The sequence below is a fragment of the Bubalus kerabau genome, chromosome 9 (assembly GCF_029407905.1).
Source record: "Bubalus kerabau isolate K-KA32 ecotype Philippines breed swamp buffalo chromosome 9, PCC_UOA_SB_1v2, whole genome shotgun sequence".
NCBI classification, from domain to species: domain Eukaryota; kingdom Metazoa; phylum Chordata; class Mammalia; order Artiodactyla; family Bovidae; genus Bubalus; species Bubalus kerabau.
The window spans coordinates 87,665,556-87,804,929 of record NC_073632.1 but is presented as its reverse complement, the minus strand read 5'-3'; the positions used below and the strand labels follow the sequence as shown (position 1 = coordinate 87,804,929).

The following is a 139,374-nucleotide window of genomic DNA, read 5'->3' as shown; positions in this document are numbered from 1 at the left end:
TGCCTGTTGTGGTTTATTTTTAATGGGCTTATTGCCTAGTCCCACTGGGAAAATTTTATGATGGAATTTATAGCCACTTAATTACTTTCTTCACGTGTTTTATATTTCTAAGCCTTCTGGGGAATAGTGTATAGAAAACATAGATTTGGCTGGGTTTCTGATTTTTTCCCTCTGTTACCCTGCAGAAGTCTTCCAGTCTACTCAGTGGCCAACCTCACCCCCTTTGTCTTTCAGTCATCTGTGCTGTGGCCTCATCCATCAGGAATTTGAAGAAAAGTAAAACTGGCAAGTTCTCCTTTACCATCAACATTCTCAGTTCATTTCAATCTTATTCCCATTGCAATTCTGAAGCACCTCAACTGCTTGGGAAAAAGGCAATTGAACTGGGACTCTTTTAAGACCTGAGCAGATAAGAAATTTTTTAAGGTGTGGATTTTCATTGTCTTTAAAAAAAAAAACAACACACACACACTTTAACCCTTTTGAGAAAATTCTTGCAAATTTTCAGATTGAATAATGCTGACATGAAACAAATGTACTACCAGTTATTTCTCCAGCAAAAAAAAAAAAAAAAAAAGGGTGGGGGGAGCTTATTCTGGATGTGCAGAGTTTTGCAATTCAGGATGTGCAAACCTGGCAAGCCATGTGCAAGTCCCAATGGACAAGGGAAGGAGAACTCTTTTATAGCGAGGAAAAGGAAGTTGGAAGGACTAGAGTAAATAAAGAGTTCATGGCTTTTCATTGGCTGAATCTTTGCCAGGAAAGAAAAGGAGTCCTTCCTCTTCCTGTTGGGGTCTGCTGAATTCTCAGGGCGTGAGAGTTTGCCCTTCTGGTCTCTCAACTCTGTTTAATTGAGGTTTCTGTTTAATAATTTTTTACAATAATAATAGAAATTTGCAACTGCTTTTCAAACTAAGAAAATTTGTGACAACATGAATAGACCTTGAGGGCATTATGCTAAGTAAAATGAGTCAGACTAAGAAAGACAAATATGTATCTCAATTATATATGGAATCTGTATATAGGTGAAAACAAAAAAACAAACAAAAATCCCCAAACCAAACAAAAACCCCAAACTCATAGACGCTATCTGCCCTCTATATGTTTGGGTTCCTCACCTTTGGATTCAACTAACTACAGCTTGAAAATATTCAGAAAAAATTTCCAGAGTACTCCAAAAAGCAAAATTTAAATTTGCTGTGTTGTCAACTACTTGCACAGCATTTACATTGTATTTACAAATATGTGCATGGCATTTACATTGCATTAGGTATTATAAGTCAGATAGAAATGATTTAAAATATATAGGAGGATGGACAGAGCAGCTTGGCACGCTACAGTCCATAGCATTGCAGAGTCAGACACAACAAAAGAGACTTAGCAGGCATGCACACATGTGCATAAGCTTAGCTGTAAATACTATACCATTTTATATGAGGAACTAGGGCATTCACAGAGTTTGCTATTTGTTGGGGGCAATCCTAGAATCAATTTCCCACAGATGCAGAGGGATGACTGTACAAAGAACAGACTATGCCTACAGGCAGGTTGTGGAGGATTGGGGAAATGAGTGAAGGTGGTAAAAAAGTACAAACTTCAGTTACAAAATAAATAAACTATGGGGATGCAATGTACATCATGGCGACTGTACTGTATGTTTGAAAGCTGCTAAGTGCCTAAGAATTGATGCTTTTGAACTGTGGTGTTGGAGAAGACTCTTGAGAGCCCCTTGGACTGCAAGGCGATCCAACCAGTCCATTCTAAAGGAGATCAGCCCTGGGTGTTCTTTGGAAGGAATGATGCTAAAGCTGAAACTGCAGTACTTTGGCCACCTCATGCGAAAAGTTGACTCACTGGAAAAGACTCTGATGCTGGGAGGGATTGGGGGCAGGAGGAGAAGGGGACGACAGAGGATGAGATGGCTGGATGGCATCACTGACTCAATGGACGTGAGTTTGAGTGAACTCCGGGAGTTGGTGAGTGAACTCTGGGAGTTGGTGATGGACAGGGAGGCCTGGCGTGCTGTGATTCATGGGGTTGCAGAGAGTCTGACACGACTGAGCGACTGAACTGAACTGAACTGAACCGAAGAGAGTAGATATTAAAAGTTCTCATCACAAGACAGAAAAAGAAAGAAAATTTTGTTTTTTGAAAGATTTAGGTAATCAACTTGTCTTGCAACACAGATGTCCCAAATATGTGTTAGATAACTCTTCAAGGAGCAACCTCCCTCCACTTTTATTTTACTATTTTATTTCTAAAATTAAGGGGCAACTTTGTTATTTATCTGAAATTTAAAAAGAAAACATTGATAAAGATTAAGGCTTATTTTCTGTAGGATAAAACCACTGACTGCATTGGAAAGTTAAAGATGAAATGGAAGTTAGCAGAGAAGTAATAAGAAAAATGTCAATAATAATAATATTCATATTTTTCACATCTTCAGACTTATTGAATCCTTATCATAGTCTTCACCAAACCACATGTAACCTCCTGGAGCAGCCTCAAAATAAAGAACAGGATTCTGCTCCCACTCTTTGCACCTCAGTAACAAGAAAGAGAGAAGAAAAGGAAAGGAAAAATAGATAGTTCATAAAAAAATGAATGGATCTTTTAAAGGTGGATGTATTTCAAGGTCTCATTTCCTAGAAGTTTTAAAACAAGGAAACTGTCTTCATTATTAATGGAAAGTTACAATCACTTAAGGGACATAAAATTTTGAATGTATCATTTGGGAGACCTCTAATGAGCAAGAATGTCTTACTCATTTTTCCGTGATCTCACTATTGATGGTTGTAGTTCAAGTGCACCATAAAGGTTCAAAGAATTCTTATCCACCAAGAGTTAAGGTCCTATTTTTCCTGTACACTGAAGAGAGTACGTCAGAGCCAGAAGGATATGGGGTAACGGATACAGAACATTATTTCAAGTTTCTATTTTTTATTAATCCCCTGATCCTAGCATTCTTAACCTTTCTCCTCTCCCTCAGTTATTACTAGCAATTCGGAAGTGCTGGCAGAACATCCCAAGGTCTTTTAGGAAGGATCTAATGGAAGGAGAATAGAGTTAATAAGGATCATACTTTGAACATCATCCTCTGGGGCAAAGGAAAGTTCAAGTACTGGCCCGTTCTGTGCAGTTCCTGGGAATCTGGATACAAGGAAACAATTGGATCCTTGATTTATTTTTTGGCCCTGCCCATGGCATGTGGGATTTTAGTTCCCTAACCAGAGATAGAACCTGCCTCTCCTGACTTAGAAGGTAGATTCTTAACCACTGAACCACCAGGGAAGTCCCCTGGTTCCTTGAATTTAATTACAGTCACAATAAAGAAATTCTCTTTAAACTGTAAGGCCAATAAGAGAAAACATAATCCTCAGTCAGAATGTAAAATTAAGCAAGACTTGACTCAACCACTTCTACAAGCCAGGTATCACCCAAGGGAAGATAATACAAAACTCCTTGTGAAGGAGGGGGATGGTCAACCAAACTCCAAGGCCAGGGTTCGTATTTTCCAACTCTTTGAGTATTCACTTCAGTTTAATAAATTTACCAAAGGCCACTAACATGTTAGTGATGAAAGCTAATACAATTAACAAAACACAGTTTCTTCCTGCTAAGAGCTTGGCGATTGGTTACCTGAGGAACTGAATCATGAAATCTTACCAATACGACTGTCAATGCAGTTGGGTTCACTTGGAGTCTTTTCTTCTGAAGATAAAGCAGATTCAGTTTCTTATCTGCCTAATTGTAGGTCTTATAATTAGGCAGATAAGAAACTGAATTTTTAATGATCCAACATCAATTGGATCACAGAAAAAGCAAGAGAATTCCAGAAAAACATCTACTTCGCTTCACTGACTACCTGAAAGCCTTTGACTGTGTGGATCACAACAAGCTGGGGAAAACTCTTAAAGAGATGGGAATACCAGATCACCTTATGTGCCTCCTTGACCTGTATGCAGGTCAAGAAGCAACAGTTAGAACCAGACATGGAATAACGGACTGGTTCAAAATTTGGAAAGGAGTACATCAAGGTTGTATATTGCCACCCTGCTTATTTTACTTTTATCTAGAGTATATCATTCGAAGTGCCAGGCTGGATGAAGCACAAGCTGGAATCAAGATTGCTGGGAGAAATATCAGTAACCTCAGATATGCAGATAACAGCACCATTATGGCAGAGGCGAAGAGGAACTAAAGAGCCTCTTGATGAAGGTGAAAGAGAAGAGTGAAAATGCTGGCTTAAAACTCAACATTCAAAAAACAAAGATCATGGCATCAGATTCCATCACTTCATGGCATATAGAAGGGGAAACAATGGAAACAGTGACAGACTTCGTTTTCTTGGGCTCCAAAATCACTGCAGATGGTGACTGCAGCCATGAAATTAAAAGACACTTACTCCTTGGAAGAAAAGCTATGACCAACCTAGACAGCATATTAAAAGCAGAGACATTACTTTGCTAACAAAGGTTTGCATAGTCAAAGCTATTGTTTTTCAGGTAGTCATGTATGGATGTGAGAGTTGGGCTCTAAAGAAAGCTGAGCACTGAATAATTGATGCTTTTGAACTGTGGAGAAGACTTGAGAATTCCTTGGACTGCAAGAAGATCAAACCTGTCAATCCTAAAGGAAATCAACCCTGACTATTCATTGGAGGGAATGATGCTGAAGCTGAAACTCCAAAACGTTAGCTACCTGATGTGAGTAACTGACTCATTGGAAAACACCCTGATGCTAGAAAAGATTGAAGGCAGGAGGAGAAGGGGATGATAGAGGATGAGATGATTAGATGGCATCACCAACTCAATGGACATGAGTCTGAGGAAGTTCCAGGAGATGGTGAAGGACAGGGAAGCCTGGCATGCTACAGTCCAAGGAGTTGCAAATAGTCAGAAACAACTGAACAACATTCCTGTATTTGGGTTAATTTTCAAGGGATGTGGTTACTGGATGTTTATGAATTCATGTGTTGCCATTTAGCTTAAGCAATTTTGTTTCCCCTGAGCCTCAGAGCCTCATCATTAAGATTTTATCCTTGTGCTTTTTCAAGTCATTTATGTATTTCCTTCTCTCTTTTTCTCTGGTCCTGACACATTTTTCTCCCCCTTTCTTTTTGGTAAGCATAAATAAGATTTATTTATTAATAAATAAACATAAGTAGAAGGACCTTACTTCAAAGCTAAAACAAGTTTTAAAATGTTTAAAACATTTAATAGATACTATATACAAATCCAGTAATATATTTGGCTAATAGAATTGGTAGAGAAACAGACTCACAGATATAGAGAACAAATTAGTGGTACCAGTGTGTGTGTATTTGGGATTTGGAGGGGGGGCAGCAATACAGGGGTATAGGATTAAGATAAACAAACTACTATATACCACCTTATTTGCCTCTTGAGAAATCTGTATGCAGGTCAGGAAGCAACAGTTAGAACTGGACATGGAACAACAGACTGGTTCCAAATACAAAAAGGAGTACGTCAAGGCTGTATATTGTCACCCTGCTTATTTAACTTCTATGCAGAGTACATCATGAGAAACGCTGGACTGGAAGAAACACAAACTGGAATAAAGATTGCTGGGAGAAATATCAATAACCTCAGATATGCAGATGACACCACCCTTATGGCAGAAAGTGAAGAGAAGAGCCTCTTGATGAAAGTGAAAGTGGAGAGTGAAAAAGTTGGCTTAAAGCTCAACATTCAGAAAACGAAGATCATGGCATCCGGTCCCATCACTTCATGGGAGATAGATGGGGAAACAGTGTCAGACTTGATTTTTTGGGGCTCCAAAATCACTGCAGATGGTAATTGCAGCCATGAAATCAAAAGACGCTTACTCCTTGGAAGGAAAGTTATGACTAACCTAGATAGCATATTCAAAAGCAGAGACATTACTTTGCCAACAAAGGTTTGTCTAGTCAAGGCTATGGTTTTTCCTGTGGTCATGTATGGATGTGAGAGTTGGACTGTGAAGAAGGCTGAGCGCCAAAGAATTGATGTTTTTGAACTTTGGTGTTGGAGAAGACTCTTGAGTGTCCCTTGGACTGCAAGGAGATCCAACCAGTCCATTCTGAAGGAGATCAGCCCTGGGATTTCTTTGGAAGGAATGATGCTAAAGCTGAAACTCCAGTACTTTGGCCACCTCATGTGAAGAGCTGACTCATTGGAAAAGACTCTGATGCTGGGAGGGATTGGGGGCAGGAGGAGAAGGGGACGACAGAGGATGAGATGGCTGGATGGCATCACTGACTTGATGGACGTGAGTCTGAGTGAACTCTGGGAGTTTGTGATGGATAGGGAGGCCTGGCGTGCTCGATTCACGGGGTCGCAAAGAGTCGGACTCGACTGAGCGACTGAACTGAACTGAACTGATATATAAAGTAGTTAAGCAATAAGGATATATTTATACAAGGAAATGTAGCCATTATTTTATAACTTTTAATAGAGTATAATCTATAAAGACATTGAACCACTATGTTGTACCACCTGAAACTAATGTAATATCATAAATCAACTCTATTAAAAAAAAAAAAGAATGGGTAAGGTTACAATACTTAAACTTCATCTATAAGAATTTGTATCTTAAAAAATGTCTGTTAAAAAATCTAAAGCATCGAATCTGGACTGGCGACTCTAGTATTGATGCACGATACTAGATGCTTGGGGCTGGTGCACTGGGACGACCCAGAGGGATGGTACGGGGAGGGAGGAGGGAGGAGGGTTCAGGATGGGGAACACGTGTATACCGCCACACATGTGGCGGATTCATGTTGATATATGGCAAAACCAATACAATATTGTAAAGTTAAAAAATAAAATAAAATAAATTAAATAAAAAAAAATCTAAAGCAGATATTAAAAAAATGTAAAGCATGTTTCTTTCAAAAAGGCAGATCCATCACTTTATGCTATCTTTTGAACATTTATTTTTATTTGTTGATTTTTAGATTTTGCACACTTACCTCTGCATACCAATGCAGGAGATGAGGGTTCAATCCCTGGGTTGGGAAGATCACCTGGAGTAGGAAATGGCAAGCCATTCCAGTATTCTTGCCTGGAGAATTCCAAGGACAGAGGAGCCTGGAGAATTAGTTCACGGACCACAAAAAGTTGGAATGACTGAGCAACTGAGAACATACATAAAGTAAAAACATATCCAATCTTTATGAAATAAAATACAGATTTTTAGTCTTAAATATTAAGGTCATCCCTAAGATTTTAATAACTCATGTCCTCAGCATGTGTCTCCCTATGCCCATCTACTGCTTACTTGCTGCTCTATGCTTTCCAGCCTTCATACTTGTGTTCCCAATTGTTCCCCAGATACAGTGAGATATTGTTGACATATGACATGGTGTAAGTTTAAGGTGTACAAAGAATTGACATGATATACATATATTGCAAAGCACTTACCACTCAAAAATTATTTAAATAGGAATTCTCCAATATCACTTTAACTTCGCAGGGCTTGAAGGGTGAAAATATCTTTGTAACTAACTGAATGCTGTTCAAAATGACAGGTTCTTTTCCTCCTACATTAATTTATTCCTTAGAGATAATTCCCTCAACAGATCTACAAGGTCACAAATCAACCTCTGTTAACCTGTGTTTCTTCTTGAGATTTGGGCTTCCCTGGTAGCTTAGATGGTAAAGAATCTACCTGTAATGCAGGAGACCCTGGTTCAATTCCTGGGTTGGGAAGATCCCCTGGAGAAGTGATGGGCTACCCAGTCCAGTATTCTTGGGCTTCCTTGGTGGCTCAGAGAGCAAAGAATCTGCCTACAAGACATAGATTGTAACATTTCATTGAATCATAAATTACACCTCATGATTTCAGAGCCTTGTCCTGTGTTTCTGGTCTACTCCAGAATGCTTAGCAGGTACCCATTCATTTTCCTTTGACTTCTGGAGAAGAACATTTGAAAAGCATCCATGTATTAATACTCTACTTTCAAACACATAATTGTCTGTCTTTTACTAATTACACCTCCCACTTTAAATATTCCTTCCTATTTTAACATCTTTTTCTTAAAATGCTACAGTTTTGGATGTCAATGCAATACATTGAATAGGGAGGAGGAGGATTCTAGGCGTGTCTCTTCCACTAGAGATCATTGCTGTGTTTTTCTGCTCATTGAGAAGCAGATTTAGAAGATTTTGACACTTTGTTTTTATTCAGATGTAGCTTAAAACTCAACAGAAATTAATATCTCTCCATATACAAGGACACTCGAAAGGGTACATGGGTGGCATGGGAGGGGAGCTACCAGAATTTCCTGGTGATAGGGCTTTTCTTTTTCAAACACACAGTCCCCAGTGAAGCTGTGATTGATGTCCCAGGGTGCTCCTCCTGCCGTCCCTTTGAGGACTGCAGTCTGGCCTGCCATGAGCCGGAGAGCTGAACACATCAAACCCTTCTTCCTCCTCTGGGTCCGAGAAGGGTGGATGCTGATGCTACCCAGGAATTTCTCAGCGTGATGGGATGACTGATGATCTTTATTATTTATATATTCTTCTGCATTTTTAAATTTTTTCAAAATAAAAATGTATTTAAATTAAGAAATGAAACATTTAAAAAATTCACCCAAGGGCTTATCATACCCTTTAAACAACAAAGTGTATCCCTGGAATGTATCCCAAAATGTATCCCACTTGATCAAGGTGTATGACCTTTTTAATTGAATTCAGCTCATTAACATTTCATTGAGAATTTTTGCATCTATGTTCATCAGTGATTCTGCCTATAATTTTTTTTTTCCTCATGGCTTCCTTGTCTGGTTTTGGTCATACACTATTTTCTATTATATTAAAATTAATTTAAGAATCAGAACTGTCAAGTGTAAACCATTTGCACCACCAATAGGTATTTTATTTCTTTTGTCATGATTTACCACACAATGGTATGGTTGGATCATAGAGAAAGCAAGGGAATTCTAGAAAAACATCTACTTCTGCTTCATTGACTGCTTGAAAGCTTGTGACTGTGTGGATCACAATAAACTGTGGAACATTCTTAAAGAGATGGGAATACCAGACCATCTTACCTGTCTCTTGAGAAACCTGTATGGAGGTCAAAAAGCAAGAGTTAGAACCTTACATGGAACAACTGATTGATTCAAAATTAGGAAAGGAGTATAATAAGGCTGTATATTGTTACCCTGTTTATTTAACTTAAATGTTTAGAATACATCATGTGAAATGTATGAATTACAAGCTGGAATCACAAGCTGGAATCAAGACTGCCAGGAGAAATAGCAGCAACCTCAGATATGCAGATGATACCACTCTAATGGCAGAAAGTGAAGAGGAACTGAAGAGCCTCTAGATGAAGGTGAAAAAAAAGAGTGAAGAAGCTGGCTTAAAATTCAACAATCAGAACACTAAGATCATGGCATCTGATCCCATCACTTTATGGCATATAGGAGGAGAAAAAGTGGAAGCAGTGACAGATTTTATTTTCTTGGTCTTCAAAATCACTGCAGATGATGTCTGCAGCCATAAAATTAAAGACACTTTGCTCCTTGGAAGAAAAGCTATGAACAACCTAGACAGCATATTAAAAAGCAGAGACATTACTTTGCCAACAATGGTCCATCTAGTCAAAACTATGGTTTTTCCAGCAGTCATATATGGATGTGAGAGTTGGACCATAAAGAAGAAAGAGCATCAAAGAATTAATGCTTTCAAATTGTGGGCTGAAGAAGATTCTTGAGAGTCCCTTGGACTGCAAGGAGATCAAACCCAGCAATCCTAAAGGAAATCAGCCCTGAATATGCATTGGAAAGACTGATCCTGAAGCTTAAGCTTTACTACTTTGGTCACCTGATGCAAAGGGCCAACTCATTAAAAAACACCCTGATGCTGGGAAAGAGTGAAGGCAAAAGGAGAAGAGGGCAGCAGAGAATGAGTGGTAAGATAGCATCACTGACTCAATGGGTATGAATCTGAGCAAACTCCTGGAGATAGTGCCGGACAAAGGAGTCTGGCGTGCTGCAGTCCACGGGGTCATAAAGAGTCGGACATGATTCAGTGACTGAACAACAACCAGACACTGCACAGTGTTTAGGAATCCTTTAGTTTTATGAAAATAGCAATAAAATGCTGGTCTCAGTTGATGGTTGCAAGATATTTTTTAGGTGTGAGAGTACACAATTGTTTCAGTGAAAAAGTAAAAACTCTCAGAAGCACCACTTAAATGTTTATTGATTTTTCAGCTGCATTTTATCATCACTCTCCTTTTTCTACATTTTAGAACAATCCCTGCAAGGCATTCTGAAAATCTCTTATGTGATAATAGATGTCATTTAATACAATTTTCTGTGGAGAAGGACATGGCAACCCACTCCAGTATTCTTGCTTAGAGAATCCCATGACAGAGGAGCCTGGTGGGCTGCTGTCCATGGGGTTGCACAGAGTCGGACACGACTGAAGCGACTTAGCAGCAGCAGCAATACAACTTTCTGTACCTGAGGCAGAGTGACTGTGCATCTCTAATAATGAGAAATATTAGTTTTGAATTCCTGAAAATGTATTGGGGTTCATAAAGTATGGAAAGCAGATGTATTGCTTAACTTAGACTTTGCACAGTGGAAAGCCGGCAGCATAATAGTTTTCGCATTCTATTTTGTCCAAGATACAGATATCATGCTTTACTATATACCGTATTTTCTTGATCTCAACAATACTAGCATGTCTGTCCTTCATTACCCCTACAAGGCAGTCCTGGGAAATAGTGATTAGATTATTTTATGTATATTTTTTAAAGTAAATTGATTAATGATTTATAATTTTATAATGTTTGCATTGGCAGTTTTAATTTTTTAAGATTTTCTTAAATACCCAAATGTACACATTTAAAAAAACTGTTACAAGAGCCATGTGGAGGCTATGTTGATAAGTGTGTTTTAAGATTTTTTGTTCTTTATATTTATTTATGTGGCCTCACGGCTTGTGGCGTGTTAGCTTCTGAAGAGATATCAAACCTGCACTGTCCCTCCCTTCCTTGTAAGTCTTAGCCAACAGCAGACAAACCAGGCTGCTGTGGACAAAGGTCTGCTTATTGGTTTTTTCAAGGTGTGGTTTTCCATAATGGAAGCACCTCTTTTGAAATTATAAAGGATTGTTCTTTCTTTTTTTTAATTCCAAAACAACAAATAAAAATGCAGCAGTAAAATTGTGTCAGGCATTTCCCTAGAACAAATATCATTATCAGTTTTAATTAACAAGATATCTCAAAAGGTATTTACACTTAACCAGTAGGAAAAATGGAAACTTTTAAAAGTCATTCTCGCATCAACACTTTATGCCAAGGATAGAAACTGACCCCAAGAATTCCAACAAAGGAACTACCAGAGACCCGATCACCTCTGGGAATGGGAAACATATCTCATATATCACATTGTGGCATATATCCTCTTTATTGGGTTTATATTTTTTTTTACAACATTTCCCTAGAATGATATTTTAGTAGCTGCTGGGTTCATTTGGAAGCTCGTAAAGCAACAATGTCGATTAAATGGATTAAGATCACTCTTCCTCTGGCTCTCAGGGATGAGTTTGGTATATGAATGGAATCCAGATACGGAAATGGTGGAATCCAGGAAAAATAAGAGTTGCTGAGAAAGAAAAGTATGAAGAAAAAAGCCAACTTTGAACATCTGGACTTGTGATTTTGCTACAAACATTTTTATTGGAAAATTTGAACAATTATCAAAAAACATATATAACACAGATTCACCTTTGGGTCCTGTACGCATTGACTGGTGTCAGCGTTAACTAAGATTTTCCTTTTAACTATAGCAACAGACACTACTACTTGGCAAGATTTTTAACCTATATTTGCACATGCCCATCTTCGGTGAAATTCTCAAAATAATATTTTAAATGAATAATATAAACAATATACTAGTTTTCTATTGTTCACATAGCAACTTACCACAAACTTAGTGTCTTACACAGCACAAAAGCCCACGTTTATTATGCAACAGGTCTGAAGATCAGAGTCTGATAGAAGTGTCACTGGGCTAAAATTAAGTTGTTGATAGGACTGAGTTCCCTTTGTGGAGGATCTAGGGGAGAATCTGTTTCCCTTGTCTTTTCCAGTTTCTAGAGGCCACCCACATTCCTTGGCTAATGGCTCCCTTTCTCATCTTCAAAGTCTGCAAGGCAAATCAAGTTCTTTCACATCACCCTTCCTCATCACAACTGGAAACGTTCTCCACTTTTAAAGAATGCATGTGAGTAGACTGAGTCCACAAAGAAAACCCAGGATCCTCCCCCTACCTCAAGGTCCTTAAACTTACATGTTCACCAGTTCTGGGGATTAGGGCTTGGGTATCTTTGGAAACAATTATTCTACCTAATTAAGATTATGGATAAGATAATTGTGTGGAAATCAGTAATATAAATATATTAAATATATTAAAAAGCCAAACTTGTGCTATAATAATGTGTATTTAATAATGAGATTTAGAGCAAGTCTAACAATGTTCATAAATTTAAAATACTGGTGAACATAAATGACTTTTCAGTATATCAGTAACAACTGCAATGACTGTGATTAGGTATAAAAATATCTAATTTTTATTGGTAACAGAGTCACTGAAAATGCTCATACTACTGTTTTTTGTTGTTAATATTTATAATTATAGGGAATGGTAAATTTCACCTAGAGGTTAAACAGTAAACAAGGTGTTTTTTTCCTCATCCAAGAGACCCTTTCCTCTCTCATTAATCTGACATTTTATCATACGTTGCCTTGAGACTAGCTATCTTTCTTGCGTATGTTTCTTACCATCCTGATGAACTTGGATCTCTGCTGTAACTGTTCAGTCACTGAGTCATGTTGGACTTACCCATGGACTGCAGCACGCCAGGCTTCCCTATCCTTTACTATCTCCTAGAGTTTGCTCAAATTTATGTTCATTGAGTCGGTGATGCTATCTAACCATCTCATCCTCTGTTGCTCCCTTCTCCTCCTGACCCCAATCTTTCCCAGCATCAGGTTTTTTTCCAATGAGTCTGCTCTTTGCATCAAGTGGCCAAAGTATTGGAGCTTCAGCATCATCCTTCCAATGAATATTCAGGGTTGATTTCCTTTAGGATTGACTGGTTTGATCTCACCTCTGTCCATGGAATTTTCCAGGCAAGAATACTGGAGTGGAAACCATTCCCTTTTCCAGGGGATTTTCTGACCCAGGGATCAAACTAGGGTCTCCTGCATTGCAGGCAGATTCTTTACCATGTGAGCCACCTGGGAAGCCTTGGATCTCTGGAAATAGAAGTAATACACTTTTTTTTCCCCCTCAGAGGAATTTTGAGAACTTTAAAAGTAGTCCTGCATGCAGCCACAAACACTCAGAGCAGCCAAAAATAAATATTTTTTAAAAAGAAAGTGAACAGTATCAAACACATGCCTAATAAGATTCATTCCTTCTTGTCAAAAGACTCATTTGGATTGACACACTATTTCCCAGTCTAGTCAAATTCTTTCACATGTAGATGAAAGAGGGGCTCGTTGGTGAGGTCCTTGGACACTTTTTTATGAAAGCATTTTTGTAAACTTTTCAACAATTTTCTTAAGAAAACTGTAGCGTCCTAATGACTTAAGCATTTGTCAAACAGTGATTGACTAATTAATCAATTAATAATTCACACTGAATTTACATACATATTTTGGTGAAAATGACAAAGAATGTGCTTGGTAAGTTGAGTTTTGTTTTTTTTTTAACTAGTCCTCAGAACTTGACATATTATATGAAAAGATTCTTGTCTGTGACCTAGAGTTTCTTCTTGTTTCCTCTTTAACCAGGTTTGCGATCCTGAGCAAGTAAACACATCCCTCCTGGGGTCTCAAATCCATTCTTAGTAAAATGGGAGGATTGGATTAGATCACCTCTGAGGGACCTACCATCTTTCAGTGCAGTTCAGTTCAGTCCTTCAGTCGTGTCCGACTCTTTGTGATCCCATGAATTGCAGCACGCCAGGCCTCCCTATCCATCACCAAATCCCGGAGTCCACCCAAACTCATGTCCATCGAGATGGTGATGTCATCCAGCCATTTCATCCTCTGTCGTTCCCTTCTCCACCTGCCCTCAATCCCCCCCAGCATCAGGGTCTTTTCCAATGACCCAACTCTTCACATGAGGTGGCCAAAGTATTGGAGTTTCAGCTTTAGCATCAGACCTTCCAATGAACACCCAGGACTGATCTCCTTTAGGATGGAGTGGTTGGATCTCCTTGCAGTCCAAAGACCTCTCAAGAGTCTTCTCCAACACCACAGTTCAAAGGCATCAATTCTTCAGCGCTCAGCTTTCTTCACAGTCCAACTCTCACATTCATAAATGTACACTGGAAAAACCATAGCCTTGACTAGACAGAGCTTTGTTGGTAAAGTAATATCTCTGCTTTTTAATATGCTATCTAGGTTGCTCATAACTTTCCTTCCAAGAAGTGAGCGTCTTTTAATTTCATGGCTGCAGTCATCATCTGCGGTGATTTTGGAGCCCAAAAAATAAAGTCAGGAACTGTTTCCACTGTTTTCCCATCTATTTGCCATGAAGTGATAGGACCAGATGCCATGATCTTTGCTTTCTGAATGTTGAGCTTTAAGCCAACTTTTTCACTCTCCATTTCGCTTTCAATAAGAGGCTTTCTTTTTAGTTCCTCTTCACTTTCTGCCATAAGGGTGGTGTCATCTGCATATCTGAGGTTATGGATATTTTTCCCTGCAATCTCGATTCCAGCTTGTGCTTCCTTCAGCCCAGCATTTCTCATGATGTATTCTGCATATAGTTAAATAAGCAGGGTAACAGTATACAGCCTTTATGTAATCCTTTTCCTATTTGGAACCAGTCTGTTGTTCCATGTCCAGTTCTAACTGTTGCTTCCTGACCTGCATACAGATTTCTCAAGAGGCAGATCAGGTGGTCTGGTATGCTTATCTCTTTCAGAATTTTCCACAGTTTATTGTGATCCACACAGTCAAAGGCTTTGGCATAGTCAATAAAGCAGAAACAGATGGTTTTCTGGAACTTGCTTGCTTTTTCCATGATCCAGCAGATGTTGGCAATTTGATGTCTGGTTCCTCTGCCTTTGCTAAAACCAGCTTGAATATCTGGAAGTTCATGGTTCACGTACTGCTGAAGCCTGGCTTGGAGAATTTTGAGCATTACTTTACTAGCGTGTGAGATGAGTGCAATTGTGCGGTAGTTTGAGCATTCTTTGGCATTGCCTTTCTTTGGGATTGGAATGAAAATATCTTTTCCAGTCCTGTGGCCACTGCTGAGTTGTCCAAATTTGCTGGCATACTGAGTGCAGCACTTCCACAGCATCATATTTCAGGATTTGGAATAGCTCAACTGGAATTCCATCACCTCCACTAGCTTTGTTCATAGTGATGCTTTCTAAGGCCCACTTGACTTCACATTCCAGGATGTCTGGCTCTAGGTCAATGATCACACCATCGTGATTATCTTGGTCGTGAAGATCTTTTTTGTACAGTTCTTCTGTGTATTCTTGCCACCTCTTCTTAATATCTTCTGCTTCTGTTAGGTCCATACCATTTCTGTTCTTTATTGAGCCCATTTTGCATGAAATGTTTGCTTGGTATCTCTAATTTTCTTGAAAAGATCTCTAGTCTTTCCTATTCTATTGTTTTCCTCTATTTCTTTGCATTGGCCACTGAGGAATGCTTTATCTCTCCTTGCTATTCTTTGGAACTCTGCATTCAAATGAGAATATCTTTCCTTTTCTCCTTGCTTTTTGCTTCTCTTCTTTTCACAGCTATTTGTAAGGCCTCCTCAGACAGCCATTTTGCTTTTTTGCATTTCTTTCCCATGGGGATGGTCTTGATCCCTGTCTCCTGTACAATGTCACGAACTTCCATCCATAGTTCATCAGGCACTCTATCAGATCTAGTCCCTTAAATCTATTTCTCACTTCCACTCTATAATCATAAGGGATTTGATTTAGGTCATATTGGAATGGTCAGATGGTTTTCCCTATTTTATTCAATTTAAGTCTGAATTTGGCAATAAGGAGTTCATGATCTGAGCCACAGTCAGCTCCCAGTCTTGTTTTTGCTGACTGTATAGAGCTTCTCCATCTTTGGCTGCAAAGAATATAATCAATCTGATTTCGGTGTTGACCATCTGGTGATGTCCATGTGTAGAGTCTTCTCCTGTGTTGTTGGAAGTGGGTGTTTGCTATGACCAGTGCGTTCTCTTGGCAAAACTCTATGAGCCTTTGCCCTGCTTCATTCTGTACTCCAAGGCCAAATTTGCCTGTTACTCCAGGAGTTTCTTGACTTCCTACTTTTGCATTCCAGTCCCCTATAATGAAAAGGACATCTTTTTTGGGTGTTAGTTCTAAAAGGTCTTGTAGGTCTTCATAGAACCGTTTAACTCCAGCTTCTTCAGCGTTACTGGTTGGGGCATAGACTTGGATTACTGTGATATTGAATGGTTTGCCTTGAAAACAAACAGAGATTATTCTGTCGTTTTTGAGATTGCATCCAAGTACTGCATTTCAGACTCTTTTGTTGACCATGATGGCCACTCCATTTCTTCTGAGGGTTTCCTGCCCGCAGTAGTAGATATAATGGTCATCTGAGTTAAATTCACCCATTCCAGTCCATTTCAGTTCTCTGATTCCTAGAATGTCGACATTTACTTTTTTTTTTTTTTTTTTCGACATTTACTCTTGCCATCTCTTGTTTGACCACTTCCAATTTGCCTTGATTCATGGACCTGACATTCCAGGTTCCTATGCAATATTGCTCTTTACAGCATCGGACCTTGCTTCTATCACCAGTCACATCCACAGCTGGGTATTGTTTTTTCTTTGGCTCCATCCCTTCATTCTTTCTGGAGTTATTTTTCCACTGATCTCCAGTAGCATTTTGGGTACCTACCGACCTGGGGAGTTCCTCTTTCAGTGTCCTATCATTTTGCCTTTTCATACTGTTCATGGGGTTCTCAAGGCAAGAATACTGAAGTGGTTTGCCATTCCCTTCTCCAGTGGAGCACATTCTGTCAGATCTCTTCACCATGACCCGCCTGTCTTGGGTGGCCCCACACGGCATTGCTTAGTTTCATTGAGTTAGACAAGGCTGTGGTCCATGTGATCAGATTGGCTAGTTTTCTGTGATTATGGTTACAGTGTGTCTGCCCTCTGATGCCCTCTTGCAAAACCTACCATCTTACTTGGGTTTCTCTTACCTTGGACGAGGAATATCTCCTCACTGCTGCCCCTCCTGACCTTGAACGTGGAGTAGCTCCTCTCAGCCCTCCTGTGCCTGCACAGCTGCCACTCCTTGGCATCGCACCATCTTTAATAGTTTTTAAATCAAAAGTTTACATCACCTTCATCAGTATTACTGATGTTTTGTACACTTCATTAGGACTGAATTCAAGTTCCTAGGATTATTACGCTTCCTCAAGTAGTGTAAGAATTGAAATGCCTAATACTGAGATGTTGGGCTGAAAAATATGGGCTTCACTGGTGTTCCAGTGGAAACACTGGAAAGGAAAGATATAAACATCTGAATGCAGAGTTCCAAAGAATAGCAAGAAGAGATAAGAAAGCCTTCTTCAGCGATCAATGCAAAGAAATAGAGGAAAACAACAGAATGGGAAAGACTAGAGATCTCTTCAAGAAAATTAGAGATACCAAAGGAACATTTCATGCAAAGATGGGCTCGATAAAGGCATATTGGTATGGACCTAACAGAAGCAGAAGATATTAAGAAGAGATGGCAAGAATACACAGAAGAACTGTACAAAAAAGATCTTCACAACCCAGATAATCACGATGGTGTGATCATTGACCTAGAGCCAGACATCCTGGAATGTGAAGTCAAGTGGGCCTTAGAAAGCATCACTATGAACAAAGCTAGTGGAGGTGATGGAATTCCAGTTGAGCTATTCCAAATCCTGAAATATGATGCTGTGAAAGTGCTGCACTCAGTATGCCAGCAAATTTGGACAACTCAGCAGTGGCCACAGGACTGGAAAAGGTCAGTTTTCATTCCAATCCCAAAGAAAGGCAATGCCAAAGAATGCTCAAACTACCGCACAATTGCACTCATCTCACACGCTAGTAAAGTAATGCTCAAAATTCTCCAAGCCAGGCTTCAGCAGTACATGAACCATGAACTTCCAGATGTTCAAGCTGGTTTTAGAAAAGGCAGAGGAACCAGACATCAAATTGCCAACATCCACTGGATCATTGAAAAAGCAAGCAAGTTCCAGAAAACCATCTGTTTCTGCTTTATTAACTATGCCAAAGCCTTTGACTGTGTGGATCACAATAAACTGTGGAAAATTCTGAAAGAGATAAGCATACCAGACCACCTGATCTGCCTCTTGAGAAATCTGTATGCAGGTCAGGAAGCAACAGTTAGAACTGGACATGGAACAACAGACTGGTTCCAAATAGGAAAAGGAGTACATCAAGGCTGTATATTGTCACCCTGTTTATTTAACTTATATGCAGAGTACATCATGAGAAATGCTGGACTGGAAGAAACACAAGCTGGAATCAAGATTGCCGGGAGAAATATCCATAACCTCAGATATGCAGATGACACCACCCTTATGGCAGAAAGTGAAGAGGAACTCAAAAGCCTCTTGATGAAAGTGAAAGTGGAGAGTGAAAAAGTTGGCTTAAAGCTCAACATTCAGAAAATGAAGATCATGGCATCTGGTCCCATCACTTCATGGGAAATAGATGGGGAAACAGTGGAAAGAGTGTCAGACTTTATTTTTCTGGGCTCCAAAATCACTGCAGATGGTGACTGCAGCCATGAAATTAAAAGACGCTTACTCCTTGAAAGGAAAGTTATGACCAACCTAGATAGCATATTCAAAAGCAGAGACATTACTTTGCCAACAAAGGTCCATCTAGTCAAGGCTATGGTTTTTCCTGTGGTCATGTATGGATGTGAGAGTTGGACTGTGAAGAAGGTTAAGCACCAAAGAAGTGATGCTTTTGAACTGTGGTGTTGGAGAAGACTCTTGAGAGTCCCTTGGACTGCAAGGAGATCCAACCAGTCCATTCTGAAGGAGATCAGCCCTGGGATTTCTTTGGAAGGAATGATGCTAAAGCTGAAACTCCAGTACTTTGGCCACCTCATGCAAAGTGTTGACTCATTGGAAAAGACTCTGATGCTGGCAGGGATTGGGGGCAAGAGGAGAAGGGGACAACAGAGGATGAGATGGATGGATGGCATCACTGACTTGATGGACGTGAGTCTGAGTGAACTCTGGGAGTTTGTGATGGACAGGGAGGCCTGGTGTGCTGCGATTCATGGGGTCGCAAAGAGTCGGACACAACTGAGAGACTGATCTGATCTGGTGTTCCAGTGATTAAAGAATCTGCCTGCCAATGCACGGGACACCAGTTGGATCTCTGCTTGGGAAGATCCCACATGCTGTGAGGCAACTAAGCCTGTACCCAGAACTACTGAGCCTGTGCTCTGGAGCCAGCAGCAACTACTCAACCTCTGCAGGTAGAGTGTGTACTCTGCAACAGGAGAAGCCACCAGCCCATGTGCTGCAACTAGAGGGTAGACCCCAGTCTCTGCAATTAGAGGAAGCCGGCATGCAGCAACAAACACTCAGAGCAGCCAAAAATATTTTTTAAAAAGAAAGTGAACAGTATCAAACACATGCCTAATAAGATTCATTCCTTCTTGTCAAAAGACTCATTTGGATTGACACACTATTTCCCAGTCTAGTCAAATTCTTTCACATGTAGATGAAAGAGGGGCTCGTTGGTGAGGTCCTTGGACACTTTTTTATGAAAGCATTTTTGTAAACTTTTCAACAATTTTCTTAAGAAAACTGTAGCGTCCTAATGACTTAAGCATTTGTCACACAGACAGCCACGGCAACAAAATGGCCAGTGATCCTCTGAGCAGTACTTTAGCAACATTTCATGTCAATTGCTGGGACTTATAAGAGCTACACCCTTACTTTTGCCTTTTAAAGTTTTGGGTAGAATAGTCCACTCCTTAAGCTGTTTCCCATTTTCCTCCTCCGCTTTATTCTTCTTCTCGCCCTGTCTGGCCCTTTCTGCTCTACTTGGCAAACCTTTCTCTCACTTTGATCTCTAAGTGTCTGAGAGACAGATGGTGTCTGGATTAGGGCAGGGTGTGTGAGGATTATAAGGAGAGCTAGAGTTTACAATGCTGGGATTTACAAGTAGGTACATATTCAGCTTCAGAAAGAATACAAAGATTTCTATTGGTAATTACTTTTCCATCTTTAAGAAATTGTTATCTATCTCACAGGGATCAAGTGACTACATTTACCCTGTTAAGCAGTTTCTCCTTAGGACTTATATGTGGCTATTAATATTTTGCTGTAATTGAAAAAAGTTATCATGTGCTTTCCTACAATTATTTCTCCCCTCAGATGCTTCCCTTTTATCTTAATTACTCACCTTATTTTCTCTATTGGAATAAGGTCATCATGCAACGAAATGTCAGCTCCAGCTCCCTTAGTCTGGAGAAAAAAAATTAAGTTCAATAGCAATTCATGAATGTTTTCTTTCTGGCACTTTAAACTATGCTTCCAATTATCTTTATCTGGGCACATCTGCATCACTAAGTAGATTTTGAGCTTCTATGGTTCTGGGATTCTGAGACTTCTGAAGAAATTTTGTGCCTTCTGATTACACAACTCAGTACTTTGCAACTTCTTAAGCAAAGCCGAAGAACCTCCAATACTTTGGCCACCTGATGTGAAGAACTGACTCATTGGAAAAGACCCTGATGATGGGAAAAACACTGAAGGCAGGAGGAGAAGCGGATGACAGAGGATGAGATGGTTGGATGCCATCACAAACTCAATGGACCTGAGTTTGAGCAGGCTCTGGGAGCTGCTGATAGACCGGGAAGCCTGGTGCGCTGCAGTCCATGGGGTTGCAAAGAGTCGGACATGACTGAGTGACTGAACTGAACTGAAAAAGAGCTTGTTGAACAGAAGTAGACTGGAAACCTGCAATATCTGTTCATCAGCTCAAACATCATTCATCAGAAATGTTTGGATTTTCTTTTTCAGTCCATTTTGAGGTGAAATAACTACTCTCTAGGGTAGGAACAAAAACTCATCTCCAGTCTTAGCAGATGAGGATAATTTTAATAGTAAAATTATAATGATTTTCTTTGCTTTCTAGATCCACATAATTCCAAAAATAATTTTTAAAAGGATTACTGTCATTCAATAAACAATCTCATTTGTTTTCTAACATTGTCTTAAACACTGTTTATAAAGATCCCTTGACTTTCTATTTTCAAGTCTGTCAACTAAATAATTTGGAAAAAAATGTATTCTGAATCACTTTAGTAGAAACTCTCAGATTAATTTTGTATACATATGTAATATATGTAATTATATATGTAATTTATATAACTACATATTACATAAATTGTTGTTGTTTCATCACTAAGTCTCGTATGACTCTTTGCAACCCCATGGACTGTAGCCTCCCCGGCTCCTTTGTCCATGGAATTTCCCAGGAGAGAATACTGGAGTGGGTTGTCATTTCCTTCTCTAGGGGATCTTCTCGACCCAGGAATCAAACCTGAGTCTCTAGCACTGGCAGGTGGATTCTTTACCACTAAGCAACCAAGGAGGCCAGTCTTCAGTGTCTCAAGAAAATATTAAAAAAAAAAAAATATATATATGTATGTATGTATATCCATTTGTAAATAATGTAACACACCATGTATGTCCCTTTAAATTCAGCATCAAAGAAGGCAGATGCATTGCTTGCAATCTTCACACTTGTAGAAATAAAATCTCCAGTTATGAGAAAAAGAGTCAGAAGTTCATTTTCATATCATCCTATGTAAGAGTCACTCCAAAAGAAGAAAAGCAAACAGAACCCAATGCAGAAAGAAAAAAGATATATTGATTTTATTTAGGGTCATAGACCAATTTTAAGGGTCATATTTTATTATTCCATCAATTAGCAAGATGGGAATTAAAATCTCCAATTATAATTTTGAATTTGTCTATTTCTCCTTGAAATTATGTTAGTTTTTGCTTCATTATTTTGAAGATCTGTTATGTCCTCTTGATTGAGCACTTCTTCATTGTCCCTGTTAATATTCTTCATCAGATTTTTGCTCACTGGCAATCTTTGCAATGGCAGCAGAAAATTCCCTGCCCAGAGGAACAGCAATATTCCAGTAATCTTCCCCCCCCGCTCCCATGGCTTGTAGGTAGCTGCCTTTTCATTGTGCCCTCACATAGCTCCTCTGTGTGTGAAAGTGAAAGTTGCTCAGTCATGTCCGACTGTTTGTGACCCTATGGACTATACAGTCCAAGGAATTTTACAGGCCATAATACTGGAGTGCGTAGCCTTTCCCTTCTCCAGGGGATCTTCCCAACCCAGGGATTGAACGTAGGTCTCCCACATTGCAGGCAGATTCTTTATCAGCTGAGCCACAGGGGTTGCATGGAGACAATTCTGGTGTCTCTTTTCTCTAAGAACACCAACCCTGTGGACCTAGGGCCCCACCCTCAGGGCTTCATTTAATCTTAATTACCTCCCCAAAGGTCATATCTTCAAATATAGTCACATTAGGAGGCAGGGCTTCATCCTGTGAAGTTTTAGTGTGGGTAGAGTAGGACTGTTCAGTCCATTGCCAACAAAGGTCCGTCTAGGCAAAGCTATGGTTTTTTTCCAGTAGTCATGAATAGATGTGAAAGCTGGACTGTAAAGACATCTGAGCACTGAAGAATTGATGCCTTTGAACTATGGTGTTGGAGAAGACTCTTGAGAGTCCCTTGGACTGCAAGGAGATCCAACTAGTCTATCCTAAAGGAAATCAGTCCTTCATTGGAAGGACTGATTTTGAAGCTGAAACTCCAATACTTTGGCCACCTAATCCGAAGAACTGACTCACTAGAAAAGATCCTGCTGCTGGGAAAGATTGAAGGCAAGAGGAGAAGGGGATGACAAAGGATGAGATGGTTGGATGGTATCACTGACTCGATGGACGTGAGTTTGAGTAAGCTCTGGGAGTTGGTGATGGACAGGGAAGCCTGGCGTGCTGCAGTCCATGGGGCAAAGAGCTGGACACGACTGAGTGACTGAACTGAACATCTTCCCACATGCGCAATCTCACATTTGTTATTTTTGGTGTTGATAGGCCATCTGCCATGGCAACACTAAATTACTCAAATTCCCTGAATTTCTAACATTTTTTTCTCCATGCAGACACTCATGTTTTAGTTTTGCTAAGTTCTTCCTGCTTCTCTATCTGGCAAACCTGCAGGCCAATCTCTTTTCCGAGGACTTTTCTTTCTTCAGGAAGTATGAGTGTAGTCTCATACATGACCTTCAATATAGCATTATAACATTAAAGTATAATTGATGGGAGATGCTCAATACATATTAATATTTTTGAACAATGAATGATACTAACATTTTTATAAGATCTCTCAATATTGCTGAGCTATTGAAACCTGGAGGGGGTAGGGGGAGGTCCTGGGATGGATTTCTTTATTCTACAGCAACTACTCTAGTAGGCAAGACTCAAGACTCCAGCCTCCATGACCTTCTGTGAGTTCCAAAGGGTGGATTCGAACAGTTGCTAATAAAATGAGGAGTACACAAGAAACCACCTGAGGCAAGATGGCACATCGAGATTAGGAGACTGATCATCCCAGCCCTGCACATAACCTACTCTTGTCAGCAATCCCATCTTTGAACCATTGTTATAAAATTCCTCATCAAATCCTCCCGGGTTGAGATACATAAATTATCAAGGCAAGAACTTGCTTTCCCCCTTCACCTGGCAATAAAGCAATAAAGCTATCCTTTTCTACTTCACCCAAAGTTCTGTCTCTGAGATTCAGTTCAGCTCCACTGCAGAGAGGCTGAGCTTTCAGCATCAATATGAAGATAGTTCTCTAGAAAGTTGTATTCATGGATTATTGTTATGCAATCGAGTCTTTCCTCCCAACTTTAAGGGATTACCTAAAGTAAGGGATAGGTGTTCCTGTCTCAGACTTTCAGGCAGAAATTTAATTTGAAGAACCAAATGATAATAAACATTAATTTTATTTTGAAGTCCATATATTTGAAATCTGTAAAAGTGATGGCTACATAGTGAGGAAAAATATTTTGTTTAAAATTAAGAAAAACTGGCATGTCTGGGAAACCCAGGATTCCCTAAGTGATGGGGGACTCTCTCCAGGATGACATATAAATTCATCAGACCAGTCATCAAATCTGCCTGTTTTCTCCCTGGACTCAAAGTCCATTTGCTTTCAGGCCACAGGCTCAACCACAGTTACTAATAATTGGAACATATTGTCCAATATGTCCAATAATAGAAAAGTCTAGTTACTATGCTTCCCACTAATAAAAGGAATTGTCCAGTGAACTTGATAACATCTCGCTTTTCTCATAATAATTTAACTGATCCTGTACCTACATGGGTGATAATATTATTGTCTGAATAGGCAGTCTGAGCTTAGAAAATTTCCATACTAGCTGTGTGTGTGTGTGTGTGTGTGAGCTTAGTTACGTCCGACTCTTTGCAGCCCCACAGACTGTAGATTGCCAGGCTCCCGTCTATGGAATTTTCCTGGCAAGAATTTTGGAGTGGGTTGCTATTTCCTACTCCAGGGTGTCTTCCTGGCTCAGGGGCTGAACCTGCGACTCTTATGTCTCCTGCATTGGCAGGTGGGTTCTTTACCACTAGTGCCACCTGGGAGGCAAATTTATTATCCTGTGGTTGTTTTACCTGTAAAACAGGGACTCACCTCTCAGGATCACTGGCAAGATTAAATAAATACATGTAAAATACTCAAATTAGTGCCTGGCAAATACTCAAATGTTATTATATTCACTATTATTAAAGTGTCACTCGGTTGAAATTAGTCCTCCATAAGAATACTCCATTAAATGAGCTGTTAGTCTCAGAATCCCACACAGACAGCAAAGATTACAACCAACCAGGTATGCTTACCCTCCTTATGAAGGATGCCTTAAAATTTTGTGATCTAAGAAAAAACTTCTCTACTGCTGGAGGTTTATGTACAATCCAAACTAGGTATCTGATCCAATTGCTTTGGAACATAAAATGAGTCAAGTTAAAAAAAATGGGAATGGGGTAGAGAGAAAGCTCTGCAGATAACTGTTCAACCCCGAGTCGTTCAACACCCAGTTACTGTTCTTTCAGAGTTGCACATGTTAACACTGCTATTAGGATTTACATTTCTTTAGCAAGGATAGTATATAACCTTTTCTGAGCCAACACACAGTAACATCAGATTTCTAAAGTCATATATAAATAAATTATATGAACACTAGACCTGCAACCAGGGTCTTTTGCTTGGTGTAATCTTGAAGCCTGCAAATTTCCTTGACCATAGGCTTGGGAACTGTTCTTGGCTTCTAGCTCCAGTTCAGCAGTGATTTGGTGAGATGTCTGTGACAATCAATGTAGACAGAACTTATCTTATTTTTCCTTCCTCCTCTGTCTGTATCGACAAAACAATGTTATCAAATAGTTTTACTTGGGATGGTCACAAGAACTTGGGAACATTGCACTTCAGCCTTAAATGTCAGCAGAATTCGGCCGCCTTCCCCACTGCTATTGACTACTCACTCCTTCCAAGCACTCAAGTTAAAATCTTGCGATCAACCTTCACTCCCTATGCCTATGTGTCAGATCCGCTTTACCAGAAATACTGTGGCTCACCTTTAAAAAAAATAGCCAGAAACCTGTTACATCCTATAACCTCCACTTCTATCCTTGATCTAAGCCATTGTGACATCTCACCTTAATTATTACAATACTCATTTATCTATGGCTGTGCTGGGTCTTAGTTGTGGTGAGTCGGGGCTACTCTTGGTTGTGCTGCATGGGCTTCTCACTGTGGTGGCTTTTGCTGTTGTGGAGCACGGGCTCTAGAGCATGTGCTCAGTAGCTAGTGTACTGCCTTAGCTGCCCGTGGCATGTGGAATCTTCCCAGACCAGGGATTGAACCCGTGTCTCCTGCATTAGTAGGCAGATTCTTAACTAGTGGATCTCCAGGAAGTCCCACAATACTTTTAACTCATCTTGCAGCTTCCACCCTTGTCCACATTATGGTCTTTGTCTCAACACAGTTGGCAATATGATCTTTTTTAGAAGTCTTAACAGGCTACTCTTCTGTCCAAATACTTTGGCTTCGTATCTTGAAGGCCAAGTGAAAGCCAAGTCTTTCACAAAAATCCTGTGTGATCCTGAGCTTCTCACTCCTCCACCAGCCTTCCTCACTTTTCTCCTCTTACCTCTTCTCTTGTGACCTCCCTGTGCCACGAATGCTCTTCCTTCCCTTTTTCACTCAACGGTCACCTCAGTGAGGCCTAGCCTATCTTATTGAATTGTGTGCACAGGCCCACACACACACCCAAGCATTTCCCATTCCATTCTCTGGTGTTCTCTAGAGGATTTATCACTGTCTAATATGGAAGCTCCTAAAATGTGATTCCACCACTTTCAAATTCCTATTGTGATGCTGATGGGGTCCAGTGACCACACTTTAGGGGAATCTTCCTCCTAGACTCAATCTTTCTGATGGGAGTAGGGGTAGACTACTCAAACTTGAGGGGCCACCAGATAACCTAAAGTGCTTCTTTCAAATGCGACTGGTTGAATAGAATATATGGTTTTTTTTTTTTTTTTTTATTAAGTGTATCTATTTCTTCCCTAATAGAATACAACTTTGAGGCAGGGATTTTTTTTTTTTTTTCTCTTGTTTTCTGCTGTTTCCTCATGCAAAGAATACCAGGCACATAGTAGCTGCTCAATAAATACATGCTGATTGACCAAATGAAAACTACTTAACCCTAGTGATATGTCAGAAAACTTCTCCTGTCAGATTTTATATGCAGAATCACAAAGTTAAAAAACCTTTATAGATCAATCTCTTCCAGCAAGAAAGGATTTTAAAGTAATGGGCTGCAGAGACAACTGGGATTTCCTGATATTCAGGAAATTATCAATTTACATTATCATTGCAACATTAATGTTAGTAACAATAAACATTTATGGAATGCTACTATTTGCTGACTATTTCATGTGTAGAATTTCACTTTTCATATTGAACCCTAAGGTGGCAGTGGTGTCACCTCCATTTTACAGACAGGAGTTGCTACGACAAAGCCCACTTCTCTGTGGTTTTCATACATCTTCTCCTCTCCTGTGCTCTCCCAACTGGGAGCAACAGGTAGTGTGTGAAATGGGAGGTGATAGTTTTCTTCCCAGTGGCCAGACATGTTAGGATCTGAACTAAAATTTGCTGAGCTGTATTTTACATTTACCTTTTATAACATAAAAGGTCATCCAAGTTATTTTTCTATTTCAATAAAGTTCCAAAGAGCTATATCAGAACCCTGGAATTGCAGATGCAAATGTTGAACTCTACAAATGTTATAAGAATTTAGCTGTGAAAGATATGAAAATAGTTTTCAGGAGGCTTGTTTTTGGGGGCTTGTTTTTATAATAATTTAAAACTGTTTATTCTGCATATTCATTCTATCAAACTCTATACAATAGCACTATACTTATGCAAAGAAAAACAGAAAGACATTATGTGTTAATGATTCATTTTCTTCCAAATAGACTGTTAGAACAGGGGTCAGCAAACTTTTCCATAAAGGAGCTAGTAGTATGTATTTTAGACTGGCAGGCCGTATGATTCTGCAGTCACGGAAAGAAACCAAGCACAAAACATAAATAGATATAATTCCGTTTCAATAAAACTTTATTTATACAAGTGGCCAGCCCACAGACCACAGTTTGCTGACCCCTATGTTAAAAGATTTCAAATATTAGTGTAATGAATGAAATACATCAGATAAATTCCAGGTAAATCTGCCAAATTTCTCTCATTTTAAAAATGGTCTGACTTTAAAAAAGTGACAATTTCAGCATGCAAAAATGATACCTGGCTCTGCAATAAGTCAAACTAGTTAAAAGAAACCTTGTATTTATTTTTTACATAGCACAAACGCAGGTGACACAGTAAGTTCATAATTCCCCACAAAAAACTTATAAACTCAACAACTGAGAATCATGTTCTTATAATCTGCATCATTCATAGCTATACTCTATGGAATCCATTCCATAGCAGCAGAGAACCTTAACTCAAAAGCACCAAGTTTCCAGGCATTACTACAAACATCTTGTTTTCATTCTCTAATACATGCAGTCAAACTGCCTAGGAAGCAAATACCAATTCACCTTAAATGTCAATGGGTAAGGGAAAACAGTTGAGCAACCAACATTATTCTTACGTCTAGAACTGATGCTACCTCTTTACTTCATTATTTTTTCCTTTCATGGACATTTTACTTTTTAGCGTAGCTCCATTTGAGTATAAATTGAAATTTGAATATAATCTCTTTCAGATTTATCTAACAGTTTAGAACATCCATATCTGTTTAATTAATCCTGAGGAAAACAGAAATATGATCTCTAATCTAGAATATTCTGGCAGTCTTTATTAAAAGTTAAGTTCAGAATTTTATAGCAAAGTGATTATGGTCGGTTTGTTCAAATTATAGATTATAAGATTCCTTCATTTATTTAGATTAAGATACAAAGCTAATTCCCAATACATTTTATATAAGTGTTTTCATGTTTTGAACAAGCAGGGTTCAGTGGGCATTTATAGGACCTTGCTCACATTAGAGAGCTATACACTCAGAGACTACTGGATCCACTAAATGGACAATGAAAACTGGTTGAGGCTGCTGATGAATACTTCAATAGGAATCTGATACACAGACACAGATTTCATTGTTAAAGTCAATGGAACTGAAGTCTTCCTTAAAACTGTGCTCCTGATAGGCTGAAGATAGAGTAGTGGACTGTTAGTTCTTTAAGCCAAAAATGCATGGATGTTGTACAAAGGCTTCATTCTCTGCCTGTAGTCAGTAACTTGAGGGCCTTCTGCAGATTCTGCACTGCAGTGCTGACGTCTTCATACTGCAAAGCGCTGCCAGCGTACTTGCAGTACTTCTGAGCCCTAGCAAAGTCCTCTGGTGTTAGTCGGATATCTCCTAAGAGAAAAACAGAGTAATGAAAACATTTATAAAGAATATAAAAAGTGTTATTTAGGTTAGGTAAATGCTTATACTCAAGATTACAGAAAATGTTTAAGTTTATATAAAAATATGAAGGTCTTTCCCCAACCCTTAGTTGTATCTGAATAAATTTTCTTTATGCTTTTAAAAACAAGGAAAGCAGCTTTGGTATTTACGTCAGAATTGCTGAGACTCTCTTTTTCTGGAACAATACACACAGTCTAAGACATTCAAACCTTATTTGAACTAGAAATATACATATAAATAAAAAATTAAGTAACAAACTTTATGCAAATATTACATACATTATCTAAATTTTTTAAAGCATGTAAAGGGTTAAGGATTAACTAAAACATACCATTAAACTACACAATCAAACTTAAACAATCCTTATTAGTTCTTTGTTTAAAATTGATTCTCATCAGGCTTTCTATCTAGATACACATATGTTTAACATGGATAGACCCAGCCAAATAATTTGGGTGAAAAAAAAAAAATCATACTGAAAATATTTAATCTAAGATTAGATTTGAATATATATTTCTAAAAGTGAAATTAAAAACTGACTTTGTGTCTTATCTTTGGAAATAAATATCATTCTCTTTAGAAATTTTTATGAGGACTCTTAAGAACTGATCAGAAGGTTGGGGGTACAGAATACAAAGAAAAGATAATATATTTTGATTCCCTTTCTAAATGAACATATATAAATATAATTGCTTTTCTTTAAGTTGCTTTTAATTTTGCCAGAAAATAAAGCATAAAATTAAAACTTTGACATTTGAAGTCCTACTTCAAAGTATGTAGCAATTCTAGGTACTCTGATACTAAATTCTTATCCAAATTAATATTTTCTAAAATTTTCAAAAAAGAATGCTGAAGTAATGTATCCTAAAGTTTCTAACCCAGTTTTCAGGCACTTGTAAGTGTTGAATAACTTCAATGGATGACTATAAAAAAGCCATATTTACTTTATTTTCCACTTAAAAAAATATTAAGTTCACACAGAATTAAACATTAAATTTAAGATTTTAAAATAATGTACTTATACATCTACATACAGTAACTAGACCAGTGTGTTACATATACAAAGCCTCCAAATACTTGTTGAGTATTAAAGATTACAATCATAGTCGGTCCTCACTGTTGTGAATCACAGATTGTTGTTGTTGCTCAGTTGCTAAGTCGTGTCTGACTCTTTGCAACTCCATGAACTGCAACATGCCAGGCTTCCTGTCCTTCAATACCTTCGGGAGTTTGCTCAAACTCATGTCCATTGAGTCAATGATGCCGTCCATCTCATCTCTGTCACCTGCTTCTCTTCCTGCCCTCAATCTTTCCCAGCATTAGGGTCTTTTTCAATGAGTCAGCTCTTTGCATCAGGTGGTCAAAATACTGGAGCTTAAGCTTCAGTCCTTCCAATGAATATTCAGGACTGATTTCCTATAGGATGGACTGGTTTGATCTCCTTGCAGTCCAGTGGACTCTCAGGAGTCTTCTCCAGCACAACAATTGAAAAGCGTTAATTCTTTGGAGATCAGCCTCTTTTATAATCTAACTCTCACATCTGTACCTCAAAATCACTGTGGATAGGGACTGTAGCCATAAAACTAAAAAATGCTTGCTCCTTGGAAGGAAAGCTATGATCAACCTAGACAGTGTATTAAAAAAGCAGACAAAAAAAAAGCAGAGCCATCAGTTTGTGAACAAAGGTTCACAGAGTCAAAACTATGGTTTTTCCAGTAGTTATGTATGGATGTGAGAGTTGGTCCATAAAGTTTGAGTGCTGAAGTATTGATGCTTTCAAACTGTGGTGCTGGAGAAGACTCTTGAGTGTCCCTTGGACTGCAAGGAGATCAAACCAATCAATTCTAAAGGAAATCAACTCTGAATATTCACTGGAAGGACTGACGCTATAGGTGATGCTCCAATCCTTTGGCCACTGGATGAGAAGAGCTGACTCACTGGAAAGGACCTTGATGCTAGGAAAGATTGAAGGCAAAGGAGAAGGGGTTGGCAGAGGAAGAGATGGTTAGATATCATCACTGACGAACAGACATGATTTTGAGCAAACTCTGGGAGACAGTGAAGGACCGGGAAACCTGGCGTGCTGCAGTCCACGGGGCTGAAAAGAGTCAAACATGACTTAATGAGTGAACAACAGTCCTCTGTCAAGATCAGATGGATTTCTCTTTAAACCAAATAATGATTTTGTTTTCTCTAGGTTCTTTCCCTAACTCCAAATGATAATCTTACACCATTGTTTCTTGATTTATAAGTTTTTCAGTTCAGTTCAGTCACTCAGTCATGTCTGACTCTTTGTAAGCACATGGACTGCAGCACACCAGGCTTCCCTGTCCATCACCAACTCCTGGAGTTGACTCAAACTCATGTCCAGAGTCGGTGATGCCATCCAACCATCTCATCCTCTGTCCTCCCTTTCTCCTCCAGCCTTCTATCTTTCCCAGCATCAGGGTCTTTTCCAATGAGTCAGTTCTTTGCATCAGGTGGCCAAAGTATTGGAACTTCAGCATCAGTCCTTCCAATGAATATTCAGGACTGACTTCCTTTAGGATTGACTGGTTTGATCTCCTTGCAGTCCAAGGGACTCTCAAGTCTTCTCCAAAACCACAGTTCAAAAGCACCAATTCTTTGGACCTTTGTTGGCAAAGTAATGTCTCTGCTTTTTAATAAGCTGTCTAGGTTGGTCACAGCTTTTCTTCCAAGGGGCAAGCGTCTTTTAATTTCATGGCTGCAGTCACCATCTGCAGTGATTTTTTGGAGCCTAAGAAAATAAAGTCTCTCACTGCTTCCATTGTTTCCCTATCTATTTGCAATGAAGTGATGGGACCAGATGCCATGATCTTAGTTTTTTGAATGTTGAGTACTGAGCCAGTTTTTTCACTCTCCTCTTTCACTTTCATCAAGAGGCTCTTTAGTTCCTCTTTGCATTCTGCCATAAGGTTGGTGTCATCTGCATATCTGAGGTTATTGATATTTCTGTAGGCAATCTTGATTCCAGCCTGAGCTTTATCCATCCCAGCACACCCTATGATATACTCTGCATATAAGTTATATAAACAGAGTGACAACATACAGCCTTGATGTATTCCTTTCCCAATTTGGAACCAGTTTGTTGTTCTGTGTCCAGTTTTTCCTATTGCTTCTTGATCTGCATACAGACTTCTCAGGAGGCAGGAAAGGTGGTCTGCTACTCCCATCTCTTGAAGAATTTTCCAGTTTGTTGGGATCCAAACAGTCAAAGGCTTTGGTAGTCAATGAAGCAGAAGTAGATGTTTTTCTGGAATTCTCTTGCTTCTTCTATGCTCTAGTGGATGTTGACAATTTGATTTCTGGTTCCTCTGCCTTTTCTAAATCCAGCTTGAACATCTGGAAGTTCTTGGTTCATGAACTGTGAAACCTAGCCTGGAGAATTTAGAGCATTACCTTGCTAGCGTGTGACATGAGTGCAATTGTGTGGCAGTTTGAGCATTCTTTGGCATTGCCTTTCTTTGGGATTGGAATAAAAACTGACCTTTTCCAGTCCTGTGGCCACTGCTGAGTTTTCCAAATTTGCTGGCATATTGAGTGCAGCACTTTCACAGCATCATCCTTTAGGATTTGAAATAGCTCAGCTGGAATTCCATCACCTCCACTAGCTTTGTTCGTTGTGATGCTTGCTCAGGCCCACTTGACTTCACATTCCAGGATGTCTAGCTCTAGGTGAGTGATCACACCACTGTGGTTATCTGGGTCATGAAGATCTTTTTTTGCATAATTCTTTCATGTATTCTTGCCACGTCTTACTATCTTCTGCTTCTGTTAGGGCTACATCGTTTCTGTCCTTTATTGTGCCCATCTTTGCATGAAATGTTCCCTTGGTATCTTTACTTTTCTTGAAGAGATCTCTAGTCTTTCCCACTCTTTTGTTTTCTTTTCATTGATCACTTAGGAAGGTTTTCTTATCTCTCCTTGCTATTCTTTGGAACTCTGGATTCAGATGTGTACCTTTCCTTTTCTCCTTTGCCTTTTGCGTCTCTTCTTTTCTCAGCTATTTGTAAGGCCTCCTCTCTGCTATAAAAGGTAAAGGATTTAGCCACTTACACTCTTTCCTTCTTTCTTACCCTGTCTCCTCCTAAATTTATTATTTTTTTTTTCAAATTGCTTAGTTGCTTACTTCTGTCTTCTCATTTCATCAACTCTAGAAAAAAATTCAACATTTTACTTTTGAACACTCCCCCTAAATAGAGCCTTCTTTTATTCCACCTTTCAACCTCTTAAAATACCTCTCTCTACCTTCAACTTGTCAGTGTTGATTCATATTCTGTCTTGAATAAAATACTGTTTGTGATAAGCCTATGCCATTTCAAGGAGAATGTTCTTTGTGTCCAAGTCAAACAAAATCCCTTTTCTTATATTTCATAATTCTATTATTGTTCAAAATCATGGCATATTTCAGTTTGCTTCTTACTTGAAATTTCTTGTACAATTTAAAATATTTTCTTGGATATTTTCGTTCTTCTTGGCAGACAAATTCTATGGCTTCTTATCCATTTCTTTCACATTCTATAGCTTTTTATTGTATATATTGCATGGAATCCACTTCAGTTTTCTTAAAAGGGGGGGGGGCTTTGATTTTCTAATTTTAGAGCAACTGCTTTTCAAGCCTATGGAAAAGTTGTCAACGGAATTTTTTCTGTTAGGTGACATAAGATTAATTCCACCATTTCTTATATCTCTCACTTCTTTTCTTGGTTATCACTCTTCTCTTGATGGAGTATATCCTCTGGTAACTTCTTTAGAAATGGTATGTGGTAGGTGAAACTTCAGAATCCTTACATATTTAACAATATTTATTCTGCATTCATACCTGATAGTTTGGTTGGGTAAGATGGCAGACTTAGCATATGTAATTTTTTCTTCTGAAACCATATTAAAATGATAAGGTAAAACAAAAGGAAATAAATCCTAAAATGGAAGGAAAAGCAGTGAAGTCAAAGAGTGTAAAAACTGGAACAGGTAACTGACAAGAGATTTAAAGAAATTTCTAGAAAACTAGAAATTAAATGGAGGTATGCTGTTAGATGGCCTTCCCTGATGGTTCAGACAGTAAAGAATCTGCCTGTAATGCAGAAGACTTGGGTTTGATCCTTACGTCAGGAAGATCTCCTGGAGAAGGGAATGACAACCCATTTCAGTATCCTCGCCTGGAGAATTCCATGGACAGAGGAGACTGGTGGGCTACAGTCCATGGAGTTGCAAGCAGTCATACACAACTGAGTGGCTAACATACATGCTATTAGATAAGAGTGGAAAAACATTCCAACTCAAAGTATGTTTATAGGAGGCCTTTATGTGGAGCTTACCTAGAGAAACTTCAGAGATGGTCTAGCTATATGAGGAGTGGGGTTAGGGGTCTTTACCCCATCAGTCTAACCTTCCTCACTCTATTACCCTCTGCATACATGCACATCCTTAGCCCTACTGCATTCCCATCTCTCACATGACACTCTAGGTTAAAAAGATAGAGAATGTCTCTCTAAAATCATGGAATTAACCTCCTAGATGGAGCTAGGACTGACAAGGTATGTGTGGTACACCCCTTGCCATTCCCCTCCAAGAAAAAAATCTTTTCATCCATGGCTGAGATGCAGGAGGAAGCTGAATAGCCTGTTTTCACAAGCGAGAACAGAAAAATCAAGTGGGAAAACAAACCTGCAGACATAACATCAGGGGAAATTCAATGATAGCTACTGAAAGTAACCAATCAAGGTCTTCATCTTACATATAAAAGGACTAATCTCATCAGACATATGAAGAAAATTCTGAAAAAGACTAAATTAAACAAACAGAACACCCAAGTTGTTCTGTTTCTTTCCAGAAAAGCTAGAAAGATTGGAATTAATAAACTCATCACTTAGCCTATGAACCAATCAGTCAAAATGACAATCCTCAGAGACTTCTATCTTCAACTATGGTTAGTTTCTCTCTTCTTAGATAATCTACTAACTCAGTGCAGGTAAAGAAGATTGTAATCAAATCACGAGGTGATCTTGAACTGAACTAACAGAAGCTTCCACGATAGCTTTGGTTACATGTTTATATCACTATATCCAGCAGTACCTAAAAAAAGGAATTGTTTAAAAAAAAAAAAGGGGGTGGGGAATGCCTCTGGATTTAAATATTTTTGATCTAAGAAATAATCTTGGTTTATTGGAGAATTTGGTGAATAAAGACATTTAAAGAAGTGTAGTTCAAATTACCTAGACATTCAAATGCAGCCATCCCAAGATAAAAGCACAAAACAATGACCCCAAATAGGAGATACACTATACTTCATAAAATAGCTGACTTACCCTGGGAAACTGTACTGAAGAGTGCAGGATCAATGGCCGGAATAGTCTGTGGAGTAGGCTGGATAGTGTTACTTGTTACACCTGCAAATCAGAAAACCACAAATGAGTACAGAAGTGTTACACCCTCAATCCTCTTAATTATATACTAGGAAAGCACTCAGAGGATCATGGAAGAATCTCATTACTTCACTTAATTACTTTCCTGAAATCTCAATGAACTGTAATTTGATATACATCTTATTTGATGTTGGAGGCTGGTATAGGAAATAGGTAGAAAAATATATTTTGAGCATTTACATAGATGTGTTATGAGGCAATATATATTCCTATTATATATTTTGCATTTTCTATCACATCTACTTCTTCAAGGTGCTTCTCAATAAAGCTTTCCATATATCTGTAGAAGTAACAGATTCTCTTCCTACCTTTTAATTTCTTAAATAATTGAATAATTTTGAGGACAAGATAGGATATAATTATGATTTAGTTTAACTTATGGAATGAGTCCCATTTCATCTCTGTCAATGAAATTTGAAAATTATATATTACAATTTTCCAGTTTATATGTTTTTAAGATAATATTTTACATACCGAAGAAGCAATTATTTATGACTTCCTATTAGAACTTGTCATGACTATCATATTCAGTGGATAACTAGCATTCTTGATTAATGCTAAGTAATATACTAAAGACTATTAATCATCTAAAAAATTAACATAAACTGTTGAAACTTCCAAAGAGTTTCAATTAACAAAAATTATTCAATTAACAAGATGATTCAATCAACAAGAAAGCAAATGAAGAAGAAAAGCTGACTACTCTCAATCAACAGACTCAAAAGGAAAGCAGGATTCTTCTGCCCCAAGCTAAGAGGTTCAATCTGAATAGGCAATGTGTAGTAGGGGGCTTCCCAGGTGGCTCAGTAGTAAAGAATCTGACTGCCAAGCAGCAGATGAGAGTTTGATCCCTGGGTTGGGAAGATTCCCGGGAGAAGGAAATGACAACCCATTCCAGTATTCTTGCCCGGAAAGTTCCATGGACAGAGGAGCCTGGCTTGCTATATGCTATAACCCATGGGGTTGCAAACAGTCAGACTATAACTTAGTGACTAAACAGCAGTAGCGTGAAGTAGGAAAGACACTAGGACAACAAGAAAGGAACGGGAGAGAGCGGAAATAAATTGGAAAGTTTTTAGGGGCAATGAGAGTTCTAGAGCTATGGTTTGACTTAAATTCTCAAATATATTCTGCAGGTACGAATTTTACTTGAAGGACTTCTTGACTTTGAAGGACCTTATTTCCCACGCAAAGAGTCGGACATGCCTGAGTGACTGATCTGATCTGATCTGATTATTTTCCACCCAAAGGAAAAACAGTTTAAATATATACTATTTTATATCATTCAATTTTGTTTTGGCAAACTAGTTTCACTTTCACAGCCTTGGTGCTATTTTTATTAAGTCATACAAATCTTGCTTTTTAACTAAAAATGGAACAAAAATTTCCAAAGGGGTATGGATGAAAAGTACAAATTTTAAATAGCCAAAAACCAAACAAATAAACAAACAAACCCCAAAAAAAGGGTGGAAAAAAGTGAAAAGCTTATCTCTCATTCTATTCCACTTGAGGGCTATCACTAGTTTCTAGGGCACCCTTCTAGTCACACAAAAATATGCGTGTTTTCAGATTAGTGTATGCATGTAATAATAAAGAAATGTACTTTGCTAAGAAATCTGTGTTCTTGCCTAAATCAAAATCTTCTGGTCAAACTTCTCACTCTGTGGAGAAGGCATACTTCAGCATATGTGTTATTAATATATTAAGATTTTGCTAATGGTAATATGTCTGCATACTGTACTGTTCTGTGCATTTTTCACGTAATATGCCTTAGCAATAATTTCAGATTAAAATATATAAATCTGCCTTGTTCTTTTTAATGGGTATATATAGTGGTGTTCCATTACATACATGAACACACATTTTATAATGCTATCCATCACTGAGGACATTTAGGTTGTTTCCAATCTTCTGCTATAGCTAATACTAGCAAACAATCTTATATAGTGTATACATATATGTATGAATTTATTTATAGGAAAAATTATATAACTGCAAAGTCAAGAGACATACAAATTTAAATTGACCAACAACTATGTTTTGCTTGATTTAAAAAAATGCTAACAAAATATGTGTATGTGTGTGTGCATAGCAGTTCAGTCCTGTCCAACTCTTTTCAGCCCCAGGGACTATAGCCCACCAGGCTCCTCTGTCCATGGAATTTTCCAGGCAAGAATACTGTGGGTTGCCATTTCCTCCTCCATGGGATCTTCCTGACCCAGGGATCAAACCCATGTCTCCTGGGTCTCCTGCACTGACAGGTGAGTCTTTACCACTGTGCCACCTGGGAAGGCTCTAACAAAATTTATTAAGTTATAAACATATGACATAATTCTCCCATAAGACTTGAACTTTCAAAGGCAAATAATTACACAAAATAATTTTTTTTTTTAACTTAGAATGCAAGATTTGACAGGGCTGTTTAGAAACTACCTAGTGAAGTCCAGGCAGTTGAAGCAGCTGAGCATAAAAACAAAGGTAGGTGACTACATATATTTTTCACACAGATCTTTAGGAAAAAAAGAGTAAGTTGACAACTCTTCAGATAATCTGGATATCAATGTCACTTCTTACTAAGTAATTTGTGTTTCTGAGTATATTAAAATCCTCCTAACAAACCTCTTTCTCTATGGAGAAGGCAAGGTTTCCTTGGTCAGCATCCTGCATTAATTTTTAAATGCTTTCTTGCACATCTCCAGATTATTAAGTAGGCAATATTACTTAACAAGAACAAAAGAGAATTTACAGAGATAATCTATTATGTATTATGTGTGTGTGTGTTAAGCTGCTTCAGTCATATCCTACTCTTTGTGACTCCATGGACTGTAGACTGCCGGGCTTGTCTGTCCATGGGATTCTCCAGGTAAGAATACTGGAGTTGGTTGCCATTTCCTCCTCCAGGGGATCTTCTGGACACTGGGATCGAACCTGCATCTCTTATGTCTCCTGCATTGGCATGTGGGTTTTATACCACAAGCGTCACCTGGGAAGACCATTATGCATTATAATAAAATTTTATTTGAGTGATACTAAAAAAAGAAAACCCCACAAATAGTCTGCATTTATTAAGAACTCTGATCAGAGTCATTCAACCAAAGCTTGAACTGACAGTATAGGCTGCTCAACAAGTCTTATGCAGCAGTGAGAAGACATAGCTTCTCATCTGTCTCCATGTACAGGGACCAAGGCCTATGTTCTTGGCAGTTACCATGACATGTTCCTGTGGGGGCCTAGCACAGAGGCTCAACTAAGTGTATAAATACCAGTTAAATCAGTAAGAATGGTTTTTAGTTTATGTTAATTTATCTTTTTAAAATGCCCTAAGCTACTTATTTTTCCTTCTTACCTCAATTTGTAAAGGTTTCATTTGTTATTTTGCAAACTGGTGGTAGCCCGTTATACTACAATATGTTGGAGTGATGTCACCATAAAAACAATCCTGGGGAGGGCAGAAGTGTGTTGGAAATTTCTATCACTTGACAAAAAGGAAATGTTAACAAGTAACTTCTGGCTAATTTTTTTTAGCAGATGGTTTTTACATAGCCTATTTGATGAGATTATATACACTTAAAAATTAAATACTTTATGACTTCTAATTAAGTACTAAATTGTTCTCCTGACTGCATGGTGTGGGAATTCTAGAAAAAGAGAAATGAGTGTTGGTAAGAAAACTCAAGAAGATGATGCAAGAAGTATAATTAAACAGAACCCTAAATGGCAGTAACATTTGAAGAGGCAGTGAAAGAGAAAGACATGATAACTACGAGGAACACTGTAAGCAAATGCAGGAACACTGGGTTGAGTAAACTTCAGAATAATCACGGAAAATAGCGCTGACAGAAACAGTCAGGCCAGAGTACAAAACACTTTGAAGGCTGGACAGCAGAGCTCAAATGCAGTCCTTCTGTCACTTAAAAGAACAACAATAAAAGAGCTAAGTTTTTGATCTAGATATGAGGTGAGCTGCCTTTATAATTAAAGGGTTTGCATTAATTCTAAACTAATTTTTCATCTATTTAGACTTACTACTGAGATGTTCTTCCTCAATATTTACAGACTGTAGAAAGCATATTTCAAGAGAAGGAAAAAACGGTAGGCTGTATGACCTGTATCTGATAGTACACAGCGGTAAAAGCACAAAGAGCCAAACACTTGGCTGTTTAATCACTAAACCCGCCCTCCTTGCACCCTCTTTGCTTTTCTGTGGAAGAACTAAACACTGTATATTAGTACATACTATTCTTTGCAGCTATCTTAAGGATTTCCCTTTGATAAAAGTACATCCTGGACCTTTATATGAGAGAAAGTAAATCATTCTTGAAGTGAGTAAGAGGGGAAACATCTGCTGTATTTATAAACTGAAAATGTTATTTCATTTTCTATTGGGTAACCATGAACTAATTTTTTAAAACTGTTTTAAATGTAATAGAAAAATTTGCCAGCGAACAGGTGATTTCCATATCTAAGCCAGTCTTAAGGAGAAAAATATTATGAGAAATGTAGGTTTTAATCTGATAGAACTTTAGTTTTTCAGAGGAAGGGAAATAGAAGGGAGGTGACAAAAACATGAAATCCGAAAGACTTGGGTTCAAATTCTAGGACTGTCACTTATTAGTTATGCTAGTATGTATATTTTTTCAGGATAATGGCTTTTCTTTAGTTTGAAAATTAGGGATAGCACTATCTAATATAGTTCTGTTAGCATAAGTTTATGAAATAGCCACAATAATTATTTAAGTCTGTAAGAACATATACCTGATGCCTTAAAGCAATTCTAAGATTTTCAATTTTATGCCTCATGCTAAAGAACATAAGTGGGGGAAAAAAAAATAAGGCTAATGCCACATTTAAATGGATTGAAATGAACTATTTATGCCAGAAAACTTCCTAAAATAAATAGAAGACTACTTCTTGATATCTATCTTTATGTCTGGATATTCTAAGCAGGAGTCTGTTAGTGTGAATATATGAAATTCATGTTCTATCACCTCCGTTGAACAAAAACAGACACATAGTTTGTGTCTGTTCTGTCCTATGAACCATTTTCATATGGTTCAACCTGTTACAACCCTCCTACTAGAAGTATACTTTCCATCTCATATGTTTGATTATAGACATCCTGTAAATATATAAAAATGGCAACCCACTCCAGTATTCTTGCCTAGGAAATCCCATGGACAAAGTCTGAGCCTGGTGGGTGACAGTCCATGGGATCACAAAGAGTGGGACAAGACTTAGCAATGGAGCACACACTGTAAATATATGCGTATATGCCTCTACCATAACGCTGCCCTAAGATACACTGAGCAACAATACCCTTAGTCAATCATTTTGTAAGGTCAACACCTAATCCACAACTGTGACACTTTTCCTGATTCACAAAATAATTTTAAGTATTCATTAACTTGCTATTAAATATCCTTTCTTTGGCACACAAATAGGAAGGAAGGTTATAAAAAAAGGAAGCTAATTTGCTGAACACTGATTTTGTGTTAGGCACAGTAATCAATTTTCATACTTTTTCCTCTTTAATAATTGAAACAACTATAAGAAGTATGATTAATTTCATTTTGAAAGAGGAAAAACCTAGAGAGAGAAAAGATGAGTAACAGCAGAGTTTGTGGTTTAACAAGGAGTAGAAACTAGTAACAAATACTATGTGATTCCCAAGTGCATTTTATTTTCACTTTGTCCTTCTGTGAGGATGATTGTGTTGGAGGCTCTAGGTCAGTGTTTAAACTTACTAGTATATTCGAGCAGTATTTATCGAAGGCAAATACATCTAAGTATGTAGCTGGTTTTGCTTAGTTCATTCTACAATGGAAATACTGAACATTCCTGAGAGATAATAAAATATTTAAAACAATGTTCCATGAAATTTTACTTACAAAACTAATGCAAATTGGTCTATTAATGCCATTACACAGACCATAACGCAATGAAAAGTCAGGCAGGGTAAAATTTAGAGAATGATGATACAAAAGAGATCAGCATTAAAACAACCATGTTCATCAATATGCTTAAGACAAAAATGTTTGTGGTATTTATAGATGATATGAAGTTGAAAGTTTTAAAATAGAAGGGAAGAGAAAAATAGGAGGGAAGAGACTAATCACACACCTACAGTGGTCAAAATAGAAAACTTAAATGTTGTTCAACTCATGCAAAATAACCTAAACAGTTTGGGTAAACAGAAGCTGAAAATCTGGAAGTCAATGAAGTAACGGTGAATAACAGAAATAGTAGAAAGCAAGGCTCAAAGGCAACTTTTATTCTATTAAACATTTTGAAATATATATTTTACTACCATAGATTACTCATAGGCTGAGATAAAAGTAAAAGTTTAAAAACAATTTTTGGAAAAAAATTTTATTAAAGCGTTATTTAAATTACGGTTTTAAATGCCCTTCTATTTGTAAGTAAAGGTGATTCTCTGTCAACAATACAAGGAAACAAACGAGTAGCTGTCTGCAACTTTAAACAATTTATCTACTGATACTGACTTATTCTTGGAGACTAGTTTTGTCAGATTCTTTTTTTCTATGAAAACAAGGTATATAGTACTAATTTTGGAGAAGGCAATGGCACCCCACTCCAGTACTCTTGCCTGGAAAATCCCATGGATGGAGGAGCCTGGTAGGCTTCAGACCATGGGGTTGCGAAGAGTCGGACACGACTGAGCGACTTCACTTTCACTTTTCCCTTTCATGCATTGGAGAAGGAAATGGCAACCCACTCCAGTGTTCTTGCCTGGAGAATCCCAGGGACGGGGGAGCCTGGTGGGCCGCCATCTACGGGGTCACACAGAGTAGGACACGACTGAAGCGACTTAGCAGCAGCAGTACTAATTTATTCAAAGAGTAGATATCACTTCTGTGGTTTATTTTTAGACATGTTTGTAATATTAAACAAACAAACCTGAAACCCCTCCTTTCACTTGTCTGTGCTACTGAGATTCTGTGCCTCAAAGCCAGCTCCTTCACCAATAACACCTATATTGAGGGTAGAGGCAGGGTCTTATGGAAATGAGTCAAGAGAAAAATGGATCTTGTGATCATAGTAGCAGTCTGACTGACACTCCTATAAATAAGACCCACTTACTTCAGTGCTTTTCTTGAACAACAGTGAAAAGGAAAGAAAGGGAGGGGAAGAAAAAGAAAAGGGAAACACACACGAACAGTACAGACACTATGTGGCCCGGTGGTGGTGGTGGTACAAGTTGTATCTGACTCTTCTGCAACCCCATGGACTTAGCTCACCAGCCTCCTCTGTCCATGGGATTTCCTATACTGGAGTGGGTTGCCATTTCTCCACGGGATATCCCAACCCAGGAATGGAACCTGGGTCTCCAGCTTGGCGGGCAGATTTTTAACCACTGAGCCACTGGGGACACTATATACATATAGACACTATAGACATAGACACTATACTTATTAATAAAATATATAGTAAATAGTAATCAATTACACGTAAGTATTCTGTCATTTTTTAAAAAAATTAAAATACAACTAGTATTAAAATTTCAATGAACACAATATTGTAAAGCAAATATCTTTCAATTTAAAAAATATATAAATTTAAAAAACGTCAGTGAAAAGGATTTTTTTTGTGGGTTCGAGTGGAATTTAAAGACCAATTCGTGCTTTAGGACCATCATTATGAGGCAAAAATAAGATAAGAGGAGCAGTTGTTATTTATGAAAGGAAGAGTTCAAACCAGTTAAGTTTCAACTTCCTACCTGTGCTGTGAGGCACTTCTGCTGGGGTATTAGCTGGAGCGTGGGCACCGGGGGGAATCTGGATTCCAGTATAGCCGCTCGATGGCATGTTGCTTGGGTCATATGTGGAAGATGACGGCTGAAGTGGCTGAGTGGGCAGAGAGGTGGCTCCAGCATCTTCATTTTCCTCAACATCTACTATATGATATACATGAAATGTTAAACGAGGTCCAGACAGTTCTTGATTTATGGTTTTGTCTTTTTTTTAAAATGGTAGTGTAAAAGTGATATGGTTTTGGTAGAAGCTATACTTTGAATTTTGATCTTTTCCCAGGCAGCGATAAGTGGTATAGTATTCTCTTTGATGCTGGGCAGTGGGAACCACAGCTTCCAGTCAGCCACAAGATCACAAAGGTAAACAACTGATACACTCACAACCATTCTCTTTTTCACTTTCAGTATACTAGTCAATAAATTACATGAGATACTCAACACTGTATTACAAAATAGACTTTGGGCTGGGCTAAGTGATGATGTTCAGTAAGGTAGGTTATAAAATGCATTTCAAATCATAGCTATTTCAAATTTATGATTGGTTTATCAGGATATTACCCCATTGTAAGTCGAGGAAATCTGTATTTTGAAATAAAAATGCCAAATATTCTTCTGATATACGAACATGACAGACCTTCAAGTGCAATTCTATTTAATACAGTTGATAAGCAGCTTCTCTTAAAATAATTGTTTTAATTTTTTCCTTTTCTTACAATACTTAGTTGTCCCTGGCAATATGAATAACATTTCTTTAAATTAATACTTTCCAACTCTGTAAAATCTACACATATATTATATTTTTCTTAAAAGTAAATTCTTTAAACTCATTCTTAAAATTTACAAAAAAAAAAAAAAAAAAGGACTTTTCAGCAAAACATACCACATTTATGCTTTCCCTAAGAGCTCTATTTTCTGACAGCTACCTTTTACTCAAGATTTATTGTTTACTAGCTATTAAATGATTACCTGTGTGTTTGTCATTCAACAAATTAATCAACAAAAACAAAGGAATGAAATTTCACATTGAGCTGTTTATGTAGAAAGGAGTAATAAGAGTTAGCCACTTTTGGGAATTTTACTAAGTGAACTTGTAGATGTTATATATAATAACATAATTTGTTCCCATATTAGAGAACTCTAACACAAACATCCTGGGAAGGAAAAAAAATAACAAACAACTTTTTAAAGATACTGGAGAGTGAACAAAGGACAGTTAGAGAGTTTGGATAGACATGCACACTCTGCTATATTTAAAATGGATAACTAACAAGGACCTACTGTGTAGCACAGGAACTCTGCTCAATGTTACGTGGTAGCCAAGATGGGAGGGGAGTATGGGGGAGAAGGGACACATGTACATGTATGGCTGAGACTCTTCCTTGTTCACATGAAATTATCTCAACATTGTTAATGAGCTCCACCCCAATACAAAATGTTACCAAAAAAAAAAAAAAAAGTTGGTAGAAATTAGAATGAAGATGAGCCTTGACAGAAGAAATCTCACCAGGGAAGGTTTGCTTTCATGTCGCTTTTCACCTGAGGGCACCCAAAAGTCTATGCAAAAAAAGGAGTTGCAGAGAAATGAGCCTTGAAATGCTTGTATGAACCTCAACTAAATACCTATATGGCCCTTGAATTATGCAGGCAGACTCAGGGAAGGGTCTAAGGAGCCCTGAAGAAAGCAACAGCCTTAAAGCTGAAACAAAAGAGGGGCAGTTTAGGCAAGTTAATTGTCTGCTAGAACAAGAATCAAGACTTTGCAAAGGAAGATAATTGAATGCAGAGCAGCTACAAAGGTTATCAATAACAAAAATTAGAGATATGGGGGGAGGAGAGAGGATAAAAATGTGACCAGAGGCAGGTGAAAAAGAGACACAGGAAAAGACCCTGATGTGACCCAGATATTGAAATTAGTGGAAAATAACTCTAAAGCAAATACTATAAATAAGTTCAAGGCCATGGAGAAAAATGTAGTCATAATGAATAAAAAAAAAAAAACACGAAGAAAAACTCAAAATTACCTGCATTAGTTTTTATTGCTGAAGCATAGGTTAATGTTGACCATTTAAAAAGAATACCATTTTGCAGATACTGAAAGCAAATGGATGTGAAAACTCAAGGGTTTGAATGTTAACAGATTCCCCTTCAGCTAAGCCTAAATTTTTCCTAGAATGCTTTTTTGTATCAATTGTATGACTTCCTTCTGTACTTTTAGACAATATGGTAATACAGTACTGTTCAAAAATAAGAATTTTTTTTTTTCTCTTCCTCTAAACTAACAAAGGTATAGCATTTATTTTTTGGCTGCACTGCACAGCATATACAATCTTAGTTCCCCAACCAGGGACGGAACACATGTCCCCTGCATTGGAAGCTCAGTGGAAGCTTCTACTGGACCATGAGGGAAGTTCCTAGTATCTATTATTTTTTACTAGCTTTACTAGACTTATAGAACAATAGAAAATTAGACTTTTATTAAACATAGTATCTTTTATACCTAGAATATCTTGTAAAATTTAATAATACAAGGAATACAATGCTACATTGAGAAAAAGAAAAATCAGTTTTAAAGAAAAGGTTTTGAATACATATTCAGATTTCATGACATCCTCTTTTAGACCCATAAGCCATTTCTAAGCAGACACTGTTAGATGTTATGACATTAACACCTAATTATGACACCAGGCCACATTTTAAATTATTTAATGTTGAAAAGTATATAGTGAAAATATTCTCTTTTATATTTTAAAGGATTATTAGTATTCTATAGCTAACAATTTTCTACTACCCAGAAGCTCTATAAAATGGAATGGAAATAATGAATAAAAACTACAAACTCAATTTAAGCTAATTTTTGGAAATTAAAACAAAAATTATATAGCATATATTTAATAATCTACAATATTATAGAGGACCTAAAATAACCATTTCAGAACAAAAGAGACCATGATAATGATCAAAATGTAACACTTCCTACTTTCAAGAGAAAATAAAATTTTTAAGATGAGAGAAGTCACTGATACTCAGAGTACATGAAAAACAAAATTGATCATTAGGTATTTCAATGTGTCTAGAATAACATCTCTGAAATACTACTGAAAAGTATAATGATATGTTTAAAACAATAAAGATATTTTCATTTTCTTTTTTTTAAGATATTTTCATTTTCAACGTATATTTAAGAATTGAGACATAAATCAAATGTCTGAAATTATGAATATTACATATCTTTTTACACGTACTACACATATGTGTATGTACCTTACTTAAAATAACAGAAGTGCCTCTGCTTCAGTTTCTAATCTAATACAATTAGTAAAGGTGAAGAAAGGCTGGTTCCATCTTTGCTTTTAATTCTTAAGTAATCCATTCTCCCTGGGTTATCCAATATTTAATTTAGCTTCACTTCTTCCTTTTAAACCGACAACTCCAAAATATCACTTTTAGCCTAGACCTTTCTTTTGAAATCTTGGGTAGAATATCTAATTGCTCTTGAACTTCTTCAAGGAGTAATCACATTAACATCTCACCAGAAACCAAACTGCTGGCCCTTGATCTTGGATTTTCCAGCCTCCATAACTGTGAGAAAATAAATACCCTTTGTTTAAGCTGTTCAGTCTATGGTACTTTGCTGCGGCAGCCCTAGCAGGCTAAGCCAACAGGAGACAGGAGGAGGAAATAAAGACGGTAAGGTAGGTTGGTGCCATATCATGGTGAGTCTTGCTTTTTAGGCTAAGGATCTCAGATCTTTTCTTTTGACAACTGGAAATGACTAGTTGTTCTGTACACAGCAGTACTGACATAAAACATTCTGACTATGGACAGCATTAAAGCAGGGAGAAAAGTTTGCAAAACATTCCAAAATATTAAATGAAAAAGTGAGAAATAAAGTTGTGGTGATAAACTTTAAAAAATCCAATTTCACTGTTGTGATGTAAATAAGCCCAAAACTTAATCATGCTTTAGAACAGTCAACTTTAAACACTTAATAACTTTAGTATTACAGTATACACGCTGCAGTGTTAGTAAAAAGAGCATAGGACTTAGAGTAAGAACTCCAGTTCTGGTTCCCTTCTCTGTGGGTCTATGAAATTTGGCCAGCTAAAACTTGAAACCTCAGTCTCCTCCTCTGCAAACAAGAATAACATTAAGTGTCAAAGATTTCTGAGGGTGTGCTATATATAAAAGGCTATCTAAAGATTAAACAAGTGTTCTTCAGAAATAGCAAAAAATTCACTTGAAATGCTGTATGAAAGCTTGCATCTCTAGAAGAGTTGCAAGAGTTTACATGTAGTAGCTACATGTATAGCTATAGTGCTGCTTTTTTTAACCGAATGGTATTATAAAATTCTCAATAGACCTCTTAAGTGAATGCATAAATAAGCCAACCAGCCAGATGCATCAATAGAACAGTGTATATATTACCAACTGTGTTAACAAAGTGAGGATATATATTCCTATTTACTAGTAATTTATAAAAAATAATTTCTATAAAGATATACAAAATACTAAAAAAATATTTACTTCTTTTGGTTTCAGTAGAATCTGGGATAATAAAGACTATGGTAGAAATGAGAAATTCACTCAATATTTTTTACATACTCTATTACAAACTTTGTAAAAGTATTATCTACCCCCCTTCCTCCTCCAAAACTCACCTTATTAAAAAATAAGTTTTCAGTTTTCTCTATGGATTGGAAACATTTTATAGATTACAAAAGGACTGCCTGTCCCATGTAGCAGTGAAATCTGATCAGATGCGGGAGAAAACCAAGCCATTCTGTTGTTGACACAAACAGATATTAGAGCAGTTTTGACTTAATTTTTCACTTGTCCCTAAGTTTATAATTTTACACCTGATTTTGGACCTGATGAAGGAAATAAAATGGTTTCCAAAAATTCTGAATAATAATATATTGAACAGTTGCGATTCCACTAAATCATTTCACTTATATAAATACATACCATTATCTTCTTCAATCCCAACAGGCCCTGCTTGAGGAGTCTCTCCATTCTTTAAACAATTATGAATATATGTTGCCTTCCACCTTGCATACTTTCTGTGTTTCACATTCTAAAAGAAATATTTTTATGTCAATGTTAGGCTGCAGTAAAGAAGTCAAATAAGACTATACAGTATGATGACCTATATCATACTTTCAGATAAAACCTATTTTTGCATGGTACAGCTCTGGAATATTCTGGCAATCTCCCCACCTCATCACTGGATTCTACCAACTGCCTGGGGCATGACAAACTTCGTGAAAAGGCATCTTCCTCAAGACACATAACTTGTTCTCTTTTAAGGTTTCATGTTTCAGAAAAGGACTACAATGGAACTATGGGAGTGTCCCGCTAACCAACTTGCAACTCTTAATGCGTAGGACAGAGATAGGTCAAATGGAATTTAAAATTAAATATAAAAGAAAACAATTTTCACTAAAGAGGGAAAAACTGATCTGTACAAATCTACAAAAACTAAGATGCTATAGTGGCCAAAGCAAACACATGAACAATTGACTGACAGCTAGGCAAACTTTACCTTTTAACTTGTGTTATTGAACCGCTCTAAATATCATTTACCTCAGTTCTAAAAAGGGGGAAATAATACATCACAGGGTCGCTGGAAAGAGAACTGGAAAATCAGTGAAAAACCTGCTAGTTACCTCTTCTTTCTTAAGACTTTTTCTATAGTCATGGATCAGTGGTATTGCTATCACCTGGGAGCCTGTTAGAAATGCACTCTCCAAGTCCAACTGAGACCCACTGAAGCAAAATCTGTACTCTATCAAGACACCCTTCCCCTCCTCTGGTGATTTGTATGTACAGGAAAGCTGGAGAGGGCACATGACTTTGTCATGTTGAAAACAACTGTAATTAGCCTGTTGTAAAGATCCATTAAGTCATCAATAACTACAAGTACTGCATACGGTCCAGATACTCAGTTGAGTACTCTGTAATGTGAGATTCTTTACATACTGCTATAGATAAGTGCGTCTCTGTAGTTAAAACTGTAAAGAATCTGCCTGCGATGCAGGAGACCCAGGTTCGATCCCTGGGTTGGAAAGATCCCCTGGAGAAGGGAATGGCAACCCACTCCAGTATTCTTGCCTGGACAATTCAGTGGACAGAAGAGCCTGGCGGGCTACAGTCCGTGGGGTCGCAAAGAGTCGAACATGACTGAGGGACTAACACCACACCACACCATCAACTGTGTCTGTGTACTCGGTTGCTCAGTCAGAAGAGACTCTTTGTGACCCTATGGACTGTAGTCCGCCGGGCCCCTCTGCCCATGGGATTTCCCGGCAGGAATACTGAAGTGGGTTGCTATTTCCTACTACAGGGGATCTTCCTGGCCAGGGATCAAATCTGACTGGCGTCTCCTGCATTGGCAGGCAAATTCTTTACCACTGTGCCACTTGGGAAGCCCTAGGTAAGTAGTATACAAAAACCTAAAAAAAAGTAACCCTCCAAATGACTGAACTTGCATATTTAATTTTTCTTCTCTTAATAATTATCTCATATATTCAATTCCTTAAAAAGTTCCATACTTTGATTCTCATTTTCTTCCAGGTACAATTATATTTTGCTCCACTTCACAAAGAAGCTTTTCAGACGCATCCATATTTAAAGTCTTCAGTGCTTTATCATTCAATTCACTCCATGGGATCTTTCCTGTTCTGTTCTCATTCTTGTCACTTACAATGTCCAAGAACCTGAATGTGCCCAAGTCTTTTAACGGCAGGGAGCCCACGCATGGCAGTCTCTACCTTACTTAATTTTAAGTAGTCAGTTCGACTGAAGAATTGCTCTTGCTAATGTCACCAAAAGCCTATTCCACACGCTAGTAAATCCAACCAACACTTTCGGGCATCATCTTACCAAACTTGTCAGCAGCATATTAAATATGAGACCATCCAAACTTTGTGAAACATTCTATTTCTGGCTTTTATGACACTATATTCTGTTTTCCCTAACATCTCCCTGGCTGCTAATCCTTTATCTGATCTCCAAATAACCCTAAGTACCCTGTCCAAGCAGAGACTGTAATTTGGTGGGCTAAATCAATGCTGACTCATACAATTTTAAATATGAATTATATTTTCCACATAATTCAATACTAGAAAAGGCACAGAAAATCCAAATTCTTAACTTCTTGTTTAAAAAATGGAAGATCTAATAACATTAGGGCCATATTTATTTGGTACTAATTATCCTAGTAGAGTTTATTTGGTACTAATTATCCTAGTAGAGTACCAAACAAGAAGTTAAGAATTTGGATTTTCTGTGCCTTTTCTAGTATTGAATTATGTGGAAAATATAATTCATATTTAAAACTGCATGAGTCAGTAGAGGCAAACCCTTTCAGATGATGCACCTATGTTCAGATTTGTCTGTTCTCTCTATACTACCACCCCACTCCCCCACCTCCTCTGTAGTTCACATACCCTTACAGTTGTCATTTATTATCTCACCGTGGGCTGTCTTCACCCATTGTACTTCCTGCCGGATTCCTGCAGGCCTCAGGACTCATGTCTTACAGCTTATTTTCTTACCTCTCCATACTCATTCTCATGGTTTTAAATACTACCTTCATCTTTATTCCTAAATTTATGTATCTAGCTAGAATTTGCTTCTGACAAATATCCAGTGACTACACCTGGATGTCTCATGTACAACTCAAAGTAACTTGTCCCCAACTGTTCTCTTGACTCGCTCCCCGCCCCGCCGCCCCCCAACTCCTTCCTCCACAGAATTTCATTCTCCCAGGTCAGAAGTCTTTGGGAATTAAGTTTTGCACCTTTCACTTACCCTGTGTCTCTCTACTGACTCCCTCATCTAATTTATCAGGACCCCAGTTGATTATGCTTCTGATAACTATCTAGAACTGGTCTTATCTCCCCATTTTCTCTGTAACAGCCCCTTAATCTGTCTCCTTTCTTGTATTCTTGCCTTATCCCCAGTACACCTCTATCATTCAGTCTTCAGAGTAGAATGATCTTTCAAGATATAAATCGATTCATGTCAGTTTTTTTAACGGCTTCCAGTGTACTTAAAATACAAAACAAACTTTAACTCTAGCTACAGATCCTACTTTACTTGGTTCCTGACTGTTCAATTTCCTCTAATGTTCTTATCTGTTCACTTGCCACCAACAAGCTACCCTGGCAGCTTTTTTTTCTGTTCCTAAACACATGGGTCCCACTGTATTCCCTCTGCCTTTTCCCCTTTTCTCACCTAGCTAACTCTTAAGCTCATTCTTCATATATCAGAATGAACATCATTTCCTCTGAAATATTCTCCTGATTTCCCCAAAATTTTCTCATATTTTAGAAAATATTATTTACCACAATTTAGTTACATTTTATATGTATGTTTATGAAGCCCCCTAGACCACAACAGGCATACTCTAAAATATAAGCTCTACAAAGGTAGGGTCTATGTCTGTCTGTTGTTAATGATACATTAAGCACTTAGTTTGGTGACTGGCATACAGTAGCTGCCCAACAAATATACGCATCTCAGATATATGATAGCTTAAATGATTAGGATGGCAGTTATTCTGTTTAATATACAGATTTATTATTTGTGGTGGCAAAGGAGAAGGCAATGGCACCCCACTTGCCTGGAAAATCCCATGGATGGAGGAGCCTGGTAGGCTGCAGTCCATGGGGTCGCTGAGGGTCTGACATGACTGAGCGATTTCACTTTCTCTTTTCACTTTCATGCATTGGAGAAGGAAATGGCAACCCACTCCACTGTTCTTGCCTGGAGAATCCCAGGGACAGGGGAGCCTGGTGGGCTGCCGTCTACGGGGTCGCACAGAGTCGGACATGACTGAAGAGACTTAGCAGCAGTAGCGGCAGTGACTACTAGGTTTAGGATGTTCAGTTAAATTTATCATATACTTAGGTAGAATGTTATGAAACATTCAGCGTTTGACTATTTTTGACATATAGAAATAGCATTATCATCTGGTTCAACTTTTTTCCCCCTCCACTCCCATTCTTTCAAAATAAGCAATGTGTGCTAAATAAAACATGGAGTTTCCTCATTAGTTTCACTGTTTCAAAATCCTGAACAATAGGGACTGAAGCTCTGCAAAGAGTGAATTCTTCCCATACTTAAAAGTCTCTAGGTTTGCATGTTTTCTTGAATTAAGTATCTGTAAAATAACATTATTTTAAAACTATTACTATTAACCTATACTTCAGCAAATAAGTCAATATATTATTTCTGTTTTTAGGGAACTAATCATCTTGTTATGGATATAGAATTAAAATATAAATGAGAATTACTATAAAAAATAGAGTAGTGAGGAAGTATCACAGATTTTCTTGGAGTAAGTAAAGCAAAGAGCTCCCTGAATGAAGGAAAAAAAAGGAATAAAGGATAAATGGTAAAGCAAAAAGTACTTCAGTTTGGTCCTGCAGGATGGATATGATGTGAAAAAACAGTAGAAAGCAATAAGACTATTCTATGGAGAAGTATGAGCAAAGTCAGAAAGGCAGAAACATACAAGGTGGACAGGGAACGAGGGAAAAGAAATAAATTTTTCCATGGGTATAAGATATATATTAAAGACTACTGGAATAAGTAAGCTAAATTCAAGATAGGATTAAAATCTTGGACAAAAATGTTTAGTCTATAGGTTATAAGTAGGGAAATCCACTAGACCATTCAGGTATGACCTAAATCAAATCCCTTACAATTATACAGTGGAAGTGACAAAGAGATTCAAGCAATTAGATCTGATAGACAGAGTGCCTGAAGAACTACGGATGGAGGTTCATGACACTGTAAACGAGGGAGTGACCAAGACCATCCCCAAGAAAAAGAAATGCAAAAAGGCAAAACGGTTGTCTGAGGATGTCTTATAAATAGCTGAGGAAAGAAGAGAAGCTAAAAGAAAAGGAGAAAAGAAAAGATATATCCATTCGAATGCAGAGTTCCAAAGAATAGCAAGGAGAAATAAGAAAGGTTTCCTCAGTGATCAATGCAAAGAAATACAGGAAAACAACAGAATGGGAAAGACTAGAGATCTCTTCAAGAAAATTAGAGATACCAAGGAAACATTTCAGGCAAAGATGGGCACAACAAATGACAGAAATGGTATGGACCTAACAGAAGCAGAAGGTATTAAGAAGATGTGGCAAGAATACACAGAACTGTACAAAAAAGATCTTCACAACCCAGATAATCATGATGGTGTGATCACTCACCTACAGCTAGCCATCCTGGAATGTGAAGTGAACTGTGCCTGAGGAAGCATCACTACGAACAAAGCTAGTGGAGGTGATGGAATTCCAGCTGAGCTATTTCAAATCCTAAAAGATGATGCTGTGAAAGTGCTGCACTCAATATGCCAGCAAATTTGGAAAACTCAGCAGTGGCCACAGGACTGGAAAAGATCAGCTTTCATTCCAATCCCAAAGAAAGACAATGCCAAAGAATGTTCAAACTACCACACAATTGCACTCATTTCACGCACTAGCAAAGTAATGCTCAAAATTTTCCAAGCTAGGCTTCAACAGTATGTGAACTGTGAACTTCCAGATGTTCAAGCTGGATTTAGAAAAGGCAGAGGAACCAGAGATCAAACTGCTAACATCCGTTGGATGACAGAAAAAGCAAGAGAATACCAGAAAAACATCTACTTCTGCTTTATTGACTATGCCAAAGCCTTTGTGTGGATCACAACAAACTGTGGAAAATTCAAGAGAAGGGAATATCAGACCACCTTACCTGCCTCCTGAGAAATCTGTATGCAGGTCAAGAAGCAACAGTTAGAACCAGACATGGAACAACAGACCGGTTCCAAATTGGGAAAGGAATACATCAAGGCTGTATATTGTCACCCTGCTTATTTAACTTATATGCAGAATACATCATGCAAAATGCTGGGCTGGATGAAGCACAAGCTGGAATCAAGACTGCAGGGAGAAGTACCAATGACCTCAGATATGTAGACAATGCCACCCTTATGGCAGAAATCAAAGAAGAACTAAAGAGCCTCTTGATGAAAGTGAAAGTGGAGAGTGAAAAAGCTGGCTTAAAACTCAACATTCAAAAAACTAAGATCATGGCATCTGGTCCCATCACTTCATGGCAATTAGATGGGGAAACAATGGAATCAGTGACAGACTTTATTTTTGGGGGCTCCAAAATCACTGCAGATGGTGATTGCAGCCATGAAATTAAAAGATGCTTGCTCCTGCAAAGAAAAGCTATGACCAACCTAGACAGCATATTAAAAAGCAGAGACATTACTTTGCCAACAAAGGTTCATCTAGTCAAGGCTATGGTTTTTCCAGTAGTCATGTATGGATGTGAGAGTTGGACTATAAAGAAAGCTGAGTGTCGAAGAACTGATGCTTTTGAAATGTGGTGTTGGAGAAAACTCTTAAAAGTCCCTTGGATTGGAAGAAGATCCAAGCAGTCAATCCTCAAGGAAATCAGTTCTAATTATTCACTGGAAGGACTGATGTTGAAACTGAAACTCTAGTACTTTGGCCATCTGATGTGAAGAGTTGACTCATATGAAAAGACCCTGATGCTGGGAAAGACTGAAGGCAGGAGGAGAAGGGGATGACAGAGGATGAGATGGTTGGATGGTATCACCGACTCAATGGACCTGAGTTTGAAAAAGCTCCGGGAGTTGGTGATGGACAGGGGAGCCTGGAGTGCTACAGTCCATGGGGTTGCAAAGTGTCTGACATGACTGAGCTACTGAACTAACTGTAGGTTATAAAGCACTTTCACATGTTGTCCCTTTAACTGGTCCTTACCATAACCATGAAATTTAAGCAGGTTACGTTTTATTCACACTAAGGCTCTGAGACATTAAAGCCTGAATCATTGTAAAATACAGATTAACCCAGCATTCGAAGCCTTCCACTTTATGGACATGGCTTAAGTCTCATTTCCTATCCTTACCCTCACTCCAATTGGGATTCTGTCTCATTTTCAGTCTTTTCTCATGCTATTCTTCCTCTCATGAGAGAGGTTTCCTCTTATGTCAAAAGTCTCCTCTTCTCTGAGGCTCATATTCCCATATGAGACACCTGATTCCCAGGAAGTCCACAGGTTATCTGGCATTTACTCAAGTCACTTACCATGCTAAGTGCTAGCGATAATGGGATGAACTGTTAGCCACATGCTTTGGAGTCCAATGTGAAAATCAGGCAATAACTCCCATCATTAAATGTGACGCCTGAATTATCTAAAGTCCATAATATTTTCTTCATGTTTTTCTCTTAGGAATCTATAATTCCCTCATCATAGAAATGAGGAAGTGGCATTACAAAAGTAAAATGACTTACCCAAGGCCACACTAGCAGTCAACTCAGCTATCCCATTTCAAGGTGCTCTGGTTAGCTACAATTAGCAAAATGCAATTTGCAATTTAGACAGGAATATATAAAATACAGAAAAATGGGCTTTTAAATAGTCAAAGGTTAGATACTTAATGTGTGTTTATACGGGACATATTTTGGTAAATACAGAGAATCACTTTGAAAGTAAATGAATAAATTGTTTAGGAGAGTTAAGTTACTTTCTTTTGGAATCTTTTTAAAATGAGACATATTTTCTTTGGCTTGAAATAATTTAAAATTGTCTAAAGACTTAGTTAAGCAAGTAGTATTGTAATGATTTTAAAAGGTTCCTTCATTCCTAATTTCATAGTATGAACAGTAGAGAGATATTTAAACCATCTTGGGTTCCTTCATTAGTATGTGAGATTTAAAAAATATTAGCCAGAAATGGGTTCGTTTTAATAAATACAGTAAAAAAAAATTCTTCCAAAGCAGATAAATCAATACAATAGTTTAATTTTTAATCCCCACTATTTCCAAGATGCCTCTAGAAACTGGTGCTTACAGTTTGAGCAGATTTTGGCAGTTGTAACGCAAAGCTAATTCACTTTTCAATTGTTTTAAAATAAAGGATGCTAAATATAAAACAATATTTGAAAAGGAGAATTTCAAGATGTTAATATTTTTGAAATCTTTTACCTCTTTTTGGCTGATTACAGACATCCTTTCAGAGAAATAGTAATAACCAAAAAAAAAAAAAAATTCTTTTTTTTTTTTAAACTTTTGTCCTTGGCCTTTAAGTTCCTGTTTTGTGATTAGGCTGATGAGTCGCTGACATCTCCAAATTTTGGCCACTGGAGTCAGCAGTGGTTAAACAAGAATTTTCATTTATTTTTAAATCACTTGTCCTTGCTATACTGAAGACTGATTGGTAGCAAACACCAATCATATGTTACAAGGGGGGTTCTCAAATCTGGTGCACACAAAAATCATATTAGGGTATAATAAAAAATAAACTCCTGGTCTAAACTATAGAAAATCTGATATAAATCATTCTCCACTAGGAAACCAAAAAGCCACTTTGAAAGAAAATGCTTTGTATTATCTGTCTACAATTGTTTCTCTTGAACCCATCCTATGCAAGTTTTATCTCCAGTATGCACTGGAATTGCTTTGTCAAGGTTGAGGATTACTCCTCTCTTGCTAAATTCAAAGCTTAAATGTCATCTTACTTGTTCCCACCAGCATGGAAAGTGGAGTACTTCGACCTCTTTGCAATTCCTTTACATTGGTTTCCTGGTTCGTAAGGTCTTTCGGTGTTCTTTGCCTTGCTAGGTGTTCCTTTTCAGTCCTTTACATGGATTTGATTCTTTCTCATCTCCAGGTGGGGAGTGCCACAGCATTCAGTTCTTGGACCAATTTTCAAAACTTTGACCTTGACTATCTCTTCCTGTCTAAAGGCTTTAAATACCATGCGACAACTCTCAAATTCATATCCTCTGCTCAGACCTCTCTTTTGAACGTCAGGATGTATAATTCAGCTCAGCACTTCACTTGTATATCTGATAGCTCAAAACACCAAAGGTTCAAAACTGATTTTAGATCTTCCTCTACCAAATTTGTTCCTCCACAAGTCAATAAATGCCTTGTTGTTTTTGTTGTTCAGGCCCAAAACTCTGAAGTTATTTTTAAGCCCCTGATTTCTCATATTCTACCAATGAATCTTTTAAATTCTGTCAGCTCTACATTCAAAATATATCTCGAGTCTAACCACTACTCATAATGCTTTCTATCGCAAATTCTGGTCTGAGCCACCGCTGCCCTCACTTTATTAATAATATACTGATAGGTCTCCCTACTTTCACCCTGTCCCTTATAATGTAATAATACTTTAAACACAGCAGTCAAATTCAATCAATTATGTTTGAACACCCTGCCCACCCCCTCACCTCCCTCCATTCCTCTCACTCTCGATTCAGCTACATTGTCTTTCTTGTTATGTCTTGAACTAAAATTTAATGGGTAACTCTGCTGTTCACAAATCTCGGCACTTTTTGTCTCTTCCTGGAACATCTGTATGATTCATTTCATTATCTTCTTCAGGGCTTCGTTTCCATGTTGTCTTCTTAGTGAGACCTTTCCCAAATACCTTATTTAAATTGAACTTCCTATCCCCACCATGAGAGACCTCCCATGATGTTTATCATCTGACACACTAAACGTTTATTTGCTTAATGTCTATCCTTACCAGAGAAATGTGATTCCTATGATGTCAGGGATTTAATCCACTGCTGTATTACTAGTGCCTAGAATGGTGTCTAGAATATAGTAGAGATTAGCAAATTTTGGTGAGTGAATGAATGGACAGCAGATTCTGGAATCCATGTTTTTTTAAAATCAAGTACCACAAATGATTCTGAAGCTGGTTGTCCTAGAATGGCATTTTGCTATGAATACATGTGAACGTTAAACTTGAATGCACAGGTTGACTTGCGCTTCCAAGGAAAAGTCAGGGGATAGGGTTAAGGGTATCCTTGAAACTCCCTAAGTTATATGCAAAAAAAGCAATACACATATGGATGGAAGATTGGTCACAGTTTTCATAACATTTCAAAGTAGTTAGCGACATGAAAGAAAGTAAAAATCTCTAACTTGGTGACAACATCACAGATAATACATTTGTACCCTTAGGCTCACAATTCTCCCAAGTATCAGTCAGTTCAGTCGCTCAGTCATGTCTGACTCTTTGCGACCCCACGGACTGCAGCATGCCAGGCCCCCCTGTCCATAACCAGCTCCCAGAGTTTACCCAAACTTATGTCCATTGAGTTGGTGATGCCAGCCAACCATCTCATCCTCTGTCATCCCCTTCTCCTCCCGCCTTCAATCTTTCCCAGCATCAGGGTTTTTTCAAATGAGTCAGCTCTTTGCATGAGGTGGCCAAAGTATTGGAGTTTCAGCTTCAACATCAATCCTTCCAATGAATACTCAGGACTGATCTCCTTTAGGATGGACTGGTTGGATCTCTGCAGTTGAAGGGACTCTCAAGAGTCTTCTTCAACACCATAGTTCAAAAGCCTCAATTCTTCAGCGTTCAGCTTACTTTATAGCCCAACTCTCACATTCATACACGACTACTGGAAAAACCATAGCCTTGACTAGACAGACCTTTGTTGCCAAAGTAATGTCTCTGCTCTTTAATATGCTGTCTAGGTTGGTCATAACTTTCCTTCCAAGGAGTAAGCGTCTGTTAATTTCATGGCTACAGTCACCATCTGCAATGATTTTGGAGCCCAAAAAAATAAAGTCAGCCACTGTTTTCCAGTTTCCTCCTCTATTTGCCATGAAGTAATGGGACTGGATGCCATGATCTCCCAAGTATATTATACACAAAAAATTAGGGCTATATATAACCCCCATTAACACTGGACATAGCACAATGAGAATCACTTTAAAAGTACATATTCAACAAATTTACTATCACACTGATTCAAATACTGAAGTTTATAATCACAAATTACACATATTTCATGTAGATTTATTCAAAATTTTATGCCTTTTTATTTTTCAAAGCAAATAGAATTTTACAAAAAAACAACAAAAACGAGAGTAAAACTGTAGCAAAAAATCTTAACTAAAATGCACATTTAAATTTACTCTATTTTTTACAATATTTGGAATGTACACTCCAATTAGCCAAAAGATATCCAAAGTCGGCTTTCCTGGTAGCTCTGCTAGTACAGAATCTGCCTGCAATGCAGGAGAATCTGGTTCGATTCCTGGGTCAAGAATATCCCCTGGAGAAGGGATATACCACCCACTCCAGTATTCCTGGGCTTCCCTGGTGGCTCAGCTGATAAAGAATCTGCCCGCAATGAGGGAGACCTGGGTTTGATCCCTGGGTTGGGAAGATAGCCTGGAAGAGGGCATGGCAACCCACTCCAGTATTCTTGCCTGGAGAATCCCCAGGGACAGAGGAATCTGCCCACAATGAGGGAGACCTGGGTTCGATCCCTTGGTTGGGAAGATCCCTTGGGGAAGGGAAAGGCTACCCACACCAGTATTCTTTCTGCCCTGGAGACTTCCAAGGACTGTATAGTCCATGGGGTCGCAAATAATCTGACATGACTTTCACTTTCACGTTTTACTTTCATCCAAAGAAGGTATGAGCATTGACCATATAAAACCTAGTCCACCAGGGCAAGAAAAGAAGCTAATATTATCTTTTTTTGGGGGAAAAAAACCCTCTCTCTCTATATATATACAAATATATATGTTTTCGGAAGTAATTTATTTTATATAATTTCATTGAGCTGGGAGAAAGGTTTTTAAGACTAGTACAGAATCTTTCACTCAGATCAGCCAATTGTTCACATTTTATCAATCTACTTACATATGCCTGACTTCTTAGTATGCAAAATGTAAACTGCATTTTTATCAGTACTAATTTAAGTCACTCTGCCCTCTTAACCTTTCATTAAGCATTTTCCAAGATGAAAGACAATCTCATAGACAATGGTTATTAAAATCAGGAAATTTAACACTTACACAAGAGTACTATTTGATACACAGTCCCAATAAATTTTATAAATGGCCCAATGATGTCCTTGGTAGTTCCTCCCTTGGGTCTATTTTTAATAACTTAAAAAGCAAACATTAATTAGTTGTCAGGTCTTTTCAGCCTTTAATCCAGACAGCCTTTGTTATTAGTGTTTCTGGACACTGACATTTCAGTTTGGATTTGTCTGATGTTTCCTTATGATTAGGTTCAGGTTGTGAGATGTTTGTCTTTCTTATTTCAACTCATTAGGAGGCACATAGTATTAGTTGGTCCCGTTACTGGTTGTATTAGGTTTGACGACTTGGTTAAGGTGGTAATCGACAGCTTTCTCCATACTAGCTTAATATTTTTCCTTTTAAACTTAATAAATAATTTGAGGGGGAGATATTTAGATACTATCATAAACATCTTGTTCTTCACCAAATTTTATACCTACTAGTTTTAAACCCCATGAATGATTTCTAACTTTATTGTTATTTCTCTACTTCTCTTCTTATAAGTCATAACTCTACTGTAAGAAGCTTTTTCTATCCTTCCATTATTTATTTATTTCATTGTATGCTTCAGTAGGGAGCCATGAACTCTTACTTTTCAATGGGTTACCTATTAATACCATATTTTGATAGTCAAATTGTCCCTGATACAGACAGTAGGACACTTTCAAGTTGGCTTCTGGATCCTTCCGATATGTGCTTGTGATTATGTGAACCACATCTTTATTTTCTGGCAGAATAAGAAGGCCCAGCTTCATCTAGGACTTTCCCTGACCCAGCCCAAGATTCAGTCCTGTGAGCCCTGAAGGGTATTTAGAACCCAAACTCAGGCACTGCAGGTGCTCACTGTTATTGATGCATCATTGCTTCTAGGTCCTTTCAGTACAGAGATATGGGTATTATGTTTTATGCGCACGTGTACACAAATCTATGTATATACACTGCATGTACATAAACACATAGTTATTGTCTATACACATATTTTTATATATATAACTATTTAAATACATATTCTAGTTTGTCTTATTTGTATAATATATTTAAAAGCATGAGTTAATATGGACATCATCAATTCGAATCCAACACTATAACACAATCTAGTCTTCTCCCATCCCCTAATGTACCTTCCTTTCCCAGAAGTAAGAAACCCGGCTTCCTCAATATATTTACTCAATTGCACAATTCTTGAATACAGAGTATGCAGTTTTAGAATTGCCAACCAAATACCATCAAGAAAAACCAAACCTACTAATAATAGTTCAATATTCAGCATTTTTTTGGTGTGGTAAAATTGATATACCTTGCTATGTACAAATCTTAAGTGTATATAGTTTCCTGAGTTTTGACAAAAAGATTCATAAGTGTATAATGTATTCTTATCAAAATACAACACACACCAAAATACTAATTTTCTTCACTAGAATAAAATTAAATATTGTAATACTTTATATGAAGTGAATCATACAGTTTGTATTCTTCCGTTTTTTTTGCTCAGCATAACGTCTACAAAATTGAAGCATGTTTTAGGGTACATCAGTAGCACCTTTTTATACCTTAATAACAGCACAATTTATTTATCAGTTCCTCTGTTGGTGGACATTTGGGTTGTTTCCAGCTTTAGGCTATTATGAATAAAGTTCCTATGAGCATTCTTGAACAAGTCTTTTCTGGATATGTTTTCATTTCTCTTGGATAAACACTGAGGAATGGCTGGATAAAAGGTAGGTGGATGTTTAACTTTATAAAAATCAGCCAAATCTTTTCCCAAAGTGGTTATTACATCTAACATTTTCACCAAGCAATGTATGAAAGCTCTTGTTTGCACATTCTAGTCAATATTTGAGATGTAGCCAGTCTTTATTCATTTTAGTTAATCTGTTTTTAAACTATTTATCCACCAATGACTGAAAGGAGCATGTTAAAATCTCCAACTATAATTAGGATTTTTTATATATTTTGTTTATTTCTATCACTTTTTTTTCCATAAAGTTTTAAAGTCTTACTAGATACATAGACATTTATAACTGGTATCTTCTTAATGAACTGTAACAACTGACGAACAAAATCTCCCATTTTACCTCTAGTAAAACACCCTAAAATTTACCTTATCTAATATAATATGACCACTTCCAATCTTTCTAATTTAGTATATTTACATTGATTATTTTTTCATCATTTCATTTTCAAAATAAGGATGTCTCTTATAAATAGTATAAAGTTAAGGCTTGCTGTTTTATAAATCTCTACTTTTAATTTGGAGTGTTATTTCATTTACATTTATAGTATGTACTCATACAGCTGTATGTAGGCTTAAAATTTGCCATTTGTTTTATATTAGTCCTATCTATTCCTGTTTCTATTCCCTTTCTCTGCTCTCTTTTGGGTCTACCAAATATATATGTGTATAGTTACAATAATTCTTACTTAAACAGGCATATATTTATTTAAAGAAATGAAGAAAAAATATATAGTTTTATGTATCAATATTATACACTATATCATTATACTTTATTCCTTCCTATAAATTCAAGTTGTCATCTAGAATCATTTTCTTTCATCCTGAAAAGCTTCCTTTCTGCTGTTCTTTAGTTCTTTATTGCAGAACTTCTAGTCATGAATTAATTAATTTAAAAATGCCTTTTATTTTACCTTCATTATTTGAAGGTATTCAGTTCAGTTCAGTCGCTCAGTCGTGTCCAACTCTGCCACCCTTGAACCGCAGCACGCCAGGCCTCCCTGTCCATCACCAACTCCAGGAGTTTACTCAAACTCATGTCCATTGAGTCGGTAATGCCATCCAGCCATCTCATCCTCTGTCATCCCCTTCTCCTCCTGCAACCAACCCCTCCCAGCATCAGGATCTTTTCCAATGAATCAACTCTTTGCATGAGGTGGCCAAAGTACTGGAGTTTCAGCTTCAGCATCAGTCCTTCCATTGAACACCCAGGACTGATCCCCTTTAGGATGGACTGGTTGGATCTCCTTGCAGTTGAAGGGACTCTCAAGAGTCTTCTCCAATATCACAGTTCAAAAGCATCAATTCTTTGGTGCTCAGCTTTCTTCACAGTCCAACTCTCACATCCATAAATGACCACTGGAAAAACCATAGCCTTGACTAGATGGACCTTTGTTGGCAAAGTAATGTCTCTGCTTTTGAATATGCTATCTACGTTGGTCATAACTTTCCTTCCAAGGAGTAAGCGTCTTTCAATTTCATGGCTGCAATCACCATCTGTGGTGATTTTGGAGCCCCCCCAAAAAAAGTCTGACACTGTTTCCACTCTTTCCCCATCTATTTCCCATGAAGTGATGGGACCAGATGCCATGATCTTCGTTTTCTGAATGTTGAGCTTTAAGCCAACTTTTTCACTCTCCTCTTTCACTTTCATCAAGAGGCTTTTAGTTCCTTTTCACTTTCTACCATAAGGGTGGTATCATCTACATATCTGAGGTTATTGATATTTCTCCTGGCAATATTGATTCCAGCTTGTGCTTCATCCAGCCCAGCGTTTCTCATGATGTACTCTGCATAGGAGTTAAATAAGCAGGGTGACAATATACAGCCTTGACGTACTCCTTTTCCTATTTGGAGTATTACCTTCATTATTTGCTTTGCTCTACAAAGAATTCTGAGTTGTCAGGGTTTTTTGCTCATTTGTTTTTTTTTTTTTTTTTCAGTACTTTCAGTTCAGTTCAGTCACTCAGTCATGTCTGACTCTTTGCAACCCCTCTCTGCAGCACGCCAGGCTTCCCTGTCCATCACCAACCCCCGGAGCTTACTCAAACTCATGTCCATTGAGTTGGTGATGCCATCCAACCATCTCATCCTCTGTTGTCCCCTTCTCCTCCTGCCTTCAATCTTTCCCAGCATCAAGGTCTTTTCCAATGAGTTAGTTGTTTGCATCAGGTGGCCAAAGTATATTTAGTACTTTAAATATGCCAATTTCATTATCTTCTTGGCAGAATGTTTAAAAGAAAAAGAGAAATCAACCATCTTTTAAAGCACTGCTACCTTGCGTGTAATGCGTTATTTCCCAAGACTGCTCCTTCAAGATTTCTTTCTTCCATCACTGATCTTTACAGGTTGGACCATGATGCTCTTGGGTATGGTTTCTTTGTGTTTATTTTAGTAGAGATTCACTGAGCTTCTTGGATCCATAAGTATTTTTTCACCCAGTTTAGAAAGTCTATGGCCATTATTTCTTCAACACTTTCTTTCTAGTCTGTTTTGGAACTCCAACCATATATGCTGGACATCCAAATATAAAGTAATAATACATAATGCTTATTTCTGAATAAATATACCTTAATATGTAAGATTGAGTAGATAAGGATATTCTTTCTAAACACAGGACACTAGAAGATCCTCCACCAACTAAGAAAAGCAAAAACTAATGTTTGTTGAGCATTTACTATATGCTAGGTACTTTGTTAAAGGCTTTACATGAATTTTCTCCTTTAAAATCCAGGACACCTTCATGAAGCAGGCTTTATACTTTTCCTCATTTTACAGATGTGGGAACAAGTTTACATAACTCTAATAAATTATCCAAAGTCACACAGTTACAAAGTGGCATATGGAATTTTGAGGTCAATGCCTGCAGTACTCTTAACCACATTATACTAACACTGCATGCAAAACTACTCCATTCACTTACAGATAACTGAAGAGCAGATACAAGCCACTGTTCTTGGCAATTATTATCCAGAGGTGAATAAAAGAGAAATTTCTAATCTAGCCAGAGAGACAATACTACCCTCATAGATCTATTTATTATTATAATTACTAAGAATGAGACTTTCAGTATATAGTGAGAGCATGAAAATTAAGGTATGATATATGTACAAAACACATGACTTGGGGACTTCTCTGGTGGTCCAGTGATTAAGAATCTGCCTGTCAATGCAGGGGACACAGGTTTGATCCTTGGCCTGGGAAGATCCATGTTAGTTCAGTGTCAGTTCAGTTGCTCAGTCATGTTGAACTCTTTGTGACTCCATGGACTGCAGCGCGCCAGGCCTCTCTGTCCATCACCAACTCCAGGAGTTTACTCAAACTCATGTCCACTGAGTCGGTTATGCAATCCAACCATCTCATCCTCTGTTGTCCCCTTCTCCTCTTGCCTTCAACCTTTCCCAGCATCAGGGTTTTTTCAAATGAATCAGTTCTTTGCATTAGGTAGCCAAAGTATTGGAGCTTCAGCTTCAGCATCAGTCCTTCTAATGAACACTCAGGACTGATCTCCTTTAGGATGGACTGGTTGGATCTCCTTGCAGTTGAAGGGACTCTCAAGAGTCTTCTCCAACACCACAGTTCAAAAGCATCAGTTCTTCAGCGCTCAGCTTTCTTTAGAGTCCAACTCTCAGATCCATACATGACTACCGGAAGAACCATAGCTTTGACTAGACGGACCTCTGTTGGCAAAGGAAGGTCTCTGCTTTTTAATATGCTGTCTAGGTTGGTCATAACTTTTCTTCCAAGGGGTAAGTGTCTTTTAATTTCATGGCTGCAGTCACCATCTGCAGTGATTTTGGAGCTCAAAAAAATGAAGTCTGTCATATGCCACAAAGATCTGTCATATGAAGATCTATATGCCACAGGTCAACTAAGCCCATGTACCACAACTACTGAGCCCAAGTGCCTAGAGCCCATGCTATGCAACAAGACAAGAAGGCTCTGCCATGAGAAGCCCAGCATGGCAATGAAGAGTAACCCTACCTCTCTCCCCAAGTAGAGAAAGCCTGCATGCAGCAATGAAGACCCAACACGGCCAATAAAAACAAAAAAAGATAAACTCATGATTTTGTAAGGAGATGCATTTCTCCTGATCTACCATGGTTTTCCAGGCTAGCAATAATTCCAAACTTTCCACTGCAAATGAATACCTTAAACAGACCATCTCCTTTGAAGCCAGCTATTCATGTACATGATCATCCTAGTTATGTTGCAGCTCTGTTTTTTAAGTAGGGAGAGTTCCAGATTGAAATATAAACAGGATTCTCTAGGAGCTCCAACAGAGGAATGTAGATTAGCGCCAATCAAAATATGGTCCGAGAACCAGAGCTGGCTCGCAAACTGTTTACCAGTTTTGTGACAAGATAGTACAGAAATTGAGACCATTTAGCACACAAAACAAATCTGGCTTGTATTTTATGCGTCTTCTTAAAGTGTTATTTTTCTAGGTAATCATAACTTGTATTTTACAAAACAATCAGTCTGCAACAGAATGGCTATTAAAAAGAAAAAAAAAAAGAGGCTGGACCTTTATCACAGAGAGTTTGTGAATACTGCATTGGGGCATAGCATCTGGGCATAAGGAACTTATATTTTCTGAGTCTGTTTTCTCACTGTAATTCAGGGTTGTGAAAGTGAAAAAAGTGTCTAAGTACAGTGCCAGACAAATGGCAGGAGTATATCCCTTTACTGTATTTTGCCCGTACTACACCATATAGCATCACAATCAGTTATTCTGCTTCTCTTTCCAAGTTGGAACACAAACCCCATGAGGGCAGGAAAACATACCATTTGATTCCCTCAAATTAGCAGAAATTCAACAGATAAAGGCAAAATGGTATCTGCTCCTCAAACATGGCTACAAGTGAAATAAACCTAAAATACAATAAAAGGAAGTCTATCAACGCTGGCCATAAGTAGTTAACACAAGATGTTCAAGTAGGAATATAACCTATTTATGGTTTGAACATTGCTTGCTTCAAAACAGAAAAGTAAAAAATTTAACATATACTCTGGTGACTCTATACCTAAAACTGGGTCACTGATTCCAAGACAGCTATAGGAATGGTAAAAGTTTACATGACTATAAATTTAATCAAATTCTGAGATGGAATTATATAAAGCACAGTTAAAAGAGTTAAATGAAAGTTGCTCAGTCATGTCTGACTCTTTGGGACACCATGGACTATACAGTCTGTGGAATTCTCCAGGCCAGAATACTGGAGTGGGTAGCCTTTCCCTTCTCCAGGGGATCTTCCCAACGCAGGGATTGAACCCAGGTCTCTCGCATTGCAGGTGGATTCTTTACCAGCTGAGCCACAGGGAAGCCCAACAATACTGGAGTGGGTTGCCTATCTCTTCTCCAGGGGATCTTCCTGACCATGTAATTGAACCAGGGTCTACCAAACAAATAGGAGAGCTTAGAAACAGAATAGCAACAGATAAAGTATTTTTTTTTTAAAGCTAAAGACTAAAGAAAACGTAGACTTTAAAAATTTGGGGCAACTATGAATACTGACATGAAATTAAAAGGAAAAAAAGTCAGAAAATAGACCAAGAAAGATTATATCTATTGCATTTTATAAGAATTATGAAAGAAGTTCTGTGCAAGCAAGTCTGAACCTTATCTTCTTTTATAGATAGAAAAATGAAAAATGAAACTATAGCAACTTTTGAAATAGCTATAGCTAAACAGCTACTGAATAGCTATTGTTTTCACTCTTGAGATTTTAACCAATGTACAAATTTATAGTTACTGCCAAATACGATGTAATAGTTGAATGAGACAAAGTTCCTCCTTTGAGGATGTGCAGTATAATTATTCTAAAATACAATATATAAACCTTAAGTTAATGCATTTATAGTTTCACAATCATATAGTTAATCCCAATCATGGAAAATCTGAGAGAATGGAAAAATGCACATAAGGGCTAGAATAATGTAGCTAAGACTTGTAGAGAAGGCAAGACCTAGACAAAGCGGCTAAAAAAAAAACCAGTTTACAATGGTGAAAGTGGAGATGGTGGTAAGCAGCTTGCTCTGACAAATGTAAAAAGGGACTGGTAAGAAGTACCAAGAAGGAGCCTGGACTTGCAATACCAGGAAAGGAAAAGTCTCTGTTAGGTTCTTCACTAAAACAATGATGGAGGAGAGCATGGAAAAAGAGCCTAAAATAGGAAAATTCATTAGGTTATCTGTAGTAACATAGCTTGTGAATGACTGACCTTTAAAAAAAGGCTGAAATGTTAAATAAATTTAATTAGAAGACTTCACATCTTTATGTATAAATGCCATACAGACGGCCCTAGATGTTCACCCTGTTACCTCCTACACTGAAAGCCCCCACAATGCCACATCATGTTTCTTCTCCTTTTTTATTACTAGAGATGAGTTTTTTGCTGTCATCATTCTGGTGGCTCTACTTTTCATTATCATTTATACAACTTCTATGGGTAATTTCTCATCTCTCCTTTTGGAGCTTTTAATCAAAAACTATATTTGCTTCTCTCCTTTCCTTTTTTGTTTCCTTTCTCATCTTTGTTTTTTATTTGCCCTCTCCCATCTCTTCTTGCATGCCTGGCACGTATAATCATAGATCTGGATAGCTGCAAAGGACCTCAGAGATCTGCTCAACCATGCTTCCCATTTTATTTATAGAGGAAAAACCAATTCCAGAGAGGTAAAATGACCTCTTGGTTTGGAGTTCAGTAAGGCCTGGCTCTGACAAGTACCTTTTTGTTCTTTTAAAAATTTTCAGAGCTGATAGCAAAAAAAAAATACTATTTTTTAAACTTTAGAAAATATAATTAAAATGATTAAAGACAGCATTAAAAATTTAATGCTAATTAAATCATTATCTTGATTATAAAGATGACAAAATTAAAAGATTATTTTAAAATATACAAATAAAAATATAAGATAATCATGACTTTCCCTTCCCTATTTTTTGTTATTGTAGGCTTTAATGTTTCTCAACTAGCATTCTTTGAGAAGCAAGAGGAACAAATCTTTTTGAAGAGTTTCAGTTTTATCAAAAAACTATGAGATACTATGCAGTTAATAACCACTACATTTCCTTTATAAATGAACAAATAAGATATAGCAAGTCCTGAAAGCTACCCACAGGAGTATATGTTAAAAAAAAAATCTGCCTACCTGAAATCCTTAAACTCATTCTTTTCCCACCTTTCTGTTTCCTGTCTTTATCTCTGCTAGTGTTTTTAAAGTACAGAATGAACTGAAGTGAAAGTTGAAAGGAGGGAATGAGTTACAACTGTTATAAGTAACAGTTATAACTGTTATAAGTTAAAACATCTCATGGGATTAATAGCTATTCTGAAATAAGAAATGTTCCAATAGTTTGCATCTTGATTTGGGCATCAAGTGCTTAAAACATAAATTAGTAAATACAAGCCTTAGATTTCCTCAGACAACAATGAGAACCTACAACTGAGAGTTAACGCCGGTGACCACCTTATTTATCTGTTTTGGTAGCAGCTGCTAAAGTGGAGCACTGTTTACAATTCTAACACTTTAAATCATTCTTTTGAAAAAGCTATTACCTCAGTGATAATGATGGAGATGCCATTTCTAGAAAAGGAAAATGATCGAACAAAACAACACTAAAAGTAAGAGAAAACAGAATTTGAAACTAGGGTGATCAAACTGGTTGGCTGGGGGATTATGTTACTGATGCATGGACAATCTTGCCAGTATTTTACTTTCCTTGTCAATCTTCAATCATGGCCAAAAACCCACTCACTAGTCATGTTAAGGATAAGATCGTGTAATAATGGATATGAAAAATGTCAGTACTGTATGCCAAAGAAATTATAATTTTTGATATATACAACTTTCACTGGATATACAAATTTTGCATGCTGTAACAAACATATGTAAGGCAGTGAAAAGTACCTACTTATATGTACACATTAATTGTGTGTACATTCCTTTTCTAATTAAAATGCAGGATTTACATGAAGACACAAAGAATAAATCTCAGCCCAATAAAATAACTTCAGGGACTTCCTTTCCATGCTGTCCCTACAAGCCTAATTTTCTCCATACTATTTCAGACCCCTCCTGATTTCTTGATCCTTTAACCACCAAAACAGATGTTGATTTCCTACTTTAGTGCATATGCAAGACAAAGGAAGTATGTAGTAAGTTAAGTGATGAGATAGGGAAAGAAAATAGCATAAAAACTTTGGGGAAATGTCCCTTTCATGCTGATACTACATTCATTCTTTAGTATCCTCAGTATCTAAACAAATCTTCCCCAACTCCTCTTGAAGTCCTATCAGGTAGTCCTGGCTTTAGCTGCTGCTGCTGCTAAGTTGCTTCAGTCATGTCTGACTCTGTGCAACCCCATAGACGGTAGCCCACCAGGCTCCCCCATTCCTGGGATTTTCCAGGTAAGAACACTGGAGTGGGTCGCCATTTCCTTCTCCAATGCATGAAAGTGGAAAGTGAAAGTGAAGTCGCTCAGTTGTGTCCGACTCTTTGCGACCCCCTGGACTGCAGCCTACCAGGCTCCTCCGCCCATGGGATTTTCCAGCCAGGAGTACTGGAGTGGGTTGCCACTACCTTCTCCGGCTTTAGCTACTACGTTCAAATAACTAAGGAGGCTGTTCCTTGTTAAGGGTTCTTCAGTTCAGTCGCTCAGTCGTGTCCGACTTTTGCAACCCCATGGACTGCAGTACACCACGCTTCCCTGTCCATCACCAACTCCTAGAGCTTGTTCAAATTCATGTCTATTGAGTTGGTGATGTGATCCAACCATCTCATCCTCTTTTGTCCCCTTCTCCTCTTGCTTTCAATCATTCCCAGCATCAGGGTCTTTTCAAGTCAGTCAGTTCTTCGCATCAGGTGGCCAAAGTATTGGAGTTTCAGCTTCAGTATCAGCCCTTCCAAAGAATATTCAGGACTGATTTCCTTTAGAATGGACAGGTTGGATCTCCTTGCTGTCCAAGGGACTCTCAAGAGTCTTCTCCAAAATCACAGTTCAAAAGCATCAGTTCTTCGGTGCTCAGCTTTCTTTAGAGTTCAACTCTCACACCCATACATGACTACTGGAAGAACCATAGCTTTGACTAGACAGACCTTTGTTGGCAAAGTGTCTCTGCTTTTTAATATGCTGTCTAGGTTGGTCATAACTTTTCTTCCAAGGGGTAAGTGTCTTTTAATTTCATGGCTGCAGTCACCATTTGCAGTGATTTTGGAGCCCCCTCCAAAAAAAATCTGTTACTGTTTCCATTGTTTCCCCATCTATTTGCCATGAAGTGATGGGACTGGATGCCATGATCTTAGTTTTTTGAATGTTGAGCTTTAAGCCAACTTTTCCACTCTCCTCTTTCACTTTCATCAAGAGGCTCTTTAGTTTTTCTTCACTTTCTGCCATTAGGGTTGTGTCATCTGTGTATCTGAGGTTATTGATATTTCTCCCAGCAATCTTGATTCCAGCTTTTGCTTCATCCAGCCCGGCTTTCTCATGATGTACTCTGTATATAAGTTAAATAAGCAGAGTAACAATATACAGCCTTGACATACTCTTTTCCTGATTTGGAACCAGTTCGTTGTTTCATGTTTGGTTCTAACTGTTGCTTCTTGACCTTCATACAGATTTCTCAAGAGGCAGGTAAGGTGGTCTGGTATTCCCTTCTCTTGAAAAATTTTCCACAGTTTGTTGTGATCCACACAGTCAAAGGCTTTGGCATAGTCAATAAAGCAGAAGTAGATGTTTTTCTGGAACTCCCTTGCTTTTTCGATGATCCAATGGATGATGGCAATTTGATCTCTCATCCTCTGCCTTTTCTAAATCCAGCCTGAACATCTGGAAGTTCATGGTTCATATATTTTTGAAACCTGGCATGGAGAATTTTGAGCATTACCTTGCTAGCATATGAAATGAGTGCAATTGTGCAGCAGTTTGAGCATTCTCTGGCACTGCCTTTCTTTGGGATTGGAATGAAAACTGACCTTTTCCAGTCCTGTGGCCGCTGCTGAGTTTTCCAAATTTGCTGGCATATTGAGTGCAGCACTTTCACAGCATCATCTCTTCGGATTTGAAAGAGCTCAACTGTAGTTCCATCACCTTCACTAGCTTTGTTTGTAGTGAGCTTTCTAAGGCCCACTTGACCTCACATTCCAGGATGTCTGGCTCTAGTACCTAAATGTAAACTTAGATTCTTTTTTCTTTTGAAATACAGATGAATTACATGCTAAATAGAGACATTTATATGTCTGTTAATTAAAGCAAAAACAAAGCAAAATCTCCATTACTCAGTTAAGATTTGTGAACATTTTGTTCTTTTTCCTGTATCTGTCACTTTTATTGTCTGGGTTCCCTACTGTTGGCAGTTATAACTTCATGGAACTGTGTGTGTGCTTCTGAGATATGTGGGTAAAAGCAGCTCCTCCAAGTAAGAAGTAGGAGACGCCTCTCAGAAGGAAGAGACACTCAGAAGGATATGGCAAACCAATCTGCTACTTTGCCTCATTATGACGTTCTCTTCTGACATCTGACATTTCCATCCTCTTCTCTCATTGTATTTCTTTATTCACTTCTTCCTCTAGCCTTTTACATGCAGGTGTTTATCAGGATGTTTATCTAACCATATTCTCTTTCAAAACTATCTTCTTAACCTGAGAGTTTGTCTACTCTCCTGACTCGAATTTTCACCTCTCTTTTGCATATTTCTTGTCTTTTGATTCCAAGAGTCTTGTGGCAATTTATTTTTGGTTGGTATACCTGCACTTCAAATTTTAAATCTAAGTTTAAACATATTATTATTCCTCAGGTCAAAGACAACCCACTTTGTATGAAGTTCCACAGTAATCATTAACTAGTTCTTTTGCTCAAAGTATAGCTCTTTATTTAAAAAAGTCCCCTTACTGAAGATGCCAGTCTTTTTATCATCTGTCTAATCTGGCTTATGACTTACTTTTCTAATCAGGTCTCTTTTTCTCCTTCACCCACCTGGTACTCTCCAAAAAAATCCCATGGACAGAGGAGCCTGGTGGCCTACAGTCCATGGGGTCACAAAGAGTCGGACATGACTGGGCAACTAAACAACAACAACAATGCATACTAGTAAAACAGGAAAAAAAATCTAGATAAACAGTAACAGGAGATGGGAGCAGAAATGGAGCCAAGCAGTGGATTTATAGAACCTATAAAATATAAGTAAATGAGAAGCATCTCTGATTTTCACACTCCAAGTTTCAGTTTTCTATTATATCCAGTACTTCTCTATTTCAAGAAAATCTGACAGAAGTGGCCCTCAATGAGCATTGCCCCACATCCTAGAGGGTGTTTGGAAATATCTGCTGGTGGTTTCCAGTCATCTGACTGATGGAGGAATGCTCCGTGGGCAAGGGTCAGGGATGCTTTGAAATAAAAGGGACAGTCACACTCAGTACAAGGTGTCCCTCATTTAGCAGTTTTGAACTGTACTGCACATTTCTGCCAACTCAAAAACTTAGCTTATGATCATCAACCCTAGAGCTTCACTTCATTTTACATATAAACAAAGAATGTTTTGCACAGTTTTGATATACTGTTTTATGAAAATGTAAACTATCTCATAGATTGGTTTGTTTGGAACTTTACTCTGAACAGCTAACCATTTTGAAAAAAAATCATTTTTCATAAAAAGCAATCTCTCCAGAGATTTCAAATCACTAATAACACATTCCTCTATCAGTCTCATTTATAACTCCCTTTTCTTCTTTCTCTTTCTAAATTAATCTCTTTCCTCTCAGAAAACAATTTTTCCATGTGAATGGTAAAGCCCACTACAGTGAAAACAACACTGAACTAATGGCAGTAAGTTCATCACTTAGCCTCAATTTGCTCATACATAAAATGAATATGTGCTCAACTTATTTCAAAGTGGTTCTGAGAAACAAACTGATAAAATGGATAGGAAGTAACTCGTAAAATATCAAGTTGTATATGCATTTTACAATAGAAACAAATCTCTAACAATAGTATTTCTGGCAAGAAACAAAATAGGGGGGAAAAAACAGTCCTAAAAAGTTTCTGTCTCCAGTAATGTTTACCAAATAAATACATTTAACAGCATCAAGGATCAGTAATATTTAAAAACTCAATAAAATAAAACGATGAACCTGGGGTTCAGAGACCAATATAGTAGCCATTCACTCACTAAAGTGTTAAATGCATGCTGGATTTAAAGCACCTACTACAAAAAAAGAACATTTATTGTTAAAAAATAATTTCACCTTTTGTTTTTAACTTTTTAAAATGTAGCTAGCAGACAATTGAAAATTACACGTTTTGCTTTTACTACACTTCTGATGGACAAGTGCTCTAAATAAACAATGCAATAACAAAACTAATAAAAAGCAACCAATACTGATCTCTAGCTAATAAGGCAATAAAGAATATACACTCACTTCATCAGTGAGTTCTCCAAACACTGTTATGACATCTATTAAAAGACTTGCTGTATAGAAGGACTTGATCATGTTTCTGGAAGAGAAAAGAGAGTTCATCTAATTTAAATGAAAAATGTAAGATGCATAATTAGACTTGTAGCTACAAGAAAAAAAATTCCAATGTTTTAAAAAGCACTCTGAAGTTCATGTTTTCAATAAAATCAGATTTTAGGAACACAATGGAGCTCCTTCTGTAATCTGTATTAGCAGGAAGTGACAACACATATTACAGGTGAATATGGTACAATAAGGTTTTCACAATATGCTTTTCATTTTAGAAAATGTAGTGGCAATACTATCTGAATCGATATTATGCTACGTGTATTTCTTGGTATTTAAGTTTTACTATAATGACAAATCATTTGAATCGGTGGGGTTGGAAATTTTTAAAATCAGTATCACAGAACCAGGATGTTTTGGCTAATAGTAACTCAGATTTTATTAACTGCTAAAGAATGGCTAGTGAGAGTGTATTTATCAAGAAAATGAATCTGCTCTGGGTACTTGTCTTTCAGCCATGTTATCTAAAAAGCCAGGATCATTCTTGTAACCCACACTTATTCTAAGATTCAAAAAAAAAACCCCAAAACAAACACCTAAATCATTAATCAGGAATCCTTGAACTTATTAAGAAAAAAACTGGATAAATTCTGGTTATACAGTACTAAAACTTGTCCTTTTTATTTGATCTTTCTTTACTTACTTGTGAAATCTCCCAGCACGATCTTCATTATCTGCATACAAAAACATTTTCAAAGCGTAATTCTCCAAATGTGCAGAACCAACTATTTCTTGAGTAATAGCTTCATTATCACCCAACTGTTTCTTAAGCTAAAATGAAATGAGATATAGAACTTATGATTTTGGACTCTGAGAAGCATATACCAAGTACAAGAAATCCTAATAATCAAATCCAATGTTTACAAAAATTTGAAGAAAGATACTCATGATAACCTGAAAGTATAATTTAGTTCTAAATATCAAAACGTGTGTGAGCATGCTAAGTTGTGTTCGCCTCTTTGCCATCTTATGGACTACAGCCCACCAGGCTCCTCTATCCGTGGGATTCTCCAGGCAAGAATACTAGAGTGGGTTGCTATTTCCTCCTCCAGGGGATCTTCCTGACCGAGGGATCAAACCTGCATCTTCTGTGTCTCCTGCATTGGCAGGTGAATTCTTTACCATTGAGCCACCTGGGAAGCCAAAATATCAAAATAATAAAGAGCCAAAAAAAAGATAACATGCCCAACTATCTATGTAAAGCATCAGATAAATATGTCAAATGTACAAGAAAAATGGAGTTAAGAAATTCTTTCCTAGCCATATAATTTAAATGTTTAATTTACTCCTATTTCAATATCTCCTATCAAATATAGAAAAATACAATGAGAAGGATCATTATATCGTAAAAAGTATCTCTCAGAGCACACTGTTAAATTTAGCCAAACATACACCTCAAATCAACACAATTTATACCCATGTAAACTTCCAGTCAGTACATCCCTTTCCTACACACAGAAAAAGTATTTTAAAAACAACAAATTAAATTCCTATATTTTACTGAGACTGTCATATTGGAATAAAATGACCTTCTAGAATATTAGATCTGAATATCACACTATTGTAAAGAACATTATAAAGAATTAAATTTAAAAAAGCCACAGAATTTTTCATAAAATCATCAAAGTAAATATTCTCATAATTATGGCCTGGAAGAGACTGAATATTGGAATTTAAGGACATCTGGGCATCCTTACCCCCAACAAAAACAGGAAAAAAAAGTCCCACATGTAACACTAGTTTACTGTATCCACATTGTGAAATAATTTAATTGGAGAGGCAATTTATTTCTAGAAAAATTTAGTGGGAGTATGCCATTTAATCTCATCCTCAACATAAAATATCTGGCAGCAATAACATAATATACCTGAAGTGTACCAACTATTGGAGAAGGCAATGGCACCCCACTCCAGTACTCTTGCCTGGAAAATCCCATGGATGGAGGAGCCTGGTAGGCTGCAGTCCATGGGGTCGCGAAGAGTCGGACACGACTGAGCGACTTCATTTTCACTTTTCACTTTCACGCATTGGAGAAGGAAATGGCAACCCACTCCAGTGTTCTTGCCTGGAGAATCCCAGGGACGGGGGAGCCTGGTGGGCTGCTGTCTATGGGGTTGCACAGAGTCGGACACGACTAAAGCGACTTAGCAGCAGCAGCAGCAGTACCAACTATTAACATTATAATACAAGCAGATACGTTCTCACCATGGAATAAACTTCCTTGTTATTTAATGTAGATAATAAGAAATTCCTGGTAAGTCCCTTTATAAATGTGATTTTACATTTTGTGTATTATAAAGAACCATTTAAGTTTTGTCTTATCCATAAGCTATTGTTATTTCACCTATTATTGTTAAGCTATAAAATTAATAGAGGTTTATTCTATATTAATGTTTGTAAGAGATGGTATTTTACTAAGTATTACTACCTGTCAGACACGTTATTTCATCCACCTCCTAACCTCACTCCCCAAGAGTACTCCAACTTTTCCTGCATTCACAGAAGCAGCGTTAGAAGCAGAAGGCCAGACAGGTTCCAAGGGCAGCTGAGTGGTCATCAGTGGTGCCACCAGGCCTACCTTGGGTGGACAACAGCAGAAGATGACAGGGTTCTGGCTCAGAAGGTCAGACACCCATACCAGGTTAGAAAGAACACTCTTATCCATGGCTGCTTCATACAACTAAGACTTTGATCTGAATAACTTTCAACATTTATAAAAGGTTCTGGACTGACTGGTATAAGTGTTTTGATTTTTAATGTTTAAGTTTTGTTTCTCTAAACAAAATAATGCAACTGGTCAAATAAATATTTAGGTTTCTAATTCTCTTATTAGTCATTCAGTTGTGTCTGACTCTTTGTGACCCCATGGATTGTAGCCCACCAGCTCCCCTGTCCAAGGGACTCTCCAGGCAAGAATACTGGAGTGGGTTGCCATGCCCTCCTCCAGGGGATCTTCCCAACCCAGGGAGGAGATGAAGCAAAGAGTAGACCTTGACACTGTTAAAAAAGAGACTGGGAGGCACAGGGTGGAGCCCCTATTACTAAGTGAGGTTATTATAGTTTAGCATTGCCTTCCTGATGTATTGATACCCAATCAAATCCATTCAGTTTTCCCTGGATTGGTGCTTCTGCACAATCTGTGATGTTACATCATAGTTCAACATGATTCATTAGTCACCTACCACATTTCTGCTAGCAGAGGAGAATGCCTGGACCATAAGAATATCCTGTCACAGGACTAAGAGTGGGAGGAAGAGACAATAGGAAACTTGCCTCGTTGTCTTTTTCACTAAATAGCCCATTTCTTTTTTTTGATGTGCCTTGTGGCATGTGGGATCTCAGTTCCCTCACCAGGGATCAAACCCACCCCTCATGCAGTAGAAGAGCAGAGTCTTAACCACCTGACTGCCAGGGAGGTCCCCCATTTTATAAGAGCTATTTTAAATAAGAGCTATTTAAGAATTTCTAATCAATCATCCTTGTGAGTGCATGAAGGAAGGTTAAAAATGATTCATTGCTTATGAAAGAATGATTCAAAGGTCTACAATAACCTGGAACAAGAAATAATGTATAGGCAAAGATATTGAAACCAACTTTTCCTTCAACTCCCTAAGCACTATAATGTAAATGTAAAAAAAACTGTCTAATTTTTCCTCAGCTATAATGACACTGCTGATTGCCACCAACAGTTAGAGCTACAATAACACACACACAAATGAAATAAAATGGCATTATAAACATTAATCAGAAAAATGTTCAGTGTTCAACTTACAGCTTCTAACTGATCCATTAGCCTTGATAGAAATTTACGACATTCAGGAGTTTTACTATCAATCTTCATTCCAGTTTGCATCGCATACAATCGACCTATAAAGAAAAATACAATGATATGAATAATTCCCAGGACTGAATGTTTAAAATATGTTTTGTCTCTAACAAATAATTTAAAATTTAAGTGAATTTAGAAATAAAACTTTGATTTACTATGGATCTTATTCACAAATGTAACAAACACAAAAACACTATCCAAAGAATACAAGCTTCATGATGATGATAACAAATTTCTATGAAGGAAGGCCTTCTCTTTTGACATTATATTTAAAATAAAAGGATCAGTCTGAGGCTGTCAAAAGAACCTGCAATTTAAATTTAGTAGGCAAATGAGGGCATTCAGAAAAACAACTTTGTGTATAGGAGCACTTGCCAAGGGCCAGATACGTGATAACTGATAAAATACACAATATGCGTTGAGAGAGGGAAAATGCCTCTTGAGCTGAGGTTAATGGGGAGAATTGTTTTGGTCATTTTTATGTATACACGTAAAAATAAACATACTGAAGGAGGAAAGAGACAGAATAGGCTCCATCTCGAAAGCAGGACTCCATCTTGGGCCAGACTGTGGACTTTGAGCTATATGCCCAGTATTTATGGAAACGACATACCAACTGGAAAACCAGACCCCTGGATGGAAGAGCCCCAGGGCTCGTACCTAGACTCTCCGTTGCCTAAAAGAATACCCTAATTATCTGTGTAACCGAATAGAATCATAAATTCTATTATGCTTATTGGGGTATGACCACAGGTCTATTGATAATTGTCTACTGTTAACCACCTAGGCTTAAGGCATACATACGAATCATGGGTTTAAGGCATACAAATCACGGGTTAACTTTGATCGCATCTTTCCTTTCCTTTCTTCAGACTAGTTTCAGAGAATTCGGGGAGGTGGGTTTGAGCACGTACACTTAGGGTATATAAGGTTTTCACAAAAACTGGTTGGGGTCCTTGGTTAAGAGGAGACTCTGCCTTGGGCCCACCAGTGTAATAAACTGCACTCCACTATCTGCATTGTCCTTCTGAGTTTGTTTCCTGGAACGTGTGGCTACAATAATACCATCTCTTGAAAAAAATAATAAAAATATTACAGATAAGTTTGAAGCTAAAAACTCTGAAACCACAACCCTAAACAGCTTTCTCAGTGATGAGAGCAGTGAAGTTCGGTGGCATTTATTACCACCGGTGTGTACACATATTGCCTGTAATTTTCCTCTTAGTTTCAACAATATGCTCTGAAGATTTGCGTAGCCCTACAGGGCTCCACAGTATGGACATGACATTTGAACTAAAGCACAACGGGGTAGTTCTCAGATTTCATCATTATAAGCCATGCTGCACTACCAGACCTTCCTGAGTGCACATTCATGAGTTCCCGGTGGGAGACACCAAGGAGAACTGCTGGCTTGCAGTATGTGTACCTTTCTCACTTGAACAGCTACTCTTCAACTGTCCTTCAAAACAAATTACCACTATGCAGTTACAGCTACAACAACCCATACAAGCAGCCATTTCTCTCAAACTCGCAAAAAACTGACATTAAATTAAAAACTGGTATTAAATGTCCTATCAATCTCAGGACTGTGCTATCTCACTTTTGATTTTGCATTTTCACTACTCAAAAGGTCTTAGAGATGTACTGAAGACCTCTATATCCTCTTTTATGAATGCAGAATAACTATCAAAACAAAAATTTCATCAAATTTTCTGTTTGGTCGCTTGCTTTTTAACAAACTGCCTTGTGGCAGTTCCTTATACAGTAGGAAAGAGGGCTATCCTGTCCCCCACAACCCCAAGCGGAATCTTGTGAACACTATCACCTTTCCTGCTCTAGTCTTTTCTCCTCAGCAGGGAATCATTCAACCTATTTCTTCCCAGATTCTGCAACTCCAACTTAAACTCCATGATAATGGCAATTGTAGTCTACTTGGTTTGCTGATGGATCCCTGGCATCTGCGACAGTCCTTGGCCTTCGATAAACATTTTCTGAATAGATAAAATACATGAATGAAAGAACAGCTCGTTCTGCCTGATGGCTTTAAATGCCACTTTTGTCATTCATTATCATATATTAAATTTTCATGGGACAAAAGGCCCCAACTCTGTATATTGTCTATCTTGCTTTGTTACTTGTTAGCCTACTATCTATCGTGGCTTTATTTACTACAGCTTTAGAACATGGCAAGCTATTAGTTACTTTCATGATTTCCAATTCACACCTTCTTTAAAGATGTGTTAATATACAAATAATACAATCGTGTATTCTGTGTGTGTTTAAATTTAATATCTGTGTCTGAAGAACTACTTTTAAAGGCTTAGGCTTTTAGGGTTATCTCACAGAGCTTCAAGTTTAATTTATTAATGTATTTATTTCTGTACCAAATTTAGGGTTTTGATTCATCCATTTAACAATGAGAAACAAAAATGGAGTTTCTTAAAGACCTGTCCTGATTTACACTGACTCACAATGTAAAAAGCATGATACTTTCATTTTTACTGTACAATATCCAGCACTGGATATTAATCTGACCAAAAAAATCTAATTTGGAAGCAAAAATAAAAACCCACTTATTATATTCATTGCTTTGATCACAATGTGACAAAATTTTCTTTTTCTCTTTCTTTTAACCAGTCATATTTAATAACATGCCCAGGTTGTTTGAGAACTAGGTTTGAATCACCTCTCCCCATGCCATGCCTTTTAAAAGCATGGCTGATCACCCTCCCCTTTTTAAACCAGTCATCTCTTGAGTTGTTCAAGCTTCATGTCTATATTAGTCAGCTCTTCTTTTGTTTTAACTGTGACAGAACTCCCCAACACATTCTCTTAGTGAGCTGTTTAGGTCTTTTCCTCTAGCATTTTTGCTGTATTTCTTTTATTAAAAGCACATCACATGAGCTCTTCAGAAAATAAACATTTTGGATGCAAGTATTATGCCATCTTTCAATTTTTGAATGTTGTTTTAAAATACAGAAACTTAAAATATTTATGTACCCAAAGTGATTTTTCTATCAATTCTAAGCTTGGAAAGCTCTTTATCTCCAAGAACCTGGATATTCAGTTACATGATTTTTCCAGTTTTTCCTCTGGTTTTTCAAATTTAACTCTTTAATAACTAGCATCTACCTCAGTCACTGGTATCTGTCCCAAATGCAAGTGGTAAAAAATCCTTTCCTTCTCTAATGATTTGTGGTTCGTCTTTAGTATGTTTTTACTTTTTATATGTCTTGGCTATTTGATTTTACTGAGATTACAGATCAAATGTCATCTCCTCATATGATAATACCTAGAACTGATAACATGCTTTTTCTTCCTTGAAATTTAATCTTAGTATGTCTTAATGTATTACCAAAAATTTCTGAAGACTTTTAAGTGTTCTTGCTCTTATTTTCAAGGGGAAGGCTTTTAGCTGAGTATAGGGATCAATTCTGTGCCAGGCTGCTTCTATTTCTCCTAACAGTTCTCACCCTAAGCTATACTGAGGCTGCAGACTTTGAGACCCATAAGAGTCCAGGGAATGGCTGGAGTGTGGGAAGAAAATATCAGCCTTTTATTGATATGTTTATCTCATCCTTTGTACTTGTCTTTTATATGCTTCCCTGGTAGCTCAGCAGGTAAAGAATCTGCCTGCAGTGTAGGAGTCCAGGGTTTGATCCCTGGATTGGGAAGATACCCTGGAGAAGGAAATGGCAAACCACTCCAGTATCTTTGCTTGGAAAATCCCATCAACTGAGGAGCCTGACAGGCTGCAGTTCATGCGGCCACAAAGAGTCAAGCACATGTAGTATTTTTATTATATATATATATATATATAAATAGTACATCAATACAGAAAAATTATTTATAAAGTTACATAATATTGGAGATTCATGTTTAATTATTTTAAACTTGAGGGTAGATAAGCAAAAGGTTGAGCATCACTGCTCATTGCATCCTTACTCCTCTCAACTGTAAACTATACTTTTTGCCCCAACCAAGTCCATGTTTCTCCACAGAGCCCTATTCCTTCTACCATACTCCCTGGAACTATTGTTGAAAAAACAGTTGAAACAATTCTGAAGAATCAGCAAACTGTCTTACCTCTCCTCAGATTCCTTCTTTCTCTTTGTCTTAATTAAAACCTAAATGTCACTTAAGAAATCATTTTCTTTGCAGTTCTCTCAAGTGATGAGTTTTAATTCTCTTACATTCCTTCTAGTATTTAAGAGAAGAGTTGGCAAGTACGACTGGTTTTCTTTTTGCATCCCACTATTACAGTGTTCTCTCAAGGCTTTCTAAATACACTGGTCTAGTGCTCATCCATTCTCTTCCACTGGACTGTTATGCTTGTAATTGCTCATGGATCTCAGGGTCTTTCCTTATCTTTCCACCATCTTAAAATTTTGCTGTTCACATGGGTAATTAATACTTGTGACAGAGACAGCTAGCAGCCTACTTGCATCCTTTCTCCCTGTCTTTACTAACAAGATTCCTATATTACTAAGGAGTTGTAATATAGCTAGCCAAAACAGTACATTTTCCACTATTCCTCAAAGTGAAGTATGGCCATGCTATTACCTAAGACAAATATCATATAACCAGAAGTGGTTGAGACTGACTTCTGGAAGGACTGTAAAACAGGAATGATGGCAAGGGAAAGGAAATGACTCATTCCCCTTTCTCCTCCCTGCTGCCTAGAACAGAAATGGGACGACTGAAACTCTAGTAGGTAGCTTGGACCACAAGGCGACTTTGGTAATCATGTGCTGGTTTATAGATTTGAATTCAGAAAAAGCCTGGGTCCCTGATGATTTCATGGAATTGGTACTGGGTACTGCCAATATCAGACTTTTTTTTATATGAGGAAATAAATCCTTACTTTACTTATGCATTGTAATTCTGAATTTTCTGCAATAAGAAAGCAAATCTATTTCTAATGCATACACAGTGCTGTGCTCTCAGTTCTTACCAATACTGATTTATATAACTGTACGGACTCTCCTTTATATGCCAGTAACCTCATAACTAAATTACCATTTCAAACTGCTGTACTGCTAATATCAGTATACCATGTACTCACTCTAAACATAACTGCTTTTCTTCCAACTTTAAGCTCTGTTTGTTACAATAGGCTTCCAGTTCATTGGTGTCTCCCTACTTCTTCATTACAATCAGTCTTTTCTCCTTTAACTTCCTTCTGTAACTAGCTTTGATTTTATGATACATTTTTCTAGGACTTTATTGCCCTATCTCTAAACCCTGAATCATTTTTTACATTCCTCTGGCAAACGTACACTCATACATAAGCCCAACAATCCTCTCTCCCTGCATCTACATACCAGCAACACAGACCACAGACAGATCAGCATCACTATAAATATTAGAATTATCAACCTCAAATTAGCTTAATACTTTTTCATATTGAATATTCCAGTATTATTTATTTGAGCAAGTAAAATATACTTTCCATCACTACAAACTGAGCAAGTTACAGTTTTTTAAACATACATATTTTTATGACATGCCAACATTTTATGTCCTGTGTGAAACATCTGGTTTGAAACTAATCTTAAAGCTCTCTGTTTTGTTTCCCATCTTCTTTCCTATTTTGGCATTCTCTGAAGACATTTTATATTAATTGTGTAAAGACTGATTTCCTTATCTTCTCAACCTCTCAAATGACCATTTCAAGCATATTTCAAGCAAACCCTCATCCAAACATACACACAGAAAATTAAACAGACATCAGTTAATTATTTACTGTCTATATATACTATTAGTCAACACAGTAACACAATGTGAGGAAATAGAGGAGTGAGCTTCATTTCCCTGGGAGGTCTTTCTCCTTATTTTATTACCAAGTGGACAGTATATGAACTCTACCATCTATGGAGTGTGGTGAGCTATTTAATAGAGCAACCATGGAAATAAATGGCTATCCAGCAACGGTAAAAGTCCATTAAGCAAACACACAGAAAACTAATCAGTATTTTCTTGTTATCAAGAGAAAGTTATTTATTCCTATGGAAAAAGTTCAATTTTGTTTCTGATTTGTTACTTTTAACTACTTCCACCATTGCTCATAATAAAAATCGAGATTATCGGTACCTCCTTTGAAGTGAGAACCGATTTATTCCCAATTCACTACCACCACAACCATCATCAATTTTCTTCACAACACAAATATAAGCTTCTTACCCTCTAAAAGCTAACCTTAATACAAGTGGCTGACAGTTGAAATACAGTGCAATGATAACACAGTTTAATGGTTTCACTTACACGCATTTTCTTCTTGGCTTATATGCATATTCAGTCTTTGCAACTACAAGAACATTACAAAGTAACACCTTTAATTGAAAGACTGGAAAGAATCATCTCAAAATTGAAAAGATTGAAGTACAAATTTGCCTAGCTTCTATATTTCTGAATATCTTACATGGTTTACAATTTGTAAGTTGTACAACAAGACACATTTTCTAATATTAATACAGTGAAAAGATGTTAAATCTACTTATGAAAATTTATACACCAAAAGATCTTTTAGTCATATGGATGGGAAAAAGGACTACTTTCATATAAAACTCTGTTCAGGACAAGTAATTCATTGTAGAAGCAGCAGTATGAAGAAAAATTGATGTCCAACATGGAAAATTACCTAGTAAAACAGAATAAATATATAGCTAGAATCACCTATAGGGAAATATATTTATTTCATCAAGGAAATGTGTTTATTTTTATGAATAAATATTTTTAAAAGATGAGTAATGAGGCATATTTGCAAAAGGATTAAATACTTTCCAACCTAACTTTAATGTGAAGCATTTAGGAGACAAATATTTACTAATCCTCAAGGCATGTATACTTCAAAGTTTCATTAAATCTAAACATTAACATTCTATCACATCCTCGTTTATACATGAGAAATCTAAAAATATGAAATGCATGATATAAAGACACAAAAGGCACATAAAAGCAATTGTTAAGAATGATGTACTAGTGGGTTAAATAAATATAGCACTCAAGTAGGAATCATTATGACATACACTGATGTATAAAGCCAAATTTTATTCCAGTAAATAGAACCAAATATATTACTCTACTCCTAAGTATATTATAAATACCTGCTCTATGGTTAGTATTGTCTTTGTGAAGGGACAAAATTAAAATAAAAACAAAGTATGAATGAATATACCCTAATAAAGGGTACATACTTCACTCATTCCTTCATTAAGTATTTTTAGAGCTTCTGTCATAATATAATAGCTTTAAGAAAAGTTAGCTCCTTCTGAATTCCTACTAAAAGACTCTGCTGGTACTTAGTAAATAATAGTGATGATTTGATTACTAAAATAAGAACACAGATTCTAACTCTGGCCACAAGGAGTAATATTTGCCATCCTACTGTGAACAATCAAAGAAAACTAGACAAAATATATAAAAGAGGTTTCTGGACAATGGAAACAGACATGGTAAGATAAAGACATCTGAAGAAAGGAAACGTATCAGATGACACCAATATCAGCCTAGCATTCTGCCTGGAGGTACATCCCAGTCTAAGGAGTAGGAAGGGAATCCTAAACAGAACACAGTCCTCTGAATTGAGAAAATGGACTGGAGTTCAGGGAGACTGAGGCAGCTGTAAATGGAGGGGCAGAGCGTGAAGAGTATGGAGCTACACAGAAAAGAATAGGAGTTTATCTTGAGGCTCAGATGAACACTGCCATGCGCATGTGAAGGAGAAAACTCCACAAGGCCGAAGAATGGACAGAAGCTGTGAGCTGGACTATTCCCAATGCACACATAGGGCTGGGATGCATTCAGGTTCCAACCAAAAGGAGCAGAAAGCCCCAGAGGTTTACCCAGGATATTCTGTAGACAGCCCCCAAATAAAATAGGGTTAACCTGTCCCTAAAGCAAGGAGTACTTTAGAACTGCCCACCAAAGCTAAAAACAAAACAAGGCACCAAAGAATTAAACTGAACAGCAATTAATTGCTGGCTGCATTTAATCCCTTCAAAGAACAGACATTCAAGAACTTAAAATTCACTTTGTCCCTCAGTCAATCAAAAATCACTAATGATGGCAACAGAGGAAGAATGTGAACATAAAAAACTAAAACAATGACAAAATAATGGAAATAGCAGATGATGACATTAAAATACTGGGAAATCATTTTGAAGTATTTTATGGAAACCATGAATAAAATGAGGAGATAGAACATACACAAAGGAACACAAAAGGGCCATCCAGAAATGAAATATAAGAATATCTGAAATGAAAAGTTTACTGGACAGGATTAATAGTAGTTTAGATATCATAAAAGAAAAAAACTAATGAACTTCAGAACACAGCAGTAGAAACTACCTAAAATAAAGCAGGGAGTAAAAAGACTGAAAAGGAAAACAAACACAAAACCAGAGTTTCAGTGAGGTACGGGGAACCATCAAATGCTCTAACATATATGTAACTGGAGTCCACCCCCTTAAAGGTGTGGGGAGGAGTGGCAAAAATGATTGATAAATTCTTTGCCCAGCAAAAATATCTTTCAATAAGGATGAAAATAAAAGCTTGTTTCACAGCATAGAAGCTGATAGAATTGGTGACAATCCTATTAAGGAAATGATAAACTTTTCAACAGGCAAGAAAATGACACCATATTTAAAACCAACTACAAAGGCATGAAGAATGCTGAAAATGGTAATTATGTGGGAATATACTAAAAATTTTATTTCCTCATTTTATACATTTCTTTTTAAGAAGGACAATTAAAAAATAACTACATTCTAGGGTTTACAGGTTTATAACTGAAATATATGATAACTACAGCCAAAGGACAGGAGAAGGGAAAAGTAAGTTCTAAACTAATATGTGAAATGCGATTTTATATAGTAGTTGACTGTGACAGGGGTTCCCTGATGGCTCAGTTGGTAAAGAATTCGCCTCCAACGTGTTCGATCCCTGGGTCAGGAAGATCCCCTGAAGGAGAGCATGGGAACCCACTCTAGTATCTTGCTGACAGAATCCCATGGACAGAGGCGCCTGGAGGGCTACAGTCCATGGGGTCACAGAGTCGGGCACGACGGAAGCAACTGAGACACACACACAGCCTGTGACAAGTTACTGTAATGCTAGTGTGTGTGTGTTAGCTTAAAGAGTTTAAAACCAAAATGATTTACTAAAAACAGGAGTAATTATTAAAATGACTATTCTACAATATAAAATTCATGTCTGCGAATATGTTTGCAAAATAAAAAAAGAAATGGAATGTTAATGGATAAGTCAGCAGTCCAACTTTCCGAGGTTTTTATTATTAACCTGTCATGCGACAGTAAAGTATCCGGAGTCAGCTTACAATAAAGAAATGATACATACTTAGACAAAAGGACTATGAGCTCAAATTAGTTGCTACAGATTCAGAAACCAGCACAAAAAAACTGCTTATCTTTAACTGGCTTAGTCAAATTTATTAGTCATTAAAATCAATTTCTGTGTGATTAACAGCAAATAACAGGCAACTGATTATTAATCCTAATATCCAAGTAGCTTATCACCATCAATAAAAATTCATTATTATTTAGCCTTTAAACATTTACACTGGTGTCCTATGACATCTTGTATATGAAATATACCATATGTATTTTCAACTTCCTGAACAACCACATCTAATTTTCCTATGGTCATATAAAGAAATGACTCTCAAAGAACATTTATACATGTTAACTGAATGTCTATTAATTGTACAATACCACCCCCTAGAGGAAACTTTTAAAAACCAAATCTGAAACTTTGTATGTTGATATTTAATATCAACTTTATGTGTTGATAGTTAATATTGATACTAAATATCAACACACAGTTTAAAGGGAAGGAATCTTTCTAGTTTTCGCTTTATCCACAATATCAAATGTCACAGAATCAAAATATTTATCATATGGTGCCTATGTTTAGTAGGAACTCAAATATTTTCTGGCTTCATTAAGGCAAAAAAAAAAAAAAAGAGAGAGAGAGATACAAAGCTCAGAAAGTTATGTCGGTAACATCAAGCCCATCCTCATTTTCCCTCTCCACTTATCAGCAATCTTCGATTACTGCACTGGTTCCCTTTGTTTTCCCACTGATTTAACAAGTCCCTTTACCTTCACTCTGTAACTGCTATTCTAATGACTACCTACTCTCAACAATTTTTCATATACCCACTTCTCATCTAGCATCTGTCATTCAGGTCCTGGTTCCATCACTTACTAACAGAAGGACCAGGATGACTGTAAGGTTCAAATCAGATACCCAGAAGAAAAGGACTGTTATGAATGCCAAAAGCTCCATGAATGTTAGTTATCTGGCCTCTTTATTCCATGACAACTATAAGGTGTAGCTATGGGGACCATGGCTACCTCAAAAGTCAGATCAATTCATCATTTTTGGAGTATCTATTCCTTATTGTGTAAGTGTCTTTAGTGGCCGAGCACTACCTGGTACAGTGAATGAATCAAGAGGCCCTAGCAGGGTACAGTCTCCTTAAGTTTACACTCTAGAAGGGACAGCAGGCATATAAAAAGCAATTAAGATAAAGCCATACAAGGCACAATGAGGACCGAGTGATGATGCATCTTAAAACCAGGGAGTTTAAGACAAAGCCTCCCAGAGAAAGTGAAATTTAAGCTAGAATCTTAAGGATAAAAATGGAGTGGGTTTGGTAAGGAGGGGAAGAGGTGTCAAGGGCTGGAGAACAACGTTGGAAGGTCTGGAGACAACAGAAAGTCAGTCAGGTTCTAGAAATGGAGTGAAATTCAGCTTGATTAAAATTACAGAAGATGATGCCATGTTCAAATCATAAGTTATCACTAAAGGCACTTATTTTTTCTGACAGTCAGATGGAGCTACTATTGGTGTTTAAAAAATATTTTTGCTTTTAGTAAAGCTTTTGTTGTTCAGTAATGATGGTATGAAACATGCCCACTTACAGGAAAATTTTTAAAAAGACAAAAGAAAACCATCCAGAAACCTAAAGCTGCAATTTTTTCCTCCAAGTTTATTATGTATGTGTGTGTGTCTGTGTATGTGTATATATATATATATATATATATATAGATGCATTTTTAAAAGTTCAGTTCAGTTGCTCAGTCGTGTCCAACTCTTTGCAACCCCATGGACTGCAGCACACGAGGCTTCCCTGTCCATCACCAATTCTGGGAGCTTGCTCAAATGCATGTCCATCGAGTCAGTGATGCCATCCAACTATCTCATCCTCTGTCGTCCCCTTCTCCTCCTGCCTTCAGTCTTTCCCAGCCATCTGAGTCTTTTTCAATGAGTTAGTTCTTAGCATCAGGTGGCCAAAGTACTAGAGCTTCAGCTTCAGCATCAGTCCTTCCAATGAATATTTAGGACTGATTCCCTTTAGGATCAACTAGTTTGATCTCCTTGCTATCCAAGGGACTCCCAATAATCTTCTCCAACACCACAGTTCAAAAGCATCAATTCTTTGGCACTCAGCTTTCTTTACGGTCCAACTCTCACATCCATACATGACTACTGGAAAAACCATAGCCTTGACTAGATGGACCTTTGTTGGCAAAGTAAGGTCTTTGCTTCTTAATATGCTGTCTAGGTTTTCATAGCTTTTCTTCCAAGTAGCAAGAATCTTTTAATTTCATGGCTGCAGTCACCATTTGCAGTGAAAAGTTCAAATAATAGTATATATATAATTTTATATCCTGCATTTTTATATCAATCTTTCCCCATGTTACAAAAGACGCTTTCTAATTTCTAAATGATTACATCACTTTCTATGCAATGGATATACCATAACTTAACCATTTCCACCATGATATATGTTTAGGCTGTTTTTGAGCTTGCCACAAACGTATATATAATTGTTCAGATAATCCTAAAGTTCTTCATATATTAGTGATTATTTCCTAGGCAGAAGCTTTTCAAAACTGGAATTACTGTACATCATATACTTTTATAATTCTATATACTCCGATGAAATGCTTTCTAAAAATTCACACAGCCATGTCAAGGAGAATTTCATCACATACTCATTTTGTATGAGTTATAACTTTAGTCAAAAAATGATATGCCGTCTTAATTTACACTTGCTACTAATTCAGCTGAACGTTAAAAATTAGTATGCTCTCTTTTAGTAGTACATACACATTTCTGTCCATTTATGCGGATCATAATTTTCATTTTTTAAAATGGATTTGTATGAGTGTTTTCCCTATCAAGGACACTGGCCCTCTGTCTTTCATCTATTGGAAACATTCTTTTCCTAATGCAATGCTTTTATAAATTAATTGTACTGCTTGTGTAGCACAGGTTTCTAAATGTTTAGTTAACTTTATCCTTCTTTTATTCTGTGAATAAAATTTTATCTTCACTGAGCATTTAAAGTAGAACTTTCAAGTAGCAACAGGTACTACCTGCTTGAAGTAGGGGCTTCCCTGGTGGCTCAGATGATAAAGAATCTGCCTGCAATGCATGAGACCTGGGTTTGATCCCTAGGTTGGGAAGATCCCCTGGAGAAGAGAACAGCTACCCATTCCAGTATTCTTGCCTGGAGAATCCCCATGGACAGAGGAGCCTGGCAGGCTATAGTCCATGGGATCACAAAGAGTTGCACACGACTGAGCAACTTTCACTTAGCTTGAAGTAGAAGGTAGGAAGCTATCTCAATAGCTTAGATGTAAGATGAGGGTATGATGTCAAAGAAACTAAGAAGGTAAGTAAAAATTTAAACATTTGATGACTGGGCTGACTGTGACAGGTATGAAGAAAGGAAGGGACGGTTAAGTTTGTAATTTCTTAACTAATAAATCTGAAAATCTGACAGATATGAAAGATATTCTAGAAAACTTTGATGCATCAACATTAGCTCAAGATAAATTTTTTAAATGTGAGAAATTGACAAGTATATAAAAGAACATCCCCAAAGCATAAACTTCTGGCTGTAACAGGATTAACATTAAGGATTCTTCTTAGACAACTTCTATCTTCACTGTGGTGTTGGATACATGAACCTCCACTTGAGAGAACTATTTAGAGCTAAATACAGATATATACACAAATGAATTCATGGAAAACTACGTAAGTCTAAAACAGATGGGTAGATTGTGTCAATATCAATATTCTGGCTGTGATACTGTACTATGACTTTGTAAGATATTACCACTGGGCACAACGAGTAAAAGGCACACAGATCTCTTTGTAATATTTCTTCTAACTGTTTGTGGATCTATAATTATTTCAAAATAATTTAATGAAAAAAAAATCTAACAATTATTTCCAGGAGTGAGATGTTCAAAGTAAGAGTAAATTCAATAATTTGTTATTACTAATTAAAAAGGTCGAAGAAGTAAACTCTAAGCATATAGTCAAAAAGTAATTTGATATATGATATTTCAACACTTATTCCTGACTTAAAAAGAAAATATAAGATCAAACAACTTAGAAATATAGGAATACTAAGGTAACAAAAAATGATAACACACTAGAGTATTCCCATTAAGGCCAGATCTAAATCATTTCTGGAAATCACAAAATACTGGAAATGAGGAAGCACAGAGGGCACATCCTATGACATCTCTATGACAGTCTAGTAGCCACAAGCTATGAAATACTGTGCTTCGAGATTCTTTTCATTATGTTTCCTTACTGCAGTAAGAGCATGTGAAAAAACTATGAATTACCCTATATTTATTCAATCAACACATATTACATGTAAACTACATAATTTCCAATTATCCACCATGGCTTCGGTACTGTATTAGGAGTTAAGAGATTCAATGATCATCAATTTAAGACATATTTCTTGCTCTCAGAGTGAATATTCTAGTAAGGCTTGAATATTCGTAACATTTAGAACAATGGCATTCATTAAATATTTATGAATGCCAATTATGTGTCAGATGGTGAGAGAAAACAAGGTATCAATCCCTGTCTTTCAAGAGAATCCAGGAGACTGAAAGGTAAAGAGGATCAAGAGGAGGGATATACTTGATACCATTTCTAGACATCATATGAGCTCAGAAAAACCAATCTGCAAAAAATACTGAGTTGGGAATTCCCTGGTAGTCCAGTGGTTAAGACTCCAAGCTCTCACTGCCGACAGCCTGGGTTAAATTCCTGGTTGGAGAACTAAGATCCCATAAGCCAAGAGGCATGACCAAAAAAAGACACAAAAAACCCACAAACTTAAGAGATCAACAAAATATTAGAAACAAAAACACCAACCAAATATCTGAAAATCAAAACACAATGCATACTGAAAAGTGATCCAGAGGATGGAAAACACCGATTATTCATTTAAGTGTCTATCAATGTGTCTGAATAATGCCTCCGATGCATAGCTTACTCCAGCTACACACAGTTCAAAAGGAAAAAATGTAAAAAGTACTGAGTCAATAGGAGTTAAGTTTGATTAAGAGGAAGTCATAGGGGATTCCAGGCAGAGCACAACATAGAGAGAGGAAATATAAGATAATATGGAACTTTTATAAATCAGTGAGTACTTTAGCAAAATAACCTTTAGTTTTTCTTCTCACAAAAAATTCTTCCTTGTTCTAGGAATTTAGAAAATTTTTGTTTGCTCTAAGTTTACAGAAATTTATCCCTTCACACATTTTTAGGTTGACATTTACTACTTTTTATCTGAAGTTTAAACAGGTAAAAAATGCAATTTCTGTACTACAGATGTCAAGTACTGACATCTAAAAATTTTATCGCTCTTTCAACTGTAAACACCATAGCAATTTGGTATCTATTACAATCTTTCAGATAAAAAAATTATTTTTTTAAAGAGTCAGAATACACTGTCTTATTTTCTTTTAACCCATATTTCTATGTACTTTACAGGATTTTATTATAAAAATGTATCTGCAAGCTCAAACGTGTTACTTGATTATCCTATCACACTGCTCTGCAACAAAAGTATATAAAAATTTAAATTTAAATTTTTATTAAATTTCCTGAGAGAAGGTGCTATGTGTTAAAATGTTTCTTCTGGAATTGAGTTTTTGCAATTGTTATATATAACAACATAACATTTAAAACAATATGAATTTTATTTATCTTAATAATCACTAAGTATAAAAAGTAAAATTTTCTTGGAAATGCATGAGTTAAACTGCCTATCTATGAATTAACATGATTTATCCTCATAACGAACCAGAGTATTGGTTCTATTCCTGCTTTCACTTTTATGAATTTAACAAGGGAGAAAATTCATTCACATAAAGCAGCAGATGAGAATGGAAGCTTTGTCACAGCAAAACCACCGAATTCTTTAAATTCCTTCTGGGTTATAGGCTAAAAACCGCATCATTACTTATGATCAAATAACATTGTTAATAATCTTTCTTAGCTGACACTTTAATTAGGTTTGCCTCAAAATTTGTTTTAAGACTAGAAAACAATGTGTCACCCCTTCATCAGAGTATTCATTTTCTCAATTCCTCTGAAGTATACAGAAAAGACCTTATAAAGACTCATCATTTGCTTTCAAAGGCTTCTTTTTATTGTAAGAGTGAGATAGGATTTGGAAAAGTCATAATATTTTAATCTTATCACTTGTTTTAAATGTATTTCTGAAAAAAGCAAAACACTTCAGAGCTGAAAATTTACCTCATTTGAGGAGAATGTCCACCATTCTACATAAATGGCAAAACTAACTGCTGAAGTCAAACCAATCAGCCATTGGAGGCTTACTTTTTTCAGAAAAATATGACTTCTCTAATTCAAATAAACATTAACACATGTTTCCACACACTCTTTCTCATTTCTGGATTCTAAGACTAAAATTTTGATAACCTACAGACCTTGATATGAGCTTGTCACCTGAATGAAATAAGGTACTCCCACTTCAGCATTTCCCTTTTGCTTTTACCTCAGTCCATCCTAAAGGAGATCAGTCCTGGGTGTTCATTGGAAGGACTGATGTTGAAGCTGAAACTCCAATACTCTGGCCACCTGACGCAAAGAGCTGACTCACTGGAAAAGACCCTGATGCTGGGAAAGATTGAGGGCAGGAGAAGAAGGGGATGACAGAGGATGAGATGGTTGGATGGCATCACCGACTCGATGGACATGGGTTTGGGTGGACTCCGGGAGTTGGTGATGGACAGAGAGGCCTGGCGTGCTGCGGTTCATGGGGTCGCAAAGAGTCAGACATGACCGAGCGACTGAACTGAACTGAACTTACCTCAGGAATGACACTTTAATAAGGAACAGAGAACGAAATGCTAAGATCATATAATGAAAACTCTTACCATTTTGAAACTTCAACACAGGCCAGTTTTGAACATGGCCTTACCATGTTCCCCAAGAACAAGGACAACATGCTCCATACCACCTTGCACTTGGCCTTGGTTGCAAACTGCGCCTCTGCACTCCTCTGGATAAAATCCAAAATGATTGAACAATGGCTGCTAATAGCTAAGGAAAATTCCTCCTTCTTCTGAGATTCATTCTTGACTAATTATTCCTGAAAGGAGATGACTCCAGGTGACTCCCCTTATAAGCATTTTTAAATAAAGGCTTATTCTGTGCTCTTGACTGATTTTCTTCCAAATAAGACACATAAAGACAGGAAGCTCTATCTAATAGCTTAATAAATGGAGGTTTCACTAACACCAGTAATTTGTTAGAACTGTCCTTTTTTTCTGGATACCCTGGAGGATTTTCCACTTTCTCCTCCAGAACAATTCATCATAAAAATAGTAATGATGCAGGAGAGTCTGCTTTTATTCTTTAAAGTAGGAAAAAGGCAATTGAGAACAAGATATAGTAAAAAATAAATAAAGTGCAGCATACTACTTTCCCACCTTGACCAAAGGAACTTTGTCAGGAAAGAAACACAGAAGTTGTGAAATGTGAAAATGATTCCTGTAGAATTATTTGCATATTGAAGTTTGAAGAGTACTGGTTTAGTAGTTCTAGTGCCTAAGTTACAAGAAAAAAACTGTCATAAGCCATTTTTTGTTACATAGCAGAATCAGACCTAAAATATAACCTATACAGTAATTATCAGACAGCAAATATAAATGCAAATATTTTTAAAGAAATGAGTGCTTTTGAAACAGGTAAAAGATTATCAGAAATGGCGAGGCTGATTTAAAAACAAAGTAGGAGAACATCTAGAAATAAAAAATGAAAATGTTAATAGAAACACAACAGATGGGTTATACAATATATGAAGGGGAACACTAACCTAGAGAAATTACACAGAATGTAGCATAGGAAGAAAATGGACACAAACTATCAAAGCATTAAGAGACAAAGAAGCTAAAGGAGGAAAATGCAACATGTCTAATTAAAATTGAAGGAAAGAACAGAGATAGCAGAGAAACAATAATTGAAAGTAGAGAATTTTCTATATTTGATGAAAGACACCCATCTACAAACTCAGGAAGCCAAAATCTCAAATAAGGTACACAAAAAGAAATCAAGACCTAGAAAATAGGAACATAAATCATAAGGAAGAGATTACTCAATTGGTCATATTTTAAAATTAAGAACTTTTGCACATCAAAGGATTTCATAAATAGAATGAAAAATCAAAAAACAAACTTCTCAAATAAACTTTGAAAAGACATTTGCAATATCAAAAGATCAGTAGCTAGATTAAAACAATAAAATAGAAAACGGTCAAAAGCAGTAAGTAGGTATTTCAATAGGAAATCAAAAATGGTTAATTAACATATGAAAAGATGCTCAACCTTATTAAGACTCAGTGAATTGCAAATTTCACTCCAGTGAGACATCATTTCACACTCACCAGATCAGCAAAAATTTGAAAGTCTAATCACAGCAAGCATGGTAGATATATTAGCATTCATTTTACTATTCCTTGAACTGTATGTACACATTATATATGTTCTTTAACACGCACATAAGAAAGAAAGAGAAGTGGCTCAGTCGTGTTCGACTCTTTGCGACCCCCTGGACTGTAGTCTACCAGGCTCCTCTGTCCACGGAATTTTCCAGGCAAGAGTACTGGAGTGGGTTGCCATTTCCTTCTCCAGTGCTTCATAACAAAAATATTTTTTAAGTGACACCTGGTTTTAGCAATAAAAATCATTGTTCTTGACCCTGCTGAGAGCAGTTTCAGTGAAATAATGGGACTGAAAACCAGACTGCAATGGGCTGAAAAAGATCTATGAGGTTAGGATCTAAAGACAACTACAGACAACTATTTCAAGCCTAGCTTTGAGGCTGAGCCGACAGGACTGCAACTCTAGGGCAATGTCACAGTGAGAGCTCCTTTTATTTTTTAAATAAAGGAAACCGGGGCAAGTTTAGGAAGAAACAGCAAAAGAGGGAGGATAGTGACACAGGAAATAAAGGGTCCCAAGACAGTGACAAACGTGTAGAATACTGCGCCCATGCAGGGACTGCTTCTAGACGGAATCAAGGGTTTCCACTTCACTGTTATAAGAAATAATTTCTCTGACTTTAACCACATTGCTTTTCTGCTCGCTCTATTCACTCTAGTTAAAATAGTCACTTTGATGCTCCTTTAAGCAAGCCCCTACCTCAGGACTTTTGCACTTGTTATCCCCTCTATGGAGAGCACTCTCACCCAGGTGATGCAAAGCTTGCTTTTCATTCCTGTTAAGTTTGTTCACATGTGAACTCAGCGAAGCTTTCCCCGACCACTCTGAAAATGAAATCCCTCCCTCACTTCCTACCACCCTACTCCTGGTACTCCCTGTTCTTTCCCAGCTTTAATTTTCTTCACAATCTTGTAATATTCTATATAAATTTATTCATTTTACTGTTTAATCCACCCTCCCCCCCCAATATGTAAGCTTCATGAATGCTGTAGGCACTGTGCCTGGTAATACTCATACAGGTAAAATCTCAATAAATACAAGCTGAATGAATGACTAACGGTCCCTGCTTGAGGAACCTGAAAAACAAGTATAACGCAAAAATGTTGTTATGATCCGAACAAACTGAGGAGGTAAAGCCTTGAGAGTAATCATCTTACTGCCCACAGAAGAGGTGACATTTGAGTTAGAATCTGAATTAAGGAGTTCGTCAAGTGGAAAAAAGGGTAGATTTCCAAGAAAGGGAAGAATGTGGAGGTTTGAAAGGGCCTTGTACATTTGAGGAATGAAAATGGGGTACTCCTGGTTTATGGCCAGGATGGCAGTGGACCATATTTCGGCTAACCTTATACTGTCTATAATAGAGGACATATTATACTGAGCTTCTCAAAGTTAAAAATCCTTTTCAGCATACTATAGTTGCTTGGTCACTTGTTTTATTTGCAGCAAAGTTAGAATGTGGAATATAAAATAACCTATAATGGAACTACTGTCTTTAGCACAAAGGAAAAAGTGTGATCAAGTTTGATCTGTGTTTTTCATCAATTGTATCACAACCAAAGTGAGAGTATGTCACCAAATGTCTCAACCTCATTTATTATTCAAAATCAAGGCTACAAGTTCTCATTGGTAGAAGACAGCAGTTTAAATGCAAAAGGACAAATGGGTAAATACAAGTGTTCGTTCTGTAGTAGCCACTCTTTATTTATGAATGGGCCTGCAAGTTGTCATAATTAACCCACACTCATTACAATGTTTTCAATTAGTCAGTCTTCCTTTTGCCCACATCACTACTGTCTTTGGAACACTTACCTTCCTTTTAGCCCCCACTCAGTTACTTAACTACCCAGGTTAATTTCACGATTTCCTAGTGGAGACAGAAAGCTCCTGTGTGTACACACAGGGAGAAAACTTTAGAACACTGTGTTTCAGAGTCCATGAGCCCATGTATTCCGTTTAAAAATATTTAGTTGGTGGACGCTAAAGTACTTTCCAAGTTTTGCCCTTCTGAGGCCTGGAGTGGGCAGAGAACTTGGGGATCCCTAAGGAGGGCGGGACCCCGGGGACAGGTCAGAGGTCAAAGCTCAGGTCTAAAGCTAGAGAGGCGGGGACGGCCTTAAGAACCAGGGGGCGGGGGGGAGCGGAGGCCGAGGAGGACCGCGGAGACTCGGAAGGACTCACAGTAATATGCCACCACAGGGTCTCGCTTGTCATGCTCCTGAGCCGTCCTCAGATGATGCTGTATGCTCTTAAACTGTGGGGGCAGCGGGGGGAGTGTAGCAAGAGCAGCCATCTCCTCTTCAGGAATCACCACTTCCTACTCGCCGGCCGCCGACACTTCCGCTTCCGCCTGGGAGGGTGCCCGCACAAACGCGCACGGCAAATCCCACCCATTTCCCCGTTGCTCAGCGACAGCGAGGCAACTACGGGTTGGCAGTAGGGACAACCTCAGTTCGCCTGGCACGTAGCGGTTAGAGCCGAGAGGAGCTGAGCGCCTCGGCTATCCCGCTGCCTATGGAACCAGCGCCCTCTGCTGGCTGCTGGCAGGAGGGACCAGAGATTTTGTTTTACTTCTCTTTGTTTCGCCATCGACCCCCGCTTTTGTGGCTTAAGGACTGATAGAAAGGGAAAAACAGGAATAAAATGATGTTTATTAATTGGGAGAAAAGGCAAAGAGATGAATTGCCTTTGGCATCCTTCAGCAATTATTGTTTCCAGTTCCTCAAATTATATTAATAGCGTCCAGAGAAGCCTCTCTGACTTTAGAAACTTTGAATTTAATTCTTGCATAAGAGGAGAGATGTGTTTAAAATTTTAAATTACACTTCTATATGGACACATTGGATAAAATAACAAGATGCTTTTTCAACATGAATAGTGACCCATTAAACTTAAAGATATTTGGCCTTTGTTCTAAGCTGGGTGTATACACTAGTGAATTAAACATTTGTAGATAGCTTGTTTCTGGAGAGTAATGAACAATTTGCAAAGTTCTTTGATAGTTACTATCTTGTCAATGCACAAATCAGGCATTCATGTAATAGTTCTTGCTCAATGCTGCCGACTTATACCATATTTCAGTTCAATTCAGTTCAGTTGCTCAGTCGTGTCCGACTCTTTGCGGCCCCATGGACCACAGCACGCCAGGCCTCCCTGTCCATCACCAACTACCAGAGTTTACCCAAACCCATGTCCATCCAGTCAGTGATGCCTTCCAGCCATCTCATCCCCTGTCTTTCCCTTCTCCTCCTGCCCTCAATCTTTCCCAGGATCAGGGTCCTTCCAAATGAGTCAGCTCTTCGCATCAGGTGGCCAAAGTACTGGAGTTTCAGCTTCAACTTCAGTCCTTCCAATGAACACCCAGGACTGATCTCCTCTAGGATGAACTGGTTGGATTTCCTTGCAGTCCAAGGGACTCTCAAGAGTCTTCTCCAAAACCACAGTTCAAAAGCATCAATTCTTCGGTGCTCAGCTTTCTTTATAGTCCAACTCTCACATCCATACATGACCACTGGAAAAACCATAGCCTTGACTAGACAGACCTTTGTTGGCAAAGTAATGTCTCTGCTTTTGAATATGCTGTCTAGGTTGGTCATAGCTTTCCTTCCAGGGAGTAAGCATCTTTTAACTCCATGGCTGCAATAGCCATCTGCAGTGATTTTGGAGCCCCCCAAAATAAAGTCAGCCACTGTTTCCACTGTTTCTCCATCTATTTGCCATGGAGCGATGGGACCAGATGCCATGATCTTAGTTTTCTGAATATTAAGCTTTAAGCCAACTTTTTCACTCTCCTCTTTCACTTTCACTTTCTACCATAAGAGTGGTGTCATCTGCATATCTGAGGTTATTGATATTTCTCCCAGCGATCTTGATTCCAGCTTCTGCTTCCTCCAGCCCAGCATTTCTCATGATGTACTCTGCATAGAAGTTAAATAAGCGGGGTGACAATATACAGCCTTGATGTACTCCTTTTCCTATTTGGAACCAGTCTGTTCCATGTCCAGTTCTAACTGTTGCTTCCTGACCTGCATACAGGTTTCTCAAGAGGCAGGTCAGGTGGTCTGGTATTCCCATCTCTTTCAGAATTTTCCACAGTTGATTGTGATCCACACAGTCAAAGGCTTTGGCATAGTCAATAAAGCAGAAATAGATGTTTTTCTGGAAATCTCTTGCTTTTTCCATGAACCAGTGGATGTTGGCAATTTGATCTCTGGTTCCTCTGCCCCTTCTAAAACCAGCTTGACATTTGGAAGTTCATGGTTCACGTATTGCTGAAGCCTGGCTTGGAGAATTTTAAGCATTACTTTACTAGCGTGTGAGATGAGTTCAATTGTGCGGTAGTTTGAGCATTCTTTGGCATTGCCTTTGTTTGGGATTGGAATGAAAACTGACCTTTTCCAGTCCTGTGGCCACTGCTGAGTTTTCCAAATTTGCTGGCATATTGAGGGCAGCACTTTCACAGCATCATCTTTCAGGATTTGGAATAGCTCAACTGGAATTCTATCACCTCCACTAGCTTTGTTCGTAGTGATGCTTCCTAAGGCCCACTTGACCTCACATTCCAGGATGTCTGGCTCTAGGTGAGTGACTACACCATCGTGATTATCTGGGTCGTGAAGATCTTTTTTGTACAGTTCTTCTGTGTATTCTTGCCACCTCTTCTTAATATCTTCTGTTTCTGTTAGGTCCCTACTATTTCTGTCCTTTATTGAGCCCATCTGCATGAAATGTTCCCTTGGTATCTCTAATTTTCTTGAAGAGATCTCTAGTCTTTCCCATTCTATTGTTTTCCTCTATTTCTTTGCATTGATCGCTGAGGAAGGCTTTCTTATCTCTCCTTGCTATTCTTTGGAACTCTGCATTCAAATGGGAATATCTTTCCTTTTCTCCTTTGCTTTTCACTTCTCTTCTTTTCACAGCTATTTGTAAGGCCTTCTCAGACAGCCATTTTGCTTTTTTGCATTTCTTTTTCTTGGGGATGGTCTTGATTCTTGTCTCCTGTACAATGTCATGAACCTCCATCCATAGTTCATCAGGCACTCTGTCTATCAGATCTAGTCCCTTAAATCTATTTCTCACTTCCACTCTATAATCATAAGGGATTTGATTTAGGTCATACCTGAATGGTCTGGTGGTTTTCTCCACTGTCTTCAATTTCAGTCTGAATTTGGCAATAAGGAATTCATGATCCAAGCCACAGTCAGCTCCTGGTCTTGTTTTTGCTGACTGTATAGAGGTTCTCCATCTTTGGCTGCAAAGAATATAATCAGTCTGATTTCAGTGTCGAGCATCTGGTGATGTTGATTGTATATACCATTGTAGGTAGTCATCAACTTTTCCTTCTGCCATCAGTGACATTAATCCTTTTTCTTTTTTCTCCATGCATACTGTCAGGATGTGACACTTTATTTACTTCCTCCAGTAACCTTCATCTTCATTTTATCTCAGTTCCCAGTTTTGAGAGTTCATCTTAAAGCTGGTTTTCATTGAAATCACATCACTTGAAGAAACAAGATCTCAAACTCTGAAATTTCCCTCTGCCCTCTATTTTCTAATCAAGACTCCCCCCTACCCTCACCCAAACCTCAGCAGAACCTGCTCAATGTCCAGTGCACATCTATCTTTTTTCCACTGCTATTTGCAGAGTACATCACCTTACTCAGGGGGCTGCCTGTTTTTCAAAGAACTGAGTTCTGTGTTCTCTCCAATTTGAGCAACATATTTATTACCTCTTAAGAATGTATGTACTATGTACTGAATATTTGTGTTTCCCCCAAATTCATGGGCTTCCCTGATAGCTCAATTGGTAAAGAATCTGCCTGCAATGCAGGAGATCCTGGCTCAATTCCTGGGTCAGGAAGATCCCCTGGAGAAGGGCTAGGCTACCCACTCCAGTGTTCTTGGGCTTCCCTGGTGGTTCAGCTGGTGAAGAATCCGCCTGCAGTGCCAGAGACCTGGGTTCTATCCCTGGGTTGGGAAGATCCCCCGGAGAAGAGAAAGGCTACCCACTCCAGTATTCTGGCCTAGAGAATTCCATGGACTGTATAGTACATGGGGTCGCAAATAGTCAGGCACAACTCAGTGATTTTCACTTTCACTTTTCAAATTCATATGTTTAAAGGTAATGCTTGAGGTGATATCAGGAAATGGGCCCTTGGCATATGATTAGCTCATGTGGGCAGAGCCCTCGTGAATGAGATTAATACCCTTATAATAGAGACCCTAGAGAACTAGCTTGCTCTTCCACTATTTGCAGATACAACAAGAAATCAGCAGTCCACAACCTGAAAGAAGGCTCCGTCCAGAACTTGATCTTGCTGGCACTTGAATCTTGACCATCCAACTTTCAGAACTGTAGGAAATAGATTTCGTTGCTTATAAATTGCGCAGTCTGTTGTATTTTGTTAAAGCAGCCAATCATGCAATGATAGTATGGTTTCTTTCTCCTCTATTTACACTATCCAGTCAGAAGTTGCTAGATTCATAGAGAAATTAATGAAGCAAAGCAGAATGGTCTCTCTGTCCTTATAAATTCAGAGGTACTCTTTTTCTATTACTTCTTGAATCTCATCTGTGATTCTCCTTAAAGTTCACTGTAGAAGTTCTTAAAAAGCTCATATCTAGTTGTCCTTCTTACCCCCAGACCCCCGGACTTTCAGATATAATTGTTCTGGGTTGGAGCCTAAATATCAGTGTTTTGGGATTTTGCTCCACCTGCCAACACATGCTGTCTTCTTTCTAAGCACTGTACTCCCTTCACCAGAAGATAATTGATATTTTGGAGAACTTAGGTCCAGTACTCTTGCCTCGAAAATCCCACAGACAGAGGAGCCTGGTGGGCTGCAGTCCATGGGGTTGCTGAGTCGGACACGACTGAGCGACTTCACTTTCACACATTGGAGAAGGAAATGGCAACCCACTCCAGTGTTCTTGCCTGGAGAATCCCAGGGACGGGGGAGCCTGGTGGGCTGCCGTCTGTGGGGTCACACAGAGTCGGACATGACTGAAGCAACTTAGCAGCAGCAGTCAAAGCTGTGGTTTTTCCAGTAGTCATGTATGGATGTGAGAGTTGGACTATAAAGAAAGCTGAACGCTGAAGAATTGATGCTTTGGAACTGTGGTGTTGGAGAAGACTCTTGAGAGTCCCTTCAACTGCAAGGAGATCCAACCAGTCCATCCTAAAGGAGATCAGTCCTGAATATTCATTGGAAGGTATGATGTCGAAGCTGAAGCTCCAATACTTTGGCCACCTGGTGCGAAGAATGGACTCATTGGGAAAGTCTCTGATGCTGGGAGAGATTGAGGGCTGCAGGAGAAGGGGATGACAGAGGATGAGATGGTTGGATGGCATCACTGACTCGATGGACATGAGTTTGAGCAAGCTCTGGGAGTTGGTGATGGACAGGAAAGCCTGGCGTGCTGCAGTCCATGGGGTCACAAAGAGTCGGACACAACTGAGTGACTGAACTGAACTGAACTGAACAGACATTGTTAACATAACAGCACATGAAAATTATTCTGTGAAATAAATACTAAAAACATGAGGTTGAATTTTGTGGTTGATGATTTTCTATTAAGAATTTACTGATATTTTACTATGAAGAAAGACCTAAACTCTTCTCCATCCAACTCTAATCAATTGCTGAAGGATCTGATATCCCCTTCCAGGTTGGGGTAGAATTTTGGCAAGTTAGAGAAGTGCAGAGATATCAGGTAGGAGCAACCACAGGAAGAAGAAAAGGGAGAGAGACCGGACCTGTGGGTGTTTTGATGGAAAAAGTTAAATGCTTTACACCATTCCCTGGACTCCAGTGTACTACTCCAGTGTGGTCATCTCACAGCAAAACTTTCTGTTCTGATTGTGGTCACACATACGTTTATGGGAAATGACAGGGCTCAGCCAATGTAATAAGGATGGTATATACTTATAGCTGTTTCTTTTGGGTACACTATGGTAGAAATTTGGCTTCCAATATATGAGACTCACATTCTTATTGTTTATCATCTCCTAAAATAGATTTTTTCCCCCTCTTACAGTTACTAGCAGAAGATTAAAAGAAAAGACCAATGAGTTGGCCAGTTCCATCTACACATTCATGGCTGAGACAGGGATAAAGGTTTTAAAAAAAAAAAGGCTATTTATGTTTTCAGCATGGATATCTGGTTGTTCTAGCACCGTTAAGTTATATTGGAGAATTAAAAAATACATAACTATATATGTGTTGAACTATTTTTGATCTATTATTCCTGTAATCACTATGCCTATCTGCATGCCAGCCCTCCACTGTTTTGATTATTGTACCTTTGTAGGAAGTCGTGTTGTTGCCCTTTAGTTACTAAATCGTGTCTGACTCTTTGTGACTCCGGGGACTGTAACCCACCAGTCTTCCCTGTCCATGGAATACGCCAGGCAAGAATACTGGAGTGAGTTGCCATTTCCTCCTACAGGGGATCTTCCTGACCCAGGAACTGAACCCACATCTCCTGGATTGGCAGGTGGGTTCTTCATCAGTGAGCCTCCAGTGAAGCCCGCATACCCGTGAGTTTGTTTCTGTTTTTCATGTGCATTCATTTGTATTGTATAGCAAGTCTTAAGAGTTCGTAATATAAGTTGTCTACTTTTATTTTACTTTTTCAAAATTATGTTGGCTATTCTAGGTCTTTTGTATTCCGTGTAAAATGTTAAAAGCAGCTTCTTAATTTCTACAGAAGCTTGCTGGGATTTTAACTGAAATTGTGTTGGATCAACACATCAGTTTTGAGTGACTGAGTTTTAAAAGATTAAGGCTTCCAAAGCAAAAACTCAGTTATTTAAAACAGTTTTAATTTCTTTCAACATTTTTTAGTTTTCATTGTACAGCTTTAGCACGTCTGTTGTAAAATTTCTCTCTTATCTGTTTCATGTTTATGAATATTAAATGACATTTTAAAATTACAATTTCGTTTTTATTACTCTACAGAAATTTTAACCTTGATAACTTAATTACAAATTCTAGTAACTTTCAGTATGTCCTTTAGAATTTTCTATTTCATGATTATGTCTGTGACCATATTTCTTCTTTTCTAATCTGTATATCTTCTATTTTTTGTCTTACTGCAGTAATGAATAAGTATATATATCTTCTATTTTTTGTCTTACTGCAGTAATGAATAAGTATATATTTAAGTATGTATTTTTTGTTTTGTTTAGTCTTATTGGCCTCCAGTTCAGTGCTAAACGAAAGTGGTAAAAGTACACAGCCTTATCTTTTTACCTGACTAAAGGGGAAATTATTTATTCTTCCACTATTATTAAGTGGGATATTTCCTGTAGGTATTTTTAGATGCTTTTTATCAAGCTTAGCTAATTCTCTTACAGTGAGAGATATGGGTTTTTGTTTATTTCATTATGTTAATAAATGGTTATATAATCCAGTGCTTTTATCTGCATCTAAGATGACTAGGTGAGTTTTTTCCTTCATTCCATTAATCTAGTTGAATTGCATTAAGTGGTTTTCAAATGTTAAAGCAACCTTTCATTCCTGGGATAAATCCCATTTGAACATGATGTCTAATCTTTTATGTATATTTCTGGATTACATATGCTAGACTGTTTTTGCTAAGCATTTTTGATATCAAGGTTATACTGGCTTCATTTAATGACATGGCAAATAGTCCTTCCTAAAAGAGATTGTATTTTTTTTTTCCTTAAACATTTGATGGAATTCACCACTGAAGATATCTGGGCCTGATATTTTCTTTCTGAGATAGCTTTATCTGGGCCTGATATTTTATTTCTGAGAAAGCTTTTGATTTTTAAATTTAATTTCTTTAATATGTATAGAGATATTCATGTTTTCTGATTATTGTTGAGTCAGCTTTTAGTAATATGTGTCTTTCAAGGAATTTTTCCGTTTCACATAAGCATCAAACTCATTGGTGTAACATTGTTCGTGGCGTTTCCTTATAATCATTTAAATGTTCTGATTTGATGTCCCTTTCTCTTTTTTTTTTCATTTATGGTATAAGTAATTTTCATTTTCTCTTTTATTCTGAAAGAATATCTTTCTCTAATTTATCTCAGTTTGGCTAACTAGAAATTGATCAATTTTCTAGTCTCTTCAAAGACCATCTTTTCATTTCATTGATTTTTCTGTTATCTTTCAGTCTTCTATTTCAATGTTTTGTGCTCTTATTTTTATTTACCTACTATTTAATTAGTATTTAAACTGTTTTTTAAAATAATTTCTTGAGATGGAAGCTAAAATCATTTTAGAACTTTCTTTTTTCCTAACATAATATTTAGAGCTTCTTATATGCTGCCAATAACTGTTTTAATTACTTTCTACAAATTTTCATAAATTATGTTTAAAATTTTCCATGTAATTTTTTCTTTGATCAATGGGTTCATAAAAATGTATTGTTCATTTCTAAAATATTTGAGCATATTTCAGGTATCTTATTTATATTTATTTCTAGTTCAATTCCATTGTGATTTCAATCCTTGAGACTCTATCATGACTCAGAAAATGTACTCTCTTGAAGACTGGTACCCATGCACTTGAAAAAATATATATACTCTGTGCTTTGTTTGGCAGAGTGCTCTCTAAATATCAATTAGTTCCAGTTATTCATTGGTGTGTTCTATTTCCTTCCTGATATTCTACTTTGTCAGTTGATTACTGGTGTTGAAATATTTAATTATAATTGGATTTGTTTCTCTTTTCAGCTCTAGCAGGCTTTGCTTCTTATATTTTGGCACTTTCTAATTGGTGGCATACACATTTATAACTGTTATGCTTCCTAATGAAATTATACTTTAATCATTATGAAATGTCTATTTTATCCTTGTCACTATTCCTTACCCTGAAATCTGCTTGCGTTTTCTCATTGATTAATACAGCTAATTCAGCTTTCTGATCCTTACTGTTTGCATGATATATCTTTTTATACTTTTTATTATCTATTTAATATTCATTAAAATATTTTTAAAATATTAAATCTTTAAATATTTAAAGTGAGCTTCTTGTTAATAATTTGATCTGTTCATATTTTTTTAAATGTAGTCAGCAATCCCTGTTTTGCTTTGGAATGCTTAGACTTTTATATTTATTGTAACTTGATATTTTTACGTCTAATTCTACTACCTTGTTATTGTTTTCAATTCGTCCCTTCTGTTTTTGTTCCTTTTTGTCTTTTTGGCCATCTTTTGGATTCATTGAATGTTTTGATTTCCTTTTTTGGCTTAGTAGCCAAAATTTTGTTGTTTTTATTTTCCTAGTTGTCTTGTATTTTATAGTATACATCTTTAAATTATCACAGTGTATTTCAGGTGACAATGTATAACTCCATATATATCATAAAACCTTACAAGGATATACTTTCACACATGATTTGATATGCTACAGTTTTCTAATTGTTATTTTCAAGACGAATTTTGGATCTATCTAAACTCCGGGGGTTGGTGATGGACAGGGAGGCCTGGCGTGCTGCGATTCATGGGGTCGCAAAGAGTCGGACACGACTAAGCGACTGAACTGAACTGAACTGAACTGATTGTATATTGTTCATTTTATAATTTGTTACTTTCTGTCTTTATCCTTATTAAATTGTTATTGTTTTCATTAGTTTTATTTTTAAGTTCTTATATTTGCTGCTTGAATTACATTTATTGTTTCTTTTTTAAATGTGAAGTCTATTTTCTGCTGTCAATTTGCCATGCACTACAATTTTGGCAACATCTTATAGGATTTAATATGTAGTATCCTGACCATTTTTCATTTATAAACAGACTGATAAACTTCAATTTAAATTATCTTATTTGACCCAAGAACTTTTTATGCAATAACTTTAAATATATCTTTAAATATATTTTCAAGTGGCTAGTTAGTTATTTGTTTAGCTTTGACATTCTTATTCATTTTTGATACATTTGCAGTTTAGTTAGAAAAATCAGTTTTTATATTTTATATAATTAAATATCTGATATTTATATGTTATAAATGCTATATTTTTGGTAACATTTATTATCCAGGAATATATAGCTGTGTGCTAACAATCCTAATATACTTACTAAGAAAATGAAATCATAGAATAATATAGATCATTAAGGAATTAAAAAGACTGTCCAAACAAACTCACACAGAATCTGCATCTTTACACATATGTACTATTTACTTAAATGAAGCAGAGGTGACCAGAGTTCCTCTGCTGCTGCTGCTGCTAAGTCGCTTCAGTTGTGTCCGACTCTGTGCGACCCCATAGACGGCAGCCCACCAGGCTCCTCCGTCCCTGGGATTCTCCAGGCAAGAACACTGGAGTGGGTTGCCATTTCCTTCTTCAATGCATGAAAGTAAAAAGTGAAAGTGAAGTCGCTCAGTCTTGCCTGACTTTGTGCAACCCCATGGACTGCAGCCTACCAGGCCCCTCCGTCCTTGGGGTTTTCCAGGCAAGAGTACTGGAGTGGGGTGCCGTTGCCTTCTCTAGTGGCTTAGAAATGCTATCTTTCCTCCTTGTCAGTTGGGGAGAGAAAGTCCAGGGCTGAGGAGGCTAGATTGACAGGACAGAGTGCCTCAGGGGGAGAAGCTGCAAAGCATGGGAGCCCAGAGATCTGTAAAGGGTCTTTGACTGAGTCCTGATCAATGTAACATCTTTGCAGGAAAAGAACTACCTGAAAGGATTAAAAGGAACAATATCCAAGAGTCACACAGAAGTGAGAATAGTTACTTTTCCCAACAGCTAGGGTAGAAATTCCCTTTTAAAGAGGCATTACTTTGAAAATGTCCTAGGATGAGTCAGAATAAGAATAAATCAAAGTGTTCATCTTTGAATGGGCAATGATATTTAAGGGAATTCTATTTTTTTTTTTAATGATCTTCCCTTAGAAAATTTGTAAGAAGCCATCAAGAAGAATGTCTTTTTACCCCTCTCCCTTCTTTCCTTGGGCACAGGAAAGACCTGCTTCATGTAGCTACAGTAATTTCTGTGGCAACTGTGAGTGCAATGGGCCAGATGTTTGTGTTCCCCCCAAAATTCGTATTTTGGAAATCCTAACCTCCAGTGTGATGATTTTAGCAGGTGGGACCTTTGTCAAGTAAGTAGGTCTTGGGAATGGAACCCTCATGAATGGGGTTAGTGTGCTTGTAAAAGGAACCCTAGAGAGCCCTCTGTCTTTCTGCAATGTGAGGCTATGATGACAAGACTATAATGCAGAGGAAGACTCTCATCAGAACCTGAACATGCCTGCACCCTGATCTGAGACTTCCATCTTCCAGAACTATGAGAAATAAATTTCCTTTGTTTATAACCTATCCAGCTGAGATATTCTGTAATAGTAGTCCAACTGGACTAAGACAGTGAGTCAACCAGCCTGAGAAGGGAATTTAAGAATTTGAGAACAGTGGAAAAATAACATTTTCAAAGCATCAAAGGGGTATCTCATAGGGTACTCAGAAAGGTTTTGGCTTAGTAATGGGGCAAAATTGAGTCTTTGGTGAGGGTTAACCTGCCCCCATCTCACAGAGCTTAAAAAGGAAGCACCAAGGATCAACTGTTTTTCAAGTCATTTCACTGTGCGCTAGAATAGAACTTAAGAATTATTTATGTAAGAACTTCTCTGTAGCTCAAATGGTAAAGAATCTGCCTGTAATGCAAGAGATCAGGGTTCAATCCCTAGGTCAGGAAGATCCTTTGGAGAAGGGAATGGCAAGCCATTCCAGTATTCTTGCCTGGAGAATCCCATGGACAGAGGAGCCTGTTAGGCTACAGTCTGTGGGGTTTCAAAGAATTGGACATGATTGAGCGACTAAAACACCAATTATTTATGTGTGTGTGTGTGTGTGTGTGTGCGTTAGTCAGTCAGTCGTATCTGGCTCTTTGTGAGCCCATGGACTGTAGCCCACCAGGCTCCTCTACCCACGGGGTTTTCTAGGCAAGAATACTGGAGTAGATTGTCATTTCCTTCTCCAGGGGAACTTCGGATCTTTCGTCTCCCGCATTAGCAGATGGATTCTTGGTCTTATAAAGGTGCTAAGTCTTGTTTATCTTTGTATTTGAACTTTTAATGTGGTACGTGTTTAATAATAGATACTAAGCAGCTATTCGTTGAATTTCTCTTGAGCTATCATGTGGAGAAAGCCTCAATGATTTAAAAATCCTCAAATGTAAAAATTCATGATATCAACTACGGGTTGAATAATGCTTAAGAAAAAAATTGAAAACCTCAGTTTTTTACTGAATATACTTATTTCCTTAATAAACTGCTAGTATAAGGCAGTCATACATAAAGTTTTTAAATGATATTATATGGACATGATTATTGGTAAAACAGGCAGTTAAAACGAAATGCACTGAATTAATATGAACATACCTTAGAAATCATTTCATAGTGATTTAGGAAGTCTAACAATATAAATATAATTTTCTATCTCATTAATCTTGTATATAAAAACTATAGTTATAGAATATCTATGAGCACAGAGGGATTTTTTTTCCTCCAACAAGAAGCAAAGATACCATGCATATTATTTCGCATAGCATTTTTTATTTATTTAGTGGCCATATTACCATATACTTTAATATTAAAAATTTCAAGAAAACAGTATGAGCATAATATTAAAAATGTAAATGCTCCATTTCTTCAAGTTAGTGATCGAATTATAAAATGACTCTTTTAATAATTAACTGACAACTGTTGTACTTCAGTAAGTTATATTTTACATGAGTGCAACAATAATTACATCCTCAAAATGTATGCTGCTTACTTAAGTGGAGAGGGAAATGACTTTCTAGTTAAGAAAGCTGAATCCTGGTCTGGTTATGTGACTTTGGATACATACATTAACTTCTGTGAGCCTAATTTTTCCACTGGTGTAAAGGAGCTGATAAAAGTTTCTCTGGCCAAAATACTGTGATTGATTAAGTTGTTGTGTATGAAAGGGCTCTGTAAAAGTACTGTTTAAAAAATGAGTTATCATTAGTTCCATGTATATTTCTTAATGTGTGAAAAAAATTAAAATGGAATGAAAGGTTTGTTCAAGAATCCCTGCCTTAGAACTTAATCTTATATTTTATACTAGACATAAATTTCAGACACAGTGAGGTAAGTTTAAAAAACAGATATTTATGTTTGGAGTTGAGGTACTCACTGATAAAAGTAAGTAAAAATGGTTGATAAATAATAGTGGCATGACAGCAGTTAATCATCCTTTTGGTCACTGACTAATTAGAAAGCATAATCTTCTAAACATGATCTCAAAAATCTCAGCCACACATAATACTATTGTAATGACAGTGAATGTATACATTGCAATGAGGAAAATGGTCTTCTCAAAGTGTTCTGGAACCATGCATTTTATGATAGTAAATTTTTTCCTGAGAGACACAGCATCACACAGATAGAGAGGTTTTACTTGGAAACCAAAAAGGTGAATCTGAAGCCAAAATGCTACCACTTCTAGGCTAATTCTTAACAAAACAGAGAGGATGTAGATCACAGTGTAGATGGGTTTTTGAAGAATGCATTCTTGATTGATGCTTTTACATGCAGCATATAGATGGAAAATAGCTCCAGGAACCAGGACAATCACTAGTTGTAATGCCCAGAAAACCTAAAGTGTGTCAGAAATATCTTAGTAAAATCCATCAGCATGTCATGAAAATATACACTATCAAAATGTACTGACCCTCAATAGAGGCTAACTTAAAAATTCTAAGTTTTGTTAAGTCTTATGAGGAATAAAAATAATATAATGAAAGTAGCAATGCTGGACATATCTCATTTAATTTTCAAGATGTTTAAAGTTTAAAACTTTAGATGTCTTAATAATTGTGAAAAAGTAGTTGTATTTTACTGTCATCACTTATCAATTACTAACAATGATGATATACTTTATTTTAGTAGCTACCGTATCTGCATTTTCTAATTACAAGCCTGGAGTATAATTCTAACATCAGTAGATAATAGAATGCTGGACTTGGAAGAAACTCTCGATCTACTTAAATTAATTTACCTGAAATATATGATTAATTTTTAAAAACATTATTCCAGAAATAATACTCATTAGCATAGTCTACATATTATTTTACATTTAAAAAGGAAACAGTTTTATCTGGTGTAGAGTAAGGTTTATATTTGTACACACAGGAAAACTTATTTGTGAAGTGATTGGTCTGAACTGATTATAACAGAAGAGGTTTATTTCTCTCTTGTCCGGATCACAACTGAAGTGCAGAGCCTCGTTCCCGTAGACTGCAAAGCCTAAGACCCCAAGGAAGAACATTCGAACCGATCCAAAGAAAAGGGTGTGAAATTGGCCAATCACGGTAGGAGGCTTCATCTGTTACAGTTTTAGGAGAAAAAAGAATCTTTTGAAAACAAAACTTAAAGGAGGACATTTTAAAGGATGTTTTCATCATCACATTTTTAAAAAATTTAAAATTTATGAAATTTTGAAGACAGAACCTTAAAGATCATCGAGTCCAGTTTAAATCATATGTTATGAGATTTCTTAATGCTTTTCACTCTGAAAATATGAAGTGCAACAGTCAAATGGGACCTTGTTGCTAATGAAATAAATAATTTTGGAAATTTGTAGAAAGCTTTGAATTCAATCAATATCCCTTTTGAATTACAATCAAGATAATCTTAGTATATCTAGTATCTATTAAAATAATTGGGTAACAAATCCAACATTAGACTCATTAGTATATGCACTTTCTTAACCAAATAGCGTTTATTTGGTTGTCATTACATCTTCTTTCCTACTTCTTCAACTATCAGATTGACAGAGCAAGTTGCTTTAAAGCACCAACAGCTAGAAGTACTTCCTGAATTATTCTAGTTACAGTTATTTAGATTCAGAATATTTTTGAAGTAAATGGTTGATATTTGGATGACTCTCCATGCACGTAGAGAACCCTATTCATCAGCACTCATGCGAATCAGGTTAAAATACACAGAGAGGACTCGTACAATCGTCGCTGTTTGTATAATACTCACACATCCTTCATAGAAGTTTTTGATGTAATTTAGAGACATGTCTCAGGAGATGTTATCCTGGCATCTCTGAGGGTTATTCCTTGACCCACATTGCCAGTTTGCTTCTGCCAGAATCAAACTCTTATTTTCTGTCATGACTTTTACAACAGAAAGCACTTATCACTGCACATTTCTCTCCCCTCCTCCTTTTCTTTTTTTTTTTCATAGATCTCTGGGGCCCCAGTTAACTTTCCTCTCTCCCTCCCAAAACAAAACAAAACAAAAACAAAGAGCCTGGGGCATGTAGTCAACCTAATAATCCCCTGACCTACACTGACAGCACAGCCAGCCAGTCACCCAGGCGTGCCGGCAAAGCAGGAGGCCAGCCCAGTAAGGGCTCTGCACTCACTGCCTCTCAGTTACCTAAGAATTGCCTGTGTGTGAATCAGTGGATTCCAGCCTAGAGCTTTCTCTGAAATATTGAGTGATCTTTTTTTGGGGGGTGGGGGGCTTCCTGTTAGGTGAGTCTGAAAAGATAAGTACATGGGAAACTTCCCATGTATTCATCCTTTCTTGTTTAGTTCCACGTTTTCTTGTTTACTTCTACAGAATAAAACTGATTTCTGGGAGGGATAGTTAGGGAGTTAGGAAAGGTCATATACACACTGCTATATTCAAAATGATGGATGACCAACAAGGACCCACTGTATAGTACATGGAACTCTATTCAATGTTATGTGGCAGCCTGGTTGGGACAGGGGTTGGGGGAAGAATGGAGATATATATATATATATATATATATATATATATATATATATGGATATATGGCTGAGTTCCTTCACTGTTCACCTGAAACTGCCACAACATTGTTAATCAGCTATCAGTTCAGTTCAGTTTAGTTGCTCAGTCATGTCCGACTCTTTGTGATCCTATGAACCGCAGCACGCCAGGCCTCCCTGTCCATCACCAACTACCAGAGTTTACCCAAACTCATGCCCATTGAGTCTGTGATGTCATCCAACCATCTCATCCTCTGTCGTCCCCTTCTCCTCCTGCCCTCAATCTTTCCCAGCATCAGGGTCTTTTCAAATGAGTCAGTTCTTCGCATCAGGTAGCCAAAATATTGGAGTTTCAGTTTAAACATCAGTCCTTCCAGTGAACACCCAAGACTGATCTCCTTTCGGATGGACTGGTTGGATCTCCTTGCAGTCCAAGGGACTCTCAAGAGTCTTCTCCAACTCCACAGTCCAAAAGCATCAATTCTTGTGTGCTCAGCTTTCTTTAGAGTCCAACTCTCACATCCATACATGACTCCTGGAAAAACCATAGCATTGACTAGACAGACCTTTGTTGACAAAATAATGTGTCTGCTTTTTAATATGCTGTCTAGACTGGTCATAACTTTCCTTCCAAGGAGTAAGCATCTTTTAATAATCAGCTATCCTCAATACATTTTCCAGTGGTCATGTATGGATATGAGAGTTGGACTATGAAAAAGCTGAGTGCCGAAGAATTGATGCTTTTGAACTGTGATGTTGGAGAAGACTCTTGAGAGTCCCTTGGACTGCAAGGAGATCCAACTAGTCCATCCTAAAGGAGACCAGTCCTTGGTGTTCATTGGAAGGACTGATGCTGAAGCTGAAACTCCAATACTTTGGCCACCTTATGTGAAGAGTTGACTCATTGGAAAATACCCTGATGCTGGGAGGGATTGGGGGCAGGAGGAGAAGGGGACGACAGAGGATGAGATGGCTGGATGGCATCACTGACTCGATGGACATGAGTTTGAGTAAACTCTGGGAGTTGGTGATGGACATGGAGGCCTGGCGTGCTGCAATTCATAGGGTTGCAAAGAGTTGGACATGACTGAGTGACTGAACTGAACTGAACTGAACTGATACCTCAATACAAAAGAAAAAGTTTGAAAAAAAACTGACTTCTGGGAAATTTAAGAAATTGTAAAGCAGGTTATGATAGCTATTGTTTGTTACTGTTTAGTTGCTAAGTCATGTCTGACTCTTTTGTGACTCCATGGATTATGGCCCACCAGGCTCTTCTGTCCATGGGATTTTCCAGGCAAAAATACTGGAGTGGGTTGCAATTCCCTTCTCCAGGGGATGTTCCCGACTTGGGGATCAAACCTGAGTCTCCTGCATTGCAGGCAGATCCTTTACCACCTGACTCACCTGGGAAGCCCAAATATATACAAATGCCATGTTATGTCTATCTTCAGTGTCTCTCTCTCTCTCTTCATGTCCATTTAATCTATGTGGGAGGAATGTCTTTTCCATCAGAGTCTATTACTCAGACGCCGAGACATGGACTTTTGCTCACCAAGGATTAGTGGGATTGAACCCCAGTGGGCTTTGAGTAAATTTAATTATTAAAACTCTCTCTGCTCTCCCAGCCTCAAAGATTTTAAAAATGATTAGGACACCTCAATGGATTTCCTGAGTAAATAGGCTAAAATTTGAGGCAACCATATCAACTTGCTTGCTCAAACTTGCTTAAAGCTTTCCACTTTGGATAGAAGGCAAGCCCAGATTCAGCACTGCTACTACCATTTCTACTGTCGCTATTACACACACACACACTCACACAGAAATTTCTGGCATTAATTAATCACTGCTATGTTCCAGTACTAATCTAAGCCCCAGAAGTCATGTACAATCTTTTGACAGATATTCTCGGTGTCCTAAAAATTTCTGAGACTAAAAACATTTAAGACCTTTGTGGTCTAACCCAGAAAGGGGATAAACCTCTAATTTGTGCAGAACTCAAGACAACACTGGCTAAAATAAAAGTGCTGAAAAGCACTATTCATGGTAGCTTACACATGGAAATTGATCCGTTGATGTTATTATTATTATTAAATAATCTGTTCTAAATTAGTACTTAAAAATCAAATTATATGTATTGCTCTAGAGGTATGCTTTTCTGTTTGTGCTTATTTACCCATTTTTTTTTTTCATTCATTCAGTAAATATTGAACACCCACAGCATCAACTGCTGTGTAAGGTAAGGTACGGGGAATGTGTGAGAACGATGTGACCCCTGCCTTCATGGGGCTTACATAAGAACATGTGTGCTTGTGTTGTATGTATATATGTATATTTGTACATATGTATGTAGACATGTATACTGCAGCATGTGTGCATCGTGTCCGACTCTGTGTGAGCCTGTGTGTTGCAGCCTGCCTAGAAAAAATACTGGAGTGGATTGCCATGCCCTCCTCCAGGGGATCTTCCCTATCCTGGGACTGAGCCCACGTTTCTTACATCTAAGCTGCTTTGGCAGTCGGGTTCTTTACCACTAGCGCCACCTACGAGGCCTTATACTGCATACTGCAGAGAACTTGCTTAAAATTAGGCATGACTTACATTGTTAACTCCTTCAGAGTAGAGTCACAATCTATCTTGGCTTATTTTATATCTGGTAAACAAAGAGAAATGATCTCTATATAAGTTTTGAACTGTTACAGTAATTTACCCTCCTCCACAGGAGCTATGGAATGACTGTTGAATGGGATGAAATAGAGGTCAATTTAGGTGCTCGCAACAGTGTGCTTCACAGAAGGACAGCTGAGAGAAGGCAATCTGGATAGATGCCTCAATTCATAAATCACAATCCTTAACCAATTCACATCTCACTGAAATCTCTGACCTGCCAAAATTGGGTTTGTCTTTCTGTATGAATAATTCATATTTTCTGGAATGATGTTGGGGATAGCTTAAAAGAAAGGGTCTATAACCAATGGTGTGATTTTAGGCAAGTTATTTAGCTTTCTGGGGTGTGTTCCCATTTCGACAAAATTAAAAGAGTGAATTCTATGATTTGGAAATAATTTCTATGTATGGCTTTTTGATTCTAAGTTTTATAACCATGCTTGGGTTTATTGAACTAGCTCTGAGATTTACTGTCAATAATTTGTGTGATACCAGTAATTGCTTGACCTAATGGTTAAATCAAAGGTATTGCTCTCCTTGTTTATCAACAAGTTTATATTTTAAATATTCCTAAACTGCATGGTTTCTAGTTATACAATACATATCCCGTATTTCTTCTTCAGCTGCTCCATCCATATAATCAAGCTCTGTAGGAGAACACAGCCTGTAAATCTGGAAGATCTGAGTTCCTATCTTTTTCTTCCATTACTGGTTATTTAAACATTCCGTGTTAACGCTGAGTTTCACCTAACAAGTCTAAACCTTGGTTTCCTCATTTCCTTGAAATTTGTTGAATGCTTTGGGTCTATGGATTTGTTTTCAACACATTTGGAAAAAATTAAGCTATTATTTCTTCAAGTATTTTTGCCTTCTCCTTCACCTCTTGTCCTGGGACTAAGAATAAATACATACTAATTTATGTGTGATATGTTTGATATTTAGGTCATACCTGAATGGTCTAGTGGTTTTCCCTACTTTCTTCAATTTAAGTCTAAATTTGGCAATAAGGAGTTCATGGTCTGAGCCACAGTCAGCTCCTGATCTTGTTTTTGCTGCAAAGAATATAATCAATCTGATTTCAGGGTTGACCATCTGGTGATGTCCATGTATAGAGTCTTCTCTTGCATTGTTGGAAGATGGTGTTTGTTATGACCAGTGCATTTTCTTGGCAAAACTCTATTAGTCTTTGCCCTGCTTCATTCCGTATTCCAAGGCCAAATTCCAAGGTCAAACTCAGCAGTGGCCACAGGACTGGAAAAGGTCAGTTTTCATTCCAATCCCAAAGAAAGGCAATGCCAAAGAATGCTCAAACTACCGCACAATTGCACTCATCTCACACGCTAGTAAAGTAATGCTCAAAATTCTCCAAGCCAGGCTTCAGCAATATGTGAACCATGAACTTCCTGATGTTCAAGCTGATTTTAGAAAAGGCAGAGGAACCAGAGATCAAATTGCCAACATCCGCTGGATCATGGAAAAAGCAAGAGAGTTCCAGAAAAACATCTATTTCTGTTTTATTGACTATGCCAAAGCCTTTGACTGTGTGGATCACAATAAACTGTGGAAAATTCTGAAAGAGATGGGAATACCAGACCACCTGATCTGCCTCTTGAGAAACCTGTATGCGGGTCAGGAAGCAGAAAAGAACACCTAATCCTCTATATTCCATTTCTATCTGAGCATAAAACCCCTTCACACTTTCTTGGCTGACAATGTTCCAAAGAGTTAAGATCATATGACCCTTGAATAAGTATAATGTCAATTTTGCAATCTGTGTAGCACAGTGGTTCTAACTTTATATTTAAAATTAAGAAGCCAACTGAGTACCATGTATTTGCAGGGAATTAAGCATTTGACAGGCTTTCCAGGTGGCTCAGTGGGTAAAGAATCTGCCTGCAATGCAGGAGGTGAAGGCGGAGGCGAGTTTGATCCCTGGGTCGGGAATATTCCCCTGCAGGAGGGCATGCAACCCACTCCAGTATTCTTGCCTGGAGAATCCCAGGAACAGAGGAGCCTGGTGGGCTACTCTGTAGCCCATACTGTAGCAAAGAGTTGGAGATGACTGAAGTGACTGAGCATACATGCAAGCATCTGACCATCAATGCTTTTTGTGAAATTATTTGCTACAAAGTCAAACTCAGGAGCCCAATCTTAATATTCCTTTGTTAATGCTTAAAAATGGCAACCCGCTCCAGTGTTCTTGCCTGGAGAATCGCAGGGACCGAGGAGCCTAGTGGGCTGCCATCTATGGGGTCGCACAGAGTTGAACACGACTGAAGCGACTTAGCAGCAGCAGCAGCATCCCTACTGCACCCCAATGTTCACCAATATGGGTTCTACAAGTGATCAATTCTTTGTAATTTTCCAATGTTGGACATAATGAGAAATTGTAAATGATTTTGTTGCATGCTTTAGTGTGAAGAAAATTAACAATTGTTTTATGTTTGGTGAAGCAGTATATTCCAAATGCTTCTTAATTCCAGTATATATTGAAACATATTTTGTATTATTGAAATACATGGCTTTCCTTTAATTTATGAAGTGCTTGTAGAATCAAACTTTTATGCATGTAATCAGTCTTATGTGCATAAACTCCAGATTACTGAATTAAAACCCTGTGCTAAATTGCTGGGCTATCATTAGAACTTCCTTTCTTTGTTCCCTTTGTGACATGTTACCAGGGAAAATTCATTGCTTTGAATAATAATGAGCTTGAGACAAATTTAGCTTTTGAAAGCTGATTAATGCCTTTCCCTGTTATGAACACCTGATATATAAACCACTTTTGCTTCCCTTTAGAAACAAATTTTAATGTCCATTTTTCTATGAATTACTACTTATTAAGTATTAGGATATGTTAATTTATCTTTAAAATGTTAATATATATCTCAGGATTCAAATGTACTGGAGCTGGTAAAATATGAAACCATATGTGAGATGATTATATAAATGTGCTACTGACTATAATTACTCAAGTTTTATGAGTCAGATGAACTAAAACCATCACACAGATAGTTTTAGAAGGAATGATTCTTCCACTTTTATATGTTCAGGGTACATACTTTTCAAGATGTAGTGAAAGGTTTTTGAATGTGTACTGACCTTTACTGTCCTTATCATCACAAGCATGCTTGTACATGGCAGCAAATGGAAACCAGTCCCAGCATTTATGTTATTGAGATAAAACAATTAAGGTGAGTTTGTGTGCTGCAATTTCCTAATAACACTTTTTATCTCTAAAATGTATATAGGACTTACTTTGGGTGAGATGGCAGGTTTCTAATGATGATATCAGAAGTGAATTTGTTAGAAGCAATTATGCTAATAACAAGGATAATTATGGGGTTCTTTGGTTAACTGGATAAAATTTATAATAATGATAATCTAAAAGATGACTTTATGTCAATAGATCAGTTAAAAATATGCAACAGTTATGAATAGACATTTGATGGATAAGAAAATAGAAGAATGCCTAAGGTACTACCTGGCTGCAAATTGCTTATCTATTGTCAAGTGACACAAGGAGATCTGTGAAAAAGCAAGACCTCAGAGTTGGTGGAGCAACTGGAATCGAGTGATATCACAGATATGATATAGAGACTGTCCCCCGATTCTGGGTATGTCGCAACTCAAAACAAGAGCAAGCTGCTCAGATTTCAAGACAGTGGAAGTACGGTTTGAGCACAAGTCCTTCATAAAAGTTTCTAAAAATAGATCCATTTGGAGACCTTTATCTGTGTTCAAGCAGAACTTTAATAATGCTACACTCTCCCTTTGAGCCAACTATTCTATGCACAACTTCCTGTAGTAATTATAGGCTGAAGATCTTTTTGTGTAGGTGTGGGAGTATGTGTTTGGGTTGGTGTAAGTTTTTGTGAGTTAAAGAATACTCAGAGCAATGGGTGTTGGAGTTCTTTCTTTGATTTAGTATTTCTATTAAATCACTATCTGAGATCTTAATAATTGTACAATCTTTCTTGACCATTATCCCTATGTCCAATTCCAAAAGATCTTGGTGTTTTAACTTGCCCACATGGACAAATATTACATTTAGGAACTTTTTAAAACAACCATTCATAGTTAGGAAAGATCAGCGTTGCCATAATCCTGATGGATTATCCCTCCTCTCTGCTTCTACTGTAGTTCAGTTCTGATATTAATAGTTTCTCAATTGTCTTCTTGTTGCCATATTCAGTTCAGTTCAGTCACTCAGTCATGTCTGACTCTTTGTGACCCCATGGACTGCAGCATGCCAGGCCTCCCTGTCCATCACCAACTCTTGGAGTTACTCAAACTCATGTCCACTGAGTTGGTGATGCCATCCAACCATCTCATCCTCTCGTCCCTTTCTCCTCCCACCTTCAATCTTTCCCTGCATCAGGGTTTTTTCTTATGAGTCAGTTCTTCGCATCAGGTGGCCAAAGTATTGGAGTTTCAGCTTCAACATCAGTCCTTCCAATGAATATTCAGGACTGATTTCCCTTAGGATGGACTGGTTGGACCTCCTTGCCGTTGAAGGGACTCTCAAGAGTCTTCTCCAACACCACAGGTTCAAAAGCATCAATTCTTTGGCCCTCAGCTTTCTTTATAGTTCAACTCTCACGTCAATACATGACTACTGTAAAAACCATAGCCTTGACTAGACAGACCTTTGTTGGCAAAGTAATATCTCTGCTTTTTAATATGCTGTCTAGGTTGGTCATAAATTTTCTTCCAAGGAACAAGCGTCTTTGAATTTCATGGCTGCAGTCACCAACTGCAGTGATTTGGGAGCCCCCCAAAATAAAGTCTGTCACTGGTTCCACTGTTTCCCTATCTATTCGCCATGAAGTGATGGAACCAGATGCCATGATCTGAGTTTTTTGAATGTTGAGTTTTAAGCCAACTTTTTCACTCTCCTCTTTCACTTTCATTAAGAGGCTCTTTAGTTCTTCTTCACTTTCTGTCATAAGGGTGGTGTCATCTGCATATCTGAGATTATTGATATTTCTGTAGGCAATCTTGATTCCAGCTTGTGTTTCTTCCAGCCCAGCATTTCTCATGATGTACTCTGCATATAAGTTAAATAAGCATGGTGACAATATATAGCCTTAAGGTACTCCTTTCCCGATTTGGACCCAGTCTGTTTTTCCATAACCAGTTCTAACTGTTGCTTCCTGCTGCTGCTAAGTTGCTTCAGTCGTGTCTGACTCTGTGCGACCCCACAGACGGCAGCCCACCGGGCTCCCCCGTCCCCGGGATTCTCCAGGCAAGAACACTGGAGTGGGTTGCCATTTCCTTCTCCAATGCATGAAAGTGAAAAAATAAAGTGAAGTTGCTCAGTCATGTCCGACTCCTACCGACCCCATGGACTGCAGCTTCTCTGTCCATGGGATTTTCCAGGCAAGAGTACTGGAGTGGGGTGCCATCACCTTCTCCCTGACCTGCATGCAGATTTCTCAGGAGGCAGGTAAGGTGGTCTGGTATTCCCATTTCTTTAAGAATTTTCCACAGTTTGTTTTGATCCACACAGTCAAAGGCTTTGGAGTAGTCAATAAAGAAGTAGATGTTTTTCTGGAACTCTCTTGCTTTTTCATTGATCCAACAGATGTTGGCAATTTGTTCTCTGATTCCCCCGCCTTTTCTAAATCCAACTTGAACATCTGGAAGTTCACCATTCATATACTGTTGAAGCCTGGCTTGGAGAATTTTGAGCATTACTTTACTAGCATGTGAGATGAGTGCAATTGTATGGTAGTTTGAGCATTCTTTGGCATTGCCTTTCTTTGAGATAGGAATGAAAACTGACCTTTTCCAGTCCTGTGGCCACTGCTGAGTTTTCCAAATTTGATGGCATATTGAGTTCAGCACTTTCACAGCATCATCTAGGATTTAGGATTTGAAATAATTCAACTGGAATTCAGTCACCTTCACTAGCTTTGTTTGTAGTAATGCTTCCTAAGGCCCACTTGACTTCGCATTCCAGGATGTCTAGCTCTAGGTGAGTGATCACACCATCATGGTTATCTGGGTCATGAAGATCTTTTTTGTATAGTTCTTCTGTGTATTCTTGCCACCTCTTCTTAATATCTTCTGCTTCTATTAGATCCCTACCATTTCTGTCCTTTATTGAGCCCATCTTTGCATGAAATGTTCCCTTGATAACTCTAATTTTCTTGAAGAGATCTCTAGTCTTTCCCATTCTATTGTTTTCCTCTATTTCTTTGCACTGATCACTGAGGAAGCCTTTCTTATTTCCCCTTGCTATTCGCTGGAACTCTGCATTCAAATAGGTTTATCTTTTCTTTTCTCCTTTGCCTTTTGCTTCTCTTTATTTCATAGCTGTTTGTAAGGGCTCCTCAGGCAACCATTTTGCCTTTTTGCATTTCTTTTTCTTGGAGATGGTCTTGATCACTGCCTCTTATAGAATGTCATGAACCTCCATCCATAGTTCTTCAGGCACTCTGTCTATCAGATCTAATCCCTTGAATCTATTTGTCACTTCCACTGTATAGTCATAAGGGATTTGATTTAGGTCATACCTGAATGATCTAGTGGTTTTCCCCACTTTCTTCAATCTAAATCTGAATTTGGCAATAAGGAATTCATGATCTGAGCTACAGTCATCTCCTGGTCATGTTTTTGCTGACTGTATAGAGCTTCTCCATCTTTGGCTGCAAAGAATATAATCAATCGGATTTTGGTGTTGACCATCTGGTGATGTCCATGTGTAGAGTCTTCTCTTGTGTTGTTGGAAGAGGGTGTTTGCTATTAGCAGTGCATTCTCTTGGCAAAACTCTGTTAGCTTTTGTCCTGCTTCATTCTGTACTCCAAGGCCAAATTTGCCTGTTAGTCCAGGTATTTCTAGACTTCCTACTTTTGCATTCCAGTCCCCTATAATGAAAAGGACGTCTTTTTTTGGGTAAAAGTTCTAGAAGGTCTTGTAGGTCTTCATAGAACCATTCAACTTCAGCTTCTTCAGCATTATTGGTCAGGGCATAGACTTGGATTACCGTGATATTGAATGGTTTGCCTTGTAAATGAATAGAGATCATTGTGGTGTTTTTGAGACTGCATCCAAGTACTGCATTTTGGACTCTTGTTGACTATAATGGCTACTCCATTTCTTTTAAGGGATTCTTGCCCACAGTAGTAGATATAATGGTCATCTGAGTTAAATTCACCCATTCCAGTCCATTTTAGTTCGCTGATTCCTAAAATGTCGATGTTCAGTCTTGCCATCTCCTGTTTGACCACTTCCAATTTGCCTTGATTCATGGACCCAACATTCTAGGTTCCTATGCAATATTACTCTTTACAGCGTCGGACTTTACATCCATCATCCATCACATCCACAACTGGGTGTTGTTTTTGCTTTGACTCCATCCCTTCATTCTTTCTGGAGTAATTCTCCACTGATCTCCAGTAGCATATTGGGCACCTACTGACCTGGGGAGTTCATCTTTCAGTGTCCTATCTTTTTGCCTTTTCATACTGTTCATAGGTTCTCAAGGCAAGAATACTGAAGTGGTTTGCCATTCCCTTCTCCAGTGGACCACGTTTTGTTAGAACTCTTCATCATGACCCATCCATCTTGGGTGTCCCTACATGGCATGGCTCATAGTCTCATTGAGTTAGACAAGGCTGTGGTCCATGTGATCAGATTGGTTAGTTTTCTGTGATTGTGGTTTTCATTCTGTCTGCCCTCTGATGAAGAAGGACAAGAGGCTTATGGAAGCTTCCTGATGGGGGAGACTGACTGAGGGGGAAACTGGATCTTGTTTTGATGGGCAGGGCCATGATCAGTAAATCTTTAATCCAACTATCTGTTGAAGGTTGGGGCTGTGTTCCCTCCCTGTTATTTGACCTGAAGCCAAACTATGGTGGAGGCAATGAAGATAATGGTGACCTCCTTCAAAAGGTCCCATGCATGCACTGCTACACTTAGTGCCCCCAACCCCGCAGCAGGCCACAGCCGACCCACGCCTCTGCCAGAGACTCCTCACGGACACTCCTCTGGGACACTCACGGGCAAGTCAGGGTCAGTATCTTGTGGGGTCATTGCTCCTTTCTTCTGGGTCTTGGTGTGCACACGGTTCTGTTTGAGCCCTCCCAGAGTCTGTTTCCCCAGTCTTGTGTAAGCTCTGGTGGCTCTATGGTGGGTTAATGGTAACCTCCTTCAAGAAGGCTTGTGCCATACCCAGGTCTACTGCGTCCAGAGCCCCTGCCCTCACAGCAGTCCGCTGCTGACCTGTACCTCCTCAGGAGAACCCAAACACAGTTCTGTCTCAGTCTCTGTGGGGTCTCTGGGTCCTGGTGCGCACAAGGTTTGTTTGAGCCCTCTGAGCGTCTCTGGTGGGTATGGGGTTTGATTCTAAATGTGATTTCTCCCTTCCTATTGTCTTGCTGGGGCTTCTTCTTTGCCTTTGGATGTGGGGTATCTCCTCACAGTTGCTCCAGCGCCACACAGCCACCGCTGCATATCCCATGCTAGAACAATCATCTTTGTACGTCTTTGCTGTGTCTCTCCTAAATCCTCTACTGTCCCCCAGATTTTTATGACCACAGATCCCACATCTTATTTTAACATTTTGAGAATTCCACAAGTTGTTTTTTTTTTTCCCAGTCTGATCTCCCATCCTTCTGAAAAAAAATCTGTGCTTTTGTTACTCAGACTGTTTCCTGCACTTCGCACATGCCTTATTTTTTTCTACATCTGGATCCTTTGCATTTTCCAAAAATGTCTTAGTTTGCCCTTCTCCTTTTCATATTCCTAGTTCAAATTCTGTACTTTCTTCAGGCTAAATTTAAATATATGTGTTATGATCCCATTTCTGGTCAACTGAGCTAACAGCAGACTTCTCTGCCTGAATTTTTAGAACATTTGGCAACACACAGGATGTCAGGTAGATCACTTGACATCTTTGTATGAATGGGAAGAACACACTGAATTTGGGTAGATAGCCCCACAGGCACACAGGCTGGTGAGCCGACTCTGATTCTAAGTGAGTTAGAAAAGAGTGCCTCTTAATCATAGCCTATGTAGCTCCTTGCCAGGACACATTTTTCCTAGTGAATGGAGATGCGCTAGATTTCAGTTCTCTTTTCTGTCACTGTCTAGCTGAATGACCTGGGATATATATATATATATATATATATATTAGTTTACCACTCTATATTTAGTTTTCTTCCTTGTGAAACAGTCATAATAATATGTTCATAGCGTCGGTAAGAATATGAGATTGACATGAGATAATGAATGTAAATTGTCTAGCTGGATATTTGGCATAGAAACCCTAATCAGTAAGTATTGACCTTTATGATAATTATATTTTATGCCACCATCCTTAGTCTCAGGACTAGTCTATTTCACCTTGAATTAAAGTTTCTGCTATGGAAATTAAAAGTATTTGTAGATGCAAGTGCATTTTTTTTTTTGACTGAAATGTTTACTGATGGTCCTTATCAGGTCAGTACCTCTTAACTAAATATTAACAAGACTGCATTTTTTGAAGCATGATATTGTTTTCTTCTGCTTTTGACATTAGCTAGATACACACTGATGTGCAAACCTAGACAGAGAAAATAAATACAAAGTCCTATTAATACCCTCACCTTGATTTAAAGTTATAATGGATTTTGAGAAAGACATTTGTTAGCATGATTAATCATTCCTATTCAGTGAATGAGAACACTTTCCCTTCTCTAAAAGACAATTTGTGCAAAAAAATAGCAGATTACTGACCACAGACTAGTTGTGTGGGAAAAAAAATAATGATGGAGATGATATCTCTACATAACACCAAAGAAAAGACCCTTAGCCTTGACCGAAGGAGATGGCCTTCAAGGCGACAAGGTAATTTATTTTCCAACCTACTCTCATTCAAATTCTTGTCTTCTCTGGCAATATCTCTGCAGGTTATAGTCAGTGGACCGAATTCATATCACTCTTTTAACCTCTCCAGAGCACTTTGTAACTGCATGCATTGGCTTTGAGTGGAGCTTTTCCTATTTTATAATTGGGCTCTTCATGCTGAGAAATCTTAGGGGCATCACCAGAGATTTACAGCCAGGAAAATGTGAATATAGGAAGGAATTGGGCCACAGGAAGATTTCTGCTAAACATTCATGTTTGCATTTGGAGAGTATGAGTGACTTCAATATTTTGGCTATGTTTATATTTTCAAAACATCAAAGACTCTGTGAAAAGGAAGCATTCAGACAAAACTGAAAGTGCAGGAAAAAGTGGCAAATATTGAAATGTTTACAGATATTTAGATGCTTCCAAATTTAGTTAGCTGCTTATTATATGATTGGTGACTGTGGATGAGAAAACATCCACAGTGACTCATCCACAGTCACTGTTTGATTCCTCAATCCTGGTGTTGTACCTGCATTCTGTATATGGTAGAAAAAAATAAGTGTGATAAGTGTACTTAATCAGATCTATGGAGTTATTTAATTTTAATTTTATTATTATTTTAAATTATTTATTGTTATTTTATTACTTCAGACAAGCTCTACAGGAAGGTGGTGAAAGAGTTAAAGTTTGTGAGGAGAACTTTTTCTAAACAGAATCATTCTGTTTTGTATAAAACTTACTAACAGTGAATACTATAAACTTGATACTTAACCACATTAAGTTCTTCATTTCAGTAATTTCAGCAAAGTCAGAAGTTTGAATTACCCCTCATTTTTGTCAGTTGAGTCTCTATATGCCATGTTCAGTGTATATGATTCAAAGCATTTTCAGAACTGAAAAATAAAATGCGACTTTAGGCCCTTTATTTTTGGGAATGAGAAAATACCAAGAAAGGGATTTAAATGTCAAGTATAGAAATATCTTTCCAGTAAAATGCAATATTTCAGCTTTCCTAAATGCTTTGATTAATTAATTTAAAGTAGTGGACTAGCTTAGATCATATGCTTAATTGTGGCATTTTGAAATTTTTTGAAAAAAGTTAGACTGAAAATGGCATTCCATTATGGGTTAAATTGTATAGAATTAAAAAAATTTTTTTACTGTTTTGTGGTTTGGGAGGATTTTTCACATGCATTATTTTATATAATTTTTACTGTAAGTCTAATGACAGGCATGGCTTATATATATATTTTGTCAAATATCTTAATCAAGTATCACAGTTATATAAATGAAATTTAAAGCTAATTCTTTTTTAACTTGACATCCACTGCTCTGGTTACCTCACCTCTATTCTAATAGCGTTAATAAAAAGAAAATGCTGGGGATTTGATCCTTCTATTGTCATCCTTTTGTTACTTTGGTTTCGTTTACATTTGCTTGTAACTGAGATTTCTGAAATGTGACCAGGACTCAGTAGGTGGCGCTAATGAGACATAAAATATTGAATTGTCAACTCAAACCAGTCCATCCTAAAGGAAATCAGTCCTGAATATTCATTGGAAGGACTGACGCTGTATCTGAAACTCCAATACTTTGGCCACCTGACGCGAAGAACTGACTCACTGGGAAAGACCCTGATGCTGGGAAAGATTGAAGACAGTAGGAGAAGGGGATGACATGAGATAGTTGGATGGCATCACCGGCTGCATGGACATGAGTTTGAGCAAGCTTCAGGAGTTGGTAATGGAAAGGGAAGGCTGGTGTGCTGCAGTCCATGGGGTTGCAAAGAGTCAGACATAACTGAGTGACTGGGTTGAACTGAACTGACTGAATTGCCAGTTAAGATACATTGTAGGTTATAGTGTTTTTTTTTTCTGTAGTGTTAGTTGCTCAGTCATGTCTGACTGTTTGCGGAACCCATGGACTGTGGCCCGCCTGGCTCCTCTGTCCATGGGATTCTCCAGGCAAGAATGCTGGAGTGGGTTGCCGTTCCCTTCTCCAGGGGATCTTCCCCACCCAGCAATTGAACCCGGGTCTCTTGCATTGCAGGCAGATTCTTTACCGTCTGAGCTACAGGGAAGCTCCCAAAGTCGCTCAGTCGTGTCCGACTTTTTGTGACACCATGGGCTATACAGTCCATGGAATTCTTCAGGCCAGAATACTGGAGTGGGTCGCCTTTCCCTTCTCCGGGGGATCTTTCCAACCCAGGGATCCAGCCCAGGTCTCGCACATTGCGGGCAGATTCCTTACTGAGCTGAGCCACAAGAGATATTGTAGGTTAGTGATGAGTATTTAGGGGATAAAGACACGCTAGTAGTCAGTCCTGAGTCTTATTTGACGAGTGCTGATGCCACATCAAATGATTTTAGAGATTTATTCAATCCCCACTTGATGTTGAATTTGAAGATAATATTTTTTTGTTTACTTCATAACATTTGAAAAAAAGAAAGCACCTTCTTCTACTGAAAACTAAGCCAAGTAGTTTGCCTGTATAAACTACTTCCGATTTATATGCCATAAGAGGGGAAAACATCAAATCACACTGTGGTTATTCCTTTAAGCACAAAATATGAATTCAGGTGAAATGCTTGGGAGCTACTAACTCCTAAGAAATTATAATCCTACTTATTTTTGAGACATATCTGGCAGATTATTTATCAGTTTCACATTCAGGTCAAGCGTTCCAATTTGGGATTATTTTGTTTTCTTTTGTGGTTCTACCAAACATTTAGAATGAAAACCTAATGTACTATAGTAATTCAATTATCTTTGTGGAATAAGAAATACTATTTAGTTACCAGGAATTGAAATATTTACTTGCTCTGTCAAAATAATAATTTTACACAAATTCCTTGTGTGTTAGGTAGCGCCATGGTGATTTCTGAGCAAATTATTTCAGAGATATCTCACCAAGAGACAAACAGGTTTATCTTTAAGTAGAGTTTACTTAGGACATACTAATGCATATTCTTTGAAGTCATATTTCTACACAGATTAAAAGGTTCCTGACATTTTCTGGTACCCCAAGTTTTTTCAGTCTTCATTTTTCCCCTTCATATCCAATCTCATTCCAATTCTATGTCCTAATTGGCATAAAATGAAATTTTTGTGAATCCCATTTGAAACCAGCAGGTGGATAAAACTATTTCACTGAAGTTTCTTCTGAATAAGGTGAAGACACTGCTACATAAATGGCAATCTCAGTTAAGTTCAGTCTTTCAGTCATGTCCAACTCTTTGCGACCCCATGGACTGTAGCATGCCAGGCTTCTCTGTCCACTAACTCAAACTCATGTCCATCAAGTTGGTCATGCCATCCAACTATCAAATCCTCTGTCATCCCCTTCTCCTCCTGCCTTCAATCTTTCCCAGCATCAGGGTCTTTTCCAGTGAGTCAGCTCTTCTCATCAGGTGGCCAAAGTATTGAAGCTTCAGCTTCAGCATCTGTCCTTCCAATGAATATTCGGGGTTGATTTCTTTTAGGATTGACTGGTTTGATCTTGCAGTCCAAGGGACTCTCAAGAGTCTTCTCCAACACCACAGTTTTAAAAGCATCAATTCTTTGGCTCTCAGCTTTCTTTATAGTCCAACTCTCACATCCATACATGACTATTGAAAAAGCCATAGCTTGGACTATATGGACCACTTTGACTAAATGGCAGTCTAGTTAATTTTTTTTACAAGTAACATTATTAACTGGAAAACTCACAGAAATCACATTATTTTAACACCAAACAAACTTTTTCTCATTAAGAAAATGACTTATTTTTTTTGTTTTTAATCAACAAATCAGAAATCGTAACAGTTGTATTTATTTCTCCTTTCCAACAGAAATAACCTCTTCCTAGGTAGTAGATTTTGTTGCGTATATTGATGTAAATCAAAGAACATACATAGTAAGTTCAGGGTACAAGTCCATGGGGTCGCAGAGCTGGACACGACTGAATGGCTGAGTGCACACAAACATGAAAGTGAAAGTGAAGTCGCTCAGTTGTGTCCGACTCTTTGCGACCCTGTGGACTGTAGCCCACCAAGCTCCTCCGTCCATGGGATTCTCCAGGCAAGAATACTGGAGTGGGTTGCCATTTCCTTCTCCAGGGGATCTTCCCCACCCAGGTATCAAACCCAGGTCTCCCGCATTGCAGGCAGACGCTTTAACCTCTGAGCCACCAGGGAAGCAAAACCAATACCCATTAGCATTTTTTCCTATTCCCATTTCCCCCCAGCTTTCCAGTCCTAGGCAGCTTTTCACCTCTATAGATTTGCCCTTTCCGAACATTTCATATAAATTTCATACAATCCATTTTATATAAATGGAATCATACATTGTCTGGTCTTTTATGGTTAGCTTCTTTAACTAGCATAGTGTTTTCAGTCTTCATGGGCATTGTGGCAGGTGTCAGTACTTGATTCCTTAACGCAAAATAGGAATATTATTGTATGGATAGATCACATTTTATTTATTCATTGCTTGATAGACATTTGAGTTGTTGCTACTTTTTGGTTATTATGAATAAAGCTATGATAATTTGTGTATTGTGTGTTAGTTGCTCAGTCGTGTCCGACTCTTTACAATCCCAAGGATTAAGCGTGCCAGGATCCTCTGTCCATAGAATTCTCCAGACAAGAATACTGGAGTGGGTTGCCATTTCCTTCTCCAGGGGATCTTCCCATTCAAGGGACTGAACCTCGGTCTCCTGCATTGCACGCCGATTCTTTACCATCTGAACCACCAGGGAAGCCCCTAATTTGTGTATAGGTATGTGTTTTTAATTCTCTTGTATATATACTTAGGAGTAGAATGCTGGGTAATATGGTAATTTGTATAATCTTTTGAGGAATAGTCAGACTGTTTTCCACAGTGAATGCACCGTTTTTCATTTTTCTAAGGATTTGAATTTCTCCACATCTTTGTCAACACTAGATTTTGTCTTTAGTTTTTAAATTTTATTTTATTCTTTGCTGCATCACTCAGCTTATGGGATATTAATTCCCAGACCAGTGGTTGAACCTGGACCCTCAGCAGTGGGAGCACAGAGACCTAGCCACTAGACCACCAGAGCTTCCTGATGTCTTTATTTTTTAATCATAGTGATCCTAGTGAGTTTTTCATTGTGGTTTTGATGTGCATTTCGCTGATGATTAATGATGTTGAGCATCCTTTCATGTGCTGATCAGTCAATTATATATCTTCTTTAGAGAAATATCTCTTCAGATCCTTTGTGCATTTCTAAATTGAGCTATTTATCCTTTTATGATTGAATTATAAGGGCTCTTTATATTTTCGAGGTACAAGTCCCTTTTTAAATATGTGGTTTATAAATTCCATTGTGTGTATCATCTCACTACTTTCTTGATTGTGTTCTGCAAAGTACCAAAGTGATGACCCTTTTTCATACCTGATTTTGGTAATTTTTTCCTTTTTTATTGGTCAATCTAACTAAAGGTTTTTCAGTTTTATCTCTTTGAAGAACAACTTTTAAAAAATTGAGGTAATGTTGATTTATAACATTATATAAGGATGATAAATCTGGTTTAGTACTGCCATTTTATCTTTTTATATGATTGTAATGTATTTCTTTTGTCTCTTTTTCCTTCCTTTTTTGGCCTGCCGTTTTAATCTGGTGGTTTTCTGTTTCCTGTTTTTATGTTTTGTGTCTCTGCTCTAGATTTGTGTTTTTTGGTTACCATGAATTTTGTGTAAAGTGTCTTGTAGATAATATAGTCCCTTTTCTGCCAATAATACCTTATCTTCATCTTCTTATGTGGGGTTCCATCCTTTTCCTCTTCCCCATTTTTGTGGTCTTAAATTATCCCTTTTTATGTTGTGAGTTTGTTACCAAACTGAACTAATTATAGTTACTTTTACTGCTTTTTTTCCCTTTAACCTTTTACTACAATTAGGTTTTAAACAACCTATTCTGATATAGAGTATTACTGTTTGTCACTCTCATCTTACTCAAAGTTTTGTGTCGTTTTTTCCCTTTCCATTTCAGATAGAAGAGCTACCTTCATTATTTCCTGTAAGGCAGATCTGTTAATAGCATCGATGAACTCTCTCAGCTTTTGCTCCTCTAGGAACACCTTTATTTCTCCTTCATATCTGAAGTATAACTTTGCTGTGTATTCTTGGCTGAGAGGTGTTTTTTTTTTTTTTTTTCTCTTCTAATACTTTCAATACTTTGAGTGTATCATTCCAAAGTCTCTCCTGACCTGTAGAGATTCTGCGGAAAAAATTCTGCTGATAGTCTAATGGAGGTTCCTCATATTCTTTTTTCCCTGACCGCTTTTAAAATTATTTCTTTGTCATTAACTTTTGAGAGCTTTAATATAATGTGTCTTGAAGAAGATATTTCTGATTTTAGGCAATTAGATGTTCTCTTAGTTTCATGGACTTGTATCTCCAGTTTCTTCCCCAGGTTTAGGAAGTTCTCTGCTATTATTTCTTTACATAAGCTCTCTGCTCTCTCCTCTTTTCTCCTTCTAGGGTATCCATTGTTTTAACGTTGCCCTTCCTAATGAAGTCAGATAGTTGTCACAGAATTTCTTCATTTTTTAACATCTTAATTCTAAATCTTCTACTTGTATCATTTCTAGATTTCTTTCTTCGAACTCGCGAATATTCTCTACCATATGGTCTCTCTTTCCAGTGCATTCTAATGTTTCATCTCATTTATTGAGTTCTTCAACTCTGGAATTTCTGTTTAATTTGCTTTTAGAATTTTAATCTCTTTAATAAAATATTCCTCATATTCATTAACTTTATTCCTGAGCTTACTGAACATCTGAGTTTTCTTGTAGCTTATTGAGTTTGTTCATGGTGGCTGTCTTAAGTTCTTTATCAGTTAGATCATAATAGTCTATGACTTTAAATCTAGTTTCTGAAGAATTGTCTTTTTTTGTGTGACTGTCATGTTACCATGGTTCTTCATGGCACTTAATGATCTGTTTCTCTTCTGGGGCGAGAGGGAGCCCTGTGTTCTTGGCTGCTCCCACTTGGAGAGGGTCAATGTCAGTCTGAGCTTAGTGTGGGGATAGAAAAAAAGGATTGAGTCTCAAATGTCAGAGTTTGGATGTTTTCACTGATTTAGTAGATAATATTGAAAGATATTTTTTTAATTGCTGTATGTGTCTTGAAAAATTTCTGGAGACATTAGGTGATTATTTATGTTTGTTTATAATTTTCACCAATTACAGGGGTTTCACAGGGTGAATGTCTGTGATGTCATTCCAGACATAGTCCTCCCATCCTGGGCTACTTCAGCTTCTATTTGTAATAATATATCTAAAATCCCTGTTTGATTTGGAGCACAAGCTCCTTCCCACTATTTTGTTCACTCACATTGTCTTAACAGTTCTTCCCTTTGGAAGAGATTTAGTTAAAGCTTCTTTACCAGACTGAGAAGCTTCCTATCATTTGCCTTCTCCCTAAAATAAGATATCATGGGGCTGAATATTTTTGCAAGAAGCTTTTATCCTTTGAACATCTCTTTTCATTAAAGGTGAATTCTGTTTGTGCTGATTTCTCTGTGCCTAGTCTCATTTCCTGTAATGGTGTCTTTGACAGGGTAGTCCAGTTTTGTTTTATCTCCCATATATGTCGTATTCATTGTATGCTAACTGCCTGAGTGAAACTAGGAAACACATTTACACAGAAATGTAGACAAGACAAACTCATGTGGTAGTGATCACCCCCAAATATACTTTTATTTGTGTGTGCCTGTGGGTCTCCCTGGAGAAGGCAATGGCAACCCACTCCAGTACTCTTGCCTGGAAAATCCCATGGATGGAGAAGCCTGGTGCGCTGCAGTCCATGGGGTCGCTAAGAGTCGGACACGACTGAGCGACTTCACTTTCACTTTTTCACTTTCATGCATTGGAGAAGGAAATGGCAACCCACTCCAATGTTCTTGCTTGGAGAATCCCAGGGACGGGGGAGCCTGGTGGGCTGCCGTCTCTGGGGTCACACAGAGTCGGACATGACTGAAGTGACTTAGCAGTAGCAGCAGTGGGTGTCCCATAGGCCACCATGGTTACAGGTGATGTGGTCTCCAGTATTTGGGTCCTTTTGCATTCCTCATGGATTCATCTGCTTTAATAATCTTAGATCTGGTACAGATTTTGTCAGATTTATACCTAAGTATTTTATTTTGGGGGTGCTAGTGTAAATGAAATTCTAATTTTTAGTTAAAATTCCACTTGTTTATTGCTGGTATATAAAACATAAATTGACATATATTAACCTTGTATTCTGCAACCTTATTATTATAGTGCGAGGAGCTGTTTTTTGTTGTTGAATTTTTGGATTTTCTACATAGAAAAATGCCATTCTCTAACATGGACTGTTCTAGTTCTTCCTTCCAAATCAGCATGCCTTTCATTTTCTTTGCTTTTCTTTTTTTCTATTGCAGTCCTAGAACTTGTAGTACAATGTTGAATAAAAGTGATGAAGGAGGACATCCTTTCCTTGTTCCTGACCTTAGTGGGAAAACTTCTAGTTTTCAATCTTGGTAGAATTTTCTTCATGTTTCTTCTACCTGGGATCTACTTTCTCCAAATTTGAAAAATTTGGGGCTGTTATTTCTTCAACTATTTAGAAACCTTTTCCTTTGTTTCCTGTCCTTCGATGACCTAATTACAGATATATTAGGTCACTGAAATTTTTCCAGAGTGCTCTGATACTTTATTCATTGTTTTCAGTCTTTTTCTTTCTGTACTATATTATTTGATCAGCCATTAATCCTATAAAGCTTTCCATCACAAATATTGCCTTTTCTTTTACATAAATTCCATATATGTATTTTTATACTCTCCATGTCTCTCCTTACAATTTAGTTTCCCTCTTCCTCCTCAAACTCACAAAATAAGGTTTTACTAACATTTTAAATATTCATATCTACTTATATGTTGTCTGTGCCATCATTGGCGTAGTTTCAGTTGACTGAATTTTGTCCTTATTTTTGGTTGTGATTTCCAACTTATTTGCATGAGTTTGAAACAGCAAGAAATATTTATATATAGTTCTGAACAGTATTTGTTCAATTTAAGGCAACGAAATGTGTGATATATACATTTTAAAAACACTGAAAATGTCAGTATTAAAAATACACCCTTCAATTATATAGAAATCACATTTTTTTCCAGGCAATTTTATTCTCTGGGAACAATGCAATACAATAGACTTTGAAGTCAAATATAATAAACTTCAAAATAGTTTTGAAAGAAACTTCAATATAGTTTTACTAGTGATTTATGAAATTAAGCAAGTTATTTTGTCTGTGTGAATTTTGATTGTTTCATATGTAAAATTAAGATTCAAACTTTATACACATTAAATTAGATATGATGCTGAAGAACCTAATGATTTCAATAAAAATGTCTGTCCTTTCAGTAGTATTTATCTCTGATAATATTGATTCTATACAAACGAGACAACACTCATGTACCTATATGTAACTTGTGATGTATTAAAATAATTCATACATAATGTAATAGATTTGTAACATATTTTAATAAAATATTAGGACAGTCATCATTATTTACACATTTATTATACTCTTTACTTCCACAACCCAAGCCTTTGAGTAAATGCATAAGGATTCACTTGAGTGGAAAAGATCAATAATTCAGATGCCTTATTTCTGCAATTCTAGGCAATTGGCTATTTTTTAATCCAGTTTTAGACTAGACATTTTTCTTGTCTAAATCATTAATATTGTCCAAATACAATCAGAAGAGAATAAAACTATGCATAGAGCAATTTAAACTACAATATATTTTCATATAAAATAGGCTAAAATGGATAGTTGCAATTTGAAAGGCTGAGAGATTTCAGAGTTTAGACGATTGGTTTTAGTTTACTTATTTTGCATAATGAGATTGGATGCTAAGTAAAAACTTAAATAACAAGATAAAATTCCTAGAGACATTTTCAACTTACATGTAATATTAATTGCTTTGCTATCTATGATATATAAAGTTCATTAACACATATTCAAATGTATTATATAAACATTCTATTTAGCTAACTTCAGTAACAGACTGTTTTAAGTAATGAAATCCAAGAAGAGTATAATTAGGACTTGTAACTGAGTTAGAAAAATATAAAATTGATTATAATGCAAATGTTTACCTTGTCTAATTAAATTATGATAATTAAATGCTATTCTTGGTCAGCAATATCTGAAAAAAATTACTTAAATTTTACAAATGGCTTGGCACATTTCATCACATTAGATCATTATAGGCAGTCCTTGACCAATTTTGTTGTTATCATACAATTTTATCCTTTAATCAAGAACTAGCCAAATGTTTATTTCCTAATGTGAAAAGTGTTACTTAGTTAACTTCAGAACTGTGCCACTTCTGAAAGGTTTACATTAGACTCAAATGGTGTGAATTTGGGAAGTTATTTTGTTCTTTGTGACATTCTATTTAAAACACTGTATCAGTATCAGATATATATTGAGTATATACATAGGGGTGAAATTGCTCAGTCATAGACATGCAAAAGAAGAAAAAGAGCCAAGATGGCGGAGGAGTAGGACGGGGAGAACACTTTCTCCCCCACAAATTCATCAAAAGAGCATTTAAACGTCAAGTAAATTCCACAAAACAACTTCTGAATGCCGGCAGAGGACATCAGGCACCCAGAAAAGCAGCCCAACTCTTCGAAAGGAGAGAGAAGAAATACAGCTTCATCCACCAGAACATTGACACAAGCTTCCCTAACCAGGAAACCTTGACAAGACACCTGTACAAACCCACACACAGCGAGGAAACGCCACAATAAAGAGAACTCCACAAACTGCCAGAATACAGAAAGGACACCCCAAACTCAGCAATTTAAACAAGATGAAGAGACAGAGGAATACCCAGCAGATAAAGGAACAGGATAAATGCCCACCAAACCAAACAAAAGAGGAAGAGATAGGGAATCTACCTGATAAAGAATTCCGAATAATGATAGTGAAATTGATCCAAAATCTTGAAATTAAAATGGAATCACAGATAAATAGCATGGAGGCAAAGATTGAGAAGATGCAAGAAAGGTTTAACAAGGACTTAGAAGAAATAAAAAAGAGTCAATATATAATGAATAATGCAATAAGTGAAATTAAAAACACTCTGGAGGCAACAAATAGTAGAATAACAGAGGCAGAAGATAGGATTAGTGAATTAGAAGATAGAATGGTAGAAATAAATGAATCAGAGAGGATAAAAGAAAAACGAATTAAAAGAAACGAGGACAATCTCAGAGACCTCCAGGACAACATTAAACGCTACAACATTCGAATCATAGGGATCCCAGAAGAAGAAGACAAAAAGAAAGACCATGAGAAAATACTTGAGGAGATAATAGTTGAAAACTTCCCTAAAATGGGGAAGGAAATAATCACCCAAGTCCAAGAAACCCAGAGAGTCCCAAACAGGATAAACCCAAGGCGAAACACCCCAAGACACATAGTAATCAAATTAACAAAGATCAAATACAAAGAACAAATATTAAAAGCAGCAAGGGAAAAACAACAAATAACACACAAGGGAATTCCCATAAGGATAACAGCTGATCTTTCAAAAGAAACTCTTCAAGCCAGGAGGGAATGGCAAGACATACTTAAAATGATGAAAGAAAATCACCTACAGCCCAGATTATTGTACCCAGCAAGGATCTCATTCAAGTATGAAGGAGAAATCAAAAGCTTTTCAGACAAGCAAAAGCTGAGAGAATTCTGCACCACCAAACCAGCTCTCCAACAAATACTAAAGGATATTCTCTAGACAGGAAACACAAAAACGGTGTATAAATTCGAACCCAAAACAATAAAGTAAATGGCAACGGGGTCATACTTATCAGTAATTACCTTAAACTTAAATGGGTTGAATGCCCCAATCAAAAGACAAAGACTGGCTGAATGGATACAAAAACAAGACCCCTACATATGTTGTCTACAAGAGACCCACCTCAAAACAGGGGACACATACAGACTGAAAGTGAAGGGCTGGAAAAAGATTTTCCATGCAAATAGGGACCAAAAGAAAGCAGGAGTAGCAATACTCATATCAGATAAAATAGACTTTAAAACAAAGACTGTGAAAAGAGACAAAGATGGTCACTACATATTGATCAAAGGATCAATCCAAGAAGAAGATATAACAATTATAAATACATATGCACCCAACACGGGAGCACCGCAGTATGTAAGACAAATGCTAACAAGTATGAAAGAAGAAATTAACAATAACACAATAATAGTGGGAGACTTTAATACCCCACTCACACCTATGGATAGATCAACTAAACAGAAAATTAACAAGGAAACACAAACTTTAAATGATACAATAGACCAGTTAGACCTAATTGATATCTATAGGACATTTCATCCCAAAACAATGAATTTCACCTTCTTCTCAAGCGCACATGGAACCTTCTCCAGGATAGATCACATCCTGGGCCATAAAGCTAGCCTTGGTAAATTCAAAAAAATTGAAATCATTCCAAGCATCTTTTCTGACCACAATGCAGTAAGATTAGATCTCAATTACAGGAGAAAAACTATTAAAAAATCCAACATATGAGGCTGAACAACACGCTGCTGAATAACCAACAAATCACAGAAGAAATCAAAAAAGAAATCAAAATGTGCATAGAAACGAATGAAAATGAAAACACAACAACCCAAAACCTGTGGGACACGGTAAAAGCAGTCCTAAGGGGAAAGTTCATAGCAATACAGGCACACCTCAAGAAACAAGAAAAAAGTCAAATAAATAACCTAACTCTACACCTAAGCAACTAGAAAAGGAAGAAATGAAGAACCCCAGGGTTATTAGAAGGAAAGAAATCTTAAAAATTAGAGCAGAAATAAATGCAAAAGAAACAAAAGAGACCATAGCAAAAATCAACAAAACCAAAAGCTGCTTCTTTGAAAGGATAAATAAAATTGACAAACCATTAGCCAGACTCATCAAGAAACAAAGGGAGAAAAATCAAATCAATAAAATT

General features: G+C 37.5%; 2 protein-coding genes across 3 annotated transcripts; both read right to left on the bottom strand.

Moving 5' to 3' along the window:
• Positions 1 to 27,769: 27,769 nt before the first annotated feature.
• Positions 27,770 to 98,501, bottom strand: VTA1 (vesicle trafficking 1). Of its 2 annotated transcripts, none has more exons than XM_055535774.1 (8): positions 98,307 to 98,501; positions 78,256 to 78,350; positions 75,127 to 75,254; positions 74,382 to 74,457; positions 48,321 to 48,429; positions 43,323 to 43,496; positions 35,468 to 35,548; positions 27,770 to 29,087 (listed from the first exon to the last, which is right to left on the bottom strand). In XM_055535774.1, exons 1-8 carry the CDS (start codon positions 98,416 to 98,418, stop codon positions 28,942 to 28,944), a joined length of 921 nt encoding a protein of 306 aa, XP_055391749.1. In that variant the 5' UTR covers positions 98,419 to 98,501; the 3' UTR covers positions 27,770 to 28,941. The 2 variants fall into 2 exon arrangements, with proteins under 2 accessions (XP_055391749.1, XP_055391748.1); XM_055535773.1 differs by having other exon boundaries at positions 43,323 to 43,499; positions 98,307 to 98,499.
• Positions 98,502 to 111,316: 12,815 nt separating this feature from the next.
• On the bottom strand, positions 111,317 to 113,142 carry GJE1 (gap junction protein epsilon 1). The gene is made up of 3 exons (XM_055534695.1): positions 113,104 to 113,142; positions 112,247 to 112,441; positions 111,317 to 111,712 (listed from the first exon to the last, which is right to left on the bottom strand). Exons 1-3 carry the CDS (start codon positions 113,140 to 113,142, stop codon positions 111,317 to 111,319), a joined length of 630 nt encoding a protein of 209 aa, XP_055390670.1.
• Positions 113,143 to 139,374: the final 26,232 nt, after the last annotated feature.

Coding starts and splice junctions, on each gene's coding strand:
- VTA1 (XM_055535773.1), bottom strand. CDS start 98,418: ATGGCTGCTCTTGCTACACTCCCCCCGCTGCCCCCACAGTTTAAGAGC. Junction 75,255..78,255: donor TAATGGATCAGTTAGAAGCT/GTAAGTTGAACA, acceptor ATTTCATTTTAG/CTTAAGAAACAGTTGGGTGA. Junction 43,500..48,320: donor TGGGATTGAAGAAGATAATG/GTATGTATTTAT, acceptor TATATCATATAG/TAGATGTTGAGGAAAATGAA.
- GJE1 (XM_055534695.1), bottom strand. CDS start 113,142: ATGTCTCTAAATTACATCAAAAACTTCTATGAAGGATGT. Junction 112,442..113,103: donor AAAACTTCTATGAAGGATGT/GTGAGTATTATA, acceptor AAACTGTAACAG/ATGAAGCCTCCTACCGTGAT. Junction 111,713..112,246: donor CTTCACAAATAAGTTTTCCT/GTGTGTACAAAT, acceptor GACACACTTTAG/GTTTTCTGGGCATTACAACT.